Below are 144,179 nucleotides of genomic sequence, written 5' to 3'. Positions count from 1 at the left end.
TGTCTGGAGGTACGTGATAGCCTAGGTAGCGTTTAGGGGTGTACTTATTGAGATGTAATCTCATGGTTGTTTCAACCAAAAATTTCAGAACCCCGGCCTGAGCAATGAATCTTCCACCACCGCCACCTGAACGTTTTGGAGTACCGATGTACACCGACCACAACGTCGTAGAGTATCCTATAACTGATCATATGACCTGGATCAAGCATACCACGGTAGTCTAGGTAGATGTATGATTACCCCTTTGGCAGGCCCATACCTATACCGCTTGGTTCTTTCGAGACGGGGTAGATGAGTTTGGCCTGTCCGCGGATTTGATGTCCCCTTTGACGGTGTTGGAGATTGGGACCCGGCAGCCATACCCTCCCAACGGCGAGATGACGAGCTTAGAGACTAGTCTGGCACAGTCTGGACTCCAGCAAGCGCCTACAGCACCTGAGCCTTCAGGGGCCGAGCATGAACCAGAGCCGGAAGAATCCCAGGAGGGGTACGATCCGATGGACGTGGACCTCGAGGTAATACCCGAGGAAGAACCAAAAGAGGAAGAACCCGAGGCAGAACCTGAAGAGGCCCCAGAAGAAGAGCCTGAAGAAGAACCGGAGCACATACCCGAGTATGAGCAATGGATTGACCCCAAGTTTGTGCCAGAGGACGAGTCTGATGAAGAGCCAGTCGAGGAGGAGCGAGACGAGGTTCCAGCGGAGTCGGGTGATATAAACAACCCGATCGAGATCGAGGCCAAACCGGAGTTTTCAGAGGAGTAGACAGTTCAGGGGGACTCAGACTCGAGTGCTGAAGAATTAAACTCGGAGTGAACGCCAAACAGAGGGCGTAGAGGCTAGTGTAGGGATTGGGAATAGGTTTTTTTGAGGTGTTCTATTTTTGGTGATAGGGTACCCAGGCTATCGATCATTTTTTATGTTGGTGGTTAATAGTGTAGAAGTTCGGTGTGCTTGTGTATATTGTGGTTTGTAAATTGTGGATATTATATAAGTTTGAATCAGTAATGGATGTGGTTAATTTCCCCTGTTTACCCCAGTTATTATGGTCTGGGTATTGATTGTGGCTTTCGCTAATGGATGTAAATCTCTGATAAGTTGGATTGGGTCGGCGATACCCTGGGACATCGCATTATTCGACCAGAGAAGTGTGTTGCGTGCTCGAAGGGGTTCGGGGCGTGACATCATAGTTCAACATCCAAATGTCAAAATGTACGCCAAATCTCAACATATCAAAAACAAATATCAATCACAGAAACAAATAACTCAGAAAGACTAATTGATTGGAAGATATTTAATCAATTTGATTGATTTGCTAGATGGGCTGATAGTCTAGAGGGTTCGGATGATGAAGGTCCAAAAGGTGTAGGTGGGAAAGGCACTTGTACTATACCGAAGCAGGAAAGTTGATTCAATCGTTGCTCAATATTTGATGAGAGCTGATTAATCTTTCCTTCAATGTTTGCAGTGTGAATTGTTGCAATTTGTACATCAGTTCTGACTTGTATCTTCAGATTGTTGATTCTTACTTCCATCAAGTCCTTCAGCTCCTAGATTCCTTCTTTAAGTTCATTTCTGAGTTCCCTGACTTCATTCTAAATAGCTACTTGCCTCTACCTCAGATCTGTAATAGCTGCATGATCTGACATAGATTATGAGATATTATATCCAGAGGGAGTGTTGGTAGTCTGAATGTCAACATATTCTACTTGCTTCTCTTTTCCTTTCTGTTGAGCTTCAGACGGAATATTTTCATGTTCATCTCCTTCAAGAGAGAAATCTGTAGATGTTGCTTCCGAAGGGTCTGCCTCTTATGCACTCTGAATTTGCTCCTCCTGAATGTCATCCAGCTTAAAGCTATTTTCCTCGACATTTTGAGCATTATCTTGCTCATACTCATCCTACATTTCAGCCTCTATGACATTTTCATGCTCAAGCTCTCCCTGTCTCCTAGAGGGTCCTTCTCCGAAGAATTGAATATCGTCAATTTCTTTCTCTGCATTGGCCATTTGCTCTTGCTGATTCTCCATCACAATTTTGTTGATGAGGTCACTAAGTGATTGGATCAAGCTTTCATCCTCATCTCTCAGCCTTTGAATTTCTAGCTGAGTTGCAGCATGCCTATCTACATGAGCTTTATGCTTGGCTTCTACATTAAGTAGCCATTGCGTAAACCTTATTTCCTCAAGGCTTCTGTCATCAGCTAGAGATTGCTCATCAGATTTTTCATCTAATATCTCCATCTCATCAGAATTACTGACCACAGCTTGTCTTCTTTTTGCTGGTCTGTCTAATTTTGAGGCAGTCTGCTTCACTTTTCTCTTTCTCACTAGAGGTTCGATTGACTCCTCCTCATCAGGTTCGAGAATTATATTAACAGAGCCCTTGTTATGTTCACTTATCAGCTCTACTGGAACAATTTTACTCTTTTTATCCTTCCAACTTTCTCCATCAAACCTATATCCCATTTTGGTCATCATAAGTTCTCATACAGTCATGGTTTTAAGAGGTTTGCCTTTTAGTTTTGCAGGAATGAAAATTTTTAAGTACTAAAAAATAGCAGTGATCAAAGCTCCATAAGGAAGTTTACCTTTACTCTTATTGACAGATATGTACATTTGTAGAAGGATCAAATGGGACAAAGAAATAGGAAAGGTGTTCTGAATTGCCCATATCAACTTTGCCTCATATCTAGAGATATCAGTTTTAGAAGATCCTTTGGATCTGAGACAGTTTATGATGATTTTGTGCAACACAATGGAGTTGAGAGGAAAAAGAATGTAAGATACATGAGATGTTGAACCTCTGACAAAAGATGAGTTACCAGACAAAGATTGGTATGCCGAATCATAAATAGTAGGAATAAAAGAATATTCAGTATGTGTTACTCCTAGGATAGCTAAAAGATTAAAGGCTGTTAACTTATGATCATTTTGAAAAACAAAGAATTCGTTCTCAACAGGAAAATTGAAGGATAAATTAGAATAGAAGTAGGCAATGAGTTCAGGGTAAACCTTGTGTGAGAGAGAACACATTCTCTAAAAATCAAAATTCTCAATCAGCTTATGAATCTTGATATTGAAATTTTCGAAGAAATTGAAGTCTACTATCCTATTATTCATGACTCCTCTAGCTAAGAGAGAGTTGTAAACAATATGATGTGTTTTGTTTCTGAACAAACTATCTTTTTTCTTATCATCAGGGGGAATACCAGAAATAGGCACAAACTCAATGTATAATTTCTCGTCATTGTCCTCCTTTCTGGGGTCAATGTTCTTCCTTTTCTCTCCAGTCTGGAGTTCCTCCTCACCAACAAGTTCATCTGCACCAACATTCGACTGTTCCCTTATTTTCTCTTTTCATTTTCTAGATATCCATTTCTTCTCTGTCGTAGGGGTTTCCTTAACATTAGATGTGTCTTTAAGTACAATACCCTTTTCAGCAACATGTGTTTTTCCACTCCTCATACCCCTTTCATATTCTTCCACAATTTCTCGTTCAAACAGAAAACCTAGTGTCTTACATACCGCATTGACAGTGCTCTGATCACTTCGATTTTCTCAAAGTATTTTGATGGCCTTTATCAGTTGCCTTGCTCTACCAAAACGATCACGTTCATGGACAGGGATTCTCGGAGATTTCTTACCTTCAGACGACTCCTTGTTAGAACCCGTGTTGGAGATGTCGATCTTCTCTGGTTCTCCATCGTGTTTTGCCCTAGTGAACATTCCGGCGAGACGATTTGATCTTCTAGAGCCCTTGGTTCCTTTCTTCAATTCATAGGTCGACTTAGGCATCAATGAAGAAATTTTAGGTTTTGGAAGAGAAAGATAGGATTTTTGGGGTTTCAGTGAGGAAATTGTGTGTTCGTGAGAGAGTGAAAACAAGAAAGAAGAAGAAGGGTTTAAACCGAGAAACGCAACATATCAATTCTTATAAAACCCTTCTTCTTTTTTTGGAAACTGTCAACTGTTAGTTAATGTAAATTTCGGAAATTGTTTTCCAAAAATTTTGGGATTTTAATTCTCAAATGGTATCATTCAATACAACTTATTTCAAACAATCATATTATTCAAATATATGAGAGATACATACCTTTTATGAGATGAATTGCGCGCCAAAACCAAACGCTTCAAATATGTGCTTGATCAAATAAGTCATCAGATGGAATTTGAGTTTATACTGTACAGCTCAATAAAGTGAGTTAATAATGTTTAGTTTATCTCTAATAAGCTCGAAACTTTTCTTTTCTAGAGGTTTTGTAAAAATGTCAGTCAATTGCTGTTTAGTGTCTATAAATTGAACATTAATATCTCCTTTTAGAACATGATCACGGATAAAATGATGCTTAATATCAATATGCTTAGCTCTTGAATGCAGAATAGGATTTTTGGTCAGATGAATGGCGTTGGTATTGTCACACTTGATCTCCACAGTTGAGTCTTTGACGTTGAAGTCTCTCAATTGTTGCTTCATCCAAAGAATTTGAGCACAGCAACTTCCAAGTGAAACGTATTCCGCTTCCGCTGTAGAAAGAGCTACGGTTTGTTGCTTCTTTAAATACCATGAAACAAGCATGTGTCTTAACAATTGACACGTTCCAAAAGTACTCTTCCTGTTTATCTTGCAACCAGCATAATTAGCATCAGAATATCCAATGAAAGTAAAATTTGATCCCTTTGGATACCACAACCCAAGTTTAGGATTGGTGTCAACGTATTTGATAATTTGTTTGACTACAGTAAGATGAGATTCCTTTGGTTCTAACTGAAATCTTACACACAAATAAACACTAAACAGAATATTTGGTCTTGAAGCAGTTAAATATAAAAGTGAGCCAATCATGCTTCTATATAAATATAACGTAGAATACTGTAATTACAAGTATGTAAGATCGAAGCTCTATTCAGACTTTGGAATTCTCGATTCTGATTATTCTTCTTGCACGACGTTTGCACTCCTTTTATACTCCTCTATGTCCAATCTATCCGTTGGACAGTTTTCAGAGGATTGATCTCCAAATCAACCCGTTGGATAATCTTCCCAAAAGAATATGCATAGCCATTAGAAGAAGAACCATTATCTTCGGGTAATTTGATCTCCCATACAATCAAATCAAGGTTTCCATAAGTGTAGTTCTTTATGTTTTGTGATTGCCAATTAGGATATCTTGATAAATCAATTTGATTGTCCTGCATAAACTTGCTAAAAATAACACTTATTGAATCTGACGAGAAATTATGAGTCTGATAACAAAATCCTTTCATCGACTAAGTCTGATGACTTAGTATTTACCTACATCAAATAACTTAAATGTAATTGTGATCAGAAAAGGATTGCTTTGTCTTTCTTCAAAACTAATTAGGATTTTCCTCAATAGGTGGGTTGTGTAGTGCCTTGCCTTGCGCAATCTGGATTTTTCAGTTTCGAGAGTAAAAAAGAAATATTCAGTTTCTAAAAAAATCCGTCCCATGGTCTATGGCCTAGTGTCTCCCCTTTCATAGGAGTGGCCCACCAGTCTTTTCTTAGGTCGATCAGAAACCTAAAATTCTAGATGTTATGGGGAAATCAACCAGTCACCTAAAGGTCAACTGGCCGCCAAAATCAAATATATACATTTGTTGGTTCGATTATGCATGAGTAAGGTTGAGCACCCCATTTTGAGATCCATTTCGACCTTTCGATATCACATTCTTTGATTAAAATATAAATATATGCATGTAACTAAAAATTTACTCATTCACCCAGTTGGAATCATGTGACAATTAACAACTCGACGATGTACGTATGTGGCGAACTTGGTGCCTCCTGAGATGGCCCGTCCAACTTGATGAGTTGTATAAAAATCGTTGTCCCTAAAACGTGCAAACAGCGTGTTGTCCTTGATCCTTGATAACTTTGCGTCGATTATCCGCCACATATCAGACGTCTTTTTTTCTTTATAGGGGGATCGATTAAAATTGTACTTTCCAAGAAAAAACACTAGATAGTTTTCACCCAAGCATTGTTACTTGTAACAAAAAATAATTTACTAAAAAAAGTGCCAAATTCAAGACAATTACTCAATTCATGGCCTCGGATGGACCTCCATCTAAGGTCATGGCAGAGAGACACGGTTTTTGGTGGCTTTGGTTGCGGTGGTACATTTTCGATAGGGCTAAGCACCAACTTAAGATTAAGAAAAGCACGGCTCAAATAGATTACCAAGCAAAGCAATAATAGATTGTCAAAATGAATGTTTAGAATTAATTCTTTATTGCGACGTTCAACAGAGACTCGATATGTCACGCCCCGAACCCTACGGCGCGCGAGCATCCCTACCGAGGTCGATTCGTGTGCGACGTCCTAGGACGTGTCGCCGACCCAACAACCAATCAGAGTACAAGGTACATGCGGAAGCAACGTAAACACCCAAACCAATCATACACGAGACCAAGGGTAGAACAATCAACATGACTACAAATATACATTTGCATTAACAGGGTGAACATATACACTATTCATTTACAGCCCACGCTCAAAAATCAAAACGGGTCAATGGTCACTACTGACAAAAAGGGGTAAGTGGCCCGGGCGGTCAGGGTTACTAAGACTAGAAGGGGCACCGGTTAAAAAGGTACTAGCCCGATCTAACTAGAGTCTAACATCTACTCTAAGGCTCCCAGTTTGGGTTAGAACTCGACGAGTCGGAAGAACTCTCGGACGACTCCGGCTCGGACTCCATGGGCTCCAAATCGGTATCGACCCCGGATGACTCCTCGTCTGAACCGTCCTCCTCATGCACTGCCTCCAACTCGAGGTCCAGCTCCATCGGCTCTGGCTCATCCTCCAAATCCATCGGCTCCGGGTTTGGGTCCCTATCCTCCGGCTCCTCCTCCATCTGCTTTGGTTCGTCCATCTCCCAAACCTCCGGCTCGTGCCCTAAGTCAGCACTAGAGCTCTCCTCGGACGCATGGTCAGGGCTCACCAAATCCCCATCGGGACACTGAGGGTCAACATCCCCTGACTCGCTGAACAGGACCTCGAAAGATCGAAGGGGCCCGTAAGTCCCGGTAAGATCCCTGGTACACCACCCTATGTACCTGTGGGCCTGGTCAAGCTGCTCGCCCGCATCAACCCAAACTGTAGACAGATATCTAACATAAAAATCCCCGTTCCCTGCGGGGTACACCGTCTCCTCCCGGTCTATCCGGTAAGGGATCCCAAAACGAATAGGTATTGCAGACATCTCAAGTCCGGGGGTCTGAAAAGATGGTTTATACAACAGTGAGAATAATCTTAGTGAGTAGGCCCCCTAAACCTAAACTAGGCTAACATGCACCTCCTGACAAGCACCAAACAACACACTATCCAAAACATAAATGACTTAGGCCCTCGGGCCCAAATCTAATACTTACTTGGCCCTGCAGGTTAGGCACTTTATAAATTCACAATAATCACATAGAACCCAATCGTGTCACATGCACACATCGCTTGGTCACAACGCATGTCATGCATATGCTCGTGCTCATACTCGTGCTCATGTCTCAACAATGCACTTTGCACACTTGCACTCTTGCACACTTGCAATTACCAATTCTCCTCCGACCCGCGTAAAACGCGTCAGGTCTATCACTTCAAGATCGATCTCTGGCCCGCGTAAAACGCATCAGGCTCATGACACAAAACCCGCGTAAAACGCCTCAGGTTGGTCATCTTCCGGTAGTCCGGGCATCATCCCGTGTAACACGCCTCAGGACGGGTTCAATACCCCGCGTAAAACGCCTCAGGGCTTTATGTGATCACACATTCACAATCACCAATTATTATCTGAACCCCGCGTAAAACGCATCAAGGCATTTTAGATGATCACATGCTCATGTCATTCGTGCACACTCGCATATGCACATGTCATGCCAAGGTTCGAGATGCACACTCATGGCCATAAAGTTCACACTTGGGCATTCAAGAATTTCACAATGAGCATTCAATTGCACAACACCACTTGTTCAATTCACAACGCAATATGCTCAATTCAATATATCACGAGCCCAACTAATCAAATCATCCAGTCCAGCCATGGCACAAACTTGACACACGAAAACACGAAATTAAATCATTAAAATTCACAATTCCATAACCCCCAAGACTCCCTCAAGTCCCGGCCACATAAATACTCAACATGGCATCAAACTGCTAACGTAAATTCGCGTTCAATTCAACCTCCTCATGGTCCGCTCACAAAACACGCGACGATTTCCACTAAGGCCATGATTAATCAAATATGGCCCGGATTCAATCCGCACTAAATCAGCCATGAACAGCCCACCTTAGGCCACTAAATTCACTTCCAAATCATCACATTAGACCACAAGAATTACCATGAAAACAACCACCATGCGGTCCACAAATTACATCCGCCAAATCCACAATTTCGCCCAAATCAAGGCTCCTAAGCTCAGCCACCGCACAGCATTATATGGGCCACTAAACCTCAATTAAATTATCATCATAAGCCACCAAATGAGTCACAATATCAGCCCCTAACATTCTCCACCATTTAACCGCTAAATTACCCTAATTAACCCCTAAAACTCGTCTAGAAATGTAGATTAGCCTAACTAGGGTTTAGGGTTGTACTCACTTGAATTCCTAAGCTCCCAACTAAGCCGAACAGGTGGGGAGAATGGGCGGGCTGAGCTGAGGCACGGCGGCGCACGGCGGCTCCTCGGCGGCGGTTCAAACGGCGGAGAGGGGAGAGAGAGACACGGCGAGAGGGAGAGGAGAGGGGGATGGGACGGTGATGGTGAGGCGAGATGGGTGGTCGGCGGTGGCCCCGGCTCCGGCGAGCGGCTTCACGTGGCCGAGCAAGGAGACCGGCGAGAGGGAGAGCTCGCGGGAGAGGGAGAGAGGAGGGGATGGCCGGTGGTGATGGGAGGAAATGAGAGGGAGAGAGAGAGACTAGAGAGTGTATAGAGAGAGTGAGTGAGTGGACTGGTTGAGCTACTAACCCACAAATGACCATCATGCCCCTAATCCAAGGGTTGGGATTAATCTAGACAAAATATCTAAGGGCATTATGGTCCTCAATTTCCAGCATTATTGGGCTGAAACAAGCTAATATAAAACCACAAAATATTCCCCAAATAATCCCAAAATTCGGAATCCAAGCTTAGGGCACAAGGGCAAAACGGTAATTTTCCGGTCCCGGGTCGAATTTCCAATTTTCGACTCTACTAATCCCAAATATGATTGGCCACATAAAAATGACATCGTCCTTGCAAAAATAGTCGCGCACGCTCACGAAATTCGACACCGAAGTCCGGACTCAATTTCACGATCGATTTAGCTCAATTTGCAGTTTTAGCGTCTCTCACTAACGAGCGGCTATTTAGGGGTTACGCGTATCGACCTAGGGTTACTCGAGTCGTGACGATGTCGATTTCCCAGAGAACACGAGGATTTATCACTAGTCCCGGGGGTCGCGGTCGTTCGGAATAAGTTCGGGATCGTTCGCCGCGCGCGTACTCTCGGTCGTGCGGAATCACCCGCTGTCCGATCGTACGTCGTCGGCCAAACCAAATTCGTCACTCTCCTTGGACCGGCCCACATTGGCACAAAATATTCTCTCGTTGTATCTCGGAATCGGACTCAATTCACGGTCGAGTTCTTGGGTCCACGCACCGTTTTCCTAGTTAGCCTTTCCCTATTGATCAGTATCCCGAGAATGATCAGTTCCGAGCGAGACTTACAAAAACGAAATGAGAAATAAATCAATTTCATTGATTACGAAAGTGGGTCGAATTCGGGACGTTACACGATATTGTCAGTTTCTTGATTGCCGTACATATTTTCTAAAGTCCCTATTTTTGGTAAAATCACTACCTGCTCTGTAAGATTAAATCGTGAAATCTCCAACTATAAAAAAAAATGCTAAAAAATATCACCCATCTTATTGTAAGTGATAAACAAATTGAACAAGACCTTAGTGGTATAAAAATAGGTCTACAATGGAAAACTTCACTACCCCTATTTTAAATTACACTATAGTTCAATAATGTCTTTTTCATATCAAACAGTTAAAAACGTAACACAAAAGCTAATAAATAAAATTCACTAATATGCCATCAAGGCACAACAAAAAATTACTAATCAGAAAACCTAAAATAAATCATCAGCTGTCATCTCGACATCTTGATTGAGATTGTAACTGGTCCCATTGACCTTCCTAATCAAATTCATTATCAAACACAAAATCAGTATTAATACTACCAACAAATTTGTCGCTGAAGTGCTATATGGAGTTTGGGGTTAAATATTTTAGGCTAGGCTTTACTAATTTCGGCCCAAATTTAATTTTTGTATGGGCTACTTTTGTGAATTAACGTGCAGGAATAAAATTTTATGATCTTGACGGGCAATCTAAAATGGTTTTATCTGTAATCCAATTTCAGTATGGTTGAGATCGTTTAGTACATTTGCTATGATCTAAATCACGATCGTAGGTCATCAATTGTATGATATAAATCATGATTCTAATAACCATGTTACCATATGCTACAAGAACCCGATCCGAAGTGTTTTCTATCAATTGGAGTGCTCTACCTATTTGAACATATATACTAGTAGTAAATTTGTGCCTTCGGCACGATAGGAATATTGATAATTATTTTTCCTAATCCTTTAGTTCATATTTAAAAAGTAGAAAATAATAAATAAGTAAAGAATTCATATTTTTATTGTTTTTGTTTGAAAATGTGGTATTTTGCAACAATTTATCGTCAAAACGTGCTTACTTTCTTTATTAGTAACATGAGGGATATGCATTGAGCATATGGTTTTATAATCTTATGAAGAAAAACATTCAAATATGTAAGACATTTTTCAAAAGAGTTTGAGACATCACGTGGTGAATTTACATTAGTTTGGAAATACATAGATAGTTTGATAAATAACTTGATAAATAACAATTACTATGTCATGTCAAGAAATTTACAATACATGAACATTAGGTAAAAGTTAAATTAAGTGCGAATATGTGACTGGGGCATATGAGGGATTACCAATTTAAAAACTAGAGGTTATCCGTTCAAATCCCATCAACAACGTGCGAATTACTCCATGCCAGGGGCACTGCACGTACTAAAAATCTAAACCTAAATGGTTCATGGGACTTACAGAATATTCCATGGATCAAGAAATCGGGTCTCCACCCTCGTGACCCAACATTATAAAGAAAAAAAATTTCATTCAAATTAAATGTGGGATCTTTGTGTAGTTAGTTCGTAAATAATATTTACATTACAATATTGTCCATTATATTGAACATACCATTACAATTTATTTCTAACGATAATACACGTGCCGTTTTTCATCATATAAGTAAATATCATATATATTGCAATATTTTCATTCATACGGAGCATTGCATGTAATAACACATTACAAACAAAGCCCAGAGATGCTTGGACATGCTTGGATGGACTTATTGAAAGTATTCATGACATTGTCTCCGAATTTAAAAACTATTTTCTTTTAAAAGTTTACTAAAAGATTTTACACAACTCTAAATAGATTTCAAATATCAATATGTTTAACTCAAAATCATTAAGGTGAATAACATTATTTAAAAGTCAAATCTAAAAAATTACAAGTAAAAAGTAAAAGTACAAAACAATGTTTAACCATGTTTATCCCATTGAAAATTTTGTCAAATAAGCAGCACAACATGCATTTTTTATAAATTTTTAAGATAAGATTTAAGATTATAGAAATATCTTTTAATAGATAAAAATTGTGAAGTAACTCTTATAGTCGAAGTAACAAGCGGACTCTGCCTAGTTATCACAAAACCTTATCACATTCGTGCAGTGGAGCTTTAGGGGGTTCTCCAAGTTCAATCAAAGAGACTCTTCATTATGGAGAAGTTCATCTTTTTAGCATTTCTTGATGTTCTGTTCGCTTCCTTATTGATGTTTCAGCCCATCATTTGTTCCAGCAACTTCACTGATCAAGAGGCTCTCCTCCACTTCAAATTGGCGACCGAAGTCGACCCGACAACACGATCAAAGGTGGCAATCGGACTGTGGAAGCTAACTTCTGTGAATGGACGGCAGCAACCGCAGGCAGAGAGTCACGACTTTAGACCTCTCCTCCACCGGTCTCCAGTGAAAAGTCTCTCCTTACCTTGGCAATCTCTCATTCTTGGCTTCTCTTTGTTCTTTGCAACAACAGTTTCTATGCCACGGTTTCAGATAAAGACGGTACTTTACGCCGCCTGAAAGACCTGGTACTCCAGTCAAACCAGTTCAAAGGAAACATTCCTCCTCACTTAACGCTGTGCCAAAATCTTGAATTGATGTCACTTGCTGTGAATAGGCTAACGGTGGCATATCGAGAGAATTTGGCGCCTTCCCAAAGTTGCAACAACAGTTTAGTGGCTTCAACAACTTACAGGGTCAAATTCTGAGCTTCCTGGGCAGCATATCCACAGGTTCGATTCCTTTTGACACTTTTCAGTAGGTCGCTCATAAGTGTCAGGTTGACGTATAATGATCTTTCGGGGAGTCTTCCCTCCAATCTATGCTACCGCTGGCCTGACATTCAGAAGCTTTTGCTGTCTGAAAACCAATTCAGTGGCCTGTTACCAGAGACACTAACCCAATGCAAAGAGCTTGCAAAAGCTGCAGGAGCTCCATCTCGGTCCAAACAACTTGACTGGTACGATTCATCGAACCATCAGTAACATGTCAAGTTTGGACCAACTGTACATAGAATATAACTGCATCGGAGGTGACACTCAAAGTGAGATTGGCACTTTTGTCAATCTGAATGAAATGAGCCTTCAGGATAATTTGCTAACAGGCAAAGTGCCTCAAGAGGATTTCAATATTATTTTGCTCCAACTGCTTTCTTTGATGGACAATTCCCTCTCCGGAAGCCTTCCCTCAGGTAGCGATCTAAGCCTTCCGAATTTGGAAGAAATCTTTCTAGCAAACAATGGCTTTGCCAACAACATCCTGAAGTATTTTTCGAACCTAATTTTTATTGATGCCGGGATCAATCAACTCAGCGGACTAATACCTATGAGTTTGGGCAACTTGAAGAACCTTAGATACTTCACAGTTCAGTCTATTAGCTAACAGGAGAGACTTGTGGTTCGGAGCTCAGTTTTCTCTCTGCTTTGTCTAATTGCCAATCCCTGCAGACCTTGGTTCTGGAAGAAAACTGGCTTTGTGGCTCCACACTGGAATCTATCAAAAACTTCTCAACTTCCCTACAAATTCTAGTCATTCCCCATTGTCAAATAACAGGTCACATTCCCAATTAAATGGGTTTCTTGAAGAGCTTGACTTTCTACAGTTGAGCGATAACAATCTAGACGGCAACATCCTGTCATCTATTGGAGGACTACAACAGCTTGCAAAGGCTGTACCGTGATAACGGCCATCTCGAGGGACCGATTCCCCTTGAGATATGCAACTTGACAAGTTTAGGATAGTTGCTGCTCCAGCAAAATAGTATATCAGTGTCCATCTTAAATTGCATTGGAAACAACTGGTCAGTCCGTGGAGCCTTCAAGAACTCATATTCCTCAATAGTCACAATTCTTTCAATGGATGACTACCACTTGAGATGGGGAAAATGACAGCTATAGAGAGCAATGATCCTTCTTGGATCGACTTAACAGCGCCATACCAAGTTCCATCCAGGAGTTGAAGAGCGTTGCTTCTCTTAACTTGTCAAAGAACTGGTTTCTAGAATTGATACCGCAATCGATTGGTGACCTCAAAGGATTGGATTTCCTCGACCTCTCCTACAACTAGTTATCCGGCACGATACTCAAGTCCCTGGAAGGACTAACATATCTGCAAAAATTGAACTTGTCCTTTAATAAGCTATTAGGAGATATTCCTAATGGCAGAACCTTTGGAAATTTTTCGATTCTCTCGTTCATTGGGAATAAAGCACTTTGTGAAAATGCAATTTTTCAAGCCCCACTGCGCAAAGTAAATAGAAAGAAATCATTAAGGGACAAGCGGCTCCGGTTACTATACATTATGATGCCAATTGTATCAGCTATACTTTTAGTCTTTGTCATTTGCTTGCTCAGAAAGCGACTAAACACTGGTAAAAAAGGTCTCCTGCAATTAACCACCTGATAATATCATATCAGGAGCTCTAATCGGCTACTAACAACTTCAGCGAAAGCAATTTGCTCGTAGCAGGAAGCTTTAGCTCTGTACACAAACGGACTCAGGCCAACGAGACAGACGTTGCGGTCAAATTACTGAATTTCCATATCAAAGGCGCTCTGAAAAGTTTTGCACAGAATGTGAGGTTTTCTGCATAATTGGCACCAAAATCTCGTCAAGATGATCAGTAGCCACACAAACACTAATCTGAGAGCTCGGGTGCTGCAATATGTGCCCAATGGTCCACTATAACTTGAGTCTCCATCCGCGAGTGAATATAACGGTCGACGTTGCAAAGGCACTCGAATATCTCCACCATGGCCAACTGGAACATGTTGTGCACTGCGATCTGAAGCCTAGCAATGTCCTTCTAAATGAGGACCTTGTTGCACAAGTCTGACACTTTGGAATCATGAAGATTTTTGCCGAGAACAAGATTGAAACAAGATAGAGTTGTCACTTCCTTGACAAGAAAATAAGGTGGAGAGCTGTTCATAGAAATTGAACATAGCATTATCTTAGTTTTGTACATAGTAACTTCGTTTCAATGGCTTTGTGTCTAGACATCTGCAGCAAAGTTCCTACTCTTCTTTTGAGACAAACCTTGTTTCCCTTTCACAATTATGATTGGAAAATTAGCATTCCTTTTTGTTTCGCTTGAACTAGAAAATCAACATCCTCGTAGATAGAATATCACTCACACGGTAATTGTCGATGTTGACGTGTTGCCTGAGAAAGTTCGCCATCTTTTGTTGCTCGCTGAACTTTGCCTTTAGTTGAAAGAGGTCAATGCATAAGTTGAACTTTCCAGTTATATCACTAAAAACAAATATTAAGCTTTTAAAGTTCGATCTGCAATCAAGTAACTCCCTTGATTTTCTTTTTTGCTTCACCCGTTTGTGCCCAGCCCCATCATGTAGTTGGGCCACGCTCTCTTTTCCTTGGCCTCCACTAAATTTCCTCGTGTCGCACATGTGGCGCAAGTGTGTCGTGCATTGCCGTGGGCATTTTCTGTTTTTTCTTTGAAAATTCAATTATTGTAATTCTTTTTTGTTCAATTTCATATCAAGTATAATTACTCTAAATACTCTCACAAAGTCAATTGTTTTTTTACAACACACCCCAACCTATAATCTTTACCTAATTGCCCCTTGTCGCCATCTACGTCACGTCGCCGTCTACTTCATTAATCCTTTGTATCTCCATCTCTCTCGCCACAGAACTACGCTTGGTGTATTTACCGAAAAACTGTTCCATCTGCTCCAGCGTCTGCCCTTGTATCTACCACATCATCGTGTAGAAAAACTCCCACGTGATGCTCGTGATTGCCACAAAAAAGAAGAAGGCCCCATTGATGGTGATTGCCTTGTATAGCGATAAGAACATCATTAATAATACTCCGCTCACCATCCCGTTCACCGCCATGTCGGCTACACACCGCTGCGCACGTAGCCTTTGCGGGAAGATCTTCGCGCTGTACATCCATCGGTCCCACCCTAATGGAGAAGAATGCTACGTAGTACAGCACCGAGGCAATACATATGACCACCGCCCATAACAGTTTCATGTGGCTATGGTTGCTGATGTTGAGGCACATTCTGAGGGAGGCGAGTGAGAAGATCATCCCGTCGAAACTATTTAGCAGCAATAGCTATCGCCCGGCCTATGTCGAGAAAGGTGGCAATGAGGAAGAGCACTTTCTTTTCGAAGCCAACTGCAATGGCGTAATGAGCTTTTTATCGTAGGAGGTCATGTCGGCCTTCTCGAAAATGCAAGCGCTGTAGAGGATGACAGCATCGATACCAAGGGCCTACGGAAAGAAGTGGATTCTAACGACGTAAATAAGGATGTGGCGGATAGACAGGGTCAAGTGGAGGATGAGATCCCACCACACGCCGTCCCCAATGCTCCGCTTGGTGACATTGACAATGTTGTCATTGCACTCCTCAGAGATTTTGTTAATGCATCATTTATGCAAACTCCTCAATCCGTCTTTAGTTCGTAGAAATGTCCCTTTATTAAAACACCTGATGAGTGCAATGACGACGTCGTCAAGGTCACCAAACAAAGCACTGAGGAGAGTGAATGGCGGGAGCTCCTCCTCCACCCTACCCCATCCATCCACCACATCCTTGTCTACGTCGTTGGTATCCAATACTTCTAAAATGCCAATGGCATAGATGCCATCGTCCTTTACAGCACTCGTATTTTCGAGAAGGCCAGCATTACCTCCTTCAACAAAAAACTCCTCATGATAAAATCATTGTAGTCGGCTTCATAAAGACAATGATTATCCTCATCGCAATCTTCTACCTCGACCAGGTGGGGAGCCGACCGTTGCTGACAAGTAGCATCGGTGCGACGATCTTATTGCTCGCCTCTCTCGGAATATGCCTCACCATCATCAACCACAGCCACACGAAGCTTATGTGAGCAGTGGCCATTTCCATCACCTTAGTGTTGTCCTGCATGATCTTCTTCTCGATCAGGATGGGGCCAATCATATTGGTGTGTAACTCGGAGATCTCCTCGCTGAGACTGCATGCGCAGAGATACGCAATCGACGTTGCCTTGAATTGGGTGGTGAGTGGAGTGTTATCAATGACGTTATTATCGATTTATAAGGTGATTGCCATAGACGGGGCCTTCTTCTTTTTTGCGGTGATTGCGAGCATCGCGTAGGTGTTCTTCTACATGATAATGTCAGAAACGTTGGGGCAGATGTGGGACGAGATGGGTCAGTTTTTTGGTAAATACACCAAGTGGAGGTCTGCGGCGAGGGAGATAGAGCTACAAAGGAATAATGGGGTCCACGATGACGAGACGGAGGAAGTTGCGAGTGACAGTTAGGAAAATAATTATAAGACAGTGGGTATCTGGTAAAAATGGATCGCTTTGTTAGGTATTTAGAGTATTTATACACACTATGAATTTAGTAATCTTTGCTAATGTGGATGAGGACAAACAAGAATTATAATAATGAATTTTCAATGAGAAAAAGGAGACAAAAATTTCTTAGGAAATTCAATTTCTTTCTGAATAAGAAGTTTCTGATAAAGTGATTCGGTCATTTTTGTTTCACCCATTTAAGCTCGGCCCCAATGTGCATTTCAGCCACACTCCTTTCCGTGGCCTCGCCAAAATTTCTATTGTGCATGTGCCATAAGTGTGCCGTGCATTACCGTTCATTAGCCTATTGAGGTTAACTAGAAACCAAGTGAGATATGAGAGAATATCTCACTTCTTACGTAACCAAATTTTTTTTACTTGGGGGACTTGATTATGCTCATTATTCAACTAATGTCCTTTTACTACCTAACTTGATTAATTGTTAATAAGTGTGTCATGCGGTCTTTGTCCAATTATGAGTCCTAAAGTTTTTGTCCCACTAAATGTCCATGCAATTTTTTTTTTGTGTGTTTGTTATGGTCTTAGACTGTAATCTAACCATTTGACTAAGAAAATGAATCACACTATAAAAAATATATAAAAGCAATCACAACAAATAGATCAACAATAATAAGGAAGAGCAAATAAAAGGTAAAGGTACTATAAAGTAACCCGATGCAATATCGATTAAAAAACATTACAAGGCCTCATTCTTAAGCGCCGGGAGAGCAACCTTGTGAGCTAAAATCGAATGGAATCCAAAGCCTAATTCTAATTCTAATCTCTAAAAAGGAATCTATTACTAATGAAATCTAAAAAAAGGAAAACCATGTATATGAACTAATCCTTTAATGCAAATCTAATATTAATGCAATGCGATTTTTATCTTTTCAATTTTATTTATTTTTTCTACATTTTTTATTTATATTTATTTTATCTGAAAAAAACACTATCAAAATTTCGGACTTGTTTAAAAAATTCAAAGAAAATATCTCCCTAAACAAATGAGCCCAAGCTAAAAGGAAAATGAATTAACCCTACAACCTAAGATGCAACCACCTAACTAAGGCTTGCACTTATTTATATACATATACACACGAACATATATATATATATATATATATATATATATTATTGTTTTTATTGTTTATTTTCTTTTTCCCCTTTTATTCCTATTTTATGATTTATTAGTTTCATTTTTTAATATTTTTTACTTTTTTTAATTATTTTCTATCTTTCAATCTCTTTCTTGGGACAGCACCCTCAGAACATGAACTCATACTTCGCTTGGTTTCCCTTTGCCTCTTTCATTTATTCTTTCTTTCCAACATCCAACAGAGACATGATCAATTCTTTGCTTTGTTCATCATTCATCTAGCTCTGTTTATCGTTGTTCTGGCTTCAAAATCTTAACATCATAAAAAATCTTCATCAACCAGGGAACTCATTAAAGCCATAATCCATATTGCATTCATCACATATGTAATGAAACATGTTCAAATCACAAACAGGAACTCAATGGCAGATGATCTTCAGGGAACCAATAGTTAAGACTTCTCATCTTTGTTTCTCCAAGAAAAGAGTACAGAGAGGTACTTATCTTGGATATGCAGATTTTGATTTCAAAGGATGATCGAACTAAGTAGCTCATGTCTTGGAGGCATCGTTGCTGGTGATCGGCATTGGCGAAGAACAAACGAGCAGGAGCCGAGCTCTTCAAAGTCTCTGATAAGAAAACAAAGTAAAACAGAGGCACAATCAGCGAGGCTCCGGAGCAGCGAGCGGTGTCAATCAGCCATGGCTTTCGGTGTTAGGGGGGCGATAAAGAAGGAAGATCGGTGAAGAAGCCTCTGGCAGTTCAGGAAAGGACCGAGGATCAATGCTATTGAGTGAATAGAAAAATGAGAGTCAGAGAATGAGAGAGAACCCAGCTGTAATTATGTTGCAGTAATCCGGTTGTTCGATGAAGAAGCTTGGACTGAATGGAACCAAAATTAAGATTGATCAAAAGCTGAAATCATGGAGCTAAAAGGCGCGATATAGAGAGAGCTTTGCCATGGCAGGAACTGGAGATCTTTGTCTGAAAGAAGGACGAAGACATTACACAACGGACATGGCAGAAAGACGAATCAGCAGGAATGAAGCTTTGGCTAGAGACCCAACAGATTGGGTCTCTTCACTAGATATGTTGACTTCCCCGTGACACTGGTCTCTCTTATCATCTCGGTTGGTTCAATCTTGTTCTAGCTTCTAGCCAGTACTTTGTCCCATTGAAACAAACTGGTTCCAGTTCTTTAGATCTCAGTAGGTAGTGCAGATTTGAATATGGTCATCACTCAGCAATCTATCTCGATACTGACGATGAATGGCATTCGAATAAGTGCGAGATTAATACTAAGATGATTGACCTATATAACCACTTTAACAAGCAGACAACATCATATCATATTAATGCCCATGTAACATTATCTGGTCACATTGTTTATTAAAGAACAAGATATATGGCAGCGTGACCTCTTTTTGGAAGCTATAGCAATCTTGTTCATGGTCAGTGCTTACGGGATTACAGTCCTTTCTTGGTGCAAGTTGGTTGACGTTGAGTGCATGACTATCTTTCAACCCGCATAACCAAAGCTGATAATCATCCCAAATCTAATATTACCATCTACAAAAAATAGAAAGCTCTAACCAAGACCTCCAAATCGTAAAAATCAAGTGAGAACAATGACCTACCTCTTGGATAGCTTGTTCGGCGCACCACCGATGACCTGGGTGACGCGGAGGAGGGCGAGCTCGGCACTTGAGCTCACCCAAAAACTCACGTTCACAGCAACAGTGATAGTGGTGACAAGCTTGGTGATGATCGCATCCCAATCCTATTCATAAACATAAGAGCAGCGATGACAGCGGAGAGAAGCATATCGCCAGAGAGCAATTACCAAGAATCACCTGGTCATGATGCGGAAGATGAATACAAACATCGATCGACAATTCGATTGCCTTAATTCTGACAAAACAGAGGAAATTGGTGAACCAATCGGAAGCTGGTCGCAAACGATCGAACGTCGGGTCAAGGCGCCTTCGTACTCTTGTCCAAATCTTGAATCGACGAGGAAAGAATGTACGCTCGCCCATCTCTTGAAGTGGCGCGGTCAAGACCCTGGCCGTGTGCACTTCTCCTAAAAGCGTGAACTCTCAAAAACCCATCTCGCCCAATTTCTTCCTCTTCTCAAGAACCACGGGGCTAAGGATTCGAGTGAAATTTGAAAAGAAAATTGCGATCTTCAAGAATCCCATCATAACAAATAAAGGTGGCTGTGGAGATGAGTTCATCCTTCAAAAATTGAAAGCCCATCGAATTCTATCTTCTTGTAACACCATACGAGCCAACATGCAAGATTTCCCTGGTTCCTTAATCCAAAGTCCACTCACCTTTGGTAACCGATTTCTTTCAAAAGAGAAGTTCCGATCCAAAAATCTCCTTTTGCGTTATTTTCAAATGTCAAACCTGCGATCAGTTCTTGGCCTGGATCAATCTTGGTTTATTTTGATTCAAATCAAACTCACTTGAGATAACCACTTGGATCCTTGAGCGAATGTTCCCCATCAGATTTGCTCTATCCCTTTTGTTCTCACCACACCAAGATTTACGGCCACAAGTGTTATCTTCATCTTTTGAATTCATGAGCATGCGATGGCTGGCTATCTATAGGAGGTGATCCCATGTGCGATAGTCTGTGGTAACGTCATGGAGAGGCCAAGAGATTGGCATGTGCAATGCATGGTCTGAATGAGATGCGAATGTGATCTATGCAAATGGTATTTTTGTTTAGGATCAATCTCTAATTTTCTCATGCAATAAATGACTAAATGAACTAGCCAAAATTGAGGTATCAACACATTTGACAATAATCATTAGCTTATCTATTGTATTATGCTTAAACATCTATCTCTTATTAAGGGTGCGTTTGTTTTGCGAAAAACTTCATGATAAAGGAAAATACTTTTCGGGAAATCATTTTTCAAGAAAATAATTAGTTTTTCTTTGTTTGGTGATATGTGACTGAAAATGTTTTCTAATATTTGGATATCGTTTATAAAAGGATTTCAATCTCATGACTTTATCTTAGGCAAAAAAAAATCAATTTTTTAAAAAAATTATTTTTATTTTATTTTATTATCTTTTTTCTTATCCTTCTTGCTCCTCCGCCGGTCACCGGCCTTGGCAACGGCCACAGCAGGCCACCGGGTCGGCCGACTTGGTTGGCCTTGGGTGACCTCAACCTCGCTGCGGCGAGGTCGGCCAGCACCTGTGACTAGTCACCGACCTTCGCCGAGGCCCTAGCAACCATCGGAGGAGGAAGTAGGAAAAGAAAAAAAAACACAAAAGAAAGAAAAGAAAAAGGAAGAAAAGGAAAAGAAAGAAAAGATGGGGTGATGCAATTGGACTGGAAAGTGTTTTCACCTTCTTAAATTTAGGAATTCACTTCCATTCTTGACCGGAAAGTGTTTGGTTGACTAATCACTTTCGGCGAACCAAACAGATGAAAGTTTTTAAAACTAATTCTGAGAAAACACTTTACCTCAAACAAATGCACCATGAGTTTATAATTTCTGAAAAAATGAATAAAAGGAAAGTCTCTAAAATATGTTCTTGAATGTTATAGTTAGTTTCTAACGGATCTTTCTTCAATCATATAATATTTTATTTAAATGAACCAAATTTACCTAACTAAGAATGATAAATACTCGTGAATCGATCTTACATTGTTATGCGTCATATCCAAGTTCATTTTATCGTAATTCTTGTATAATTTTCAACGCATTTCACATAAGAATTATGAGAAAAGTTACGACAAGCTTCGATAGAGATTGGTATTTCAAGATTCTTGCATTGACTGTAACATTTGGATTAAAAAAAAAAGAAAAGAAAAGAAAAGAAAAGCAAAAGGTTGAAAAGTCAAAGGAATAGAAATGAAAGAGAAAAGAAAGGGGCACGTTCTGCTCCTTAAAAAGGAAGAGAGAGCAGACCGAGAGCCCTCACCGGGAAAAGGGAAAGAGAGAAAGAGAGGAAAAGAGAAGGAAGAAGAAGAAGAAGAGAAAAGAGAAGAGGGTTTTGCGCCGCGGGGATCTCACCAAGCCGATTCGACTTCGATTAGCAACGCCCGGTACGTACTCGCGCCCCTCGTTCGTCTGATCGGAAAAGTTTTTCGATTTAGGGTTTAAATTCGGTATTTTGAGAAATTAGAGCTACGAAGTCCGATTTTTGAGTCGTTGAGCTGCGCATATATATAGAATTGATAGTTTAGGGTGCCATGGAGCCGTGAGATTTTACGGAACCTGAATTGGACTTACGGTGTACCGGATATGAATTTTTGAAGTTGGCCGCGCAAGGTGAACAGTGCGCGACTAGAGGCTCTTAGGCCAATTTTCGTCGGTTTTCGGCTCGATTTTGAGATGGCCAAGTTGGGGTTATTGTAGTGCTATGAATGGGCTTTCTATTGACTATAAGCCCGCTTGAAATGGGGTTCGGTGAAAAAAGTTATGGCGCGATCAAGTTTCGCGTTGCGGACGATTTGGATAATCGCTTTGGAGGAGCACTTTGTGGGCGTGTTTGAGTCGTTTTGGTTAGCGTCTAAGCTTAGTTTAGTCTAGTCGTTAGTGAAATGGTGTTTTACTTGGTGTTGACGTCGATTCTCGTTTAATTGATAAGATTACGAGATCTTCGGTTCGAGTGAGAGCCGTGGTGTGATTTTTGGGGATTCTAGGTGAGTAGTGTTATCTCTTTTTTGAGTTTATAAACTCATATTTTGAAAGTGATAATGATTTGAGTATCGTATGAGTTATTAAAGCATGTATGTTGCATAAAAGCCTGGATCGGGCAATTACTACCTTTTAATATTTGAGGATGGTTTAAGAATGATTTTATGAGAGGTATTGTGAAACGATATATATGTGTCACTTTGTGAACTGGTTTATGAAATGAATTCAAAGATGATTTGAGAAACGTTTTATGAAAAACGTTACAAAAGGTTATACTTATTGATTTATGAATCCGATTTATGAAATGATACGAGAAATGCTTTACGAAAAAGTATTTCTATTGGATGAACTGAGTTACGAAAGTTTGTATGATTGGTTCGTGAAATGTATTGTGGATTATTGGATTTATTGGTGTTGATTATGGATTTCTGGATTGAGTTATAAGTTGCTGCTGCTCGTACTACTATGTTGAGAACCCGTTGAGGGGGGAGTATGCATATTGTCAGGATATCCTTCTGGGCCGAACCGCCGGCTTATAATAGGTGGTAAACCTTGCTAAGAGGGGTAAACTTGGTCGCCTTTGTCACGGCGTTAAACTTAACCATAGTTCGATGACGAGCATGAGATTGGTTGATGGATGAACCATCAACGTGTTATGTGTGATTTGAGATTAGTCAATGAAATGGACCATTGACGTGGTTTTTATAGAGATTGATCAATGGACTTGACCATTGATAGTTTGAATTGTGATGATGGATTTAAATGTGTATTTGGGACTTTTACAAAGCTTTGATGAAATGAAACAAATCGTATTTGAATTGATATGTATTTGATATCTTGAGTTTGGTTTCTGAAATTTTGGTATGGCTTTATGTATACATGCATAGTGGTTGCTTGATCTGCTTAAAAGAGATACGCACTGCTTACTGAGCTGTGGTTGCTCACCCCTCTCTTTTCCCAACCTTTCAGGTTTTTTGTTTACCAGCCAATAGAACGAGAGCAATGTCATTGGGACTCTTGGGTGGTTTGAGGCTGCGTCCTTTGGGCGAAAGGACGGCCGTGTCATTCCCCATCTTGGTAGGTTTCGGGGTGTGACATTGACAGCAGTTGTTTTTAGGATTCGGATCTATTATATATTCAATGGAAGCTATTGATGGATATTTTCCAAATAAAAGTCAGAAAATGGTTCTTATGGGAGGTTTAAAAAAGCATGTACCAATTACACAACCGGCTTTTTTTGTAGGTACACTTTCTCTTGTGGTATTCTTCTCCACCCCCCCCCCCCCCATCCCCGTGCATGTTTTTGTCCAAAGATGAAATTCTTAATGATAGTTTGTTGTATTAACCTATTTTCGTAATAATTGTTGTTCTACAGCAAGATTAATTGCATTTTATATAATTCAGATCTATTTACTTACTTTTGAGGGACATTTCAATGTTCATTTTCAAAATTACAGTGCTCAAAATTGTAGTTCCTACTGTTCAATATCTTTACGGGGAAAAGAGGTACCAAAAACAATTTTTTTTTCGTCTATTAAGTTCATTAACAATGAATAATAATGAAAGGACTTCTTTTTTTTTCTTTTTGGAATAAGACATATCCAATTGGTGGTAATGGAAAAAACAAGATGCACCCTTTCATTATTATCACTCATTCCGGAACTAAAAATACTTTGTCTTATCCTCATGAATCAGACAATACTATGCTATTTTTCATGGTTATATTAGTGCTATTTACTTCGTTTGCTAGAGTTGTAGAAATTCCCTTTCCTTTTAATCAAGAAAGAATTCATTTGGATATTATGCAAATTGTTAAATCTGTCTATAAACCTTTTACATAAGAATTCAAATAATTATGTGGATTGGTATGAATATGTGACGAATGCAAGTTTTTCGTTAGTATAGGTTTTTCCAAAATATTTATAGTGTCTTTTTTATATAAGCCTATTTATTCATCTTTACAAAATTTGAGCTTACTCAATTTGTTTTCTAAAAGAGGTCCTAATAGAATTTTAGGGGACAAAATTATAAATGTGATATATGATTGAGATAATTGTGGTTACGTTGATGCTTTTTATACAATATCCTTAATTTAGGGTATAAGAGGACTAGCTGAACTAATTCATTTTTTTGATAGGCGAGTAATTGATGGAATTACGAATGGTTTTGGTCTCACAAGTTTCCTTTTCAGAGAAGGTATCAAATATATTGGGGCCGGTCGCATGTCTTCTTATCTCTAATTATATTTATTGTTTGTATTAATATTTTTATTAATTTATTCTTTTTGAATTTTTTTAATTTGAATTTTTTTATAAGTTCCATTTTTTTAACAAAAATAAAAAAAATTAAATTCTTATTCTGTTTAATGATTAATAGATATCTTTATCTTTCTTAAGTTTTTCAAACCATAACAAAAATGGATCTTCTTTAAATATTTCTAACTTCGAATTCTCTTTAGTTTTATTCCCATCCGTACAAGAAGTTTTATAAGCATGGCTATTTTTATAGAATGTCTCTTGAAAGTTGAATTCATCCCTTGTTTTTTCCTTTCCATTCACTCAGATCTCTTCCCTTTCTTCGATTTTTATGGCCTTTTCTTTCGAAGAAAGGGAAGGAGAAGGATCTTCATCGGTGAATCCCTCTTGTTCCTGTTCAGTCCACTTCATTTTGAAAATTGTTTCTATTTCTACATCCAATTCTTTTTCGCTTTCCCCCCTTTCTTCTTTTTCGAGGTATATTTAAATTTTTTAGTAATAATGGGTGACGGAATTCCGCCTAAATAGTAAACACAAGTAATACATAAGAGATTTTAGCCAAAAAAAAAGTAATACATAAGAGAATACTAGAGATTCGAGCCATAGAATTTCAAAAAAAGTTTCCCAAGATCAAGGTAAAAGAATGTAAGGCGCATAATCTAGATTAACAATGATACCTTTTCATGTTTTGTGTCGAGCTAATGTTTTTATTTAACTATCATAACTATAGCCCGCTGATGAATCAGATGAATGATATCACTAAAATCAATTTTCGTGAATTCCTTAGCGTCCTTTGTTAAGCAAAACTGAACTAGGAGAAGCATAAAGCTTGAGAAGGCTGGGAATCCCATGAAAGGCCTCCTTCGAGAAACCAGTCCAAGTTACAAGACGATGAAATCCTGACATATGATGCCAGTAACAGCCCATTTATCTGGTACGAGATAGTATTCGCCAAAGCAGTGCCTTCATTTCCGAGTCCGGACTTGAACACCAGAAACCACCGACATCAGAAAATGTGCATCAATGTAGGCTTCCTTTATTTTGCAGAAAATAAATGATTTGGAAATTATATTCAAAAAAATTATTTCTTATATCGCTTGAAATAATTAGCCAATGAGATATGTTTTCATATCGACAAAACTTTAACCAAGTTACGAGATGGTGAAATCCTGACATATAATGCCAGTAACAACCCATTTATCTAGTACGAGATAGTATTCACCAAAGTAGTGCCTTCGTTTCTGAGTCCGGACTTGAACACCAGAAACCATCGGCATATGAAAATGTGCAGTAATGTTGGCTCCCTTTGTTTCGCAGAAAATAAATGATTTAGAAAATATTTTTCAAAAAATGATTTCTTATATTGCTTGAAATAATTAACCAATGAGATATGTTTTCACATCGACAAAAATTTAACATTTTCATGGATGTTGAAAATATTTTTTGTTCGTTCAATTTTGTAAGCGATATAAGCAATTATTGTTTGGAAAATATTTTCAAAATCATCTATTTTCGTGAAAGAAATGGAGCCATACTAATTGCTGAACTAAACATCATTGGGACGACATTGTTCAGTGTCTGCGGGAACCTGACACGGCGTTGAAGGAGCGCATATGCACAAATGCTAGGGATCATGAAGCGGGCATATGTCCCTGCCTCCATCGGTATATCCGGATCTTGCTTGAAGAAGATAAGAATTTTGCCTGCGTTGGCTGACATGATCACTGACAGAATGCTAGCTAATAGGGGAACAATTATGGCCCTCTGCATGTGGATAATGAGCATGTAGTAATGCTTAACTCCATAGGACTGACCGCATAATGTATCCAATGCACTTGCCATTCCTATATGTTAGAATGATGAAATAATACATAAGGACTAATTCACAATCATCTGTGAAGTCATGTTTGGAACAATTTCTACACATCGTAAGATGAAATTTTAGAAATTTGTAGATATATCCTAAGAATCCACTTCACGCCATGCTTGAAAAGAAAATGGCATCAATTGCAATATTGGATTTGGGGCGGGGGAACTATCCCTGTCTCCTGTCCCAAACAATCATATTGAAATGCGCATGACAAATTTACTATTTCTTGACGAACACCCACTCCACGTCTAGCTATTAAGAGATGACATGTTTAGCAGATCAATCTTGTCAAACTACAAGAATCCTGAAGGAGCTAAGGTTGCTAGCAATACATTGTTATCCCATTTCTAACAGCTTTTTGGGAATAAAAAAATGGTATTCTCTCACTTGGAAATCAGAGCCAGATTATGTCAAGAGCTTGGATACTTACGGCCCGTTTGGCAAGTTACTAAATAGTGAAAATTTCTGTTCTTTTGTTTTCAGAATCAGTTTGAAAAAAGAAATCCGTTTGTTAAAATTTTAGTGTCCGGGCACAAATTTGAAAAAAATTGTTTCCCGAATCAGTTTTGGAACAGAATCAAAAAGCAAAAAAAAGTAACTTATTGATTCTGGAAACAATTTTTCCATTTCTGATTCTTCTTGGTTTTCTTCTTCCACTTAGTTTGTTGTTCTTCGCCTGCCGACGGCCACCGACCACAGGCTAGGGCCAGCGAGGGCGTCGCGGCCCTCGCCGATGGCCGGCGAGGGTCCCCCTCAATGCCTGGGTGAGGGCGGCTCGCAGCCCCAACGGCGAGGTCTCGCCCAACCATGGCGAGGCCAACCTCGTCGTATCAACCTAGGCGAGGGAGATGGGTTGCGACGGTGAGGTCGGCCTCGCTAGATCTGGGTGAGGTCGAACCTTGCCCAGCCAAGGCGAGGCCAACATCGCCGTCGTGATCTGCGTGGCGGGTGGTGAGGACCGCGACGCCCTCATCGGCCCTAGCCTGTGGCTGATCGCCGGTGCGGTCGACCGGCCATGACCAAAGAAAGGAAGGGAAAGAAAGAAAAAAAAGAAAAAAAAAAGAAAGAAATATTAAAAAATTTAAAATATTATTAATAAAAAGAAATTTTGTATAGTTATTGAACACATTTCTGCTCCTTTTCTATTCTAAGATTAAAAATTTTGGACAGTTACCAAGCGCCTTCAAATACTTACAAATTTTTTCCGGGTACGGAATAAAAAAGAATCATTTCTGAGTAGAATCAGTTTCCGGGTACAGAATCGTTGCCTTGCGCACCCCTAAAGACTTGGTGTGATTCGACTTTCAATGCTAAATTCTTTGATTGCCGTGACTCAGTCAGTGAAAGGAATGGCTTATCCTTTATTTTCAACTAGTTTGATTGGAAAGTACACACTGCTTCTTGTTTCGTTTGAATTATGAAATAAACATTCTTTGACTAGTGGAAATAAATTGAATATTATCCATTCCATAGTCAATGGCCATCGGATACTGATGTGTAGCTTAAAAATTAACCAGAGAGTATCTTTTGTGATCACTTAACTTTTGCCTTTGTTTTAAAACGTGTCACTTGAATTTCCAGATTTATCAATTAGGTCACATAATTTAATTTAATTTTGGTTTCAATCCAGTTGATCAATCTAATTCTGGATCAGTGATCCATTGAAAATCTAACTGGACAGAAACTTGAATCGCTGTTAAGTGACTCGATGAACCAAAGTTTAGTGACCTGTCGTTTCAAAACTAAACCCAGTTATTCGATCATCAAATACAATTTCGGCACATCCTCTCTTGCATGCAATTTAATAGACGATTCTGCTGCTCCGAGTGTGTAAAATCAAAATCATTTTCCGTGCTCATAAGTTCATGAAAGTGTTGGTAACATATAAAAATTTTGAAATTTTTTTCTTTTAAATAAAATATTGGCCTACAGCTTCACCTCTAAACATGCGAAGTTATTCCGTGATCAAGATGACCACAATTATAAACAAACTAGATCATTTAAAAACTCTAAGTTGCATGAGATCAATCCTTTGAACAATTAGAGATTCAACTCTATTAGAGTTGAAAGATTTTTATGAGTTATGACCCTCACTTCACCTCCAAAACTAGTGAAATTCTTCGATAATGAAACGGAACACAATAATCAACAAATTACCTGATTTAAAATTTTTAACTTTTGCAATATTACTCGTGAAGAATTTGAAGCTTAACATTTCTTTCATTTTGAAGTTCTTTTCAGAATGTTGGAGTCTCTGATTGATAAGTTAAAATGCTACAATGGTACATTATTTCTGAGAACAAGTACGCCAACATCAACAGCGATTCTTGTTATGTGACCCAATGGCCCAGAGATCCATGTGGAAATTAAAAAAAGGTAACATATCTTGATAGAGTCAGTAACAATTGATCTGATGGATTGATCATGGAGAATTCTGCCTTAAGCATAAGGTTTCGATGCTTCTCGTAACTTCTTGAGATTCGATTGTGACTCGTGTGAAAGCAATATTTTGTGATCTCCTAATCTGGGCATGTATAGCGGACCTTTGACCAGACTTAGGGGGTGGTCCTGGACTAGCGAGGTAGTCTGATGCCTAAAAGTTCGCCCCGAAAGAGTGGGAAGAGGATGATTCTCGCAAACACCAAAGAGGAGAAGGTCAAACTGATAAGATTGTCCTGATACTTCCTGGAGACTTATTTATGTCAGACTTCAGTTTAAAAGGTCGGAGAAGAACAGCTATACTTTGAGATGGTCTCTAGTAACTATTACAGGGGACTTATTCATGTCCGACTAATTGATCAAGAATAAAGAAGACAAAGTACGATCTGCCGACACGGGGTACTCCCCACAAGTCTAGGATGTCAAGAACAAAATTATGCTAAAGAAAGCACAAGTGGTGGACTGTGCACCAAACTCTTCCTAAATCCTAAACACAAGTAAGGTTGAGACTGCGACATTAGATCCTTATAAAGAGATTTCTGAGATCTTGCTGTATACCCATTTTGCATTTGTTTCAGACTTTTGGCAGAAGTTCCACATGTGGCTTTCCTCATGGGCGGCAGCATGAGATCCAGAGGGATAAGTACATCTTATTTCATCAATTCGCACTAGGTTTCAACACCAGGAACCGGAGGGTCTGTAGTCTACCATCCGATTCCAATGGCAATATTTCTTCACCGTAGCTTTTTGATAACAATCCAGCGGCAGGACTCCCGGCGCTATGTACTCTGTCAGTGGCTTTCTTTGCCTGCAACAATGCCAAACGTCAAGTACCAACCATAGATCAAATAATACTTTACACGGTGAAAACGTTCGATTTATTGATTCACTATAAATTACCTCTTTCTTCCAGTTGGTACATCCTGTTAGGACTGCAAGTAACAATCCTTGCGCAAAGAGTGCAACCATAATCCCGGTCCAGAGGCCCTGCAGCTCAATAAGAAGAACAAGAACATTGGACTGACTCCTAGTTACGATGAAAGCAAAGGACGAATTGCATTAGAATGGTAGGGTAACTGTGATTTACCGTCCCACCAATGTGACACAGAAAGCTAGGAATATGGCAACCGGAACACCCAACAGATAGTTGGCACCCAAATTGATGAAAGCTGCAACCTTTTGCCATCCACATCCTCTTGCAGTGCCTGAAAAAACTGTATATTGTAGCATCAAAACAGTTGAAGTACAGGTCGGTTTTGACTTTAACATATTTGAGATTTGACTCATTCTCCGTCTTCCCTCCCTAATTATCAAGAAGAGTAGTCAATGTTAAACTAGGTCAGATGCGCCATTAAACTGCAATAATAAGCAAAGTATACCTGAAAACACGGACTGAATGCCACCAAGAAAATGGGAAGTTGCGATTAGTACCAGCATATCTCCCACATAGTTCACAACTTCTTCTGTGCTATAGAGGTAGCCCCATGCCCTTCGACTGAAGATCATGAGAGTACCAGCAAGCAAGCCTTCCATGGCAACCATCATTAAGGAAACATAAATTGCCAAACGAGCTGCTCGTGGTCTTCCAGCACCCAATTCATTTGAAACTCTCGTGCTACCAAAATAAGGCCAAGAAAGTGTGAGACTGTACTATAGCTGCTGCTTTGCAAGATCTACTGAAGTAAATAAGGCTTAACCAGTTAGGATTACATTATTGAACCACTGAGTCCTAGAGGTATCATGCAAACCAAGGAGCTGGTGTTGAGGCTGAAACAAGCAGAAGATACTAATTTTACATTGTTTAAAAATGATAGCAACTGGTGCCAAGAGCTAAGCAATTTTGTTTGCTTCTCGTTGATACAAAGTACAGATGCACCTGATTGAGAGGACCGACGTTTCAAGTTTTGGGTTGAGAAGAAGTCCTGATAATAACCATCATTTCGAATGACCAAATCTAATAGGAGAACGATCATGGCCCTCTGCTTGTGGATACCAAGCTTGTGGTATTGCTTAGCCCCATAAGACTGACCGCAAAATGTATCCAATGCACTTGCCATTCCTATCTGTTATGGACCAAGAATCTATCAGATGGTGCAATTCTTAGATGTCATAAAATGAAACTGAAGAAGTTTGTCACTATATCCTAGGAACCCAATTGAGGCTTGCTTGGAGCATCATGAGTGTTTTGCCATAGTTCACTCAACCTATATCCAGTGGAAGAATCTGAACAAAATAATTGTTTTATCTATTTCATTTTCGGACTGTGGTCCCCAATAATCTTCTTTAAGTGCAGTTAACAAATATCCTAATATGTGACAAACACCAACATTGAGTTTCCAATCTCAGCATTGCTAAACCTAGCTAGAGGGGAGAAAGGGACACATTTGGCGCACTGTGCTTATTGAGAGATAACATGTCCATTAGATCAATCTTTGTCAAACTGCAAAAATCTAATAAGGAGCTAAGGTTTAGACAAGCGATCTATTCATGGTGATTGGAAAGCCAGAGAGCACGCAGTCTTAATAGAAGTGGCACAATACATCTTTCAAGATAAACAACATCCTGGAAGAAAACTTTCATAGAAGTGACATAGTATGGTGCTACTTTCAGATTCTTAAAATCTTTAGTCTCTTTGTTCGTTTATCTCAAGATTAAAACAGGACGAATTGTGGTATCTTACCAACAAGCTAAAGCCAGTCATGGAAGCGAAGGACGTGGCCATGGAAGCACCGGAAAGTGCCAGCTCTCCAAGATGACCCAGAAACGTCACCGAGATCACCTGCCAACAATATATCATCAGGTTCACCAATACCAATGGCCCGGCCAATGACAGTTGTTGCTTGATTTCCAAGAAAATCTCGTCTTTCTTGAATCCATTCCCTGATGTGGATGCCTTCTTCTCCTGGGAAACTGCTAACAGCGGTGACTCCAAATGTTGTTTCTGTTCTTCCACGTCCATTTGATTGGTTCTTCTGTGCTTTTGGGCAGAGTGAGCGAAGCAGAGGGAAAAAACAGGGCAATTGCTTTAGATATCCTAGAGATTCTCGCGGCAGAAATGACGAAGTTGACAACACACGTTTCTTTCTTTGACGGTTAAGTTTTTCTGCTCACATGCTTGGTGAAGTACAATTAGGCAGAGTTTTGTCGAGTTAGATTTCTTTTGGGTGTCTCTTTATCTGCTTGAGAGCTTCTGAGGTGTTAAATGCAAATAAAGGGAACAGACACAACCAGAAGATCCCACCAAATGAGACAAACCTTGTTTCCCTTTCACTATTATGATTGGAAAATTAGCATTCCTTTTTGTTTTGCTTGAACTAGAAAATCAACATCCTCGTAGATAGATTATCACTCACACAGTAATTGTCGATGTCGACTCACATATTTGGTTGCTCGCTGAACTTTGCCTTTACTTGAAAGAGGTCGATGCATAAGTCGAACTTTCTAGTTATATCACTAAAAACCCATATTAAGCTTTGATTTTCGATCTTCAATTAAGTAACGCTCCCTTTTCCTTGGCCTCGCCAAAATTTCCTTGTGTTGCAGATGTGGCACAAGTGTGTCGCGCATGTTCCATACACATTTTCTTTTTTTCTTTGAAAATTCAATTATAGTAATTCTGCTTTGTTCAATTTCATGTCAAGTATAATTACTCTAAATGCTCTCACAAAGTCAACTATTTTTTACCACATACCCCCAACCTTATAATCATTTACCTAACCGCCCCTCGTTGCTATCTACATCATGCCACCGTCTACTCCATTAATCCTTTGCATCTCTATCTCGCTCGCCACAAACCTAGTGTATTTACCGAAAAACTATCCCATCTCCTCCACCGTTCGCCCCTCTATTTCTGACATCATTGTGTAGAAAAAGTCCCCGCGACGCTCATGATCTATGCAAACAAGTAGAAGGCCCCGTCAATGGTGGTCGCGTTGTACAGCGATAAGACATCATATATAATACTCCACTCACCATCCCATTCACCGCCACTCCGATTACACACCCCTCCGCACGTAACCTTTGCGGGAAGATCCCTGAGCTGTACACCCATGTGATCAGCCCCATCCTGATAGAGAGGAATGCTACGTAGTACAACACCGAGGCAATACATATGGCCGCCGCCCATATGAGTTTCATGTGGTTATGGTCGTTGATGTGAGGCACATTCTGAGGGAGGCGAGTGAGAAGATCATCCCGTCGACACTGTTCAGCAGTAACGGGTACCGCCCAACCTATGTCGAGGAAGGTGGTGATGAGGAAGAGCACTCTCTTTTCGAAGCCGACTGCAATGGCGCAAGAAGCTTTTTGTTGTAGGAGGTCATGTTGGCCTTCTTGAAAATGCAAGCGCTGTAGAGGATGATAGCATCGATACCAAGGGACCTACTGAAAGAAGTGGATTCAAATGGCGTAAATAAGGATGCGGCGGACAGACAAGGTCATATGGAGAATGAGATCCCGCCACACACCGTCCCCAATGGTAGACTTTGACAATGTCGTCATTGCACTCCTCAGGGATTTTGTTAATGCGTCATCTATGCAAACTCGTCAATCCATCTTTCTAGAGTTTGGAGAAATGTCCCTTTATTAAAACACCTGATGAGTGCAACGACGACGTTGTCAAGGTTGCCAAACAGAGCATCAAGGAGCGTGTACGGCGAGAGCTCCTCCTCCAACCAATTCTGTCCATTCGCCACATCCTTGTCTATATCGTTGGGATCCAATTCTTCTAAAATGCCTCTGGCATCGATGCCGTCGTCCTCTATAGCCCTCGCATTTTTGAGAAAGCCAACATTACTTCCTTCAACAAAAAGCTCCTCACGTTAAAATCATTGTAGTCGGCTTCATAAAGACAATGATCATCCTCATTGCAATCTTCAACCTCGACCGGGTGGGGAGCCGACTATTGTTGAGAAGCAGCGCCGATGGGAGGATCTTCTTGCTGGCCTCTCTCGGAATGTAAGCTCATGTGAGCATGGCCATGTGCATTGTCTCAGTGTTGTCCTACGCGATCTTCTTCTCGACTGTGATGGGGCCAATCATATTTGTTTATAGCTCAAAGATCTTCTTGCTAAGTCTGCATCTACAGGGTACGCAATCGACGTTGCCTTGAACTGAGTGGTGAGTGGAGTGTTATCAATGACATCCTTATCAATTTATAAAGTGATTGCCATTGACCGGGCCTTCTCTTGTTCGCGGTGATTGCGAGCATCATGTAGGTGTTCTTCTACATGATAATGTCGGAAACGGCAGGGGCGGATGCGGTAGGAGATGGGTCAGTTTTTTGGTAAATACACCAAGTGGAGGTCTGTTGCGAGGGAGATAGAGCTGCAAAGGAACAGTGGGGTCCACGGTGATGGATGGAGGCAGTTGCGAGTGACAATTAGGGAAATAATTATAAGGTAACGGGTATCTAGTAAAAATGGATGGCTTTGTAAGGTATTTAGAGTATTTATACACAATATGAATATAGTAATCTATGCTAATGTGGATGAGGACAAAAAAGAATTATAATGATGAATTTTCAATGAGGATAAGTAGACAAAAATTTCTTAGGAAATTCAATTTCTTTTTGAATATGAAGTTTCAAGGTAAAGCAGCTCAGACCATGAACTCATACTTCGCTTGATTTCCCTTTGCCTCTTTCATTTATTCTTTCTTTCCAACATCCAACAGAGACATGATCATATCTTTGCATTGTTCATCATGCACCTAGCTTCAAAATCATAACATCATACAAAATCTTTATCAACCAGGGAACTCATTAAAGCCATAATCCATATTGTATTCATCACATATGTAATGAAACATGTTCAAATCACAAACAGGAACTCAATGGCAGATAATCTTTAGGGAACCAATAGTTAAAACTTCTCGTCTTTGTTTCTCCAAGAAAAGAGTATAGAGAGGTACTTATCTTGGAGATGCAGATGTTGATTTCAAAGGATGATCAAACTAAGTAGCTGATGTCTTGGAGGTGTCATTTCTGGTGATCGACGTTGGCGAAGAAGAAACGAGCAGGAGCCAAGCTCTTTGAAGTCTCTGACAAGAAAAAACAGTAAAACAGAGGAACAATCAGTGGGACTCTGGAGCGGCGAATGGTGACAATCAGCGGTGGCTTTCGGTGTTAGGGGGGTGATAGAGAAGGAAGATTGGTGAAGAAGCTTCTGGTAGTTCAGGAAAAGACCGAGGATCAATGCTATTGAGTGAATAGAAAAATGACAGTCAGAGAATGAGAGAGAACTTAGCTTTAATCATGTTGCCGTAATCCAATTGCTCGATGGAGAAGTTTCGACTGAATGTAACCAAAATCAAGATTGATCGAAGCTGAAATCGCGGAGCTAAAGGCACGATATAGAGAGAGCTTTCCTGTGGCGGGAACTGGAGATCTTCGTCTGAAAGCAGGACGAAGACATTATAGGACGGAGATGGCAGAAAGCACAAATCAGCGGGAATGAAGCTCTGGCTAGAGGCCAACAGGATAGGATCGTCCTCACTAGATATTTTGACTTTCCCTGTGACACTGGTCTCTCTCTTATCACTTAATACCAATCAATAGCAATTAAGTATCATTTCATTCCGGTGGGTTCAATGTTGTTGTAGTTTCTATCCAGTACTTTGTCCCATTGAAACAAACTGGTTCGAGTCCTTTAGATATCAGTAGGTAGTGCAGATTTTAATATGGTCATCACTTAGCAAACTATCTCGCTACTGACGATGAATGGCACTCGAATAAGTGCGAGACTCATGCTAAGATGATGGACCTATACAACCGCTTTAACAAGCAGACAACATATTAATGCCGATGTAACGTTTTCTGGTCATATTGTTTATTAAAGAGCTTGATATGGCATGGTGACCTCTTTTTGGAAGCTCTAGCAATCTTGTTCATGGTCAGTGCTTATGGGATTACAGTCATTAATAAGTTGGTTGACGTTGAGTGCATGACTCTTTCAACCAGCATAACCAAAGCTGATAATCATCCCAAATCTAACATTACCATCTACCAAAAATATAAAGTGCCAACCAAGACCTCCAAATCGTAAAAATCAAGTGAAAACAGTGACATACCTCTTGGATAGCTTGTTTGGTGCACCACCGATGACCTTGGCGACGCAGAGTAGGGTGAGCTCGGCCTTGAGCTCACTAAAAAACTCACGTTCACGGCAACAGTGATAGTGGTGACAAGCTTGGTGATGATCCCATCCCAATCCTATTCATAAACATAAGAGCAGGGATTATAGCGGAGAGAAGCAATTTACCAGAAAGCGATTTACAAGAATCACCTGGTCATGATGCAGAAGACGAATACGGACGTACAATTCGATTGCCTTAATTCTGACGAAACTGAGGAAATTGGTGAACCAAATTGGTCACAAACGGTGGAACGCCGGGCCAAGGCGCCTTCATACTCTTGTCCAAATCTCGAATTGACGAGGAGCCTGGCCATGTGCGCTTCTCTTAAAAGCGTGAACTCTCAAAAACCCATCTCGCCAATAATGTCTTCCTCTTCTCAAGAACCATGGGGCTAAGGATTCGAGTGAAATTTGAAAAGAAAATTGTGATCTTCAAGAATCCCACCATAACAAAGAAAGGTGGCTGTAGAGATGAGTTTATGCTTCAAAAATTAAAAGCCCAGATAATTCATCTCCTTGCAACAACTTACGAGCCAACATGCGAGATTTCCCAAGATCCACAATCCAAAGTCCACTCACCTTTGCTAACCGATTTTTTTTAAAAGAGAAGTTCCTATCCAAAAAGGCAGGTATGGACGTGGCCGCACACAAAGCAGGTAAGGACGCCGTGCTCCTCGCTGGACCTTCGGGGCGTGAAGGCGGGGGCTCGTCAGGATCAGCTTGGGTGATGTCTCGCTACAGGGGCACCAGGAGGGAGCAACGTCGGCAAAAGATCGCAGGAGATGTCGGGAAAGCTTCCGAGTTCGTCGGACAGTTGCTGGAACTCGCTGCGGGAGGCATTGCAGGAATCTCATTGCGGCAGGGCTCGCTGAACATGGTGTGAGCGTCGGCGGAGTGCAATGGCCGCCTGTGGCAGCAGGATTGCTCATTAGAGTTGAACACAATTGAGAACAGTTGCAAACCATCGAAGAAAAAGGATAAAGATTCGGTTGAAAGGAAAATCTGAGCGGCTTCATCCGTTCCTTTCGTGTTATTTTCAAATGTCAAACCCACGATCGGTTCTTGGCCTGGATCAATCTTGGTTTCTATTGAATTGAAATCAAAGTCACTTGAGATAACCACTTGGACTCTCGAGCGAATGTTCCCCATCAGATTTGCTCCATCCCTTCTGTTCTCACCTCACCATGATTTACGGCCACAGGTGTTATCGCTTCATCTTTTGAATTCATGAGCATGCGATGGCCGGCTATCTATAGGAGGTGATCCAATGTGCGATTGTACGTGGAAACGTCATGGACAGGCCATGAGATTGGGATGTGCGATGCATGGCCTAGATGCCATGCGAATGTCAATTATGCAAATGGTATTTTTGTTTAGGGATCGGGTTCGATCCCTAATTTTCTTATGCAATAAATGACTAAAATAAATTAGCCAAAATTTAGGTATCAACATATTTGAGCATTGATCATTAGCTTATCTATTGTACTATCCTTAAACATCTTTCTTTTATAAAGTTCAGAATTTCTAAAAAAAGAATAAAAGGAAACTATCTAAAAAATGTTCTTGAATGATTTAGTTAGTTTCTAATAGATCTTTCTTCAATCATGTCATATTTTATTTAGATGAACCAAATTTACTTAACTAAGAATGATGGATCCTCGTGAACCGATCTTACGTTCTAATGCGTCATATTCAAGTTCATTTTATCGTAACGCCCGTATAATTTTTCAACTCATTTCACATAAGAATTATGATAAAAATTATGACAAGCTACGATAGAGATTGGTAGTTCGAGAGCCCTTCGTGCACTAGCAGCAGTGTGACATAGCCCCATTTAGAGATGGTCTCTAGTCGACATAAAAGAAAAAATGTGGGAATGTATTAATCAGATCCCATTTCCTGATACGAAAAAAATACAAAACTAGAAATAGCCCAAGCATGAATTCCACACAATCTGCTAATGTATGGTTCAGGAGCACGTGAGATTTTACAGATGCTTTGGATGTTTGAGGCTTTTGAATCTTGGGAAAAGAAGTATAAACCATCATCTGGATCACGGAACCAGTCAGTGTCACTGGTTGGAAGGAATGTTTGAAAAGTGCCATGCACCAAGCTGTTCCATGCTTTTTCTACTTATTTCCAACTCCTCGTTCACTAAGTTTGAGACTAAAAGATTCATAGATCTTTATGAAAAAAAAAAAAAAAAAGCTTATCAAGATCAAGTTCAAGCCTGGTGTTATACAATCAATTTAAAATTTGTTTCAGGTTTTTGGTAGAAGCAACCGGTGTTTAGGCTGAGACAAACACAAGAATATTAAGATGAATTAACTTGTATGCTTCCTGTCAAAATATGAATTTGTGAAGTGCAGATGTGCCTGATTGAGAGGACCCAAGTTTCAAGTTTCGGATTAAGAAGAAGTCCCGACAATAGGACCTTCATCTCGAAGGACCAACTCTCGAAGCTGTTGCAGGCAATGAAACAACCAGAAAGGGCATTTTGATTTGGTTAATCTTATAGAGATATTAAGAGAACAAAGAACATTATCCAAGATTCCGCAGGCGTATGTTTAGAACCAATTCATAAGACGATGAATTCCCTTCTGTTTTAAATGATTTCAAGGAACATAATCTACATTAACAATGATGCTTTTTCATCTTTTGTGTCAAGCTATTGTTTTTATTTAACTGTCCTAAATATAGCCCACCACCACTAATGAATCAGAAGAATGGTATCACTAAAATCAATTTTCTTGAATTATCTTAGCATCCTCTGTTAAGCAAAAGTGAAGTAGGAGAAGCATAAAGCTTGAGAAGTACCAGAGCATGACAGCAGAAGGAATTGCTAACTTCAGAAATCCAGGAATCCCATGAATGGCTTTGTTAGAGAAACCGGTCCAAGTTCTTTTACAAGACGGTGAAATCCTAACATATAATGTAGGTGTGATTGATTCCCGGGTAGTCCAGTTCCCACCTAGGAACTGGATCCCAGTTTCTGGAACCGGGAATTGGACCGGTGGCCCTCGGAACCGGTGGCATTTCAACCTGAACATAAGATGAGGAAAACTGGGGTTGTTTGGTTGTGGATCAGGTGGCTCCCATCGGTTTCATTATAGCTCAGAGAGAGAGAGTGCCATTGCATGTACCAGCCACGAGGGATGCTGGGTCGCAGAAAAAACAACGATGCTGATCATAACATGCACAATACACATCCAATTCAAAACTCCATTTCTCTGCTTTTGTTCTCTTTCCAAAGTGGATAATGATGAACTGTTCTTGGGGGGTTTCTTTCCAATTTTCATTGATGCTGATCACAATTCACAACTGCTCACAATAACTTCATGGTGCTGATCACGACTGCTCTATCGCCTTATAACTTCACAAGGTATCATCACCATTGTCTTACTATTGTTGCTTAAAAGCTTTTATGAAAAGACAAACTTGCCATTCGAGAACATCAGAATGATATGTTCATTTTGTTCTTCTCCCGCTCACAATAACTTCATGAAAAGCTCAATGTAAGAACAGCTGCCAAAATTTTCATGAACTCTGGTCTTAGAGGTTATGAAAGTCCTGAGAGCCAAGAAGTATGCAAAGATGAAGCACCAACAGAAGCCAGAGACATTTAAGGAATCAGAACATAAAATGATCAACAGCCTTTGACGTTTCTTCAGAGCGACTGAGATTAGGCGTGCAAGAGAGGGACTGAGTCTGAGAGTTTGTGGATTAGGGCTTATTAATTTTTTCTTATTTGTAAGAAATTAAAAAATATATATATCAGCTAGCTCCAGGTGGTCCGAGTGGGCGGTTCCACCCATAGAACTGGAACCGGACTGATGATCCGGCTGGTCTGGTCCAAGCTGCTCCTTTTGCTCACCCCCAATATAATGCCAGTAACAGCACGTTTATCCAGTATGAGATAGCATTCACCAAAGCAACACCTTCGTTTCCGAGTTTAGACTTGAATACTAGAAACCAACATATAAAAATGTGCAGCAATGTAAGCTCTGTTTATTTCGCGAAAAATGAATCATTTGAAAAATATTTTTCAAAAACTAATTTTTTATATCGCTTGAAATAATTAGTCAATGAAAAATATTTTCATATGGACAAAAATTTATGTCTAAACATTTTCATGGACGATGAAAATATTTTTCGTTCATTCATTTTTCTAAGTGATATAAGCAATCATTTTTAGAAAAATATTTTCCAAATCATTCATTTTCTACGAAATAAATGGAGCCGTACTAATTGCTGACTGATCATCATCGGGACGTCATTGTTCTGTCTCTGCAGGAACTTGACATGGCGTTGAAGGAGTGCACATGCTGCTAGGGATCATGAAGCAAGCGAATGTCCCTGCCTCCACCGACATATCGGGATCTTGCTAGAAGAAGAGAAGGGTTTTGCCTGCTTTGGCTGACATGATCACTAATAGCCTTCTGCATGTGGATAACGAGCATGCAGTACTGCTTAACTCCATAGGACTGACTTCAAAATGTATCCAATGCACTCGCCATTCCTATCTGTTAGAATGATGAAATAATACATAAGGACTTAATCACAATCATTTGTGAAGTCATGTTTGGAACAATTTGTACACGTCCTAAAATGAAATTTTAGAAGTTTGTAGATATATCCTAAGAATCCACTTCATGGCATGCTTGAAAAAGAAAATGATATCAATTGCAATATCAGATTTGGGGGAGAGAGGAGGGGAACTATCCCCGTCTCCTGTCCCAAACAATCATATTGTAATGTGCATGACAAATTTACCATTTCATGACGAACCCCAACTCTGCATCTAGGTATTAAGATATGACATGTTTAGCAGATCAATCTTGTCAAACTGCAAGAATCCTGAAGGAGCTAAAAAAACACTAGCAATACATTGTTATCCCGTTTCCTAACAGCATTTTGGGAATAAAAAAATGGTATTCTCTCACTTAGAAATCAGAGCCAGATTATGTCAAGAGCTTGGATACTAAGGCTGCGCATGACAACTTGCCAAACAGTGTTTGATTCTGTTCTTTTGTTCCCAGAATCAGTTTGGGAACAGAAATGCGTTTGTTTAATTTTTTTATTCTGGGCACAATTTTATGGCCATGGCCGGCGACCAGGCCATGGCCATAAAAAAGAAAAAAATATATTTTTAATAAAAATATTTTAATAAAAAAAATATTTTACCTGCCATGGCCGGTGACCAGGCCATGGCAAAAAAAGAAAAAATATATATTTTTAATAAAAATATTATTAATAAAAAAAATATTTTACCAGCCATGGCCAGCGACCAGGCCATGGCCAAAAAAAATAAAAATGTATATTTTTAATAAAAAAAAATTATTAATAAAAAAAATATTTTACAGGCCATGGTCGGCAATCAGGCCATGGCAAAAAATATATATATTTTTAATAAAAATATTTTAATAAAAAAAATATTTTACCAGCCATGGCCGGCGACCAGGCCATGGCAAAAAAAAATAAAAATATATATTTTTAATAAAAATATTTAATATATTATTAATAAAAAAATATTTTACCGGCCATGGCCGGCGACCAGGCCATGGCCCAAAAAAATAAAAATGTATATTTTTAATAAAAATATTTTAATAAAAAATATTATTAATAAAAAAAAATATTTTACTGGTCATGGCCGGCGACCAGGCCATAGCAAAAAAAAGAAAAAATACTTTTAATAAAAATATTATTAATAAAAAAATATTTTACCGGTCATGACCGGCGAGCAGGCTATGGCCAAGAAGGAGGAAAAGAAAAAAAGAAAAGAAAAAAAAAGAAAGAAATATTAAAATATTTAAAAATATTATTAATAAAAAGAAATTTTGTGGCGTTACCAAACGCATTTCTATTCTTTTTCTATTCCAGGGATGGAATTTTGGGCCGTTAACAAACGCCTTAAAATGCTCAGAATCAATTCCGGGCACAAAATAAAAAAGAATCATTTCTGAGCAGAATCTGTTCCCGGGCACAGAATCATTGTCATGCGCAGCCTAAACGACTTGGTGTGATCCTATTTTCAATGCTAAATTCTTTGATTTCTTGCCGTGACTTACTGCTCCCAGAAATGCAATCAGTGAAAGGAATGGCTTATCCATCCGGTTTAATCAAAACAGGATGAAGTACTGTATATACCAACAAGCTAAAGCTGGTCACAGAAGCAAAAAAAGTGGCAATGGAAGCACCGGAGAGTGCCAGCTCTCCCGATGACCCACAAACATCATTGAGATCACCTGCAAACAATGTATCGTTAGGTTCACTAATGCCAAAGGCCCCGCCCGCCAATATCAGTTGCCACCTCATTTCCAAGAATATCTCTTCTTTCTTAAATCCGTTCAATAATTCAGATGCCTTTTCCTGAGAAACTGCTAAGTGGGCCGACCCTGGATGCTGTTTCTCTTCTTCTTCATCCATTAGTTTTCTCTACACTTTTGGCAGAATCAGCAGAGTCAAGAGACGATTGCTTAAAAGATCTTCTTAGCAGAAAACGAAGAGCAAGTCGATGATCTTGATAAGATCAACGACTGCATTTGTCCGTGGCAGCTAAGTTATCCAATTCCCACATGTTTGGTCAAGTAGAACTTGGCAGATTTTTCTTAAAGACATAAAAGTACAAAGAGTTGTTAGTCAGATTTCTTGAGCATCAAGTATTTCAATGATTTCATATTCTACTTGTGAGATCTTTTGCTGTAGTAACAGCTAATTAGTGAAACAAGACGACAAGAAGATCCCACCACATGAGGCAAATCTTGTCTCATTTCAACTAGTTTGATTGGAGAGTACACATTGCTTCGCGTTTTGCTTGAATTATGAAATAAACATTCTTTGACGAGTGGAAATAAATTGAATATTATCCATTCCATAGTCAATGGCCATCGGATAATGATGTGTAGCTTAAAAATTCACTAGAGAAAGTGTCTTTCGTGATCACTTAACTTTTGCCTTTGTTTTAAAACGTGTCACTTGAATTTCCAGTTTTATCAATTAGGTCACATAATTTGAATTTTGGTTTCAATCCCGTTGATCTATCTAATTCTGGACCACTGATCCGTCGAAAATCTAACTGGACAGAAACTTGAACCGCTGTTAAGTGACTTGATGAACTAAAGTTTAGTGACTTGTCGTTTCAAAATTAAACCCAGTTATTCGATCATCAAATACAATTTCGGCACATCCTCACTTGCGTGCAATTTAATAGATGATTCTGCTGCTCCGCGTGTGTAAAATCAAAATCATTTTCCGTGCTCATGAGTTCATGAAAGTGTTGGTAACATATAAAAATTTTGAAACTTTTTTCTTTTAAATAAAATCTTGGCCTACAGCTTCACCTCTAAACATGCGAAGTTCTTCCATAATCAAGATGACCACAATTATAAACAAGCTAGATTATTTAAAAACTCTAAGTTGTGTGAGATCAATCATTTGAACAATTAGAGATTCAACGCTCTTAGAGTTGAAAGATTTTTATGAGTTATGACCCTCAACTTCACTTCCAAAACTAGTGAAATTCTTCTACAATGAAAAGGAACACAATAATCAACAAATTAGCTGATTTAAAATTTTCAACATTTGCAATATTACTCGTGAAGAATTTGAAGCTTAACATTTCTTTCATTTTAAAGTTCTTTTCAGAATGTTGGACTCTCTGATTGATAAGTTAAAATGCTATAATGGTACATTATTTCTGAGAACAAGTACGCCAACATCAACGGCGATTCTTGTTATGTGACTCAATGGCCTAGTGATCCTTGTGGAAATTAGAAAAAGGTAACATCTCTTGATAGAATCAGTAACAATTGATCTGATGGATTGATCACGGAGAATTCTGCCTTAAGCATAAGGTTTCGATGCTTCTCGTTACTTCTTGAGATTCGATTGTGACTCGTGTGAAAGCAATTTTTTGTCATCTCCTAATCTGGGCATGTATAGCGGACCTTTGACCGGACTCAGGAGGTGGTCCTGGACGAGGGAAGTAGTCTGATGCCTAAAAGTTCGCCCCGAAAGAGTGGGAGAGGATGATTCTCGCAAACACCAAAGAGGAGAAATTCAAACCGATAAGATTGTCTTGATACTTCCTGGAGACTTATTTATGTCAGACTTCAGTTTAAAGGGTCGGAGAAGAACAGCTATACTTTGAGATGATCTCTAGTAGCTGTTGCAGGGGACATATTCATGTCCTACTAATTGATCAAGAATAAAGAAGACAAAGTACGATCCACCGACACGGGTACTCCCCACAAGTCTAGGATGTCAAGAACAAAATTATGCTAAAGAAAACACAAGTGGTGGACTGTGCACCAAACTCTTCCTAAATCCTTAACACAGGTAAGGTTGAGACTGCGACACTAGATCCTCATAAAGAGATTTCTGAGATCTTGCTGTATACCCATTTTGCATTTGTTTCAGACTTTTGGCAGAAGTTCCACATGTGGCTTTCCTCATGGGCGGCAGCATGAGGTCCAGAGGGATAAGTACATCTTATTTCATCAATTCGCACTAGGTTTCAAAACCAGGAACTGGAGGGTCTGTAGTCTACCATCCGATTCCAATGGCAATATTTCTTCACCGTAGCTTTTTGAAAACAATCCAGCGGCAGGACTCCCGGTGCTATGTACTCTGTCAGTGGCTTTCTTTGCCTGCAACGATGCCAAACATCAAGTACCAACCATAGATCGAATAATACTTTACACGGTGAAAACGTTCAATTTATCGATTCCCTATAAATTACCTCTTTCTTCCAGTTGGTACATCCTGTTAGGACTGCAAGTAACAATCCTTGCGCAAAGAGTGCAACTATAATCCCGGTCCAGAGGCCCTGCAGCTCAATAAGAAGAACAAGAACATTGGACTGACTCCTAGTTACGATGAAAGCAAAGGACGAATTGCATTAGAATGGTAGGGTAACTGTGATTTACCATTCCACCGATGTGACACAGAAAGCTAGGAATATGGCGACCGGAATACCCAACAGATAGTCGGCACCCAAATTGATGAAAGCCCCAACCTTTTGCCATCCACATCCTCTTGCAGTGCCTGAAAAAACTGTATCTTGTAGCATCAAAACAGTTGAAGTACAGGTCAGTTTTGACTTTAACATATTTGAGATTTGACTCATTCTCCGTCTTCCCTCCCAAATTATCAGGAAGAGTAGTCATTGTTAAACTAGGTCAGATGCGCCATTAAACTGCAATAATAAGCAAAGTATACCTGAAAACACGGACTGAATGCCACCAAGAAAATGGGAAGTTGCGATTAGTACCGGCATATCTCCCACATAGTTCACGACTTCTTCTGTGCTATAGAGGTAGCCCCATGCCCTTCGACTGAAGATCATGAGAGTACCAGCAAGCAAGCCTTCCATGGCAACCATCATTAAGGAAACATAAATTGCCAAACGAGCTGCTCGTGGTCTTCCAGCACCCAATTCATTTGAAACTCTCGTGCTACCAAAATAAGGCCAAGAAAGTGTGAGACTGTACTATAGCTGCTGCTTTGCAAGATCTACTGAAGTAAATAAGGCTTAACCAGTTAGGATTACATTATTGAACCACTGAGTCCTAGAGGTATCATGCAAACCAAGGAGCTGGTGTTGAGGCTGAAACAAGCAGAAGATACTAATTTTACATTGTTTAAAAATGATAGCAACTGGTGCCAAGAGCTTAGCAATTTTGTTTGCTTCTCGTTGATACAAAGTACAGATGCACCTGATTGAGAGGACCGACGTTTCAAGTTTTGGGTTGAGAAAAAGTCCTGATAATAACCATCATTTCGAACGACCAAATCTAATAGGAGAACGATCATGGCCCTCTGCTTGTGGATACCAAGCTTGTGGTATTGCTTAGCCCCATAAGACTGACCGCAAAATGTATCCTGCACGTGCCATTCCTATCTGTTATGGACCAAGAATCTATCAGATGGTGCAATTCTTAGATGTCATAAAATGAAACTGAAGAAGTTTGTCACTATATCCTAGGAACCCAAATGAGGCTTGCTTGGAGCATCATGATTGTTTTGCCATAGTTCACTCAACCTATATCCAGTGGAAGAATCTGAACAAAATAATTGTTTTATCTATTTCATTTTCGGACTGGGGTCCCCAATAATCTTCTTTAAGCGCAGTTAACAAATATCCTAATATGTGACAAACACCAACATTGAGTTTCCAATCTCAGCATTGCTAAACCTAGCTAGAGGGGAGAAAGGGACACATTTGGCGCACTGAGCTTATTGAGAGATAACATGTCCATTAGATCAATCTTTGTCAAACTGCAAAAATCTAATAAGGAGCTAAGGTTTAGACAAGCGATCTATTCATGGTGATTGGAAAGCCAGAGAGCACGCAGTCTTAATTGATCCAACAATTGCTAGACTCTCTTTATTCAACAGGAAAAAAAACTCCTATAATCATGTCAATAATAGAAGTGGCACAATACATCTTTCAAGATAAATAACATCCTGGAAGAAAACTTTCATAGAAGTGACATAGTATGGTGCTACTTTCAGATTCTTAAATTCTTTAGTCTCTTTGTTCGTTTATCTCAAGATTAAAACAGGACGAATTGTGGTATCTTACCAACATGCTAAAGCCAGTCACGGAAGCGAAGGACGTGGCCATGGAAGCACCGGAAAGTGCCAGCTCTCCAAGATGACCCAGACACGTCACCGAGATCACCTGCCAACAATATATCATCAGGTTCACCAATACCAATTGTCACGCCCCGAACCCATCGAGCACACGACACCCTCTACTGGTCTCATAAGGCGACGCCCCAGGGTATCGCCGACCTCACTTATCAATTTCAGAGATTTAAATCAACAGCGGAAACCACGAATTTCCCGGACAATTAAAACTGGGATAATCATGGAGAATATACATATTCATTTCTGACTATCAAACTTATACAATATTCACAATTTACAAAACCACCACATATACAAACACACCAAACTACGATCCACCAATTTACATAAGCATACCGTACTACAACCATCGATATCAAAAAGGACCGATGACCTGGATGTCCTATCCTCAAAAATGGTACTCCTTCAAAGACCTATCTCCAAACCCCTATGCTAGCCCCTACGCCCCTTACTCGGCGTCCACTCTGAATCAGACTCCTCATCATCCGAATCTGAGTCCCCTTGGACGGTTTGCTCCTAAGATGACTCTGGTCGGCCTCAATCTCGATTGGGTGATTTATATCACCCGATTCAGCTGGAACTTCGTCCTGATCTCTGTCGACCGGCTCCTCAAGGAAACCATCCTCAGGCACGAAATTAGGGTCCATCCACTGCTCAAACGGAAGTATATAATCCGGTTCTTCCTCAGGCTCTGCAGACTCAGCAGGCTCATTCTCGGGTTTTGCCTCGGGCTCTACCTCCTCTGGTTCTTCCTTGGGAATTGGCTCTAGATCTATATCCATTGGGTCGAATTCTGCTTGCGATCCTTCGGGCTCGAGTTCGTGCTCAACCCCTGAAGATCCCTGTGCCGCAGGCGCTGGATGCAGTCCAGACTGAACCAGACTAGTTTCCGCACTAGTCAATTCGCCATCAGGAGGGGGTACAGCAGTCGGATCCCAGTCCCCAACTAAATCAAAAGGAACGTCAAATCCTCGGACAAGCCCGAACTCATCTACTCCGTCCCGGAAGAACCACGCAGTATATGTTTGGGGCTCCCACAGAGGTAAACCTATATCTACAAAAACTGTGGTGGTGTGCTTAATCTAGGTCATATGGTCACCCATGGGAAACTCTAAAGTTTCGTGTTCGGTGTGCATCGGGACTCCAAAACGCTTAGGTGGCGGTGGCGGAGGATTCATTGATCAAGCCGGGGTTTTGAAATATTTGGTTGAAACAACCGTGAGATTATATCTCAGTAAGTACACCCCTAAACCCCACTTAGGCTATCACGTATCTCCAAACAATTACCAAACACAATCACACACATAATCATCACATAGCAGGCACATCAATTATTCTTACCTGGGCCAATCCTGCTTGCACCTTACACGTTAGCCGTAACCACACCATATACAATCACATGCATGTTCAACTTTATTTCGTGCATTCGTTCCGTTTTCATCATGTCTTTTCCACACTCTCGCCAGTGACCCGCGTTACAGTACACGCCTCAGGTCCACTGCGACCAACTTATCACAACACTCCAGGGCCCGTGTTACAGTACACGCCTCAGGCCATGTCTCTTGCCCGCGTTAAAGTACACGCCTCAGGCTCAACATCTACCACCTACGGCACAACCCGCGTTGAAGTACACGCCTCAGGTTGGCAGTTTTCCGGTGATATCAGGCATCGTCCCGCGTTAAAGTACACGCCTCAGGACGGTACAATTCCCACGATCGCACATGCCATGTCACGCCCCGAACCCCATCGAGCTCGCGACATCCCCTGCTCCGGTCGAAATGATGCGACGTCCCAGGAACGTCGCCGACCCAACCCAAACATCAGAGCCGCATGCGGAAGCGAATAATAAAACCCCGGACAAATAATGACGACAACGGGGTAGAACAACAGAACAATCCAGCAACCACATATTCATACAACACCAAATATACATACATCATATTACAGGCATAATTAACAAACTAGCATCCGAAATCACCGTCAACAAAATATCAGGGTCTGGTTAACTTAACTTCCCTATGGGTTAACCCGATTTACACAACCCCCAAAACCTTAAGGAAAAACCTAAGGATCGCCCTCCTCCAGTCTGCTTCTGAATCTCTAGCTTGAATTTCTGGAACTCACCTGCAGCTCCACTGGGCACCAACAGTAGCTCCCCGGACTTCCAAAAAGAAAAGGCGTACTTCCCAGGTTTAGGGCCGGGGGTCTGAAAGTGGCGGTTATACAACCGTGAGACGAATCTCAATAAGTGTACAACCCCAAACCCCACGTAGGCACTCACGTACCGCCAGACTAAAACACACATAACACACAACGATTGGCCAAACTAACAATCACATGCGACCCTACCTGGAATCCATCATGCACATTCCTGCACGTTAGACAATAACACAGCCAACACATCACAGCAAGGAATCACAGACGCGCGCGTGCCTCAATTATAAGACAGAAACCACTTGGGCACGTCCCATACCGTGCCTAGCAGTTTCTACCCCATAATTAAGCATCACATCACGCGATACAAACACACTCGCACGCTACTCACACCATGCATCACTTTCCACAATCCTCTCGCTTGTCTTGCCAAATCCCACTCATTCTCAACCTTTCCACCACTACCGCGCCCGCATAAAACGCATCAGGCCAACGGTCTTCTGACCTCGTCAGGCATCGTCACCCCGTCGGGCCGGGCATCGTCACCTCGTCAGGGACGGCATCGTCCCGCGTAAACGTACACGCCTCAGGACGGAATCCTACACACACTTTCCTTCTACCGCGCCCGCGTAAAACGCATCAGGGCCAACGGTCTTCTGACCACGTCAGGCATCGACACCCCGTCGGGCCGGGCATCGTCACCTCGTCAGGGACGGCATCGTCCCGCGTAAACGTACACGCCTCAGGACGGACCTTTCCAACCAATCCTACATTTCCGTACCCTCGTTCCACTCAAACCACACTTGCCACGCCACCACACAAACACACTACCAAACATACACACTTCACACACATTTCACATTTACACAACCTCGTCACACAAATACCGCACGAACACCCAATCACACATTGTTGGCACGCGAATACAATACGCGAATGCACCACCACACCACCACACTTCACGGCCACACACACGCGACACATGGCCAGTCCACAATCAGCCCAAGCACAATCCCAAATCAGCCACAACCACACAGTCATATCACAACACACACGATCAACACACAAACTGGCATTTCTCCACACCCAAACGTTATCAAATCAGTTCAGGCCCTTCACGACAATTTCACAAAATCTCGGGCCGGCCCTAACAGTACTAACCACACGACAAACAGCACCCCACAGCACCTAAAACCACACATCACAGCCATCAATCAGTCTTTTTCGCCCTCAAAATCACCATATCTCACTCCCGGCTCTTCACGGCACTTTCATAAAATTACGAGCCGGTCATAATGGTACTAACTGCGTATCGAACAGCCACTCACAGCACATCACACGGCATATCACAGCCAGCAAATAGTCCCTAAAATCACTTAAACCGAACTTCAAACGAGTCTAGAAATACCCGAGGTCCTAAATGACATTTGGGGAAAACACTTACCCAAAAAGGCGAGACAGAACAGGGCCGGAACAGCAGCAACAGCGGGAGTGGCGGCGCCGGCGATGTACGGACGGCGTGAACAGTGCGCCGTACGGACGCGGTGAACAGTACCACTCCGTACGGACACTGTACGGACAGGCTGGGATGGGGCCGGCGAGGTGCCGGTGACAGCCGCGGCGTCCGTACGGTCCGGCGTGAACAGTGATCCCGTACGGGGACGGTGAACAGTACCATACGGACACTATACGGACTATCTTGGACGGCGACGTACGGCGAGTTGGACGCATGGGTGTCGACGGACAGCGATCGGAGCTCCGGCGAAGCTCCGTGATCTTGTTTGCGAGGCAGGAAAGAGAAAAAGAGAGAAACAAGGCTGTTTTGGACAAAAATCGGGGCTGTGATGGCTGCACGAGGTGGAAATGGTTGATGGTGGTGTTGGCTTGGTGGGGCGCTCCGGTGTGTCGTTCGACGTGAACGATGCGGAAATGCGAAACGGGATCGAACCGAGAAGCGTGAAGAAGAAGAGGAAAATTCTGGGGAAAAAATGGCTGAATGCTTCTGTACGTGAGAGAGAGAGAGAGAGAGAGAGAGAGAGAGAGAGAGAGAGATATATGGTCAAACATTATAGATTAGGGTGCCAAGTGTCAAAAATCCAAAGCCTTGGACACTTTTGCCCCTAACCCAAAGGCCCATATTTGTTCTAATCCATAAAAGCAAGGGTAGAATGGTCATTTGCTCTTAACCATGGTTGACCAGACCTGAGTTAAGCCTAACTCACCTTGGTTAATCCCAAAATTAAATCCAATTTTCGGAATTAATCAAAAATGGCCTAGGGGCATTTTCGTAATTTTCCGATCCTGAACCGAAATTCCAATTTTCGCACATACGTGTTCCATATGTGCGTGGCCAACATAATATGGCATCGGAATCGCGAAATTCATCGCGCAAGCCCTCGAAAATCCACTTCAAAGTCTCGGGAATAAAAAAATATTATTTTTCCAATTTTTGTCGAAATTCCAATTTTTGGCCAAAACCACTCTGAATGTGCGTGGCCACCCCAAAATGACCTTGGCCGCGAAAAATAACCTCAAATGGCCTCCGAATCCAGCCTTGGTGCCTACAGGGGCAAAACCGTAATTTTTCCGGCCCCGGATCGAAATCCATTTTTTTGCAGAAATGGGTGGCCCCAAGGTTGGCCAAGCCAAAAACGTCATCGGCCGTCCAAAATTGTCACTTTCAAAATTCTCGATTCCCGGGCCCGAATTCCAAGAAATGACTAAAATCGAACAATCGCGACTTTAGCTTATCTCTGGCTAACGGGTGGCTCATTGGGATTACGCGCTCTCGACCCATGACCGACACTAAGTCAAATCACGTTTAAGTTTGCTCGAACCAAGACGACCTCGATTGTCATATAATTGCGAGGGTCTGTCACTAGTGCCCTTTGGACACGATCAATCAAATAGATCGGTTTCGGTTGGCTCAAAACATTCCCTCGTCAATCCATATGGTCGAAGATCGAACCCAGGTCGAGTTCTTTGGTCGTGCGAACTCAATCCCGTAACGGCCCTACCCCTAAGGTTAGCATCCCGTGAATGCGCATTTCCGGGTGAGACCTCACTATAGTGCATTGGTCAAATTCATTTCTTAAATCCCGGGAAAAGGATCGAAAATTCAGACTGTTACATGCCACACCACATTCACTCTCTTGCTCATGCACATGCTCGACAATCACTTGCCACACACAATTGGCCAATCACACGTGGCCCGTGCACGCTTCAATTCACATGCATTTTTCATGCTCGTTAAGCATTCAACATGGTCAATTTGACAATTAATTCAGTCCGGCCCACGCGCGCACATAATCAAGCATATTTCAATCAATCAAGCACACACTATTACACCCAATTCATCACCACAGATCAACCCCAGTTCAAACGTGCATTAAATACAGAAATTGCCATTTTTCTCCAACCAAACGGCGGCAAATCAATTCTGGCCCTTCACGACACTTTCCCACAATTAATCGCCGATTCTAAATATCCAATTTTCGTACCGAACCGAGCATCACAGTACTCCAATCAACCATTCACAGCCCACTTTTGACCTCAAAATTTCCACCAAAATTCCCAAATTGAATCCTAAGGCCCGCTAAACATTTCCGCACCTAAAATTGTACAATTCCGCACCTAATTAAACCCGATTCTACCACGAAAATTGTCTGTCGATACCCGACGTCCTAAATAGAGTTTAGGGCGCGACTTACCTGAAACTCTAGACTAACGTGGCTAGAGCGAAAAGCGGCGGCAAACGACGGGGACGGCGGCGAACGGCGAGCGGCTCGGCGGCTTGGGCGGACGGCGACGGCGAGCGACGGCGGGGCTTCCTTGGCCGGCCAGCTCACGGCCAAGGGGAAGAGAGAGAGACGGACGGCGTAGGGTGGTGATGGTGGCGCGGTACGGCGGCGTGGGATGGCGGCACGGCGGGCGGTGAGCGGCGACGCCGGCGTAAGGCCAAGGAGAGGAGATGGCCGGTTCGGTGAGGGGGGGCTGCCGAATGGAGAGAGAGAGAGAGAAAATGAGGAGAGAGAATGGGTCTTGGACCTAAATAGTGAATTTTTGACCAAATGGCAAATGACCATCTTGCCCTTGTCTAATCTTTTGAATCAACGGCCGAGATTTGATCTTATCTTGGAACCGACGGCCGAGATCGAATCTTACCCAAAAATATCCAAGGGCAATTTGGGAATTTCATAAAATTCCAAGGGCAAAATTGTCCATTCAAAAAGTTAGGGCATAATGACCAAAATGCCCCTCCCTCATAAAACATGCCCTTTATAAATTCCTAGGGGTAAAATGGTCACTTTCCTCATTTCTCATCGAAATCGAATTTTCCTGAAGGAATTGGGACAATCCAAAATTACACGTTCTAACCGCAACGTCGTCCTAACGTCCCGTTGTGACTTCTTAATTTTTCGATGTCCAATTTGGGCTCAATTAAATAATTAAATCTTAGTAAACGCAACTCGAGCGTTTCTCAAACTAACGGGTGGCTCGTTGGGGAAATTCGCATATTCGACCCGTGACTGATAATAATTCGAGTCACGTGCAAGTTCATCCGGTTCGTGATGACTTCGGTTGTCATTTAAATCGCAAGGATCAATCACTAGATCCGAGGGGCACAATCGTTTGGTATAAGTTCAGGATCGTTCGCCAATTCATTTCGTGGTCCAGCAGAATCACCTGCGATCCACTACTATGACAGTGGCGAACTGTCCCCTAGTTATCCTCGGATCGGCCAACAGTGGCTCCAAATATCACCTCGGCGATTTTATGGTCGAAAATCAATTTACGATCGAATTTTCTTTTCGTCGTACGAATTTAAATCCTCAGTCAGCCTTTCCCTAATGGTTAGTATCCCTGGAATAATCAGTTCCGGGCGAGAACTAACTACGAGTATATTCATAAAACTCAGTATTTCATAAATCCCAATTGGACCAATTTTCAGGATGTCACGCCAATGGCCCGGCCAATGACAGTTGTTGCTTGATTTCCAAGAAAATCTCATCTTTCTTGAATCCATTCCCTGATGTGGACGCCTTCTTCTCCTGGGAAACTGCTAACAGCGGTTACTCCAAATGCTGTTTCTGTTCTTCCACGTCCAATTGATTGGTTCTTCTGTGCTTTTGGGCAGAGTGAGCGAAGCAGAGGGAAAAAACAGGGCAATAGCTTTAGATATCCTAGAGATTCTCGCGGCAGAAATGACGAAGTTGACAACACACGTTTCTTTCTTTGACGGTTAAGTTTATCTTCTCACATGCTTGGTGAAGTACAATTAGGCAGAGTTTTGTCGAGTTAGATTTCTTATGAGTGTCTCTTTATCTGCGTGAGAGCTTCTGAGGTGTTAAATGCAAATAAAGGGAACCGACACAACTAGAAGATCCCACCAAATGAGACAAACCTTGTTTCCCTTTCACAATTATGATCGGAAAATTAGCATTCCCTTTTGTTTTGCTTGAACTAGAAATCAACATCCTCGTAGATAGAATATCACTCACACGGTAATTGTCGATGTTGACGCGTTGCCGGAGTATCATTTACCTAACCGCCCCTCGCTGCTGTCTACATCATGTCGCCGTCTACTCCATTAATCCTTTGCATCTCTATCGCCCTCGCCACAGACCTACACTTGGTGTATTTGCCGAAAAAACTGTCCCGTCTCCTCCACCGTTTGCCCCTGCGGTTCTGACATCATCATGTAGAAAAAGTCCCCATGACGCTCATGATCTACGCAAACAAGTAGAAGGCCCCATCAATGGTGGTCGCGTTGTACAGCGATAAGAACATCATAAATAATACTCCACTCACCATCCCATTCACCGCCACGCCGATTACACACCACCCCCCCGGCACGTAGCCTTTGCGGGAAGATCCCTGAGCTGTACACCCATGTGATCGGCCCCATCCTGAAAGAGAGGAATGCTACGTAGTACAACATCGAAGCAATACATATGGCCACCACCCATATGAGTTTCATGTGGTTATGGTCGTTGATGTGAGGCACATTTTGAGGGAGGCGAGTGAGAAGATCATCCCATTGACATTGTTCAGCAGCAACAGCTACCGCTCGACCTGTGTCAAGGAAGGTGGTGATAAGGAAGAGCACTCTCTTTTCGAAGCCGACTGTAATGGCGTAACGAGCTTTCTGTAGTAGGAGGTCATGTTGGCCTTCTCGAAAATGCAAGTGCCGTAGAGGATGATAGCATCGATACTAGGGACCTGCTCAAAGAAGTGGGTTCAAACGACGTAAATAAGGATGTGGCGGACAAACAAGGTCATATGGAGGATGAGATCCTGCCACACACCCTCCCTAATGCTCTGCTTGGTGACTTTGACAATGTCGTCGTTGCACTCCTCATTTGTTAATGTGTCATCTATGCAAACTCCTCCATCCATCTTTGTAGAGTTTGGAGAAATGTCCCTTTATTAAAACACCTGACGAGTGCAACAACGACGTTGTCAAGGTCACCAAACAAAGCATCCAGGAGGGTGTATGGTGGGAGCTCCTCCTCCACCCAACCTTGTCCATTCACCACATTCTTGTCTATGTCGTTGGGATCCAATTCTTCTAAAATGCCTCTAGCATCGATGCAGTCGTCCTCTATAACCCTCGCATTTTCGAGAAAGCCGGCATTACCTCCTTCATAAAGACAATGATCATCCTCATTGCAATCTTCTACCTCGACCGGGTGGGGAGCCGACTATTGCTGAGTAGCTGCGCCAGTGGGATGATCTTCTTGTTCGCGGTGATTGCAAGCATCACCTAGGTGTTCTTCAACATGACAATGTTGGAAACGCATGGGCGGATGTGGTAGGCGATGGGTCAGTTTTTTGGTAAATACACCAAGTGGAGGTCTGTGGCGAGGGAGATAGAGCTGCAAACGAACAATGGGATCCACGGTGATGGATGGAGGCAGATGCGAGTGACAATTAGGGAAATAATTATAAGGTAATGGGTATCTAGTAAAAATGGCTGGCTTTGTAAGGTATTTAGAGTATTTATACACAATATGAATATAGTAATGAGGACAAAAAAGAATTATAATGACGAATTTTAAATGAGGATAACTAGATATAAACTTCTTAGGAAATTCAATTTCTTTTTGTATAAGAAGTTTCTCGGTAAAGCACCTCAGACCATGAACTCATACTTCGCTTGATTTCCCTTTGCCTCTTTCATTTATTATTTCTTTCCAACAACCAACAGAGACATGATCATATCTTTGCATTGTTCATCATTCACCTAGCTCTGTTCATCATTGTTCTAGCTTCAAAATCTTAACATCATAAAAAATCTTCATCAACCAGGGAACTCATTAAAGCCATAATCCATATTGTATTCATCAAATATGTAATGAAACATGTTCAAATCACAAACAGGAACTCAATGGCAGATGATCTTGAGGGAACCAATAGTTAAGACTTCTCATCTTTGTTTCTCCAAGAAAAGAGTATAGAGAGGTACTTATCTTGGAGATGTAGATGTTGATTTCAAAGGATGATCAAACCAAGTAGCTGATGTCTTGGAGGTGTCATTTCTGGTGATTGACGTTGGCGAAGAAGAAACGAGCAGGAGCCAAGCTCTTCGAAGTCTCTGACAAGAAAAAACAGTAAAACAGAGGAATAATTAGTGGGACTCCGGAGCAGCGAATGGTGTCAATCAGCGGTGGCTTTCGGTGTTAGGGGGGTGATAGAGAAGGAAGATTGGTGAAGAAGCTTCTGGTAGTTCAAGAAAAGACCGAGGATCAATGCTATTGAGTTAATAGAAAAATGAGTCAGAGAATGAGAGAGAACTTAGCTTTAATCATGTTGCAGTAATCCAATTGTTCGATGGAGAAGCTTCGACTGAATGTAACTGTCACACCCCAAACTCAACAAGAATAAGGGCATGACACGGCCATCCTTTAACAAAAGGACGCAGCCTAAACATAACCAAAACTCACATGATATCAAAATATATGCAACCACATATATACATGATATAAAGTTTATTTGGTTACAATATCAGAGTTAACTACAATCCACCAAAAAGCTAAGTACATTAAGCTCCACATCCATGTGTAACTCGTACCAAAAAGTCCCAACTATCAAAATGTTCTCCCCGACACCGGAACTCTCACGCCTACTAGCGTCTCGGTGAAGAACCTGAAAAACAAGTTAAATGAGAGGAATGAGCTACCACGGCTCAGTGAGTAATACATTTCTTCTAGGTAGATCGAGCACCTACTATGCACACAGTTGTAAGACCAAACGAAAACTCAAATAACCCAACATATAACCAACTCCAGGTTCAAAATACGTTATATACTACTTAAACATCACATTTTCACAATAAGAAAGCTCATTCCAATTAATAATATCAAAGAAGAAACCAATGGTCAATTCCATTGGCCAATCTCGTCGAAAAGCACACGCCAATGGTCTATTCCATCGGCCAATCTCATGCTCAGAAATCTAAGTATGATCACGGATAACGCCCCGTGAAAGGCGACCAAGATTCCCCCCTTGGCAAGGTCTCCACCTACTATAAGCCGGTGGCTCGGCCCACAAGGATATCCTAGACTAGTATGCGCATACCCACAACCCCTCATTTGGGTTCACAGAGACACTGAGCATCAAAATCCACAACAATATCATCTACCAATCTACAAAACCCATTCCAGAAATCATTTCATAAACCATTTCATAAACCAAAATAAAACCCTTCATAAGCCACATTCAAATGCAAGAACTCCTCATGAGTCTTTCTCAAAAGGTTTCGCAAACCTATTTGCATTCAGTAAATTCAAATCGAAATCAAAAGATAATCTTTCATTTTAAATACACAAAATGGCAGTAAATGCTCGATCCAATTTTATGCAATCAAAATGCCATTTCTTATATGGTAACATGTCTAATACATAACATTTTATAAATATGAGTTTACAAATTCAAAGAAGAAATAGTACCACTCACCTTGAAAAGCTGAAAAACTAACCTACAGCGATTTCTCGAGCCGACACACTTGAATACCTAACAATAAGTCGAAAAACGGTATCAAAACCGAGTAAAATGTTACTTCAACCACGACTCGGCTCAACTAGGCTTAGATGCTAATATAACGACTAAAAGACGCCCTCAAAACGCTCGTCTAACGCGATTATCCAAAATCGCCCACAATACAACGCCTAAGCGCAAAACTTGATTGCGCCATAACTTTCTCCAGTAAACTCCAATCCAAGCAAGTTTATAGTCAAAAGAAAGCTTGTTCGGAGCACTACAGGAACCCCAACTTGGCAGCCCCAAAATCGAGCCGAAAACTGACGAAAATCGGCCTAAAAACCACTGTTCGCGTACTGTTCACTGCGCGCACTCAACTTCAAAAATTCATATCCAGCAAATCATAAGTCCAAATCAGGCTCCGTAAAATCCCACAGCTCCGCAACACTGTAAACTACCAATTCTATAAAAATACGCAGCTGAACGACTCAAAAATCAGACTTCGCCGCTCGAATTTCCCAAAATTCCGAATTTAAACCCTAAATCGGAAAACTTCTCCGATCAAACGAACGAGGGGCGCGAGTACTTACCGAGCGTTGCGATTCGAAGTCGAATCGGCTAGGCGAGGTCCGCGCGGCGCAAAACCCTCTCCTCTCCTCTTTTTCTTCTTCTTCTTCCCTTTCCTCTCCTTTCTCTTCTTTTCCGTTTCTGTTTTTCTCAGCCAAGGAGCTCTCGGCCTCCTTTTTAATTTGGTCGAGAGTCCACTGTAGCTTCTGTTGACTTGTTGACCTTTTTTTTTTTTTTTTTTTTTTTTTCAGAACCCATATTTTACATTCTCCCCTCCTTAAAAAAAATTTCGCCCTCGAAATTTAGAGCGAAATTTAGACGTGCCTCAATCATCGAACAAGTGAGGGTATTTGCGTCTTGCCTCCTCCTCAAGCTCCCAAGTGGCCTCCCTCTCAGTGTGGTTTTGCCATTGAATCTTTACGTAAGGAATAGTGCGTTGTCGTAGCACTTGATCTTTTCTATCAACAATGCGTACTGGTTGCTCGTCATATGATAGGTTTTCCTTTAACCGCAAAGGTGTAAAGTCAAGCACATGTTCAGGATTTGGCACATATCTCCGCAATAAAGACACATGGAACACATCATGCACGCCCGATAACGCTGGTGGTAAAGCCAGTTTATAAGCAACTTCACCAATCTTCTCTAATATTAAGAATGGTCCCACATATCTTGGACTTAACTTACCACGAGTGCCAAATCTCATAACGCCTTTCATTGGAGAGACTTTGAGGAATGCATGATCTCCCACATTGAACTCTACCTTGCGTCTTTTGAGGTCAGCATAGCTTTTCTGACGGCTTTGTGCTGTTCTCAAATGCTCTCGAATCACCATGACTTTCTCTTCTGACTGCTGAATAAACCCTGGACCGGTTAATCTTTTCTCACCAACATCATCCCAACATACGGGAGTTCTGCATTTTCGACCGTATAGAGCTTCAAAAGGAGCCATCTTGATGCTAGAATGATAGCTGTTATTATAAGAAAACTCCGCCAAATGAAGGTGTTCGTCCCACGAACCGCCAAAGTCAATAACACAGGATCTTAGCATGTCCTCTAATGTCTAAATCGTTCTTTCAGACTGTCCATCTGTTTGCGGGTGAAAAGCCGTGCTAAAGTTGAGTTTAGTACCCAATGCTCCTTGCAAACTCTTCCAAAAGTTAGACACAAACCTGGGATCCCTGTCAGAAACAATGCTCACTGGCACCCCATGAAGCTTCACTATCTCATTAACATACCGCTTCGCCATATCCTCAAGTGAAAGACCGAATCGATATGACAAAAAGTGAGCAGATTTAGTCAATCGATCGACAATCACCCGTATAGCATTCTTACCACTAGGTGTCCTCGGTAGACTGACGATGAAGTCCATAGTAATATGCTCCCACTTCCACTTAGGTATTTCAAGTGGGTGTAGCTGTCCACCTGGTTTCTGATGCTCAATCTTCACTTGCTGGCAAACCAGACACTGGTCAACAAACTTCACGATATCTTTCTTCATGTTGATCCACCAAAAATTCTCTCTCACATCCCTGTACATTTTAGTGCTTCCCGGATGGATAGAGAATCTCGTACTATGAGCTTCCTGCAATATCTCTTTTTTCAATCCCGAATCATCAGGAACGCATAGCCGACCATGAAACCTCAATGACCCATCCGCATGGATACTGAAGTCCTTTTGTCTCCCAGCTTCTACTCCTTCTCTAATCTTTCCCAACTGAGAATCCCCATTCTGTTTAGCCTTAGTTCTATCAATCAACATTGGTTGTACTTGAAGATTAGCTAATCGAGCACCAAGCTGATGTACCAATACCTCCAAGTCCAACTTCCTCATATCCTCAAGAATAGGCTTCTGAGAAGTGAGCAATGTAGCCATGTTTCCATAAAATTTACGACTTAGGGCATCGGCTACTACATTTGCCTTACCTGGATGGTAATTGATAGACAGGTCGTAATCCTTTAAGAGTTCTAGCCATCTCCTCTGTCTCATGTTTAATTCTTTCTGAGTAAAGATGTACTTCAAACTCTTATGATCAGTAAAGACCTCACATTTCTCACCATACAAGTAGTGCCGCCATATCTTCAAGGCAAACACAACCGCTGCTAACTCTAAATCATGAGTGGGATAGTTTTTCTCGTGTACTTTCAACTGTCTAGAGGCATAGGCTATAACTTTACCATTCTGCATAAGAACACAACCTAAACCTTCCTTAGATGCATCACAGTAGATTGTGAAACCACTAGTACCTGAAGGCAATGTCAATATAGGAGCCGACACTAACCGTCTCTTCAACTCTTGGAAACTATGCTCACATTGATCGGACCATACAAATTTAACTCTCTTCTGAGTTAGGCGAGTAAGTGGACCGGCAAGTTTAGAAAATCCCTCCACGAACCGCCTATAGTAGCCAGCTAGACCAAGAAAACTTCTCACTTCAGTGACATTGGTAGGGCGACTCCATTGGACAACTGCTTCAACTTTCCTCGGGTCAACCGAAATGCCATCCTTCGAGATTATATGGCCTAAGAATTCTATATGATCAAGCCAGAAATCGCACTTACTGAATTTAGCAAACAACTTCTTTTCACGCAAAGTTTGCAAGACAAACCTCAAGTGTTGTTTATGTTCCTCCAAACTCTTCGAATACACCAAAATATCATCAATGAATACCACAATAAACTTATCAAGATATTGCCTGAACACCCTATTCATCAAATCCATGAAAGCAGCAGGTGCATTTGTTAATCCAAAAGGCATGACAAGAAATTCATAATGGCCATACCTTGTCCTGAAAGCAGTTTTAGGTACATCATCTGCCTTTATCTTCAACTGATGATACCCAGAACGAAGGTCAATCTTAGAAAATACCTGAGCTCCCTGAAGTTGATCAAACAAATCATCAATCCGGGGCAAAGGGTATTTATTTTTTATCGTCACCTTATTAAGTTCTCGATAATCGATGCAAAGCCGCATACTACCATCCTTCTTTTTCACAAAAAGAACCGGAGCTCCCCAAGGCGAAACGCTGGGTCTAATAAAACCCTTATCCAACAATTCTTGCAGCTGAATTTTTAATTCCTTCAATTCAGACGGTGCCATCCGATATGGCGCCTTAGAGATAGGCGTAGTACCAGGCATCAAATCAATAAAAAAATCAATCTCTCTATCAGGAGGCAAGCTAGGCAAATCTTCAGGAAACACATCTGGAAATTCTCTGACAATAGGAATATTTTCAAGCTTTACAACATCTTTACTTGTGTCTTTTACACAAGCCACATAACCACAACAACCCTTCCTCAAAAGCTTCCTCACTTGTAAAGCTGATATCAATCTTGGCAAAGTGCCTTTACAACTTCCCGAAAAAGAGAATTCGGGTTGATTTGGAAGTCGAAAGACAACCTTCTTAGAATAGCAATCAACAGTTGCATGATATGTGGATAACCAATCCATTCCCAGAATAACATCGAAATCCCGTATATCTAACTCCACCAAATCGACAGGTAATACTACATCATTAATCCGGAGCAAACATCTCTTGAACACACGGTTAGCAATCAGGAAATTTCCAATAGGAGTATCAACATACATTTCATGCTCAAGAGGCTCAGGCAACACATCAAGTTTCCTTGCGAAGTCAATGGCAATAAAGGAATGCGTAGCACCCGGATCAAATAGTGCATACGCATATTGAGAGGCAATACAAATATTACCTGCAACAACTGCGTTGGACGCCGCCGCATCCTCCTTTGTTATCGCAAAAACTTTCCCAGTCGTCTTTTGCCTTTCCTGATTTCCTTGGGGCCTACCAGCTGAAGATGCAGTTTTCCTCATAGAACAAGCAGATGCTAGGTGCCCAGGCTGCCCACAAACAAAACACACCCTACTATCTCCAGGGATATCCTTCTGTGCAGGACAATCACGCGCCATATGTCCTATTTTCCCACAAAGGAAGCAAGCTCCTGTCTTGCGGTAACAAGGACCGCTATGACGCTTGCCACAAGTAGCACAAGGACCCGGATTACTCTGAATCTTGGGCCTTCCTGACTGATTGAAATCCCTCCGCTTTTTGCTACTATTGGTCCGACTATCATGATAATCAGTGGGCTTAAACCTCTTGTACTGAGGTGTACCCTGTACGCCGCTCTCCAACATGTCTTGCTCCACCCTAATCGCTCGATCCAAGACATCTTTGTACGTAGTCAGTACAAAAGGCGTGAGAATACTGCGAATATCAGGTCGAAGTCCTCGCTGAAAGTGTTCTGCCCTCCGCTTTTCACTAGCCACGAAGCCTTCCTCGAATCTACTAAGCTGATTAAAGCGGGCTGCATACTCCATAACTGACGAGCTACCTTGAGATACATTTGCAAAGTCACTCCTCATCTTCGCTTGGAATGACTCGGGGAAGAATTGGGCATTGAATGCTTCAGTGAAGTCCTTCCAGGAAATGATTACATCAGTACCTCCAAGGGCGGGTCTAGTCCCCTGCCACCAACATATAGCTTCACCTTCCAAATAACGAGTGGCAAAGTTAACCTTTTGATTGCCATGAACATTTTCCGCTCTAAAGATTTCCTCTATGCTTCTAATCCAACCATCGGCCTTAAGAGGATCAAACTTCCCATCAAACTTAGGTGGATCTGCCTTTCTGAATTGTGCGAAGGTGCATGAGTCAGTGGTGCCACCTTCACTTAATTCCTTCGCCTGACGATACCAATGAATCATTGCTTGAGCGAAATCAGTCGGGGGATTAGGCTCTTGGGGTTCTTCCCTAGCTTCTGGTGAGTCGGATCTCACTTCATATTGGTCCTCCCGTCTCCTTTTTAAAGTCACACCTTGAGAACGTTGAGGCATATCTCTAGAGTCAGAAGTAATGACTCGCTTGCCTTTATTCTTCTTAAGAACTGAGGCAAGTGGCTCCGAGTCAGAACTCATGGTCGCCTGAATCCAAGAATGAAATACCACTTAGTATATAAAAATCTAGCGCAAAAATCTATCACACAATCTCACAACGTCCCATATCTATACTCCAAAAATCAAAACTTATGCTCTGATACCAATAAATGTCACACCCCAAACTCAACAAGAATAAGGGCATGACACGGCCATCCTTTAACAAAAGGACGCAGCCTAAACATAACCAAAACTCACATGATATCAAAATATATGCAACCACATATATACATGATATAAAGTTTATTTGGTTACAATATCAGAGTTAACTACAATCCACCAAAAAGCTAAGTACATTAAGCTCCACATCCATGTGTAACTCGTACCAAAAAGTCCCAACTATCAAAATGTTCTCCCCGACACCGGAACTCTCACGCCTACTAGCGTCTCGGTGAAGAACCTGAAAAACAAGTTAAATGAGAGGAATGAGCTACCACGGCTCAGTGAGTAATACATTTCTTCTAGGTAGATCGAGCACCTACTATGCACACAGTTGTAAGACCAAACGAAAACTCAAATAACCCAACATATAACCAACTCCAGGTTCAAAATACGTTATATACTACTTAAACATCACATTTTCACAATAAGAAAGCTCATTCCAATTAATAATATCAAAGAAGAAACCAATGGTCAATTCCATTGGCCAATCTCGTCGAAAAGCACACGCCAATGGTCTATTCCATCGGCCAATCTCATGCTCAGAAATCTAAGTATGATCACGGATAACGCCCCGTGAAAGGCGACCAAGATTCCCCCCTTGGCAAGGTCTCCACCTACTATAAGCCGGTGGCTCGGCCCACAAGGATATCCTAGACTAGTATGCGCATACCCACAACCCCTCATTTGGGTTCACAGAGACACTGAGCATCAAAATCCACAACAATATCATCTACCAATCTACAAAACCCATTCCAGAAATCATTTCATAAACCATTTCATAAACCAAAATAAAACCCTTCATAAGCCACATTCAAATGCAAGAACTCCTCATGAGTCTTTCTCAAAAGGTTTTGCAAACCTATTTGCATTCAGTAAATTCAAATCGAAATCAAAAGATAATCTTTCATTTTAAATACACAAAATGGCAGTAAATGCTCGATCCAATTTTATGCAATCAAAATGCCATTTCTTATATGGTAACATGTCTAATACATAACATTTTATAAATATGAGTTTACAAATTCAAAGAAGAAATAGTACCACTCACCTTGAAAAGCTGAAAAACTAACCTACAGCGATTTCTCGAGCCGACACACTTGAATACCTAACAATAAGTCGAAAAACGGTATCAAAACCGAGTAAAATGTTACTTCAACCACGACTCGGCTCAACTAGGCTTAGATGCTAATATAACGACTAAAAGACGCCCTCAAAACGCTCGTCTAACGCGATTATCCAAAATCGCCCACAATACAACGCCTAAGCGCAAAACTTGATTGCGCCATAACTTTCTCCAGTAAACTCCAATCCAAGCAAGTTTATAGTCAAAAGAAAGCTTGTTCGGAGCACTACAGGAACCCCAACTTGGCAGCCCCAAAATCGAGCCGAAAACCGACGAAAATCGGCCTAAAAACCACTGTTCGCGTACTGTTCACTGCGCGCACTCAACTTCAAAAATTCATATCCAGCAAATCGTAAGTCCAAATCAGGCTCCGTAAAATCCCACAGCTCCGCAACACTGTAAACTACCAATTCTATAAAAATACGCAGCTGAACGACTCAAAAATCAGACTTCGCCGCTCGAATTTCCCAAAATTCCGAATTTAAACCCTAAATCGGAAAACTTCTCCAATCAAACGAACGAGGGCGCGAGTACTTACCGAGCGTTGCGATTCGAAGTCGAATCGGCTAGGCGAGGTCCGCGCGGCGCAAAACCCTCTCCTCTCTCCTCTTTTTCTTCTTCTTCTTCCCTTTCCTCTCCTTTCTCTTCTTTTCCGTTTCTGTTTTTCTCAGCCAAGGAGCTCTCGGCCTCCTTTTTAATTTGGTCGAGAGTCCACTGTAGCTTCTGTTGACTTGTTGACCTTTTTTTTTTTTTTTTTTTTTTTTTTTTTTTTTTTTTTTTATTTTACAGTAACCAAAATCAAGACTGATCGAAGCTGAAATCGCGGAGCTAAAGGGCACGATATACAGAGAGCTTTGCCGTGGCAGGAACTGGAGATCTTCGTCTGAAAGCAGGATGAAGACATTTATCAGCGAGAATGAAGCTTCGCTAGAGGCCAACAGGATAGGGTCGTCCTCACTAGATATGTTGACTTTCCCCGTGAAACTGGTCTTTCTCTTATCACTTAATACCAATCGATAGCAATTAAGTATCATTTCATTCCGGTGGGTTCAATGTTGTTGTAGCTTCTGTCCAGTACTTTGTCCCATTGAAACAAACTGGTTCGAGTTCTTTAGATCTCAGTAGGTAGTGCAAATTTTAATATGGTCATCGCTTAGCAAACTATCTCGATACTCATGATGAACGGCATTCGAATAAGTGCGGAGATTCATGCTAAGATGATTGACCTATACAACCACTTTAACAAGCAGACAACATTTTAATGCCTATGTAACGTTTTCTGGTCACATTGTTTATTAAAGAGCTTGATATGGCATCGTGACCTCTTTTTGGAAGCTCTAGCAATCTTGTTCATGGTCAGTGCTTATGGGATTACAGTCATTAATAAGTGCAAGTTGGTTGACGTTGAGTGCATGACTCTTTCAACCAGCATAACCAAAGCTGATAATCATCCCAAATCTAACATTACCATCTACCAAAAATATAAAGCGCTAACCATGACCTCCATATCGTAAAAATCAAGTGAAAACAGTGACATACCTCTTGGATAGCATGTTTGGCACACCACCGATGACCTTGGCGACGCAGAGGATGGCGAGCTCGGCCTTGAGCTCACTCAAAAACTCAGGTTCACAGCAACAGTGATAGTGGTGACAGGCTTGGTGATGATCCCATCCCAATCCTATTCATTAACATAAGAGCAGCGATGATAGCGGAGAGAAGCAATTTACCAGAAAGCGATTTACAAGAATCACCTGGTCATGATGTGGAAGATGAATACGGACATCGATCGACAATTCGATTGCCTTAATTCTGACGAAACTGAGGAAATTGGTGAACCAATCGCAAGCTGGTCACAAACGGTGGAACGCCAGGCCAAGGCGCCTTCATACTCTTGTCCAAATCTCGAATCGACGAGAGCCTGGCCATGTGCGCTTCTCTTAAAAGCGTGAACTCTCAAAAACCCATCTCGCCAATTATGTCTTCCCCTTCTCAAGAACCATGGGGCTAAGGATTCGAGTGAAATTTGAAAAGAAAATTGTGATCTTCAAGAATCCCACCATAACAAAGAAAGGTGGCTGTAGAGATGAGTTTATGCTTCAAAAATTAAATGCCCAAATAATTCATCTTCTTGCAACAAATTACGAGCCAACATGCAAGATTTCCCAAGATCCACAATCCAAAGTCCACTCACCTTTGCTAACCGATTTTTTTTAAAAGAGAAGTTCCCATCCAAAAAGGCAGGTATGGACGTGGCCGCACACAAAGCAGGTAAGGACGCCGTGCTCCTCGCTGGACCTTCTTGGCATGAAGGCGGGGGCTCGTCAGGATCAGCTTGGGTGATGTCTCGCTACAGGGGCACCAGGAGGGAGCAACGTCGGCAAAAGATCGCAGGAGATGTCGGGAAAGCTTCCGAGTTCGTCAGACAGTCGCTGCAACTCACTGCGGGAGGCATTGCAGGAATCTCATTGCGGCAGGGCTCGCTGAACATGGTGTGAGCGTCGGCGGAGTGCGATGGCCGGCTGTGGCAGTGGGATTGCTCATAAGAGTTGAACACAATTGAGAACAGTTGCAAACCATCGAAGAAAAAGGATAAAGATTCGGTTGAAAGGAAACTCTGAGCGGCTTCATCCGTTCCTTTCGTGTTATTTTCAAGTGTCAAACCCACGATCGGTTCTTGGCCTGGATCAATCTTGGTTTCTTTTGAATTCAAATCAAAGTCACTTGAGATAACCACTTGGACTCTTGAGCGAATGTTCCCCATCAGATTTGCTCTATCCCTTCCGTTCTCACCTCACCAAGATTTACGGCCACTAGTGTTATCTTTTCATCTTTTGAATTCATGAGCATGCGATGGCCGGCTATCCATAGGAGGTGATCCAATGTGCGATTGTACGTGGAAACGTCATGGACAGGCCATGAGATTGGCATGGGCGATGCATGGCCTGAATGAGATGCGAATGTGAATTATGCAAATGGAATTTTTGTTTAGGGGTCGGGTTCAATCCCTAATTTTCTTATGCAACTAAAATGAATTAGCCAAAATTTAGGTATCAACATATTTGAGCATTGATCATTAGCTTATCTATTGTACTATCCTTAAACATCTATCTTTTATAAAGTTCAGAATTTCTAAAAAAAAAGAATAAAAGGAAACTATCTCAAAAATGTTCTTGAATGATTTAGTTAGTTTCTAACAGATCTTTCTTCAATCATATTATTTTTTATTTAAATGAACCTAATTTACTTAACTAAGAATGATGGATCCTCACGAACCAATGCTTATGTTGTGATGCGTCATATCCAAGTCCATTTTATCACTGTAAAATTTTTCAACGCATTTCACATAAGAATTATGAGAAAAATTATGACAAGCTTCGATAGAGATTCGTATTTCGAGAGCCCTTCATGCACTAGCAGCAGTGTGACATAGCCCCATTCAGAAATGGTCTCTAGTCGACATAAAAAGAAATGAATGAATTAATCAGACCCCATTTCCTGGTACGAAAAAGAAAAAACAAGAAATAGCCCAAGCGTGAATTCCACACAATCTGGGAATGTATGGTTCAGGAGCATGTGAGAATTTACTGATGCTTTGGATGTTTGGGGTGTTTGGATCTTGGGAAAAGAAGTATAAACCGTCATCTGGATCACATAACCAGTCGGTGTCACTGGTTTGAAGCAATATTTGAAAAGCGCCACACACCAAGCTGTTCCATGTTTTTTCTACTTATTTCCAACTCCTCGTTGAATAAGCGTGACACCAAAACAGTAAAAGATCTTTATAAAAGAAAAGAAAAAAGGTTCCCAAGACCAAGTTCAAGCCTCGTGTTATACAATCAATTTTACATTTGTTTCAGGTTTTTGGCAGAAGCAACCGGTGTTTAGGCTGAGACAAACAAAAGAATATCATGATGAGTCAACTTGTACGCTTCCTGTCAAGATATGAATTTGTGAAGTGCAATACCTGATTGAGAGGACCGAAGTTTCAAGTTTCGGATTAGGAAGAAGTCCCGAAGACCTTCATCTCGAAGGACCAACTCTCAAAGCTGTTGCAGGTAATGAAACAACCAGAAAGGGCATTTTTAATTAGTTCGTGTTATAGAGATGTTAAGAGAACAAAAGAAGATAATCCAAGATGCCGCAGGCGTATGTCTAGAGCCAATTCATAAGACGATGAATTCCCGTCTGTTTTGAAAGATTTTAAGGAACATAATCTAGATTAACAATGATACATTTTCATGTTTTGCGTCAAGCTATTGTTTTTATTTGACTTTCACAAATATAGCCCACTACCACTAATGTGTCGGAAGAATGGTAGCACTAAAATCAATTTTCTTGAATTCCCTTTGCGTTCTTTGCTAAGCAAAAGTGAAGTAGGAGAAGCATAGAGCTTGAGAAGTACCAGAGCATAACAGCAGAAGGAATTGCAAACTTCAGAAATCCAGGAATCCAATGAAAGGCTTCATTAGAGAAACCGGTCCTAGTTTTTTTACAAGACGGTGAAATCCCGACAACTAATGTAAGGGTAATTGGTTCCCGGGTGGTCCGGTTCCCACCTAGGAATCAGGAACCGGATCCCAGTTTCTGGAACTGGGAACTGGAACCGGTGGCCCCCCGGAACCGGTGGCATTTCAACCTGAATATAAAATGAGGAAAACTGGGGTTGTTTGGTCGTGGGTCAGGTGGCTCCCATTGGTTTCATTATAGCTCAGAGAGAGAGAGTGCCATGTGCATGCACCAGCCACGAGGGATGTTGGGTCGAAGAAAAAACAATGATGCTGATCACAACATGCACAAGACGCATCCAATTCAAAACTCCATTTCTCTGCTTTTGTTCTCTTTCCGAAGTGGACAAAGGATGAACTGTTCATGGGGGGTTTCTTTCCAATTTTCATTGATGCTGATCACAATTCACAACTGCTGACGACAACTTCATGATGCTGATCACAACTGCTCTATCGCCTTATTACTTCACAAGGTATCATCAACATTTTCTTACTATTGTTGGTTAATGAAGCGAGCGCATGTCCCTGCCTCCACTGATATATCAGGATCTTTCTTGAAGAAGAGAACGGTTTGGCCTGCGTTGGCTGACATGATCACTAACAGAATGCTAGCTACTAGGAGAACAATTATAGCCCTCTGCATGTGGATACTGAGCGTGTAGTAATGCTTAACTCCATAGGACTGACCGCATAATGTATCCAATGCACTCACCATTCCTATCTGCTAGAATGATGAAGTAATACATAAGGACTTAATCACAATCATCTGTGAAGTCATGTTTGGAACAATTTCTACACATCGTAAGATGAAATTTTAGAAATTTGTAGATATATCCTAGGAATCCACTTCACGCCATGCTTGAAAAGAAAATGGCATCAATTGCAATATCGGATTTGGGGCAGGGGAACTATCCGTCTCCTGTCCCAAACAATCATATTGAAATGCGCACGACAAATTTACTATTTCTTGACGAACACCAACTCCACATCTAGCTATTAAGAGATGACATGTTTAGCAGATCAATCTTGTCAAACTGCAAGAATCCTTAAGGAGCCAAGGTTGCTAGCGATACACTGTTATCCCGTTTTCTAACAGCTTTTTGTGAATAGAAAAATGGAATTTTCTCACATGGAAATCAGAGCCAGATTATGTCAAGAGCTTGGATACTTAAAGACTTGGTGTGATCCTACTTTCAATGCTAAATTCTTTGATTGCCGTGACTCAGTCAGTGAAAGGAATGGCTTATCCTTCTTTTCAACTAGTTTGATTGGAAAGTACACACTGCTTCTTGTTTTGCTTGAATTATGAAATAAACATTCTTTGACGGGTGGAAATAAATTGAATATTATCATCCATTCCATAGTCAATGGCCATCGGATACTGATGTGTAGCTTAAAAATTCACCAGAGAAAGTATTTTTTGTGATCACTTAACTTTTGCCTTTGTTTTAAAACGTCACTTGAATTTCATGTTTTATCAATTAGGTCACATAATTTTAATTTTGGTTTCAATCCAGTTGATCTATCTAATTCTGGATCAGTGATCCATTTAAAATCTAACTAGACAGAAACTTGAATTGCTGGTAAGTGACTTGATGGAAGTTGAATTAAAGTTTTATGACTTGTCGTTTGAAAATTAAGCCCAGATATTCAATCAACAATTCCAATTTCCGCGCATCCTCACTTGCATGCAATTTAATGGACGATTCTGCTGCTCCGCGCATGTAAAATCAAAATCATTTTCTATGCTCGTAAGTCCATGAAAGTGTTGGTAACATAAAATAAAATTGAAATCTGTTTCTTTTAAAATGAATTTTGGCCTACAGGTTCACCTCTAAACATATGAAGTTCTTCCTTAATCAAGACGACCACAATTATAAACAAACTAGATCATTTAAAAACTCTAAGTTGCGTGAGATCAATCATTTGGACAATTAGAGATTCAACTCTCTTAGAGTTGAAAGTTTTTTATGAGTCACGACCCTCAACTTCACTTCCAAAACTAGTGAAATTCTTCTATAATGAAAATGAACACGATAATCAACAAATTAGCTGATTAAAAAGTTTTAACTTTTGCAATATTACTTACGTGAAGAATTTGGAGCTTTAATTTTCTTGCATTTCAAAGTTCTTTCAAGAACGTTGGAATACGTGATTGTTAAGTTAATAAGCTATGATGGTAAATTATTTCTCATTGATATAACAAGTAGGCCAACATCAACACCAATTCTTGTTATGTAACCCAATGGCCAAGTGATCAGCAACAATTGATCTGATGGATTGATCATGGAGAATTCTGCCTTAAGCGCAAGGATTCGATGCTTGTTGTAACTTCTCGAGATTCAATTGTGACTTGTGAGAAAGCAATTTTTTTTAGCTTCTAATCTCGCATGTATAGCGGACCTTTGACCCAACTCAGGAGGTGGTCCTGGATGAGGGAAGTAGTCTGATGCCTAAAAGTTCGGCCACAGAGTGAGAGGATTATTCTCGCAAACACCAAAGAGGAGAAGTTCCAACTGGTCACAGTGTCTTGATACTTCCTGGAGACTTATTTATGTCAGACTTCAGTTAATAGATCGGAGAAGAACAGCTCAACTTTGAGATGGTCTCAAGTAGCTGTTGCAGGGGACGTATTCATGTCCTACTAATTGATCAAGAATAAAGAAAACAAAGTACGATCCGCCGACGCAGGTACTCCCCACAAGTCTAGGATGTCATGAACAAAATTATGCTAAGGAAAACACAAGCGGTGGACTGTGCACCAAACTCTTCCTAAATCCTAAACACAAGTAAGGTTGGGGTTCCACATGAGGCTTTCCTCATGGGCGGCAGCATGAGATCCAGAGGGATAAGTACATCTTATTTCATCAATTCGCTCTAGGTTTCAACACCAGGAACCGAAGGGTCTGTACTCTACCATCCGATTCCAACGGCGATATTTCTTCACCATTCCCTTTTGATAACAATCCAGTGGCAGGACTCCCAGCGCTAAGTACTCTGTTTGCCTGCAACGATGCCAAACGTCAAGTACCAACGACAGATCGAGTCATATTTTAAATAGTGAAAACCTTCGATTTATCAATTCACTATAAATTACCTCTTTCTTCCAGTCGGTACTTCCTATTACGACCGCAAGTAACAATGCTTGCGCAAAGAGTGCAACTATAATCCCGGTCCAGAGGCCCTGCAGCTCAGTAAGAAGAAAAATAATATTGGACCGACTCCTAGTTATGATGAAAGCAAAGGACGAATTGCAGTAGAATGGTAGGGTAACCGTGATTTACCTTTCCACCAATGTGACAGACAAAAGCTAGGAATATGGCGACCGGAATACCCTACAAATAGTAGGCACCCAAATCGATGAAAGCTCCAATCATTTGCCGTCCCCATCGTCTTGCATTGCCCGAAAAAAATGTAAGTTGTAGCATCAAAACAGTTGTAGTACAGGTCGGTTTTGACTTGAACAGATATGAGGTTTGAGTCATTCTCCTTCTTCCCTCCTAATTATCAGGATGAGTATTGGGTTGGGAAGAAGTCCTGATAATAAGACCATCATTTCATGTCACGCCCCGTATCCTACGAAGCATGAACATCCGCGTATAGGTCGAAATGTGGTGCAACGCTCCTAGGAAGCATTGCCGACCCAACGCCCAATCAGAGATCAAACACATACGGAAGCAACGTATATAAATAAATATATACACCCATGCAATTGATCGCATGAGACTAATGATAGCCAAGCAATAAACAACGATCAACGCAGAAAATATGTACATACTTATATCACTATTTTAAAACTCTTTTTACAGTGCTCCCAACAACTCAAATAAAACACCCGCTCCTAGGAATAACCAAACAGCCACTTCTCCGATTTGCTCCGTCTCCACAGGGGTGCACGCTCAACGACCGCTGGATGAAATGCAGCATCCCAAAAAGTGGTGGTGTCCTCGGCATCCTACGGCTGGGGGTCTGAAAATGTTTCGGTTTACACAACCGTGAGACGAATCTCAGCGAGTACAAACCACTAATCCTAAACTAGGCTAACGTGCAATCTCCTGACCGACAGCACAAAACAACATAACCAACCAATTTATAAATAAACTCCGACTTAGGCCCTCTGACCCAGATCTCTTACCTGGCTGACCCTGCAGGTTATTGACAATCATGATTTAAATCAAGTCACATACGCGAGCACTCAGTTCACGCGTACGTCAAACGTATGCTCATACTTAATAATGGTAATAACGCGTGTCAATTACCGAGTCCCGCACACCCGCAAACCGGCCCATGCATTCTTATGTATGCAATGCTATCGTCACACCATACTCATGCCTCGGCTCACTAGCCCACACTGGCACCTTGGCAATCGCCCAATTTATTATTCATTACGACTCGAGTCGACAATATTCACGGCCCGGTGCGTCTAGCCTGCTTCAAAGTGCATGAGGCGCAGCAACCGATCTGGCCCAGTGTCTCTAGCCTGCTTCAAAGTGCATGAGGCGCAACACTGATCTCCTTACGAACCAGAGCCTGCTTCAAAGTGCATGAGGATGGTCGTCTTCCGGACGTACCGTGCATCGTCCTGCTTCAAAGTGCATGAGGACGGTATCGACCCGAAGGTCATGACCCAAAGGTCCTTAGGTGATCACACAACTCATTATTATCTGAACCCAGCGTATAACGCTTCAGGGTATTTTAGGTGATCACATGCTCATGGCAGACACGCATTCTCGCGCAATTCATCACACGCCTCGTTCCCGGCATTCACTATGCGTGCCATGAAATGCAAAACAATGCAACATGAGCATCAGCACAATTCAAGCATTCAGTTAATTTCATGCCGCAACAATCGTTCACTGGCCAATTAATACCATGCGGCTCAATTCCACAATGTGCAATTCAATAATCCAATCAAGCCATCATATGGCCAATCACACTCCGCACAAGTCGGCCACGCAGTCACGCGACATGGCATTACTCAATTTCCCAACAATTGGGTACAGAAATCAACCAGTCAATCAACCCGGGCATACCCAGCAGTCCAATCACATAATCCCCGATTAATCTGTGCTAGTCCAATAATTATTTCTAATAATCCCACTAAATTCCTTAGACTTAATTTCCAACGATCGATCCTCAATCCAGTCCGAATTACACACTGGTACTACCTAATCCAGTCCAGACTACACCGATAATACCTAAGCCAACATGCCGAACATAATCATTCACCAAATCAACGAATTCAACGCATCCTTGGCACATTCAATATATTTCCACTTTGGTTCAACGAATCCCACATTCATTCGCACGTTCATTCCAAGGTAGTTCAATGCGTTAAAGGCCCGCCCTGGGCAAATCCATCTCAATAGTTGTTCTCACCACTTCGGGGTCATTCAATAGGATTTATACACGTCCTAATCATCCCCTAAAAATGCCTAAATTCTTGTCATTAGTCCATTATTCTTAGAATATTCAACTTGGGCACAAATTAGGCATTTTCGGTACTGAATGAACAGTACCAGGAAAATTAACATTTAAGCACTAAACCACCTTTAAACCATCTCATTAAGGCCTAATCACCTACCCCAAACATCCAACCACCAAATACATATAATTAAGCCTCAAATGAACTTAATTAACACTTGAATTGTCTAATTTCAAGCCTTGAATCATTGAATTCAATTAGTGCAAAACTTAGACAAATATGCACATTTTCGGTACTTTGTGAACAGTACCAGAACATGGGCCGTTTTGAACACTAATCCACACTTAAATAACCTCATTAAGCCCTAATGACATATCATAATCATCCTACACCCAAATAAACATCATTAGGTCCTAAATGAGCTTAATTAACCCCTAATTACCCCCCCTAAGAACACAATTAGACTAATTAAGGGTTTAGGGGTTTATACTCGCCTATTAGCGACTCGGGACGACGGGAACGGGCGGTCGATCACCGACGCGCGGTAAGGATCGACGGCGGCATTCCGGGTGCAAGCCGGCAGTCACGGCGACGACGGAAACGACGATCCGCGGCTGATTCCCGTTCTGTGGGCTGGAACAGGGGCTGTGGTGGCCGAACAGGGTGAGAGGGAGGTCCAAGGGTGCTTGTGGCGACGGCTGGTGGGCGAGCTGGGCTATTTCCGCCGATGGTACTGTTCCGCGTGAACATTACCAAAAAAATGCAGAACCGGAACTGCAGAACAAGAAACGGAGAAGAAGAAAGGAATTCTCGGGGGATTTGGCCGAATAAAATGAGAGGAGAGAGAGAGGGTCTGGTCAAAGTGAGTCAATAAGGTGTGGGTGGAATCCAAGTGTCAAGATCTAGGCCAATTGGACAATTTTGCCCTTGATCCAATGGCCAAGATTAATCCATATCCAATTATTTAGGGGTTAAAATGGTCATTTGCCACTAACCCAAGGCTGACCAGACCTGGATTAACCCTAACCAACCTTGGTTAATCCCAAAATTAAATCCAAAATTCGGAATTGGCCAAATTAGCCCTAGGGGCATTTTCGTAATTTTTCGATCCCGAACCGAAATTTCAATTTTCGCACATACGTGTTCCATATGTGCGTGGCCAACATAATATGGCGTCTGGTCTGCGAAATTCATTCTTTAAGCCCTCGAAAACTGACTGCGAAGTTTCGAAAATAAAATAATATTATTTTTTCAATTTTTGTCGAAATTCCAATTTTTGTCCATAACGACACCTGGTATGCGTGGCCACCCAAAAATGGCGTCGGCCTCGAAAAATAACCTCGCTTGGCCTCGGAAATGGACATCGAGGTCCCCAGGGGCAAAATTGTAATTTTCCCTAATTTCTGTCGAAATTTCCGTTTTCATCCGTACTAGTCCCAAACATGCGTGGCCACTCTAAAATGACGTCCGTCTTGCAAAATAGTCGTAATTACCCTTGAAATTTTGATAACGAAGTTCGGGCTCAATATTGCGATCAAAATAACTCGTTTCGAAGTCTTAGGGCCTCTCACTAACGGGCGACTGTTTAGGTGTTACGCGTATCGACCTAAGATTGTCCGAGTCATGATGGCCTCGAATTTCGAGAGAACGAGAGGAACTATTACTCGCACCGGGGGTCGCGATCGTTTGGATTAAAATCGGGGTTCGTTAGTCAGGCGTACTTTCGGTCGTGCGGAATCACCTGCGAACCGATCGTGCGTCGCTGACTATATCAACTCATCATTCTCCTAAGATCGGCCTATATTGGCTCAAAATATTCCCTCGACGTTTCTCGAACTCGGCGCTCAATCGCGATCGGGTCCTCGGTCCACGTACCTGTTCCTATTTAGCCTTTCCCATTTGGTTAGTATCTCGTGATTGATCAAGTCCGGGCGAGACTTACTAAAATCAAACGAGAATTAATGCACACTTTATTGGTCCCGGTAACGGGTCAAAATTCAGGATGTTACATTTCAAACGACCAAATCTAATAGGAGAACGATCATGGCCCTCTGCTTGTGGATACCAAGCATGTGGTATTGATTAGCTCCATAAGACTGACCCCAAAATGTATTCAATGCACTTGCCATTCCTATCTGTTTTGGACGAAGCATCTATAAGATGGTGTTTGGAGCAATTCTTAGATGTCATAAAATGAAACTGAAGAAGTTTGTCACTATATCCTAGGAACCCAAATGAGGCCTTGCTTGGAGCATCACGAGTGTATTGCCATAGTTTACTCAACCTATATCCAGTGGAAGATTCTGAACAAAAAAATTGTTTTATCTATTTGATTTTCGGACCGGGGTTCCCAATAATCTTTTTTAAGTGCAGTTAACGAATGTCCTAATTTGTGACAAACACCGACATTGAGTTTCCATTCTCGGCATTGCTAAACCTAGCTAGCGGGGAGAAAATGACGCATTTGGCGCACTGAGCTTATTGAGAGATAACATGTGCAGTAAATCAATCTTTGTCAAACTGCAATAATCTGAAAAGGAGCTAAGGTTAATAGACAAGCATTCTGTTCATGGTAATTGGAAAGCCAGAGTGCACGCGGTCTTAATTGATCCAACAATTGCTAGACTCTGTTTATTCAATAGGAAAAAGAACTCCTATAGTCATGTCACTAATAGAAGTGGCACAATACATCTTTCAAGATAAATAACATCCCGGAAGAGAACTTTCATTGAAGTGACATAGTATGATGCTACTTTCAGATTCTTAAAATCATTTGTCTCTTGGTTTATCTCAAGATTAAAACAGGAAAAATTGTGGTATCTTACCAACATGCTAAAGCCAGTCACAGAAGCGAAGGACGTGGCCATTGAAGCACCAGAAAGTGACAGTGCTCCAAGATGATCGAGAATCGTCACCGAGATCACCTGCAAACAATATATCACCAGGTTCATCAATACCAATGGCCCGGCCAACGACAGTTGTTGCTTCATTTCCGAGAAAATCTCTTCTTTCTTGAATCCATTCCCTGATGTGGACGCCTTCTTCTCCTGGAAAACTGCTAACAGGGGTGACTCCAAATGCTCTTTCTGTTCTTCAACATCCATTTGATTGGTTCTTCTGTCCTTTTGGGCAGAGTGAACGAAGTAGAGGGAAAAAACAAGGCAATAGCTTTAGATGTCATAGAGATTCTCTCAGCAGAAATAACCTAGTTGACAACATACCTTTCTTTCTCTGACGGTTAATTTTATCTTCTCACATGCTTGGTGAAGTACAATTAGGCAGAGTTTTGTCGAGTTAGATTTCTTTTTGGTGTCTCTTTATCTGTGTGAGAGCTTCTGAGGTGTTACATGCAAATAAAGAGAACCAGACACAACCAGAAGATCCCACCAAATGAGACAAACCTTGTGACAATTATGATTGGAAAATTAGCATTCCTTTTTGTTTAGCTTGAACTGGAAGATCAACATCCTCGTAGATAGAATATCACTCACACGGTAATTGTCGATGTTGACGTGTTGCCTGAGAAAGTTCTCCGTCTTTTGTTGCTCGCTGAACTTTGCCTTTACTTGAAAGAGGTCAATGCATAAGTTGAACTTTGCAGTTATATCACTAAAAACAAATATTAAGCTTTTAAAGTTCGATCTGCAATGAAAGTAACTCCCTTGATTTTCTTTTTTGTTTCACCCGTTTGTGCCCAGCCCCACTATGTAGTTGGGCCACGCTCTCTTTTCCTTGGCCTCCACTAAATTTCCTCGTGTCGCACATGTGGCGCAAGTGTGTCGTGCATTGCCGTGCGCATTTTCTGTTTTTTATTTGAAAATTCAATTATTGTAATTCTTTTTTGTTCAATTTCATATCAAGTATAATTACTCTAAATACTCTCACAAAGTCAATTGTTTTTTACAACATACCCCAACCTTATAGTCTTTACCTAATTGCCCCTCGTCGTTGTCTACGTCACGTCGCCGTCTACTTCATTAATCCTTTGTATCTCCATCTCTCTCGCCACAGAACTACACTTGGTCTATTTACCGAAAAACTGTTCCATCTTCTCCAGCGTCTGCCCCTGTATCTACCACATCATCGTGTAGAAAAACTCCCACGTGATGCTCGTGATTGCCACAAAAAAGAAGAAGGCCCCATTGATGGTGATTGCCTTGTATAGCGATAAGAACATCATTAATAATACTCCACTCACCATCCCGTTCACAGCCATGTCGACTCTGCAGTGTTGCGCACATAGCCTTTGCGGGAAGATCTCTGAGCTGTACACCCATCGGTCCCATCCTAATGGAGAAGAATGCTAGGTAGTACAACACCGAGGCAATACATATGGTCACCGCCCATAACAGTTTCATGTGGCTATGGTTGCTGATGTTGAGGCACATTATGAGGGAGGCGAGTGAGAAGATCATCCCGTCGATACTATTTAGCAACAATAGCTACCGCCTGACCTATGTCGAGAAAGGTGGCAATGAGGAAGAGCACTGTCTTTTCGAAGCCAACTGCAATGGTGTAATGAGCTTTTTGTCGTAGGAGGTCATGTCGGCCTTCTCGAAAATGCAAGCGCTGTAGAGAATGACAGCATCGATACCAAGGGCCTACGGAAAGAAGTGGATTCTAACGACGTAAATAAGGATGTGGCGGACAAACAGGGTCAAGTGGAGGATGAGATCCCACCACAAGCCGTCCCCAGTGCTCCGCTTGGTGACATTGACAATGTTGTCATTGCACTCCTCAAGGATTTTGTTAATGCGTCATTTATGAAAACTCCTCAATCCGTCTTTCTAGAGTTCGTAGAAATGTCCCTTTGTTAAAACACTTGACGAGTGCAATGACGACGTCATCAAGGTCACCAAACAAAGCACCGAGGAGAGTGTATGGCGGGAGCTCCTCCTCCACCCTACCCCATCCATCCGCCACATCCTCGTCTACGTTGTTGGTAACCAATTCTTCTAAAATGCCAATGGCATAGATGCCGTCGTCCTTTACAGCGCTCGTATTTTCGAGAAGGCCAACATTACCTCCTTCGACAAAAAACTCCTCACGATAAAATCATTGTAGTAGGCTTTGTAAAGACAATGATTATCCTCATTGCAATCTTCTACCTCCACCAGGTGGGGAGTCGACTGTTGCTGAGAAGTAGCATCGGTGCAACGATCTTCTTGCTCGCCTCTCTCGGAATATGCCTCACCATCATCAACCACAGCCACACGAAGCTTATGTGAGCAGTGGCCATTTGCATCACCTTAGTGTTGTCCTGCGCGATCTTCTTCTCGATCGGGATGGGGCCAATCATATTGGTGTGTAACTTGGAGATCTTCTCACTGAGACTGCACGCGCAGGGATACGCAATCGACGTTGCCTTGAACTGGGTGGTGAGTGGAGTGTTATCAATGACGTTATTATCGATTTATAAGGTGATTGCCATAGACGGGGCCTTCTTCTTGTTCACAGTGATTGCGAGCATTGCGTAGGTGTTCTTCTACGTGATAATGTCAGAAACGTAGGGGCAGATGTGGGAGGAGATGGGTCAGTTTTTTGGTAAATACACCAAGTGGAGGTCTGCGGCGAGGGAGATAGAGCTGCAAAGGAACAATGGGGTCCACGATGACGGGATGGAGGAAGTTGCGAGTGACAGTTAGGAAAATAATTATAAGACAGTGGGTATCTGGTAAAAATGGATCGCTTTATTAGGTATTTAGAGTATTTATACACAATATGAAATTAATAATCTTTGCTAATGTGGATGAGGACAAAAAAGAATTATAATGATGAATTTTCAATGAGAAAAAGGAGACAAAAATTTCTTAGGAAATTCAATTTCTTTCTGAATAAAAAGTTTATGATAAAGAGATTGGGACATTTTTGTTTCACCCATTTAAGCTCAGCCCCACTATGCATTTCGGCCACACTCCTTTCCTTGGCCTCGCCAAAATTTCTATTGCGCATGTGCCATAAATGTGCTGTGCATTACCATTCATTAGCCCATTGAGGTTAGCTAGAAACCAAATGAGATATGGGAGAATACCTCACTTGTTACGCAACCAAAATTTTTTTACTTGGGGGACTTGATTATGCTAATTATTCAACTAATGTCCTTTTACAACCTAACTTGATTAATTGTTAATAAGTGTGTCATGCGGTCTTTGTCCAATTATGAGTCGTAAAGTTTTTGTCCCACTAAGTGTCCATGCAATTTTTTTTTGTGTGTTTATTATGGTCTTAGACTGTAATCTAACCATTTTACTAAGAAAATGAATCACACTACAAAAAATATATAAAAGCAATCACAACAAATAGATCAACAATAATAAGGAAGAGCATATAAAAGGTAAGGTACAATAAAGTAACCCGATGCAATATCGATTAAAGAACATTACAAGGCCACATTCTTAAGCGCCGAGAGAGCAACCTTTGTGAGCTAAAATCGAATGGAATCCAAAGGCTAATTCTAATTCTAATCTCTAAAAAGAAATCTATTACTAATGAAATCTGAAAAAAGGAAAAACATGTATATGAACTAATGCCTTAATGCAAATCTAATATTAATGCAATCAGATTTTTATCTTTTCAATTTTATTTATTTTTTCTACATTTTCTGCATTTTTTATTTTTATTTATTTTATCTGAAAAAAAGACTATCAAAATTTTGGATTTGTTTAAAAAATTCAAAGAAAATATCTCCCTAAACAAATGAGCCCAAGCTAAAAGGAAATTGAATTAACCCTACAACCTAAGATGCAACCACCTAACTAAAGCTTGCACTTATTTATATACACACACGAACATATATATATATATATATATATATATATATATATATATATATATATATAATTTTTATTGTTTATTTTATTTTTCCCCTTTTATTCCAATTTTATGATTTATTAGTTCCATTTTTTAATATTTTTTACTTTTTTATTATTTTCTCTCTTTCAATCTCTTTCTTGGGACAGCACCCTCAGAACATGAACTCATACTTCGCTTGGTTTCCCTTTGCCTCTTTCATTTATTCTTTCTTTCCAACATCCAACAGAGACATGATCAAATCTTTGCTTTGTTCATCATTCACCTAGCTCTGTTTATTGTTGTTCTAGTTTCAAAATCTTAACATCATAAAAAACTCTTCATCAACCAGGGAACTCATTAAAGCCATAATCCATATTGCATTCATCACATATGTAATGAAACATGCTCAAATCACAAACAGGAACTCAATGTCAGATGATCTTCAGGGAGCGAATAGTTAAGACTTCTCATCTTTGTTTCTCCAAGAAAAGAGTACAGAGTGGTACTTATCTTGGATATGCAGATTTTGATTTCAAAGGATGATCGAACTAAGTAGCTGATGTCTTGGAGGCATCGTTGCTGGTGATTGGCGTTGGCGAAGAACAAACGAGCAGGAGCCAAGCCCTTCAAATTCTCTGATAAGAAAACAAAGTAAAACAGAGGCACAATCAGTGAGGCTCCGGAGCAGCGAGCGGTGTCAATCAGCCATGGCTTTCGGTGTTAGGGGGGCGATAAAGAAGGAAGATCGGTGAAGAAGCCTCTGGTAGTTCAGGAAAGGACCAAGGATCAATGCTATTGACTGAATCGAAAAATGAGAGTCAGAGAATGAGAGAGAACTTAGCTGTAATTATGTTGCAGTAATCCGGTTGTTCGATGAAGAAGCTTGGACTGAATGGAACCAAAATTAAGATTGATCAAAAGCTGAAATCATGGAGCTAAAAGGCACGATATAGAGAGAGCTTTGCCATGGCAGGAACTGGAGATCTTTGTCTGAAAGAAGGACGAAGACATTACACAACGGACATGGCAGAAGACGAATCAGCAGGAATGAAGCTTTGGCTAGAGACCCAACAGATTGGGTCTCTTCACTAGATATGTTGACTTCCCCGTGACACTGGTCTCTCTTATCGTCTCGGTTGGTTCAATCTTGTTCTAGCTTCTAGCCAGTACTTTGTTCCATTGAAACAAACTGGTTCCGGTTCTTTAGATCTCAGTAGATAGTGCAGATTTGAATATGGTCATCACTCAGCAATCTATCTCGATACTGACAATGAATGGCATTCGAATAAGTGCGAGATTAATACTAAGATGATTGACCTATATAACCACTTTAACAAGCAGACAACATCATATCCTATTAATGCCTATGTAACATTATCTGGTCACATTGTTTATTAAAGAGCATGATATATGGCAGCGTGACCTCTTTTTGGAAGCTATAGCAATCTTGTTCATGGTCAGTGCTTACGGGATTACAGTCGTTTCTTGGTGCAAGTTGGTTGACGTTCAGTGCATTGACTATCTTCCAACCCGCATAACCAAAGCTGATAATCATCCCAAATCTAATATTACCATCTACAAAAAATATAAAGCTCTAACCATGACCTCCAAATCGTAAAAGTCAAGTGAGAACAATGACCTACCTCTTGGATAGCTTGTTCGGCGCACCACCGATGACCTTGGTGACGCGGAGGAGGGCGAGCTCGGCCTTGAGCTCACCCAAAAACTCGCGTTCACAGCAACAGTGATAGTGGTGACAAGCTTGATGATGATCCCATCCCAATCCTATTCATAAACATAAGAGCAACGATGACAGCGGAGAGAAGCATACTGCCAGAAAGCAATTACCAAGAATCACCTGGTCATGATGCAGAAGATGAATACGAACATCGATCGACAATTCGATTGCCTTAATTCTGACAAAACAGAGGAAATTGGTGAACCAATCGGAAGCTGGTTGCAAACGATCGAACGCCGGGCCAAGGCGCCTTCGTACTCTGTCCAAATCTTGAATCGACGAGGAAAGAATGTACGCTCGCCCATCTCTTGAAGTGGCGCTGTCAACACCCTGGCCGTGTACACTCCTCCTAAAAGCGTGAACTCTCAAAAACCCGTCTCGCCAAATTTCTTCCTCTTCTCAAGAACCACGGGGCTAAGGATTCGTGTGAAATTTGCAAAGAAAATTGCGATCTTCAAGAATCCCACCATAACAAATAAAGGTGGCTGTGGAGATGAGTTCATGCTTCAAAAATTGAAAGCCCAACGATTTCTATCTTCTTGCAACAACATACGAGCCAACATGCAAGATTTCCCAGGTTCCTTAATCCGAAGTCCACTCACCTTTGGTAACCGATTTCTTTCAAAAGAGAAGTTCCGATCCAAAAATCTCCTTTTGCGTTATTTTCAAATGTCAAACCCGCGATCGGTTCTTGGCCTGGATCAATCTTGTTTTATTTTGATTCAAATCAAACTCACTTGAGATAACCACTTGGATTCTTGAGCGAATGTTCCCCATCAGATTTGGTCTATCCCTTTTGTTCTCACCACACCAAGATTTGCGGCCACTATTGTTATCTTCATCTTTTGAATTCATGAGCATGCGATGGCCGGCTATCTATAGGAGGTGATCCTATGTGCGATAGTCTGTGGTAACGTCATGGAGATGCCATGAGATTTGCACGTGCAATGCATGGTCTGAATGAGATGCGAATGTGATCTATGCAAATGGTATTTTTGTTTAGGGTTCGATCTCTAATTTTCTCATGCAATAAATGACTAAATGAACTAGCCAGAATTGAGGTATCAACACATTTGACCAATGATCATTAGCTTATCTATTGTATTATGCTTAAACATCTATCTTTTATTAAGGGTGCGTTTGTTTTGCGAAAAACTTCATGATAAAGAAAAATACTTTTCGGAAAAACATTTTTCAAGAAAAAAATAAGTTTTTCTTTGTTTGGTGATATGTGACCGAAAATGTTTTCTGGTGTTTGGATCTCGTTTATAAAATGATTTCAATCTCATGACTTTATCTCAGGCAAAAAAAAAATAATTTTTTTTAAAATATATTTTTTATTTTATTATTTTATCTTTTTTCTTTTCTTTTCTTTTTTCTTATCCTTCTTGCTCCTCTGCCGGTCACCGGCCTTGGCATTAGCCATAGTAGGCCACCGCGTTGGCCAACCTGGTTGGCCTTGGGCGACCTCAACCTCGTCGCGGCGAGGTCGGCTTGCACCTGTGGCTAGTCACTGACAGTCGTCGAGGCCTAGCAACCGGCAGAAGAGGAAGTAGGAAAAGAAAAAAAATAAAAAAGAAAGAAAAGAAAAAGGAAGAAAAGGAAAAGAAAGAAAAGATGGGGTGATGCAAATGGATTGGAAAGTGTTTTCACCTTCTTAAATTTAGGAATTCACTTCCGTTCTTGATCGGAAAGTGTTTTGGTTGACTAATAATTTTCGGCGAACCAAACATATGAAAGTTTTTAAAACTAGTTCCGAGAAGACACTTTACCTCAAACAAACGCACCATGAGTTCATAATTTCTGAAAAAATGAATAAAAGGAAAGTCTCTTAAATATGTTCTTATATAGTTAGTTTCTAACAGATCTTTCTTCAATCATATAATATTTTATTTAAATGAACCAAATTTACTTAACTAAGAATGATAAATACTCGTGAATCGATCTTACATTGTTATGCGTCATATCCAAGTTCATTTTATCGTAATTCCTGTATAATTTTTCAACGCATTTCACATAAGAATTATGAGAAAAGTTACGACAAGCTTCGATAGAGATTGGTATTTCGAGATTCTTGCACTGACGGCAGTTGTTTTTAGGATCCGCATCTATTATATATTCAATGGAAGCTATTGATGGATATTTTCCAAATAAAAGTCAGAATATGGTTCTTATGGGAGGTTTAAAAAAGCATGTACCAATTACACAACCGGCTTTTTTTGTAGGTACACTTTCTCTTGTGGTATTCTCGGGCCCCCCCTCGTGCTTGTTTTTGTCCAAAGATGAAATTCTTAATGATAGTTAGTTGTCTTAACCTACTTTCGTAATAATTGTTGTTCTACAGCAAGATTAATTGCATTTTATATGATTCAGATCTATTTACTTACTTTTGAGGGACATTTCAATGTTCATTTTCAAAATTACAGTGCTCAAAATTGTAGTTAGTACTGTTCAATATCTTTACGGGGAAAAAAGGTACCAAAAACAATTAATTTTTTTTTCGTCTATTAAGTTCATTAACAATGAATAATAATGAAAGGACTTCTTTTTTTTTTTTTTGGAATAAGACATATCCAATTGGTGGTAATGGAAAAAACAGGATGCACCCTTTCATTATTATCACTCATTCTGGAACTAAAAATACTTTGTCTTATCCTCATGAATCAAACAATACTATGCTATTTTTCATGGTTATATTAGTACTATTTACTTCGTTTGCTAGAGTTGTAGAAATTCCCTTTCCTTTTAATCAAGAAAGAATTCATTTGGATATTATGCAAATTGTTAAATCTGTCTATAAACCTTTTACATAAGAATTCAAATAATTATGTGGATTGGTATGAATATGTGACGAATGCAAGTTTTTCGTTAGTATAGGTTTTTCCAAAATATTTATAGTGTCTTTTTAACATAAGCCTATTTATTCATCTTTACAAAATTTGAGCTTACTCAATTTGTTTTCTAAAAGAGGTCCTAATAGAATTTTAGGGGACAAAATTATAAATGTGATATATGATTGAGATAATTGTGGTTACGTTGATGTTTTTTATACAATATCCTTAACTTAGGGTATAAGAGGACTAGCTGAACTAATTCATTTTTTTTTATAGGCGAGTAATTGATGGAATTACGAATGGTTTCGGTCTCACAAGTTTCCTTTTTAGAGAAGGTATCAAATATATTGGGGCCGGTCGCATGTCTTCTTATCTCTAATCATATTTATTGTTTGTATTAATATTTTTATTAATTTATTCTTTTCGTATTTTATAAATTTGAATTTTTTTTATAAGTTCCATTTTTTAACAAAAATAAAAAAAAATTAAATTCTTATTCTGTTTAATGATTAATATATATCTTTATCTTTCTTAAGTTTTTCAAACCATAACAAAAATGGATCTTCTTTAAATATTTCTAACTTTGAATTCTCTTTAGTTTTATTCCCATCCATACAAGAAGTTTTATAAGCATGGCTATTTTTATAGAATGTCTCTTGAAAGTTGAATTCATCCCTTGTTTTTTCCTTTCCATTCACTCAGATCTCTTCCCTTTCTTCGATTTTTATGGCCTTTTCTTTCGAAAAAAGGGAGGAGAAGGATCTTCATCGGTGAATCCCTCTTGTTCCTGTTCAGTCCACTTCATTTTGAAAATTGTTTTCATTTCTACATCCAATTCTTTTTCGCTTTCCCCCCTTTCTCCCTTTTTGAGGTTTATTTAAATTTTTTAGTAACAATTTGTGATGGTATTCCGCCTAAATAGTAAACACAAGTAATACATAAGAGATTTTAGCCCAAAAAAAAAAGTAATACATAAGAGAATACTAGAGATTCGAGCCATAGAATTTCAAAAAAAAGTTCCCAAGATCAAGGTAAAAGAATGTAAGGAGCATAATCTAGATTAACAATGATACCTTTTCATGTTTTGTGTCGAGCTAATGTTTTTATTTAACTATCATAACTATAGCCCACTGATGAATCAGAAGAATGATATCACTAAAATCAATTTTCGTGAATTCCTTAGCCGCCTTTGTTAAGCAAAAATGAACTAGGAGAAGCATAAAGCTTGAGAAGGCTGGGAATCCCATGAAAGGCCTCCTTCGAGAAACCAGTCCAAGTTACGAGACGATGAAATCCTGACATATAATGCCAGTAACAGCCCATTTATCTAGTTCGAGATAGTATTCGCCAAAGCAGTGCCTTCATTTCCGAGTCCGGACTTGAACACCAGAAACCACCGGCATCAGAAAATGTGCATCAATGTAGGCTCCCTTTATTTTGCAGAAAATAAATGATTTGAAAAATATTTTCCAAAAAATGATTTCTTATATCGTTTGAAATAATTAATCAATGAGATATGTTTTCATATCGACAAAAATTTAACCAAGTTACGAGACGGTGAAATCCTGACATATAATGCCAGTAACAGCCCATTTATCTAGTACGCGAAAGTATTCGCCAAAGTAGTGCCTTCGTTTCCGAGTCCGGACTTGAACACCAGAAACCACCGGCATATGAAAATGTGCAGCAATGTTGGCTTCCTTTGTTTGGCAGAAAATGAATGATTTGGAAAATATTTTTCAAAAAATGATTTCTTATATCGTTTGAAATAATGAGCCAATGAGATATGTTTTCACATCAACAAAAATTTAACATTTTCATGGACGTTGAAAATAGTTTTCGTTCGTTCAATTTTGTAAGCGATATAAGCAATTATTTTTTGGAAAATATTTTGAAAATCATTCATTTTTCGTAAAAGAAATGGAGCCATACTAATTGCTAAACTAAACATCATTGGGACGACATTGTTCAGTGTATGCGGGAACCTGACATGGCGTTGAAGGAGCGCATATGCACAAATGCTAGGGATCATGAAGCGGCATATGTCCCTGCCTCCATCGGTATATCAGGATCTTACTTGAAGAAGATAAGAATTTTGCCTGCGTTGGCTGACATGATCACTAACAGAATGCTAGCTAATAGGAGGACTGACCCCATAATGTATCCAATGCACTTGCCATTCCTATCTGTTAGAATGATGAAATAATACGTAAGGACTAATTCACAATTATCTGTGAAGTCATGTTTGGAACAATTTCTACACATCGTAAGATGAAATTTTAGAAATTTGTAGATATATCCTAGGAATCCACTTCACGCCATGCTTGAAAAGAAAATGGCATCAATTGCAATATCGGATTTGGGGCGGGGGAACTATCCCTGTCTCCTGTCCCAAACATTCATATTGAAATGCGCATGACAAATTTACTATTTCTTGACGAACACCCACTCTACATCTAGCTATTAAGAGATGACATGTTTAGCAGATCAATCTTGTCAAACTGCAAGAATCCTGAAGGAGCTAAGGTTGCTAGCAATACATTGTTATCCCGTTTTCTAACAGCTTTTTGGGAATACAAAATGGTATTCTCTCACTTGGAAATCAGAGCCAGATTATGTCAAGAGCTTGGATACTTAGGGTCCATTTGGCAAGTTGCCAAATATTGAAAATTTTTGTTCTTTTGTTCCCAGAATCAATTTGGGAACAGAAATCCTTTTGTTAAAATTTTTGTGTCCGGGCACAAATTTGAAAAAAATTGTTCCCATAATCAGTTTTGGAACAGAATTAAGAAGCAAAAAAAAGTAGCTTATTGATTATGGGAACAATTTTTCCATTTATGATTCTTCTTTGTTTTCTTCTTCCACTTGGTTTGTTGTTCTTCACCTGCCGTCGGCCACCGAGACCACAGGCTAGGGATGGCGAGGGCGTCACGGCCCTCGCCGGTGGCCGGCGAGGGTCCCCCTCAACACCTGGGCGGGAGCGGCTCGTGGCCGCGACGGCAAGACCTCGCCCAACCATGGAGAGGCCGACCTCGTCGTAGCAACCCAGGCGAGGGAGATGGGTCGTGACGGCGAGGTCGGCCTCGCTAGATCTGGGTGAGGTCGAACCTCGTCGGCCCTAGCCTGTGGCTGATCGCCGGTGCGGGCGACCGACCATGGCCAAGGAAGGGAAGGGAAAGAAAGAAACAAAAAAGACAAAAAAAGAAAAAAATATTAAAAAATTCAAAATATTATTAATAAAAAGAAATTTTGTATAGTTATTAAACACATTTCTGTTCCTCTTCTGTTCTAAGAATAAAAATTTTGGACAGTTACCAAACGTCTTCAAATGCTTAGAAATTGTTCCCGGATACAAAATCAAAAAGAATAATTTCTGAACAGAATCAGTTTCCGGATATAAAATCGTTGCCAAACGCATCCTTAAAGACTTGGTGTGATCCGACTTTCAATGCTAAATTCTTTGATTGCCGTGACTCAGTCAGTGGAAGGAATGGCTTATCCTTCTTTTCAACTAGTTTGATTGGAAAGTACACACTGCTTCTTCTTTCGTTTGAATTATGAAATAAACATTCTTTGACGAGTGGAAATAAATTGAATATTATCCATTCCATAGTCAATGGCCATCGGATACTGATGTGTAGCTTAAAAATTAACCAGAGAAAGTATCTTTTGTGATCACTTAACTTTTGCCTTTGTTTTAAAACGTGTCACTTGAATTTCCAGTTTTATCAATTAGGTCACATAATTTTAATTTTGATTTCAATCCAGTTGATCAATTCAATTCTGGATCAGTGATCCATTGAAAATCTAATTGGACAGAAACTTGAATCGTTGTTAAGTGACTTGATGAACTAAAGTTTAGTGACTTGTCGTTTCAAAACTAAACCCAGTTATTCGATCATCAAATACAATTTCGGTACATCCTCACTTGCATGCAATTTAATAGACGATTCTGCTGCTCCGAGTGTGTAAAATCAAAATAATTTTCCGTGCTCATAAGTTCATGAAAGTGTTGGTAACATATAAAAACTTTGAAATTTTTTCTTTTAGATAAAATCTTGGCCTACAGCTTCACCTCTAAACATGCGAAGTTATTCCATGATCAAGATGACCGCAATTATAAACAAACTAGATCATTTAAAAACTCTAAGTTGCATGAGATCAATCCTTTGAACAATTAGAGATTCAAAACTCTTAGAGTTGAAAGATTTGTATGAGTTATGACCCTCACTTCACCTCCAAAACTAGTGAAATTCTTCTATAATGAAAAGGAGCACAATAATCAACAAATTACCTGATCTAAAAATGTTAACTTTTGCAATATTACTCGTGAAGAATTGAAGCTTAACATTTCTTTCATTTTAAAGTTCTTTTCAGAATGTTGGAGTCTCTGATTGATAAGTTAAAATGCTATAATGGTACATTATTTCTGAGAACAAGTACGCCAACATCAACAGCGATTCTTGTTATGTGACCCAATGGCCAAGTGATCCTTGTGGAAATTAGAAAAAGGTAACATCTCTTGACAGAATCAGCCACAATTGATCTGATGGATTGATCATGGAGAATTCTGCCTTAAGCATAAGGCTTCGATGCTTCTCGTAACTTCTTGAGATTCGATTGTGACTCGTGTGAAAGCAATTTTTTGTCATCTCCTAATCTGGGCATGTATAGCAGACCTTTGACCGGACTCAGGAGGTGGTCCTGGACGAGGGAAGTAGTCTGATGCCTAAAAGTTCGCCACGAAAGAGTGGGAGAGGATGATTCTCGCAAACACCAAAGAGAAGTTCAAACTGATAAGATTGTCTTGATACTTCCTGGAGACATATTTATGTCAGACTTCAGTTTAGAAGGTCGGAGAAGAACAGCTATACTTTGAGATGGTCTCTAGTAACTATTACAGGGGACTTATTCATGTCCTACTAATTGATCAAGAATAAAGAAGACAAAGTATGATCTGCCGACACGGGTACTCCCCACAAGTCTAGGATGTCAAGAACAAAATTATGCTAAAGAAAACACAAGTGGTGGACTGTGCACCAAACTCTTCCTAAATCCTAAACACAAGTAAGGTCGAGACTGCGACATTAGATCCTCATAAAGAGATTTCTGAGATCTTGCTGTATACCTATTTTGCATTTGTTTCAGACTTTTGGCAGAAGTTCCACATGTGGCTTTCCTCATGGGCGGCAGCATGAGGTCCAGAGGGATAAGTACATGTTATTTCATCAATTCGCACTAGGTTTCAACACAAGGAACCGGAGGGTCTGTAGTCTACCATCCGATTCCAATGGCAATATTTCTTCACCGTAGCTTTTTGACAACAATCCAGCGGCAAGACTCACGGCACTATGTACTCTGTCAGTGGCTTTCTTTGCCTGCAAAGATGCCAAACATCAAGTACCAACCATAGATCGAATAATACTTTACATGGTGAAAACGTTCGATTTATCGATTCGCTATAAATTACCTCTTTCTTCCGGTCAGTACATCCTGTTAGGACTGCAAGTAACAATGTTTGCGCAAAGAGTGCAACTATAATCCTGGTCCATAGGCCCTGCAGCTCAATAAGAAGAACAAGAACATTGGACAGACTCCTAGTTACGATGAAAGCAAAGAACGAATTGCAGTAGAATGGTAGGGTAACTGTGATTTACCTTTCCACCAATGTGACAGAGAAAAGCTACGAATATGGCGACCGGAATACCCAACAGATAGTAGGCACCCAAATTGATGATGTCACGCCCCGAACCCCCGTCGAGCCCGCGACATCCCGCCTCCGGTCGAACAGAGTGCGACGTCCCAGGAATAACGTCGCCGACCCAACGATCCATCAGAGTTAACTCGCGGCGGAAGCAATAAAAAAAATCCCGGACATTAAAATTGGAGAACACCAGGAAGGAACAAATCGTCAAACCACCAAGCATATATTACACTTCCTAATATTTACATCATCCGCCAATACAAACCACAAAATAATTTATAAACACACCGAACTATAAACTCCAAACCACCAAAATATCAAGATCAGCTCTCTAGGTCAGCACTATCCAAAAATGGGGCGCATCCTCCTCCCAGAACTATCCCCTACGCCCTCTCGAAGGCGTCCACTCTGACTCACTGTCCTCGGCATCACCACTTCAATCCTCCGCAGATGTCTGCTCACCTGACGACTCCGAGTCGACCTCAATCTCGACATTCAGGCAGGGGCTCTGAAATGGTTTGGTTGAAACAACCATGAGATCACATCTCAATAAGTCACAACCTAAGCCCCACCTAGGCTATCACGTAATTCCAGACACATCCAAACGCGCAACCAAACAACCAGACAACCAGCAATCGAACATTCACACATACCTGGACTCTCTGCATACGCACCATGCACGTTAGCCCACAATCCCAACATACAATTCTTGCACACATGCCATCACACACTTTCCACGTATCAATACACACGCCAATCATACCACAGCAGTACATCACAGCCGCGCGCGTGCCTCGATTATAAAGCAAAACCTACTTGGGCACGTCCCATACCATGCCTAGCAGATTTTACCCCATAATCGCGCACTGCATCACGCGATACAAACACACTCGCACACTAACTCACACCATGCATCACTTTCACAATCCTCACATGTCAAGCCAAATCCCGCTCATTCTCAACCTTTCCACCACTACCGCGCCCGCGTAAAACGCATCAGGCCAACGGTCTTCTGACCTCGTCAGGCATCGTCACCCCGTCGGGCCGGGCATCGTCACCCCGTCAGGGACGGCATCGTCCCGCGTAAACGAACACGCCTCTGGACGGAATCCTACACACACTTTCCTTCTACCGCGCCCGCGTAAAACGCATCAGGCCAACGGTCTTCTGACCACGTCAGGCATCGTCACCCCGTCGGGCCGGGCATCGTCACCTCGTCAGGGACGGCATCGTCCCGCGTAAACGTACACACCTCAGGACGGACCTCACCCCGCGTAAACGTACACGCCTCAGGGTCTCACTTTTCAAACCAATCCTACATTCCAGTACCTTCGTTCCACTCAAACCACATTTGTCACACGGCCACACCTACACACTGCCAAACACGCACACCTCACACACATTTCACAATTTCACATTCTCGTCACACGAACACGCCACCCAATCACACATTCTTGGCACGCGAATACAATACGCGAATGCACTATCACACCACCACATCTCACGGCCAAGCACACACTGCATATCACCAATCCACATTCAGCCCAAGCATAATCCAAATCAGCCCACGATCACAAATCACACAACCACGTACACAATTCAATTCATAGCATAATTCCCACTGATCGATTGCACAATTCAACTCCAATCCAGTCACAACATCACGGTCCTACCCAAGCTTTCTATACCTCAAATTTTCGTCGCCAAATCAGTCCACAACCACCAAATAACCAGTCTCTCAATTCAGCCCCAAACAGCCCCTAAAACAGTCACAAAATCCCCTAAACCGAACCCTAAACAGTGACCGGAATCCCATCAAAATAAATAGTAAACGAACTCCAAAAATTCTAAATTTTGGATATGTCATAAAAAACATCTTGATCAACATTTCTCATGAAGAACACGAAATCCGGTTCAATCTGTAACCATGCCTTTTTGTCCCTCGAAGTCAGACCAAAATCAGTTCGCTCAAACAGACCGTTTTGTCCTCAAAATACATTTATTTCAACACACAAATCACCTTGAAAAGCTTTGAAATTTTTATATGTTATAACCACGAATGTCCCCAAAAACTTTTGTGAAGGAAGTATTTTGAAAATAGGCCTGGAAAAATTTATAAAAATTCGAACAGACCCGAAGGTCGGGTGAACAGTAAATCGGGCAGTTTTATTTCGGTCCAAAGATGGACTTCCGAATGGCATCAAATGATTTCCAAAAATTCCCAAATTAATATATGTCATACTTCAAGATGTTGGAAACAACTTTTATGAAGAAACATTCCTCAAATTCGGCACTCAAAATTCTCTACAAAAATAGAAAACCGGGTGGGTACAGTAACCGCGAATCCGCGATTCACCCCGAACCTCACGGATTCAAGCCCGAACCGATTTCTACCGAATTCCAACCGCCAAAACTCATTTCCCGACATCTAATCCAACCCGCAACAACCACTAACAGCCATACTCAGCCACCAATAGCCATGATTAACCACCAATAACCATGATCAACACCTTAATCAACCTCTAATCACCCCAAACCGCACCCAAACGAGTCCGAAAAATACCCGACGTCCTAGGCGAGGTTTAGGGAGCGACTTACTGGACTCTAGACTAACTCGGCTAGATCGGCAAGGGGGAACGGCTGGCCGGCGGCGATCGGCGGTGGCGGCTTGCTCCGGCGATGCTCCGGCGATGATCGGCCGTCCAAGGCCGAGAGAGAGATGAGAGGATTTTTGGTGAGGGAGAGAGGGAGAGAGTTCTCTGTTGGGGGGGGGGGGGGGCTGCCGAGAGAAGAGAGGGAATGAGGAGAGAGAGAGAGGAGAGAAACAATTAAATATTTGGTCCAAGGTTTGACCAATTTTTTTTTCTTAATTCCAATTTTGCCCCTAAAACACTTGGTCCACATTCTTCCAAACCAAAATATCTAAGGGCGTTTTTATCCAATATTTTGGGGCTGATATTTATCCACACTTAATCCCCAAATTCAATTTCCAAAATCCCCAAAATTCGGAATACCCAAAAATAGGCCTAGGGGCAAAATCGTAATTTTCCGGTCCCGGGGCGAAATTCCAATTTTCGCACATACGTGTTCCATATGTGCGTGGCCAACATAATATGGCGTCAGAATCGCGAAATTCACTTTCTAAGTCCTCGAAAATCGACTGCGAAGTTCCGGGAATAAAATAATATTATTTTTCCAATTTTTGTCGAAATTCTAATTTTTGGCCGTAACCACTCCAAATATGCGTGGCCACTCTAAAATGACCTTGGCCTCGAAAAATAACCTCAAACGACCTCAAAATCCAACATCGGTGTCCACAGGGGCAAAACCGTAATTTTTCCGGCCCCGGACCGAAATCTATTTTTTTTTGCAGAAATGGGTGGCCCCAAGGTTGGCCAAGCCGAAAACGTCATCGGCCGCTCAAAATTTTCACTTTCAAAATTCTCGATTCCCGGGCCCGAATTCCAAGAAATGACTAAAATTGACCAATCGCGACTTTAGCTTATCTCTTGCTAACGGGTGGCTCATTAGGATTACGCGCTCTCGACCCGTGACCGACACTAAGTCAAATCACGTTTAAGTTTGCTCGAACCAAGGCGACCTCGATCGTCATATAATTGCGAGGGTCTGTCACTAGTGCCCTTCGGACACGATCAATCAAATAGACCGGTCTCGGTTGGCTCAAAACATTCCCTCGTCAATCCATATAGTCAAAGATCGAACCCAGGTCGAGTTCTTTGGTCATGCGAACTTAATCCCGTAATAGCCCTACCCTTAAGGTTAGCATCCCGAGAATGCGCGGTTCCCGGGTGAGATCTCACTATAGCGCATTGGTCAAATTCATTTCCTAAATCCCGGGAAAAAGGATCGAAAATTCAGACTGTTACAGATGAAAGCTCCAATCTTTTGCCATCCACGTCCTCTTGCTGTCACGCCCCGAACCCCACGGTGCGCCACATCCCTCGCAAAGGTCGATTCAAGTACGACGTCCCAGGATGCGTCGCCGACCCGACGCTCAAACAGAGTACAAGGCACATGCGGAAGCATTACAACACCCGAACAATTTAAAACCACCTAACCAAGGATAGCCGCACAACAACCAACAAGAACAAATATACACTTGCATTGATACTGGGAACCATATACAACATCCATTTACAGCCCACGCTCAAAAATCAAAAGCGGGTCAACAGCCACCAACATCAAAAAGGGGGGTACGAGGCTCGGCGGTCAAGCATTATATCTAACCGGGGCTCCTCCCAAAATGTATCGGTACGCCTGTCATCTTCAAGGCCGGGGGTCTGAAAAATTGATTTTCAACAACAGTGAGAATGAATCTCAGCGAGTAGGTTCCCTAAACCTAAGCTAGGCTAACATGCACCTCCTGACGAGCACTAAACAACACACCAATCAAGCCATAATTGACTTAGGCCCTCGGGCCCAAATCCAATACTCTCCTTGCCCTGCAAGTTAGGCACTTACAATTCAAGAATAAAACATAGGACCCAAACGCAACACATGCGCACATTACTTGATCACAATGCATGTCATGCTTATGCTCGTGCTCATACGCGTGCTCACGCTTCATCAATGCATTTTCGCACGCTTGCACTCTAGCACACTTGCAATTATCAATTTCTCCTCCGACCCGCGTTAAACGCATCAGGTCCATCACTTCGAGATCGATCTCTAGCCCGCGTAAAACGCATCAGGCTTATGGCACAACACCCGCGTAAAACGCATCAGGTTTGGCCATCTTCCGGTAGTCTGGGCATCATCCCGCGTAACACGCCTCAGGACGGGTTCAATACCCCGCGTCAAACGCCTCAGGGCTTTATGTGATCACACATTCACATTCACCAAATTATTATCTGAACCCCGCGTAAAACGCATCAGGGCAGTTTAGGTGATCACATGTTCATGTCATCCGTGCACTCATATATGCACATGCCATGCCAATGCTCGAGATGCACACCCATGGCCATAAAGTTCACACTTGGGCACTCACGAATTTCACAATGAGCATTCAATTGCACAACGCCGCTTATTCAATTCACCACATAATATGCTCAATTCAATAAATCACAAGCCCAAGTAATCAACCATCCATTCCAGCCACGGCACAAACTTGGCACATAATTTACGCATACAAATCACACAATTGAGTCAACATCAATTCACGCACTCGAGGCCCGGCAAGAGACTCCATTCTTAGTCACACTAGGCACATGACACGGCACCACAAAATTGATCACAACCCAGTACAAATCAGCCACTTAGCCCGCCAACCTAAACATTCCCGATAATCACACAATTAACCTCCAAATTGATCGCTCATAGACCAATTCAAACCCGGTATGGACAGCCACCAAACAAATCGTCCTAGGCCAACAAATGTTCTCAAAACACTCCATTTGACTCCCCAAAATATCACCCAAATCAGCCACCATGAGGACCAAATGAGGCGCGCACTATAATCCACATTTGAACCCGAAATTAACCCCAAACTCGGGCCGAATCATTCCAATACTTTCAGCCTTCACGCAGCACATTCCAAGTCATTACACCTCATTAAAATGATCCCGTTAGACCACCAAAACCGCCATGAAAACAGCCGCTATTCGGTCTTCAATTTACACCCGCCAAATTCACAATTTCGCCCAATTTGAGGCACCTATGCACAGCCACTTCACAGCACTATACGGGTCATTAAACCTCAACTAAATTATCACACTAAGCCCGTAAAATAGCCACAAGATCAGTACGAAAACAGCCACCATTTAGCTCGCAAATTTCACTCGCCAAAACCACAATTTTTGTCCAAATCACAACTCTCGTGATCAGCCACCACGCAGCACGTTATGGACCGCCAAACCTCAGTCAAATTATCAGTCTAGGTCACTAAATGCGCCACAAAATCAGCCCCTACAGCCACCGTTTGGATCACAAGTTTCTCCCGCCAAGTCCACAATTTCTATCCGAATCGAAGCGCCCAAGCTCAGCCGACTCACAGCACAATACGGGACTCTAAATCTCAATTAAATCAGCACGATTAACCACCAAAACAGCCACGATAACAGCCCTTAACAGCCTCCACCATTTAACCCCTAAATTAACCTAATTAACCCCTAAAACCCATCTAGAAACACACATTAGTCTAATTAGGGTTTAGGGTTGTACTCACTTGAAATCCTAAGCTTTAATCAAGGCTAAATAAGCAGCAAGGGTGGCTGGGCAGCAGTGGATCCGCGCCGGAACAGTGATGGCGAGCGGCGGCTCTGGTGAAGCCCTAGAGCGGCCGAGAAAGAGAGAGAGAGAGCAGGTGGGGGAGAGACACGGCGAGAGGGAGAGGGAGAGAGACGGAATGGTGATGGTGGTGAGGCGTGGGGCGGTGGCACCGACGGCGGCGAGCTGGGCGAGCGCGCAGCCGACGAGCTGGGGCGGCGGAGACTCGGCGCAACGGGGAGGAGTCGGGCGAAGAAAACAGAGGAAGGGAAAAGAGAGGGGGTCGCGGCGGCCAGGCGCGCGGCCGGCGGCAGGCGAGCGGCGGCGCAACTCGGTAGGAGCGACGGCGGCGCGAGGCGGTCGGCTTGATGCGGCCAGGCGGAGGAAGAAGCAGAAGCGAAGCAAGAGTCGGGGCGAAGAGACGAAGAAGAAAAGAAAGGGAAGAGGAAGAAAAGAAAAGAAAAGAAGAGAGAGAGAGAAGGAAACGTGAGCGAAAAGTAGGGGAGGGGGTGTCTGAGGCACGGGCAGACGTACGCAGACACGGCAGAGGGAGGAGAGAGAGAGAGAGGAAATAAAAAAAAATATTTGAACATTCAAATATTATTTGCAATCCGATAGCCCAAATTAAAAACAAAAAGTGGTCTACCGGTCCAAAATAAGCCTCGCACATAAAAAGGGACAAAGGCCAAATTAATTAGACCAAATCATAACGAGGGAGGTCTACTAGTCCAAATTCGCACGTGGTCAAAAACTCCCCTTTTTCCATCATTCCTGACAATCTCAACGCTGGCCACAACAATATCGACACCGTCCAATTTATTTCGTCCCGAAACTTCCGAAAATCGACTGCCAAGTTCGAGGTCTAAATAACGGTCAAATTCGATCGAGTGCGATTCTAGCGAAATCTCTAATTTAAAAATAATAACCGAGAGTGATCAGTTCTCGGGCGAGATTTTACTATAAGCACACTGACAAATTACACGTTTTATAAATCCCAAAAATGGGCCGAAATTCGGAATGTCACACTTGCAGTGCCTGAAAAAACTGTCTTGTAGCATCAAAACAGTTGAAGTACAGGTCGGTTTTGACTTTAACATATTTGAGATTTGACTCATTCTCCAACTTCCCTCCCTAATTATCAGGAAGATTAGTCAATGTTAAACTAGGTCAGGTGCACCATTAAACTGCAATAATAAGCAAAGTATACCTGAAAACACAGACTGAATGTCACCAAGAAAATGGGAAGTTGCGATTAGTACCAGCATATCTCCCACATAGTTCACAACTTCTTCTGTGCTATAGAGGTAGCCCCATGCCCTTCGACTGAAGATCATGAGAGTACCAGCAAGCAAGCCTTCCATGGCAACCATCATTAAGGAAACATAAATTGCCAAACGAGCTGCTCGTGGTCTTCCAGCACCCAATTCATTTGAAACTCTCGTGCTACCAAAATAAGGCCAAGAAAGTGTGAGACTGTACTATAGCTGCTGCTTTGCAAGATCTACTGAAGTAAATAAAGCTTAACCAGTTAGGATTACATTATTGAACCACTGAGTCCTAGAGGTATCATGCAAACCAAGGAGCTGGTGTTGAGGCTGAAACAAGCAGAAGATATTAATTTTACATTGTTTAAAAATGATAGCAACTGGTGCCAAGAGGTTAGCAATTTTGTTCGCTTCTAGTTGATACAAACTACAGATGGACCAGATTGAGAGGACCGACGTTTCAAGTTTTTTGGGTTGGGAAGAAGTCCTGATAATAAGACAATCATTTCGAATGACCAAATCTAATAGGAGAACGATCATGGCGCTCTGCTTGTGGATACCAAGCATGTGGTATTGCTTAGCTCCATAAGACTGACCGCAAAATGTATCCAATGCACTTGCCATTCCTATCTGTTATGGACCAAGCATCTATAAGATGGTGCAATTCTTAGATGTCATAAAATGAAACTGAAGAAGTTTGTCACTATATCCTAGGAACCCAAATGAGGCCTTGCTTGGAGCATCATGATTGTTTTGCCATAGTTCACTCAACCTATATCCAGCGGAAGAATCTGAACAAAATAATTGTTTTATCTATTTCATTTTCGGACTGGGGTCCCCAATAATCTTCTTTAAGTGCAGTTAACAAATATCCTAATATGTGACAAACACCAGCATTGAGTTTCCAATCTCAGCATTGCTAAACCTAGCTAGAGGGGAGAAAGTGACACATTTGGCGCACTGAGCTTATTGAGAGATAACATGTCCAGTAGATCAATCTTTGTCAAACTGCAATAATCTGATAAGGAGCTAAGGTTTAGACAAGCGATCTATTCATGGTAATTGGAAAACTAGAGCGCACGCAGTCTTAATTGATCCAACAATTGCTAGACTCTGTTTATTCAACAGGAAAAAGAACTCCTATAATCATGTCAATAATAGAAGTGGCACAAGACATCTTTCAAGATAAATAACATCCTGGAAGAAAACTTTCATAGAAGTGACATAGTATGGTGCTACTTTCAGATTCTTAAAATCTTTTGTCTCTTTGTTGGTTTATCTCAAGATGAAAACAGGAAGAATTGTGGTATCTTACCAACATGCTAAAGCCAGTCACAGAAGCGAAGGACGTGGCCACGAAAGCACTGGAAAGTGCCAGCTCTCCAAAATGACCCACAAACGACACCGAGATCACCTGCAAACAATATATCATCAGATTCACCAATACCAATGGCCTGGCCAATGATAGTTGTCGCTTCATTTCCAAGAAAATCTCGTCTTTCTTGAATCCATTCCCTGATGTGGACGCCTTCTTCTCCTGGGAAACTGCCAACAGGGGTGACTCCAAATGCTGTTTCTGTTCTTCCACGTCCATTTGATTGGTTCTTCTGTGCTTTTGGGCAGAGCGAGCGAAGCAGAGGGGAAAAACAGGGCAATAGCTTTAGATATCCTAGAGATTCTCTCAGCAGAAATGACCAAGTTGACGACACCCGTTTCTTTCTCTGACGGTTAAGTTTTTCTGCTCACATGCTTGGTGAAGTACAATTAGGCAGAGTTTTGTCGAGTTAGATTTCTTTTGGGTGTCTCTTTATCTGCTTGAGAGCTTCTGAGGTGTTAAATGCAAATAAAGGGAACCGACACAACCAGAAGATCCCACCAAATGAGACAAAGCTTGTTTCCCTTTCACTATTATGATTGGAAAATTAGCATTCCTTTTTGTTTTGCTTGAACTAGAAAATCAACATCCTCGTAGATAGAATATCACTCACACAGTAATTGTCGATGTCGACTCACCATATTTGGTTGCTCGCTGAACTTTGCCTTTACTTGAAAGAGGTCGATGCATAAATCGAACTTTCTAGTTATATCACTAAAAACCAATATTAAGCTTTTATTTTCGATCTTCAATTAAGTAACGCTCCCTTTTCCTTGGCCTCGCCAAAATTTCCTTGTGTCGCAGATGTGGCACAAGTGTGTCGCGCATGTTCCATACACATTTTCTTTTTTTCTTTGAAAATTCAATTATAGTAATTCTGCTTTGTTCAATTTCATGTCAAGTATAATTACTCTAAACACTCTCACAAAGTCAACTATTTTTTACCACATACCCCCAACCTTATAATCATTTCCCTAACCGCCCCTCGCTGCTGTCTACATCATGTCACCGTCTACTCCATTAATCCTTTGCATCTCTATCTCCCTCGCCACAGACCTACACTAGGTGTATTTACCGAAAAACTGTCCCATCTCCTCCACCGTTCACCCCTCTGTTTCTGACATCATTGTGTAGAAAAAGTCTCCGCGACGCTCATGATCTATGCAAACAAGTAGAAGGCCCCATCAATGGTGGTCGCGTTGTACAGCGATAAGACATCATATAGAATACCCCACTCACCATCCCATTCACCGCCACTCCGATTACACACCCCTCTGCACATAGGCTTTGCGGGAAGATCCCTGAGGTGTACACCCACGTGATCGGCCCCATCCTAATAGAGAGGAATGCTACGTAGTACAACACCGAGGCAATACATATGGCCACCGCCCATATGAGTTTCATGTGGTTATGGTCGTTGATGTGAGGCGCATTCTGAGGGAGGCGAGTGAGAAGATCATCCCGTTGACACTGTTCAGTAGCAACGGCTACCGCCCAACCTATGTCGAGGAAGGTGGTGATGAGGAAGAGCACTCTCTTTTCAAAGCCGACTGCAATGGCGCAAGGAGCTTTTTGTTGTAGGAGGTCATGTTGGCCTTCTCGAAAATGCAAGCACTGTAGAGGATGATAGCATCGATACCAAGTGACCTACTGAAAGAAGTGGATTCAAACGACGTAAATAAGGATGCGGCGGACAAACAAGGTCATATGGAGGATGAGATCCCGCCACACACCGTCCCCAATGGTAGACTTTGACAATGTCGTCATTGCATTCCTCAGGGATTTGTTAATGCGTCATCTATGCAAACTCCTCAATCCATCTTTCTAGAGTTTGGAGAAATGTCCCTTTATTAAAACACCTGATGAGTGCAACGACGACGTTGTCAAGGTCACCAAACAGAGCATCAAAGAGGGTGTATGGCGGGAGCTCCTCCTCCACCCAACCCTGTCCATTCGCCACATCCTTGTCTATATCGTTGGGATCCAATTCTTCTAAAATGCCTCTGGCATCGATGCCGTCGTCCTCTATAGCCCTCGCATTTTCGAGAAAGCCAACATTACTTCCTTCAACAAAAAGCTCCTCACGTTAAAATCATTGTAGTCGGCTTCATAAAGACAATGATCATCCTCATTGCAATCTTCAACCTTGACCGGGTGGGGAGCCGACTGTTGTTGAGAAGCAGCGCCGGTGGGACGATCTTCTTGCTGGCCTCTCTCGGAATATAAGCTCATGTGAGCATGGCCATGTGCATTGTCTCAGTGTTGTCATACGCGATCTTCTTCTCGATTGGGATGGGGCCAATCATATTTGTGTATAGCTCAAAGATCTTCTTGCTAAGTCTACGTCTGCAGGGTATGCAATCGACGTTGCCTTGAACCGAGTGGTGAGTGGAGTGTTATCAATGACGTCCTTATCAATTTATAAGGTGATTGCCATTGACCGGGCCTTCTCTTCTCCGCGGTGATTGCGAGCATCATGTAGGTGTTCTTCTACACGATAATATCAGAAACGGCAGGGGCGGACGCGGTAGGAGATGGGTCAGTTTTTGGTAAATACACCAAGTGGAGGTCTGTGGCGAGGGAGATAGAGCTGCAAAGGAACAATGGGGTCCACGGTGATGGATGGAGGCAGTTGCGAGTGACAATTAGGGAAATAATTATAAGGTAATGGGTATCTAGTAAAAATGGATGGCTTTGTAAGGTATTTAGAGTATTTATACACAATATGAATATTGTAATCTATGCTAATGTGGATGAGGACAAAAAAGAATTATAATGATGAATTTTCAATGAGGATAAGTAGACAAAAATTTCTTGGGAAATTCAATTTCTTTTTGAATAAGAAGTTTCTCGGTAAAGCAGCTCACATCATGAACTCATACTTCGCTTGATTTCCCTTTGCCTCTTTCATTTATTCTTTCTTTCCAACATCCAACAGAGACATGATCATATCTTTGCATTGTTCAACATTCACCTAGCTCTGTTCATCATTGTTCATCATAAAAAATCTTCATCAACCAGGGAACTCATTGAAGCCATAATCCATATTGCATTCATCACATATGTAATGAATCATGCTCAAATCACAAACAGGAACTCAATGGCAGATAATCTTGAGGGAACCAATAGTTAAGACTTCTCGTCTTTGTTTCTCCAAGAAAAGAGTATAGAGAGGTACTTATCTTGGAGATGCAGATGTTGATTTCAAAGGATGATCAAACTAAGTAGCTGATGTCTTGGAGGTGTCATTTCTGGTGATCGACGTTGGCGAAGAAGAAACGAGCAGGAGCCAAGCTCTTCGAAGTCTCTGACAAGAAAAAACAGTAAAACAGAGGAACAATCAATGGGACTCTGGAGCGGCGAATGGTGACAATCAGCGGTGGCTTTCGGTGTTAGGGGGGTGATAGAGAAGGAAGATTGGTGAAGAAGCTTCTGGCAGTTCAGGAAAAGACCGAGGATCAATGCTATAGAGTGAATAGAAAAATGAGAGTCGGAGAATGAGAGAGAACTTAGCTTTAATCATGTTGCCGTAATCCAATTGTTCGATGGAGAAGTTTCGACTGAATGTAACCAAAATCAAGATTGATCGAAGCTGAAATCGCGGAGCTAAAGGCACGATATAGAGAGAGCTTTGCTGTGGCGGGAACTGGAGATCTTCGTCTGAAAGCAGGATGAAGACATTATAGGACGGAGACGGCAGAAAGCACAAATCAGCGGGAATGAAGCTCTGGCTATGAGGCCAACAGGATAGGGTCGTCCTCACTAGATATTTTGACTTTCCCTGTGACACTGGTCTCTCTCTTATCACTTAATACCGATCGATAGCAATTAAGTATCATTTCTTTCCGGTGGGTTCAATGTTGTTGTAGCTTCTATCTAGTACTTTGTCCCATTGAAACAAACTGGTTCGAGTCCTTTAGATATCAGTAGGTAGTGCAGATTTTAATATGGTCATCGCTTAGCTAACTATCTCGCTACTGACGATGAATGACACTCGAATAAGTGCGAGACTCATGCTAAGATGATTGACCTATACAACCACTTTAACAAGCAGACAACATATTAATGCTTATGTAACGTTTTCTGGTCATATTGTTTATTAAAGAGCTTGATATGGCGTGGTGACCTCTTTTTGGAAGCTCTAGCAATCTTGTTCATGGTCAGTGCTTATGGGATTACAGTCATTAATAAGTTGGTTGACGTTGAGTGCATGACTCTTTCAACCAGCATAACCAAAGCTGATAATCATCCCAAATCTAACATTACCATCTACCAAAAATATAAAGCGCTAACCAAGACCTCCAAATCGTAAAAATCAAGTGAAAACAGTGACATACCTCTTGGATAGCTTGTTTGGCGCACCACCGATGACCTTGGCGATGCAGAGGAGGGCGAGCTCGGCCTTGAGCTCACTCAAAAACTCACGTTCACAGCAACAGTGATAGTGGTGACAAGCTTGGTGATGATCCCAGCCCAATCCTATTCATAAATATAAGAGCAGCGATGATAGCGGAGAGAAGCAATTCACCAGAAAGCGATTTACAAGAATCACCTGGTCATGATGCGGAAGATGAATACGGACATCGATCGACAATTCGATTGCCTTAATTCTGACAAAACTGAGGAAATTGGTGAACCAATCTCAAGCTGGTCACAAACGGTGGAACACCGGGCCAAGGCGCCTTCATACTCTTGTCCAAATCTCGAATCGACGAGGAGCCTGGCCATGTGCGCTTCTCTTAAAAGCGTGAACTCTCAAAAACCCATCTCGCCAATTATGTCTTCCTCTTCTCAAGAACCATGGGGCTAAGGATTCGAGTGAAATTTGAAAAGAAAATTGTGATCTTCAAGAATCCCACTATAACAAAGACAGGTGGCTGTAGAGATGAGTTTATGCTTCAAAAATTAAAAGCCCAAATAATTCTTCTTTTTGCAACAACTTACGAGCCAACATGCAAGATTTCCCAAGATCCACAATCCAAAGTCCACTCACCTTTGCTAACGGAATAAATGAAAATTCCGTCGCAAATTGCGACGGAGTTGAGTATCCGTCGGAAATTTGCGACGCAAAACTAATTCCGTCGCAAATTTGCGACGGATACATTCCGTTTCCATCGCACATTAAAAATTATTAAAAAATGATTCTTAAGTGATTATTCTTTTTTGGGTATGTGCCTAATTGAAGGTCTCGCAATCCAAGTGGACGTTGCAATTCTCATCAAATTGATCACTTTCTCCTACAAATATTTCAGTCAAATATTTGGGTAAGTCTTCTTTACATTGTAGTTTTTTCTATTTTTGCAATTTGATATTAATTGTTGCGTGAATAACATAAATTATAATTTCCAAAATTTTATGGTTTTAATTAACAACAATAGATATGATATTTTAAATATTTTACCAGAATTTTTTATTTTAATACAGACACAATGCAAAGAGAAAGGGCTTGGATGTATAATAAGAACTTACCTGGACGTCAAGGATTGACAGATGAGTTTCGTACTGGATTGGAACTATTTTTAGACTTTGCTAGTAGTAAATATGAGTTTATGGATGGAAATAAGTTAAGGTGTCCGTGTAAAAAGTGCGGTAATGATAAATTTCTTGTGTGTGATCAAGTTAGAGAACACCTTATTAGATTTGGGTTTACTCCAAACTATTATAATTGAACTTCCCATGGTGAACCATTTATATCTGATGAAGGATATGGAAGAAGTGACCAATTTTCAGTTAGGGAAGAATGTGGCTATTATGAGCAATTGAACCCATACGAGAGGATGGTGATTGATGCAGCTAGTTATAATTTTGTCACGGAAGCAAATCATGCAAGTACTAGTTTTACTCCTACACGTGAACAAGTGGGTACTAGTCATGCTTCACAATTGGAAGATATAGGAGTAACGGGTTTTGAGGAGAATGTGTATAATGAAACTTTTCAATCTAATCAGTTCTGGGATGTCTTGAAAGCAGCAGATGAACCTCTATGGACAGGTTGTGAGGACCACACTAAGTTATTGATGACAGCCCGACTATTAAATATCAAGGCAGAGCATAATGTGTCTGCGGATTGCTTCAACTCTTTTGTTGAAGTAATGCGGGAATCATTGCCTCGTGATAACAACATGCCAAGTGATTTTTATGATATGAAAAAGCTAGTGGATAACTTAGGTCTTCCGGTTGTAAGGATTGATGTATGTAGTAGGGGTTGTATGATATATTGGAGAGATGATGAAAATGCAGAATCTTGCAAATTCTGTAGTCAACCTAGGTACAAGATTAACAGGAGGCCGGGTCGTAATCAGAAGCGTAAACCATGCAAGCAAATGTTTTATCTGCCCTTAATCCCCAGATTGCAAAGGCTTTATGCGTCTAAAGCCACTGCTGAACACATGACTTGGCATGCAAATCATGAAACAGAAGAGGGTCTAATGTGTCATCCTTCAGATGCAGAGGCATGGCAACATTTTGATAGAACATACCCTAAGTTTGCAATGGAGCCTCGGAACATTAGGTTAGGTCTCTGTGCCGATGGATTTGCTCCATTTGGGAGAACAGGAAAAAGTTATTCATGCTAGCCAGTTATCTTAACGCCGTACAATCTTCCACCTGGTATGTGCATGAAGACACCTTATATGTTTTTGACATTGATCGTGACAGGGTCGCAAAATCCGAAAAAGTTGATAGATGTTTATATGCAACCATTGATTGAGGAGTTACAACGGCTATGGGTTGAAGGTGTCCCTACGTATGACGTTTCTACCGATCAAACATTTGTTATGAAGGCTGCCCTTCTTTGGACGATAAATGACTTTCCAGCTTACGGAATGTTATCTGGATGGAGTACAGCTGGGATCTTAGGATGTCCGATATGTTTGGAGAGGACAAAGTCATTTAGATTAAAACATGGAAAGAAGCCTAGCTATTTTGACTGTCACAGACAATTTTTACCGCCAAGTCATCCTTTCAGAAGGAATAAGAAAGAGTTCAGCAAGAATAGGACTGAAAGAACACGTCCACCATTGAGGTTGACTGGCAATCAAATTTGAGAGCGTGTGCAGGACTTTCCAACTGTTGTTGAAAACCCGCACGGCACGACTTTTGAGTACGGAAGTACAGATAAGTGGACAAAACGCAGTATATTTTAGGATCTACCATATTGGAAGGCCCATCTTATTCATCATAATCTTGACGTCATGCACATAGAAAAGAATGTTTTCGACAATGTCATAAATACTGTGATGGATGTCGCCGGAAAAACAAAAGACAACTTGAACGCAAGAAAAGATATGAGAGATATTTACGATCGGCCAATACTAGCTGTGGATGCAAGTAGCAGGGGACCAAAACCGAAAGCAGTTTATACATTGGATAAGGAGCAGAGGCGAGTTGTTTGTCAATGGTTGAAATCTGTGCGGTTTCCTGATGGATATGCTTCGAACCTCGGGAGATGTGTTGATTTGAAGGAATGCAAGTTGACAGGTTTGAAGAGTCATGATTGTCACATCCTGATGGAAAGACTAATTCCAATAGCTTTGAAGGAAGTTTTACCGAACTTTGTATGGGGCGCCATTACAGAATTAAGCAATTTCCTCCATGATATTTGCTCGACAGTGTTAAAAGCATCGCACATGGAAAAACTAGAGAGAGATATTCCAATTATTCTTTGCAACTTAGAAAGGATATTTCCTCCAGCGTTTTTTGATTCGATGGAGCATCTCTTAGTTCACTTGCCTTACGAGGCCAAAGTTGCAGGTCCCGTCCAATTTCGATGGATGTATCCATTTGAGAGGTAATGTTTTCTTTAAAATACAGTTCAAATGAGTTTATCATATAATATGTCCCGATAAGCTTCTTTCTATTTCAACTAGATTCTTATATCATTTGAAGAAAAAAGTGAAGAATAAGGCACATGTTGAAGCTTCAATTTGTAATGCATATATTGTGGAAGAAGTGACGACATTTGCATCATACTATTTTGAGCCGCACGTTCAATGCAAGAGGCGGAGAGCAGGCAGAAATGATGAGGGCCCCATTGATCCCAATTGCACAGCATTCTCTATTTTCAATTATCTGGGTCGACCAAGCGGCGGATGTCAGTTTCGTTACTTATCAGGCGAAGAACTTCATGCAGCCCATACTTATATTTTACTGAACTGTCCAGAAGTCGAGCCATACTTCAAGTAAGTGTAAATTTGTAAATATATGTTTTGCGTGTCAAATATTTGCTAATAATGATATGGTTTTTAATATTAGGATTTTCCAAACTTCAATGTTTGTACTACAACCAAATGAGTTTGACCGTTTGTGCGATGAACAATTTGCAGCATGGTTCAAGACATATGTAAGTTGCCTATGGATCAAAACCACGTTATTAAAATTATATACATCATTTAGTTAAATATATATTATTAACTTTGCATGTATAACCTTAGGTTCACAGTAATTATGATGAAATTGGAGGGCAAGGATTGCTACATTATCTGTCATGGGGTCCACAGTTAAGAGTTCGAAGTTGGCCAGCATATTTCATAAATGGATATAATTTTCATACTCAAGAATATGGAATGGGAAAATCCACAATGAATAGTGGTGTGTCTGTTCGGTCATCCAATGGTGACAGTTCGAAAGATGATTTTTATGGCTTGTTGGATGAAATCATAGAAATAGAGTACCCTGGACCATTAAAGATGCGGGTTGTGTTATTTAAGTGCACGTGGTTCGACCCCGTCAAAGGAATGAAGGTGCATACGAAGTTCAATTTGGTTGAAATAAATCAAAAGAAAAGGTATATGAAGTATGAACTATTTGTCTTGGCACAACAAGCAATTCAAGTATGTTATGCATCATATCCTAGTTTGAAACGTGACAAAGCTGATTGGTGGGCTGTATGTAAAATCAAAGCACGGAGGAAAATCGAGGAACACTGGACGGATAGAGCCTACCAACAGGAGGAAGTGTCTAACACGGTTGAAATTGAGGAATATAACATACCAACTTTACGAGATCTGTGTGGAGCAATGATAGATGTGGAGCCAACTGAAATTTGCGAGTTAAATGTACAAGAATGTTCAGAATCTGATTTTCAGACAGATGACGAGGACGAGGACGAGGACGAGGACGAGGACGAGGACGAAGACGAGGACGAAGATTAAAATTTTTGTCACAAAACACTACAGATGTGTAATTATTAATGTTACAGGTGCTATTTTGGTTGTTATCATTATTGTTCTTGTTATTATTGTTATTGTCGATTATTCTTTTTATTTTAATTGATCGTCCGAAATTTTGTCCCTAAATGCCGACAAGTCTAACATTATTAACGTGCCCTAACATTTCCGATATTCTAATTTCTATTGCAACATTTGAGATGCCTAAATTTTGGATTGAAAAAAAGATGTAGCAAATTTAGGACCCAAATAAATGAAATGCTAAATTTTTGACCGAAAAAAAAATTCACAAATTTACAACGTTCATGTAGTATGTGCATATTTGCGCCAGACTGAAGCTATCCGTCGCAAATTTTGCGAGAGAATTTGTACCGTTCGAAATTGTATACGGATAATTTAATCCGTCGCAAATTTGCAACGGAATTTTTTTTATGTCGCAAATTTGCGACGAATTTTTATTTCTGCTGGAAATTTTTTGTCGATCGCAAAATTTGCGACCGATATAGAAAGTCCGTTGCAAATTTGCGACGGATAGTTGATTTTGCGATGAGATTTTTACCGCTCGAAATTTTCGGCGTAAAAAAATCCATTGTAAATTTGCGACGGACTAAGATTTCCGTTGCAAATTTTGCGACGGACTCAGCCGTCCGTCGCAAATTTTGCGACGGACTATGATTTCCGTCGCAACATTTGCGACCGACGGCTGAGTCCGTCACAAATTTGCCGTCAAAAATTTGCCGTTTAAATTTGCGACGGAAAAATCATTCCGTCGTAAATTTGCGACGAAAAATTAATCGGTCGCAAATTTGCGACGGACTGAGGTTGTCCGTCGCAAAATTTAGGAGGGAATTGTTGCCGTTCAAATTTGCGACGGAAAAATTAATCCGTCGCAAATTTGCGACGGATTAATTAATCCGTCGCAAATTTGCGACGGATTAATTTTTCCGTCGCGAATTTTTGTCGGTGGCAAATTTGCGACGGACGTGAGCGTCCGTCGCAAATTTGCCACGGACCCTCACGTCCGTCGCAAATTTGCGACGGACCGAGCAAGTCAGTCGCAAATTTACATGTTATTACCGCTTCCCGACGCCGGCCCCCGCCAGATCTGCGCATTCCCCCCGCCCGTCGCCGTCGCAGCCGTCGCCGTCGCCGCCCAGCCGTCGCCGCTCGTCGCCGGTCGGCCCGCAGCCCCCGCCTGTCGCCGGCCGACCCGCAGCCCTCCGCCCGTCCTCGGTCGCGCCCCCCAGGCGCCCCGCGGCCCCCGCCTGTCCTTTGCCCCCGCCGGTCGCGCCCTCCCCCGCCTCGCCGACCGCCCCCGTCTCGTCGCGCCCTCGCCCCGCCTCGTCGCCCGCCCCCGCCTCGCCGCCACCCCGCGCCGGCCCGTCGCCCGCCCCCGCGGTCGCCCCTTAGCTCCGCCTCGTCGCCCGCCCCACGGTCGCGTCCCAAGAGCTGCCAGCCGCCAGTCGCCGCCCGGCCTCGCCGTCCCGCCTCGCCGCCGTCCGCCCGCCAGGAGCCGGCCAGCCGCCCGGCCGCCTGCCGCGACGCCGTCGTCATCTGTCCACCGCTGGCCGGGCCGCGGCGCCGCGTGCCGCCGTGCCGCCGCCGACCAGCCCGCCACCCGCCTCCCGGGCGCCGGCCGAGGTTGTGGCCGGTCGGCCCGCCGCCGCCGCCTTAGACGCCGACGCCGTCGCCGCCCCACGCCGTTGCCGCCGCCGACACCGTCGCCTTCCCTGACGCCGTCGCCGCCGAGCTCCGCCGTCGTTCTCCCGGTCGTGGCCGAGCACCTGGCCGACTAGTCACCATTTGAGCTCACGCTTGCGCCGGGACCGCCACTGTTCTATCGGCCGATTTTTATTGTCCTTGAACCAAGTAAGCAACTCTCTAAACCCTAGTTAGTATAATTAGGTAATTAGTCGGACTTGTTTAAGGATTATTTAGGGTCACTTTTCGTTGGCTAAATTACTGGTCGATTTCAGGATTGCATGTGGCTTTGATCAATGGTCGACTGGTTAATTTGTCTATTATGTGGATGATTAAGCGTTAAATGACGATAAGTTGATTGATTAAGCGTTTTCACAGAAAATGCTTGAAAATTGAATAATTCTATAAAAAATCAAGGAAAATTACGGAAAATTAAAACAATGGTATATGTTGGCAACAAATATGAAATTTGACCGTAAAAGTTTTTTAAACTTTTTAAAAAACAAAAATTTCAGAATATCAGAAAATGGCAAAAATTAATAGTGACAACCCATTTTCAATGAAATTTAGATTTTTTAACGTTCCGGGGAAAAATATATTAAAAAATTAAAAATTTCCATAACATTATAAAATGGCTTAACATAAATGTGGTCACCCATTGTGAGGGAAATTTTTATTTTTTTTGGGTGAAAAAAAAATTAAAAAAATATAAAATTTCAATACTGCACAGAATTGCCTAGAAAACATTTGGCCATCAACTTGCAGCGAAATGTAAATTTCTTTAGATGGCCAAAAAAAAATTAGAATTTAAAAATTTTCAAAACTTCACGGAATGACTTATAATACCTGTGGCCACCCACTTTTAGTTATATTTAATTTTTTTAACGTGCCCTAAAAACTATTAAAATAAATAAGGACAAAAATTTTGGAAACTTTACCTAATAGCTTAGACTACCTGTGGCCACCCAATTTTAGTATGGACAAATTTTTTTATTTCACGAAAAAAATTTATATTAAAAAATAATAATTAAAAAATGCTTATAATTTTAAAATTTCAAAACTTTACAAAATGTCTTAGAATATCGGTGGCCACTAACTGTTAGTGAAATTTTTTTTAGGGCCCAGAATTTTTTTTTGCAATAATAATAATTTTTTTCTTACAAAACTGTACAGAATGACTCAGAATACCTGTGGCCACCCACTTTCAGTGAAATTTAAATTTTTGTACGTTGTAAAAAAAAAATTTAATCAAAATGAATGCGATTCATATAGTGATGTTTAATACCTGTAGCCACCCAAATCGTGCTCATGCATTGATGTTTCATATCAAAATGAATGGGATTCATAGTATATTTGTTTGTAGGAAATTGCACGTCATAAACACTCGACATTGGCTCATTTTAAGGAAACATTTTCTCAGTCTTTCCATCAAAATGGTAAGCTTCGTCATGTACATCATTATGTGTTCGTAATACGTGTCAATAGTTTTGTACATATTCGCATAACCTTCCTACTTATAAGTTTAAACGTGGAGGTCACATGCCTAGAAGACAAGGCTCTTCCTCGTCCTCGTCCCCGGCCCTTTCCTCTTCCCCTGTCCCGGCATCTAACCCTCAACCACAGTATGGTCCGTCACAATATGGACACGTTGGCCCTTTCTCCAACACTCAACAACATGTTACGGGACTTGGCCACATGCGAACTGAACGTTCTCCAGTTCAATCTCCTTTAGCTCCCTCTCCTTCCGTTCCACCCCATTATTCGGCGGAACAATCGAATATTGACGGAAACATAGGTCAAGAAGATAACCGATTCTTTATATGCCCATTTGGAGATTCGTAAGTACTTCATTTTTATTTTAGTATATGTAATATTTAGGGCTTTAGATATTGATGTCAATTGAATTGTCCATGTTGCACAATATTCATATGAATGCAGATTCACGGATGCTCCGTCTGTTGTGAGGGAATTGAACAAAATAGTAAGAAACTTTTGGATGGGAGAGTATATTACTTACATAAATGTTCCACAAGAAGTGAAAGAAATGTGGTGGAATGAGTTCAAGGTAAGTTTTACATATTTTATTTTCTCACCAATTAAGTGTGGTGTAGTATATTGATGGTCAAGAATGATGTAAAGGGACCAGAACAACTCTGTAGTTTTCGATACCTAAAGGACCGGATATTTTCCCTGACATGAACTTTACAAAATCTGTCTATATTTGTCTGGTGCATGGTTATGGATATGTAATCATCATAATAATTTTTAATTTGTGTTTTTATTCATTGCAGCGGAAGTTCAAGTGGGAGGAATCGGAAGACAATGAAGTGAGAAGAATTTTCGATAAGAAAATAAGTGATTTTATGCGAAATGTCATGAATAGAGCGAAGAGCAAGCAAGCGAAGCTGTCTTTCTTTACAGCTGACAATTGAGAGGCAATTAACACATTTTGGGCATCTGAACAGAGTCGGCAACTCTGTGAGCGGAATAAGAAGAATCGATCTTCTAGTTCTAGTGATGGGTCAGCCACATATGCTGGGGGCTCTATCAACATTGCGGAGCATCGCAAACGAATGGTAAGTCTGTTAAATGAGTTATCAGTTAATTTAATTCAATTACTCATGTTTACATTTTGTAGGCACATGAATTGGGGACGGAACCGACATTTGCAGCTACATTTGAATGCACATTTCAAAAGAAAGATAAGACATGGACTGGCGATCGAGCAAAAGCTGTTAAGGTATGTAAGGTTATACTTTGGCTTATATGTAAACTATAATGAAAACCGTGAATGCTTTCAATATTTTTGGTAGATATATATATAGTGATTTTATTTTCATCTATATTGTTAATGTAGGAAAAATATGATGAACTTTTAATGAGCAGTGCTAGTGGTAGTGATGATTGTCCTGAGTCCCGGCCACCAGTTGATAATATGGCATTATGGATGGAGGCAACGGGTGGGGCGAAAAAAGGGAAAATATTTGGGATGGGATCATTATCAAGGATGTTCATGCCGAATGCTCCTGGAAGTTCATCATCCACTGGGACTGGTCGAAGGAGTTCACGACCAGACGAGAATTTGACCCAAGAAGTGCATCGTCTCAATAATTTACTTGTTAAGAAGGATGAACAAATACATAACTTGGAAGAACAAATGAGAGTCGTTATGCAACACCTTAACATCAATCGCTATGGCGATCCTCCTGTACCTCCAGCCAATCCAGTAGGTGATGGGTACAATGATGATCAACACATTGATGCCGAGAATGCTGCTGATGATGATGATGATGAAGATTTTCTCCGGTCTTTCTAGTTAAAATTCTCAAAATCGGGGGTAAGCTTGCTTCATAATCTTGATTTTTCATAATTTCACTCATATTCATATGTAAGAACATTTATGTTCGTCCCGAAACGTATTTTTGTTAACCCTTTTGTTATACCTAGTTCCACATCCATGCATAAACGCTTTTTTTATATTCTGAACTGATTTATGTATCGACATTTCCTCAGGTCTCGACAAAAGTGACTACTTTTGGTGTCCTGCCATCGTACCAAAGTCGAGTCTTCTTCTGTATGATTTTTTTGCGTCTTCTATGGTTGTCCCGTCTCTTAGTTCATGTTTTGACTGTATTGTAAGATTGGATATCAAATAGTATCATCTAAGACTCTACAACTTTCCTTCTGTTATTTGTTTCAATTATATGTCATTGTGGCTGGTTTATCAGAATTTATGGTTTGTTCGTTTTTCTGTTTCAATTATATATCATTGTCTCCTTTGATTGATATGGATAAGAATTTATAGCCGAAATGATATAAAAATAGCGACGAATATTTTAAGCCGAATTTTGCTATCATTAAAGTTTGTCACTAATTTGTGACGAAATTCGCGACGAATTTTCTAACGAAATTCGCGACAAATTTTACGACGAAAATTGCGACGAAATTGCGACGAATTTTGCGACGAAATTGCGACGGATTTTTGCGACGAATTTTGCGACGAACTAACGTTCGTCGCAAATTTTGCAACGAATTTTGCGACGGACAAGCGTTCGTCCTGACTGGAAATGGAGATGCTTCGATTATCGTTCAATTGATAGGATTACGAGATCGTCAGTTCGAGTGAGCGTCATTATATGATTTTTGGGGATTCCAGGTAAGTGGTGCTATCTCTTCTTTGAGTTTATAAACTCATGTTTTGAAAGTGATAATGATTTGAGTATCGTATGAGTTATTAAAGCATGTTTGTTGCATAAAAGCCTGGATCGGGCAATTACTACCTTTTAATATTTGATGATGGTTTAAGAATGGTTTTATGAGAGGTATTGTGAAATAATATATATGTGTCACTTTATGAACTAGTTTATGAAATGACTTCGGAAATGATTCAAGAAATGTCGAAATGTATTTCTGGCGGATGAGCCGTATTGTGAGGGATATTATATCTTCTATGAATTTACAAATTCATATTTTGATAATGAGATATAATTTTAATACGGTGGACCATGTTTTCTGCATAAATTGGATCGATCATTTACTACCTTTTGTCGATTGTGAAATGAGTTGAAAAGTATTATGATGTTATTGAAATGAAACTTTTGTGAATGCTTGTATTAAAGGTTTTGTGAAGAGGATTAGCCGAGGGCTATTCTTGTTGCGAAATGTTTTGTGAAATGGATTTATTGGTGTTGATTGTGGATTTCTGGATTGAGTTATAAGTTGCTGCTGCTCGTATTACTATGCTGAGAACCCGTTGAGGGGGGAGTATGCATACTGTCAGGATATCCTTCTGGGCCGAACCGCCGGCTTATAATAGGTGGTAGACCTTGCCAAGAGGGGTAAACTTGGTCGCTTTTATCACGGCGTTAAACTTGACCATAGTTTGATGACGAGCATGAGATTGGTTGATGGATGAACCATCAACGTGTTATGTGATGAGATTAGTCAATGGATAGACCATTGATGATTGGCTATTGTTGTTAAGTGAGTTTTTATTGAGTAATCTGATACGGATGACTTTTACTGAAAAGTTATTATACCTTTGAGATATTTTTGGCTATATTGTACATCGAGTTTGAGTTATGGGCTGTGATATTTTTTATACTATTGCATAGTGATTGTTCGATCTGCTTAGAAGAGATATGCACTGCTTACTGAGCTGTGGTTGCTCACCCCTTTCTTTCCCTAATCTTTTCAGGTTCCATGGTTAGTAGTCAATAGAACAAGAGTGGTGTCGTTGGGACTTTTGGGAGTTGGAATCCTTGTGGTTTGAGGCTGCGTCGTTTGGGTGGGAGGACGGCCGTGTCGTCCCCCGTTCTGGTAGGTTTCGGGTGTGACATATACAATCAATTTAACAATTGTTTCAGGTTTTTGGCAGAAGCAACCGGTGTTTAGGCTGAGACAAACACAAGAATATCATGATGAGTCAACTTGTACGCTTCCTGTCAAGATATGAATTTGTGAAGTGCAGTACCTGATTGAGAGGACCGAAGTTTCAAGTTTCGAATTAGGAAGAAGTCCCGAAAATAGGACCTTCATCTCGAAGGACCAACTCTCAAAGCTGCTGCAGGCAATGAAACTATCAGAAAGGGCACTTTTAATTAGTTCGTCTTATAGAGATGTTAAGAGAACAAAAGAAGATAATCCAAGATGCCACAGGCGTATGTCTACAGCTAATTCATAAGACGATGAATTCCCATCTGTTTCAATAGATTTTAAGGAACATAATCTAGATTAACAATGATACTTTTTCGTGTTTTGTGTCAAGCTATTGTTTTTATTTTACTTTCATAAATATAGCCCACTGCCACTAATGAGTCAGAAGAATGGTATCACTAAAATCAATTTTCTTGAATTCCCTTAGCGTTCTTTGCTAAGCAAAAGTGAAGTAGGAGAAGCATAAAGCTTGAGAAGTACCAGAGCATAACAGCAGAAGGAATAGCAAACTTCAGAAATCCAGGAATCCCATGAAAGGCATCGTTAGAGAACCGGTCCTAGTTCTTTTACAAGACGGTGAAATCCTGACATCTAATGTAGGGGTAATTGGTTCCCGGGTGATCCAGTTCCCACCTAGGAACCAGGAACCGGATCCCAGTTTCTAGAACTGGAAGCGGACCGGTGGCATTTCAACCTGAATATAAAATAAGGAAAACTGGGGTTGTTTGGTCGTGGGTCAGGTGGCTCCCACTGGTTTCATTATAGCTCGGAGAGAGAGAGTGCCATGTGCATGCACCAGCCACGAGGGATGTTGGGTCGAAGAAAAAACAATGATGCTGATCACAACATACACAATACACATCCAATTCAGAACTCCATTTCTCTGCTTTTGTTCTCTTTCCGAAGTGGATAAAGGCTGAACTGTTCTTGAGGGGTTTCTTTCCAATTTTCATTGATGCTGATAACAATTCACAACTGCTCAAGATAACTTCATGATGCTGATCACAATTGCTCTTTCGCCTTATTACTTCACAAGGTATCATCACCATTGTCTTACTATTGTTGCTTAATGAAGCGAGCACATGTCCCTGCCTCCACTGATATATCAGGATCTTGCTTGAAGAAGAGAAGGGTTTGGCCTGCGTTGGCTGACATGATCACTAACAGAATGCTAGCTAATAGGAGAACAATTATAGCCCTCTGCATGTGGATAATGAGCATGTAGTAATGCTTAACTCCATAGGACTGACCGCATGATGTATCCAATGCACTCGCCATTCCTATCTGTTAGAATGATGAAATAATACATAAGGACTTAATCACAATCATCTGTGAAGTCATGTTTGGAACAATTTCTACACGTCGTAAGATGAAATTTTAGAAATTTGTAGATATATCCTAGGAATCCACTTCACGCCATGCTTGAAAAGAAAATGGCATCAATTGCAATATCGGATTTGGGGGAGGGGAACTATCCCTATCTCCTGTCCCAAACAATCATATTGAAATGCGCATGACAAATTTACTATTTCTTGACGAACACCAACTCTACATCTAGCTATTAAGAGAGGACATGTTTAGCAGATCAATCTTGTCAAACTGCAAGAATCCTGAAGGAGCTAAGGTTACTAGCCATACATTGTTATCCCGTTTTCTAATGGCTTTTTGGGAATAAAAAAATGGTATTCTTTCACTTGGAAATCAGAGCCAGATTATATATCAAGAGCTTGGATACTTAAAGACTTGGTGTGATCCTGCTTTCAATGCTAAATTCTTTGATTGCCGTGACTCAGTCAGTGAAAGGAATGGCTTATCCTTCTTTTCAACTAGTTTGATTGGAAAGTACACACTGCCTCTTGTTTTGCTTGAATTATGAAATAAACATTCATTGACGGGTGGAAATAAATTGAATATTATCATCCATTCCATAGTCAATGGCCATCGGATACTGATGTGTGGCTTAAAAATTCACCAGAGAAAGTATCTTTTGTGATCACTTAACTTTTGCCTTTGTATTAAAAGGTGTCACTTGAATTTCCAGTTTTATCAATTAGGTCACATAATTTTAATTTTGGTTTCAATCCAGTTGATCTATCTAATTCTGCATCAGTGGTCCATTGAAAATCTAACTGGACAGAAACTTGAATTGCTGGTAAGTGACTTGATGAAAGTTGAATTAAAGTTTTGTGACTTGTCGTTTGAAAATTAAGCCCAGATATTCAATCAACAATTCCAATTTCTGCACATCCTCACTTGCATGCAATTTAATAGACGATTCTGCTGCTCCGCGCATGTATAATCAAAATCATTTTCCGGGGAAAAGTGCCAAAAAAGTCCTAAACCTTTTGTATTGGTGCCAATTTAGTCCTAAACCTTTTTTTGGTGCCAATTCAGTCCTAAACCTTTTGCATTGGTGCCAATTTAGTCCTAAACCTTTTTTTGGTGCCAATTAAGTCCTAAACCTTTTAAATTGGTGCCAATTCAGTCCTAAACCTTTTGTTTTTGTGCCAATTTAGTCCTTCCGGTCAATTTTGACCGGAATTTGCCTACATGGACGCCTGCCGGCCGGCGGCCGGTCACCGGCGCCGACGTGGCGCTGACGTGGACAACTTTAATAATATTTTAATATTTTTTTGAATTTTTTCTTTTTTTCCTTTTTTTCTTTTTTTTCCACATTTTTTTTTGGCCCCCCCCTCTTTATCCGGCCGGTCGCCGGTCCGGCGACCTGCCAGAAGGCCGGCCTGCTGGCTGCTGGCGAGGCCGGCGGCCTCGCCCGACCAAGGCAAGGCGAGGCTCGCCCTCGCCGCAGGCTGCGGCGAGGTCGTTGGGCGAGGCCCGACCTCGCCGGATCTGGCGAGGTCGCTGGGCGAGGCCCGACCTCGCCGGATCTAGCGAGGTCGGGCCTCGCCCGACCATGGCGAGGCTCGCCCTCGCCGCAGCCTCCGGCGAGGGCTCGAGCCTCGCCTTGGTCGGGCGAGGCTCGACCTCGCCAGATCCGCGAGGTCGGGCCTCGCCCGACCATGGCGAGGCTCGCCTCGCCGTAGCCTCGGGCAAGGTCGCCGGGCGAGGCCCGACCTCGCCGGATCTGGCGAGGTCGGGCCTCGCCCGACCATGGCGAGGCTCGCCCCTCGCCGCGGCCTCCGGCGAGGGCTCGAGCCTCGCCTTGGTCGGGCGAGGCTCGACCGCGGCAGATCCGACGAGGTCGGGCCTCGCCCGACCATGGCGAGGCGCGCCCTCCCCGCGGCCTCCGGCGAGGGCGCGAACCGCGACATGGTCGGGCGAGGCCCGACCTCGCCGGATATGGCGAGGTCGAGCCTCGCCCGACCATGGCGAGGTCGAGCTCGCCGGCCTCTGGCCTCTAGCCGGTCGCCGGACCGGCGACTGGCCGGAGGAAGGAGGGTGAGGGGCAAAAAAAAAAGTGGAAAAAAAAGAAAAAAAGGAAAAAAAATAAAAATTCAAAAAAAATATTAAAATATTATTAAAGTTGTCCACGTCAGTGCCACATCGGCGCCGGTGACCGACCGGCGGCCGGCAGGCGTCCACGTCAACAAATTCCGATCAAAATTGACCGGAAGGACTAAATTGGCACAAAAACAAAATGTTTAGGACTGAATTGGCACCAATTTAAAATGTTTAGGACTTAATTGGTACCAAAAAAAGGTTTAGGACTAAATTGGCACAAATACAAAAGGTTTAGGACTAAATTGACTTTTTTGGCACTTTTCCCTCATTTTCCGTGCTCGTAAGTCCATGAAAGTGTTGGTAACATAAAAAAAAATTGAAGTCTGTTTCTTTTGAAATGAATTTTGGCCTACAGGTTCACCTCTAAACATATGACGTTTTTCCATAATCAAGACGACCACAATTATAAACAAACTAGATCAGTTAAAAACTTTAAGTTGCGTGAGATCAATCATTTGAACAATTAGAGATTCAACTCTCTTAGAGTTGAAAGTTTCTTATGAGTCACGACCCTCAACTTCACTTCCAAAACTAGTGAAATTCTTCTACAATGAAAATGAACACGATAATCAACAAATTAGCTGATTAAAGTGTTTTAACTTTTGCTATATTACTCGTGAAGAATTTGAAGCTTTAATTTTGTTGCATTTCAAAGTTCTTTTCAGAACGTTGGAATCCGTGATTGTTAAGTTAATATGCTATGACGGTAAATTATTTCTGATTGATATAACAAGTACGCCGACATCAACAGCCATTCTTGTTATGTAACCCAATGGCCAAGTGATTTTTGTGGAAATGGGAAAAGGGTAACATCTCTTGACAGAATCAGCAACAATTGATCTGATGGATTAATAATGGTGAATTCTGCCTTAAGCGCAAGGATTCGATGCTTGTTGTAAATTCTCGAGATTCAATTGTGACTTGTGAGAAAGCAATTTTTTTGAGCTTCTAATCTCGGCATGTATAGCGGACCTTTGACCCAACTAAGGTGGTGGCCCTGGACGAGGAAAGTAGTCTGATCCCTAAAAGGTCGCCCAGAGAGAGTGAGAGAGGATTATTCTCGCAAACACCAAAGAGGAGAAGTTCAAACTGGTCTCAGTGTCTTGATACTTCCTGGAGACTTGTTTATGTCAAACTTCAATTAATAGATCGGAGAAGAACAGCTCAACTTTGAGATGGTCACTTGTAGCTGTTGCAGGGGACTTATTCATGTCCTCCAAATTGATCAAGAATAAAGAAAACAAAGTACAATCCGCCGACACAGGTACTCCCCACAAGTCTAGGATGTCAAGAACAAAATTATGCTAAGGAAAACACAAGCGGTGGACTGTGCACCAAACCCTTCCTAAATCCTAAACACAAGTAAGGTCGAGGTTCCACATGAGGCTTTCCTCATGGGAGGCAGCATGAGATCCAGAGGGATAAGTACATCTTGTTTCATCAATTCGCTCTAGGTTTCAACACCAGGAACCGGAGGGTCTGTACTCTACCATCCGATTCCAGTGGCGATATTTCTTCACCATTGCTTTTTGATAACAATCCAGTGGCAGGACGCCCAGTGCTAAGTACTCTGTTTGCCCGCAATGATTCCTGTTGACACCTAAATTTTGCCTATTCATTTAGGGTTTTATCGCATAAAAATTAGGGTTTAATTTTTTAACCCCTAAACCAAAAATATTTTCTTTAAATTGTATGGCATGTAGACATTAGGCGCATTTGCATTAATAGATTTAGTAAAACATATTTTCTCTTTATTTTACTTCTTTTTTATTTTTATTTATTTAAAAAAATTAAAAAATTAAAAAAAATATTTAAAAAAAAAAGAAAAAAAGAAAAGAGAGAGAAGACAAAGGGGAGCTCTTCCCTGTGACTCTCCCTCTGACACTTGCGAAAAAGAAGAAAAAGGGGGGAGAGTTCCGAGGGAGAGAGGGAGAGTTCCAGAGGGAGAAGAGGAGAAACGGGGAGGAAACAGAGAGGAGAAAGGAGGAAAAAGAGAGAGTTTGAAGAGAGAAAGAGGAGACCGTGAGCGAGCTGAGGGGAGTCGGGGAGACCCGAGTCTCGCCCGCTCGCCGGAGGGCCGCCTGAGCCGTTGCCGAACTCCCCCGGTCGTCGCGCCTTGCTCCGGTTGGCCTTGAACCAGGTGGGTCTCTCTTTTTCATCCCCCGTTTCGCTTCCCCCTCCCCTGCCTCTCGGGTGCCGGGCACACCGAGCCTATTCGGTGGTCGCCCAGCACCGCAAGACGAGGTAAATGCTTCTTTTCACCTTCAGGACGTGTTCTTGAGCGATTTCTATCAAGAAAAACCTTTGAATCCCGCTGAAATCCACTTAGAAACCCTTAGTTTTAGGCACATTCCACTTGTTCGATGAAATGCCCGAATGAAAACCTAAACCGCAGTCACCACGTTGACCCGTAAAAATCTTAGATTCACGTTTGTTTATTCTGATATTAGTGTTTGGTGATTGATTCTGTGTTGTTTTGTTGTGATGGCATATTGGTCGTGTGTCCGAGTGGGCCTTTGATGAAGCCTTTGCCAGAGTTGCCATTCTTGTCGCCGGATCCACGCATGCAGTTGGAGGCCGTCGTAGTTCTTTTCCCAACCTTGCATCATGTGTTTTATGTGAGTATATGTTTAGGGTTTTAGATCTGGTTGAGATGTGGAGTTATAAAAAAAATAGAAGTCGAGATCGGTGTTTGGTCGGCGGTGTCGTCTCGTGCTCGGTACTAGCTGTCGGTTCGGCGGATGTGGATGTCGGTGGTGAGAGTGGGAGCCCGGTGTCGGTCGTCGGCGTTCGCGACGCGCGTCGTCGGTCGGAGGCCGAGCGGCGTGCCCGGCGTGGTGTGTTGAAGAGCTCTCGGTGAAGAACAGGGGAGAAGTTCTGGAAAAGCACGTAGGGGATGAAGAATAGAAAAGAAATAATAGAAAAAGAAAAAGAAACAAAAAAAAGAGAAAAGAAAAGGAAAAGAGGGGAAAATAAATAAAAAATAGAAAGGAGCAGGGAATGGGGATCCCGGGTCATGTGTCGGGCAGATCGGGTCAGGGGACCCGGTCCGGAATTATTATATTAAAACATTGAAAAATACTAAATAATTCAAAAAAATATTAAAATATTAAAAATTCCAAAAAATTCGAAAATATTTAAAAACCCAAAAAAATATTAAAAGTCTGAAAAACATTAAAAAAATCAGAAAATTAAAAAATATTAAAAAATTCAGAAAAATTCAAAAAAAATCAGAAAATTAGGAGATGTTCAGAAATCAGTTTGGGCTTAATTTCACTAGATTTTAGGTTAAAAACTCAAAACAAAAAAAATGAAAAGAATGAGAAAAAACCCTATAAAAAATTCCCAAAAATCGGATAAGCCATGAGGGCTTTACTTTAGGGCTTTTGATTGCCTTTTCTTTTTTAGAGACGATGCTAGGTCACTGGTTGCTTGTTTTCCTTGTGATTATTTGGTTGCGCGTCTTTAAATTATTGGTTGGTATTTTCTATTTTTAGCATGGTTAGACGGAATTTTAGCTTTTTCGATAGGCTGCCTAGTACGTTAATTTGCAAGTAATCAAGTTTAGGTACCGAAAGGGCACTAGTAGATCGCTAGTGTAATCAAGTCTCCGTACCCATTGAATCTCTGGTTCGTAGAAGTGAAGCATTCCTCCCGTGTTTCATTTGGGTGTCTAATCGGCCCACCAAAATCGATTAGTGGCGACTCCTAGATAAAATTGATTTGCATGTTAACAACTTAAACTTAAGTCGCGAATTGGTATGGGCTTGGGAGAGCTCGAGCTAGGTTTAACTTAGTAATCCATTAGCCAAACCACCTTAGGCGGCGGGGTCGGTTCGGGGAGGTCGCGACAATTCCAAACTTCAAGTACCGACCACAGATCGAGTCATATTTTAAATAGTGAAAACCTTCGATTTATCAATTCAGTATAAATGACCTCTTTCTTCCAGTCTGTACATCCTATTACGAGCGCAAGTAACAATGCTTGCGCAAAGAGTGCAACTATAATCCCGGTCCAGAGTCCCTGCAGCTTAGTAAGAAGAAAAATAATATTGGACTGACTCCTAGTTATGATGAAAGCGAAGGACGAATTGCAGTAGAATGGTAGGTTAACTGTGATTTACCTTTCCACCAATGTGACAGACAGAAGCTAGGAATATGGCGACCGGAATACCCTACAAATAGTAGGCACCCAAATTGATGAAAGCTCCAATCTTTTGCCATCCACATCCTCTCGCATTGCCCGAAAAAAATGTAAGTTGTAGCATCAAAACAGTGGTAGTACAGGTCGGTTTTGACTTGAACATATGTGAGATTTGAGTCATTCTCCTTCTTCCCTCCTAATTATCAGGATGAGTATTGGGTTGGGAAGAAGTCCTGATAACAAGACCATCATTTCCAATGACCAAGCGTGTGGTATTAATTAGCTCCATAAGACTGACCCTAAAATGTATCCAATGCACTTGCCATTCCTCTCTGTTTTGGACCAAGCATCTATGAGATGGTGTTTGAAACAATTCTTAGATGTCATAAAATGAAACTGAAGAAGTTTGTCACTATATCCTAGGAACCCAAATGAGGCCTTGCTTGGAGCATCACGAGTGTATTGCCATAGTTTACTCAACCTAGATCCAGTGGAATATTCTGAACAAAAAAATTGTTTTATCTATTTTATTTTTGGACTGGGGTCCCCAATAATCTTTTTAAATTGCAGTTAACAAATGTCCTAATTTGTGACGAACACCGACATTGAGTTTCCATTCTCGGCATCGCTAAACCTTGCTAGCAGGGAGAAAATGACACATTTGGCGCACTGAGCATATTGAGAGATAACATGTCCAGTAGATCAATCTTTGTCAAACTGCAATAACCTGAAAAGTAGCTATGGTTAATAGACAAGCATTCTGTTCATGGTAATTGGAAAGCCAGAGCGCACGCGGTCTTAATTGATCCAACAATTGCTAGATTCTGTTTATTCAACAGGAAAAAGAACTCCTATAATCATGTCACTAATAGAAGTGGCACAATACATCTTTCAAGATAAATAACATTCTGGAAGAAACTTTCATGGAAGTGACATTGTATGATGCTACGTTGGGATTCTCAAAATCTTTTGTGTCTTGGTTGGTTTATCTCAAAATTAAAACAGGAAGAATTGTGGTATCTTACCAGCATGCTAAAGCCAGTCATAGAAGCGAAGGACGTGGCCATGGAAGCACCGGGAAGTGCCGGCTCTCCAAGATGACCCACAAACTCACGGAGATCACCTGCAAACAATATATCATCAGGTTCACCAATACCAATGGCCCAGCCAATGACAGTTGTCACTTCATTTCTGAGAAACTCTCGTCTTTCTTGAATCCATTCCCTGATGTGGACGGCTTCTTCTCCTGGGAAACTGCTAACAGGGGTGACTCCAAATGCTGTTTCTGTTCTTCTACATCCATTTGATTGGTTCTTCTGTGCTTTTGGGCAAAGTGAGCGAAGCAGAGGGAATAAACAGGGCAATAGCTTTAGATATCCTAGAGATTCTCTCAGCAAAAATGACCAAGTTGACAACACACGTTTCTCTGACGGTTTAGATTATCTTCTCACATGCTTGGTGAAGTACAATTAGGCAGAGTTTTGTCGATTTAGATTTCTTTTGGGTGTCTCTTTATCTGCTTGAGAGCTTCTGAGGTGTTAAATGCAAATAAAGGGGACCGACACAACCGGAAGATCCCACCAAATGGGACAAACCTTGTTTACCTTTCACAATTATGATTGGAAAATTAGCATTCCTTTTTGTTTTGCTTGAACTAGAAAATCAACATCCTCATAGATAGAATATCACTCATGCGGTAATTGTCGATGTCGATTCACCATATTTGGTTGCTCACTGAACTTTGCCTTTACTTGAAAGAGGTCGATGCATAAGTCGAACTTTCTAGTTATATCACTAAAAACCAATATTAAGCTTTTATTTTCGATCTTCAATCAATCAAGTCATTCCCTTGATTTTCTTTTTGGTTTCACCCGTTTGTGCCTGGCCCCACCATGTAGTTAGGCCACGCTCTCTTTTCATTGGCCTCATCGAAATTTCCTTGAGTCCGCATGTGTCACAAGTGTGTCGTGCATTACCGTGCATGTCACACATTGTCTTTTTTTTGAAAATTCAATTATTGTAATTTTTTTTTGTTCAATTTCATATCAAGTATAATTACTCTAAATACTCTCACAAAGTCTATTATTTTTTACCACATACCCCAACCTTTTAATCATTTACCTAACTGCCCCGACGTAGTCTACTCCATTAATCCTTTGCATCTCTATCTCCCTCGTCACATAATTACACCTGGCATATTTACCGAAAAAGTGTCCCATCTCCTCCATCGTCCGCCCTTGTGTCTACGACATCATCATATAGAAAAACTCCCAGGTGACACTCATGATTGCCGCAAACAAGGCCCCATCGATCGTGATTGCCTTGTACAGTGATAAAAACATCATCAATAATACTCCATTCAGCATCTCATTCACTGCCGCCCCGACTAGGCACCCCTGCCCACGCAGCCTCCGTGGGAAGATCTCTGAGTTGTACACCCATGTGATCGACCCCATCCTGAAGGAGAAAATTGCTATGTAGTACAACACAGGCGATGCATATGGTCACTGCCCTATGAGTTTCATGTGGCTATGGTCGCTAATGTTGAGGCACATTTCGAGGGAAGCAAGTGAGAAGATCATCCCATCGAAGCTATTCAGCAGCAACGGCAATCGCGCCGACTTATGTCGAGGAGGGTGGCAACAAGGAAGAGCATCGTCTTTTCGAAGACAATTGCAATGGTCGCGAGGAGCTTTTTGTTGCAAGAGGTGATGCGAGCCATCTCAAAAATGCGAGGGTTGTCATCACCTTCTATAGCCCTCGCATTTTTTAGAAGGCCGGCATTACCTCTTCCAACAAAAAGCTTCTCACCACCATTGCAGTCGACTTCATAAAACAATGTTCATCCTTTTCGCAAATCTTCTTCCTCGACTGGGTTGGGAGGTGACTGGTGCTGAGAAGCAACGTTGGCAAGATGATTTTCTCGCTTGCCTCTCTCGGAATATGCCTTATCATCGACCATAGCCATACGAAGCTCATGTGAGTGGTGACCATGTATATTGCCTCGGTATTGTCCTACGTGGCCTTCTTCTCAATTGGGATTGGGTCGATCATGTGGGTGTATAGCTCGGAGATCTGACCACTAAGACTGCGTGCATAGGGGTACGCAATCAACGTTGCTTCGAATCGGGTGGTGACTGGAGTGTTATCAATGACGTTCTTATTGCTTTATAAGGCAATTGCCATTGACGGGGCCTTCTTGTTTGCGGCGATTGTGAGCATCGTGTGAAAGTTCTTCTACACAATAATACCGGAAATGCAAAGGCGGGAGCTGGAGGAGATGGGTCAGTTTTTCAGTAAATATGCCAAGTGGAGGTCTGCGGCGAGGGAGATAGAGATGCAAAGGAATAATGGGGTCTCCGGTGACACGATTGAGGCAGCTGGGAGTGCATCTAGAGCTGCAAGACGTCTGGCGCACCGAAATCACCTCTTTGCCTATTCAAGTTGGATGTTCAACCCAACTAAGAAGTTTACGCATGTCACCGTTGAATTTTGGCGCGAAAGCCAAATGTCCAAGGTGATTTCAAGCCTTTCCTTATTGGAAGATGTCATCATTCATGTAGACCCAAATACGTGATGGCTACGCCCTCGTGATCGTCCGTCTACATCGCCGAGGTCTCTCACGGCTTCCTCACCTCGTTCTTGAGGTACTCTCATTTTGTTTTTCTTCTCCTAATTTTGTAGCATATTTTTAATTTTTTTATCTGTTAACAATTTTTATCTTTTTCATATTGAACGTGCATTCTTCTTGTTAGGGGGGATATTGACATTCAAAGGTATTGCTTCTTGCGACACTTCCGAAGAGGTCTACTATCCTGGGAGACAAGATTAGAGGTAATGTCGAGTTGGGGACCCAGCGGTCCTCAATCGGCGCTTGTTCTCCCAAACCCTTAACTCTCGCAACGTCGGAATTTCATTTTTATTGATTAATCATATGAAAATTCTATATGATAAGGAGTCACCCTAGCCTATTGAGGTTAGCTAGAAACCAAGTGAGATATGGGAAAATACCTCACTTTCCATGCAACCAAAATCTGGAATGGGGGACTTGATTATACTAAGTATTCAACTAATGCCCTTTTACTAGATTGTTAACTAAGTGTGCCATGCGGTCTTTGTCCAATTGTGAGTCCTAAAGTTTTCGTCCCGTAAATATCCTTGCAATTTTTTTTATGTTTGTTATGGTCTTAGATTGTAGCCTAACCATTCGACTAAGAAAATGAATGACATTACAAAAAATGAGATAAAAGCAATCACAACAAACACATCAACAATAGTAAGAAAGAGAGAATAAAAGGTAAGGTATGGTAAAGCAACCCGATGCAATATCGGGTAAAGAATATTACGAGGCCTCCTTCTTAAGCGCCGGGAGAGCAACCTCGTGAGCTAAAATCGAATGGAATCCAAAGTCTAATTCTAATTCTAATCTCTAAAAAGAAAACTATTATTAATGAAATCTACAAAAGAGGAAAAACACGTTGATGAACTAATTCTTAAATGCAAATCTAATATTAATGCAATGAGATTTTTATCTTTTCAATTTTATTTACTTTTTAACATTTTTTTATTTATTTATTTTATCAGGAAAAAAAAGACTATCTAAATGTTGGATTTTTTTGAAAAATTCAAAGAAAATATCTCCCTAAACAAATGAGCCCCAGCTAGAAGGAAATTCAATTAACACTAGAACCTCAGACCACCTAACTAAGGCTTGCACTTATTTATATACACATATATATTGTTTTTATTGTTTGTTTTCTTTTTCCCAGTTTATTCTTATTTTATTATTTATTATTTTTCATTCTTTAATATTTTTTTTTAGTTTTATTATTTTCTTTCTTTCGTTCTCTTTCTCGGTACATCACCTTGAGATCACGAATTCATATTTCGCTTGGTTTCCCTTTGCCTCTTTCAATTATTCTTTCTTTCCAAAATCCTATAAAGACATTATCAAATCTTTGATTTGTTCATCATTCACCTAGCTCTGTTCACCGTTCTTCTAGATTCAAAAACTTAACATCATAAAATATCTTCATCAACCAGGGAACTCATTAAAGCCATAATCCATATTCTAATCATCACATATTTAATAAAACATGTGACATTCCGAAATTTCGCTCATTTGGGATTTATGAAATGAATTATTTTATTAATGTACTCGTAGTTAGTTCTCGCCCGGAACTGATCATTACTGGGATACGCTAACCACTAGGGAAAGGCTAATTAGGGATTTGAATTCGTACGACTGAAGAAAATTTGATCGTGAATGGATTTTCGATCATAAAATCGTTGAGGTGATATTTTGAGCCACTGTTGGCCGATCCAAGGATAGCTAGGGGTCAGTTCGCCACTGTCATAGTAATGGATCGCGAGTGATTCCGCCGGACCACGAAATGACTTGACGAATTATCCTGAACCTATACCGAACGATCGTAGCCCTCGGATCTAGTAATTGATCCTCGCGATTTTAATGACAACCGAAGTCGTTACGGTTTAAATAAATTGCACGTGACTCGATTTAGTATCAGTCACAGGTCGTACAGGCGAATTTCCCAAAAGCCACCCGTTAGTCTGAGAAATGCTCGAGTTACGTTATATATATAATTTGAATATTGATTAGAGACCAAACCGAGCATCATAAAATTTGGAAAGTCACGGCAAGGCCTTTGGACGACGTTGTAATTGGAACGTACAACTCTGGATTTCTTCGGATTTTTCAGAAAAGTTCGATTTCGACGAGAAACGGAGGAAGTGACCATTTTACCCTTGGGAATTAATAAAGGGTTAGTTTTATGGGCAAAGGGCATTTTGGTCATTTTACCCTCAAATTCGGAAAAGACAATTTTGCCCTTGGACTTTTTGAGAAATTACAAGTATACCCTTGGATATTTTTGGTAAGATTCGATCTCGGCCGTCGGTTTCAAGATAAGATCGAATCTGGGCCGTTAATTAAAAAGATTAGACAAGGGTATGATGGTAATTAGCCATTTTAGTCAAAATTGGACTATTTTAGTCCAATTTCCCTTTCTCTCTCTCTCCATCTCTCTCATTCAGCCTCCCCCCCTCTCTCCCCCACCGTCGACCGACCGCCTCCCCCTTCCGCCGTGCCGCCGTCCGGACCGCCGCCGTGCCGCCGTCCGGACCGCCGCCGTGCCGTGCCGCCGCACCGCCCGTCCGCCGAGCCTCACGCCACCCTCACCCCACCATGATTCTCTCTCTCCCTCTCGGTTTCTCTCCCCTTGGCCGTGAGCCAACCGGCCACCGCCCAAGCCGCCGCCGTTTGCCGATTGCCGCCGATCATCACCGCAGCTGCTAGCCGCCGTTAGATCTTCGTCTTGCTGCCGCTATTTGCTCTAGCCGAGATAGTCTAGGGCTCAGTAAGTCACGCCCTAAACCCGACTTAGGATATTGGGTATCGACGGGTAATTTTGGCTGAAATTGGGTTTATTCGGGTACGGGATTGTACGGATTAGGGGTAAAATCAATTGGCGGGCCTAGGATTGAATTCGGGAAAATTTTATTGGAAATTTTGAGAACAATAGTGGGCTGTGGATGACTGTTCAGTGGGCTGTGATGGGCCGATCGGGATGCAAATTGGATTTTTAGAACCGGCAATTAATTGATTTGACAGTGCCGTGAAGGGCCGGAATTGATTTGACACCGTTTGGTTGGAGAAAAACGGCAGATTGTGTGTTTAATGTGTGTTGGAATTGCGACTGAATTTTGGTGATGAAAGCGAGTGCGTGATTGTGCAATTAAATGATTGTACTATGCTTGTCGGGTGCACGCTTGGGCCAGATTGATTTAATTATTAAAAATTGGCCATGTCAAATGCTGAGTGAGCACTGTTTTGTGTGTGAATTGATGCTTGCACAGGCCACGTGTGATTGGCCAGATGAGTATAGTAAATGCTGGTTGAGCATGTGTGAGAGTAAGAAAGTGAATGTGGTATGACATGTGATCGTGAAAATTGTGCCGTCCTGAGGCGTGTACTTCAACGCGGGACGATGCCCGATATTACCGGAAGACTGCCAAACCTGAGGCGTGTACTTCAACGCGGGTAGTGCAATAGGTGGTAGGTGTTGAGCCTGAGGCGTGTACTTCAACGCGGGCAAGAAACATGGCCCGAGGCGTGTACGTTAACGCGGGCCCTGGAGTGTTGTGATAAGTTGATCGCAGTGGACCTGAGGCGTGTACTATAACGCGGGTCACTGGCGAGAGTTGTGGAAAAGAAGTTATTAGACCGGAACGAATGTGCGAAATGTGAGTTGAACATTCCTGTGATTGCCTATGATGTGATTGTGACTAACGTGCAGGTAGTATGCATGACAGGCCCTGGTAAGAATAATTGATGTGCCTCCGTTGTGCTGATTATGTACTTGAATGTGTGCTTTGTGTGATTGTCTGGAGGTACGTGATAGCCTAGGTGGGGTTTAGGGGTGTACTTACTGAGATGTGATCTCATGGTTGTCTCAATGAATATTTTCAGAATCCCGACCTGAGCCATGAACCCATCGTCATCGCCGCCAGAGCGTTTTGGGGTACCAATGCACACCGAGAATGAGGTTGCAGAGTTTCTTATGGGTGATGGGATGACCTAGATTAAGCACACTACTACTATTTTTGTAGACGTAGGACTACCCCTTTGGGAGACTCATGTTTATACCGCCTGGTTCTTCCGGGATGAAGCAGGGGATGAGTTCGGGTCCGTTAGGGGTTTTGATGTCCCGTTTGATTTGGTTGGAGACTGGCACCCATCTGCCATACCCCCTATAGATGGAGAGTTGACCAGTGTGGAGACTAGTTTAGCTCAGTCTGGATTGCATCCAGCGCCCGCTGCTCAGGGATCTTCAGGGGCTGAGCATGAACCCGAGCCCGAAGCATCGCAAGCTGAAGATGATCCAATGGACATAGATTTAGAACCGATCCCCGAGGAAGATCCAGAGGAAGTGGAGCCCGAGGTAGAACCCGAGGTCGAACCTGATGAGCCTAAGGAGCCTGAGGAGGAACCGGAGTATGTACTCCCGTATGAGCAGTACATGGATCCTAACTACGTGCCGGAATATAACTTCTTTGATGGATTATGGGAGGAAGATCAGAATGAAGTTCCAGCTGAGTCGGGTGACATAAATCACCCGATTGAGATTGAGGCGGAGCCGGATTCTTCGGAGGAGCAAACTGATCAGGAGAGTTCAGATTCAGAAAGCGAGGAGTCAGACTTAGAATGGACGCCAAGCAAGGGGCGTAGGGGCTAGTATAGGGGGGTTCGGAATAGGTTTTTGAAGGGTATCATTTTTAGAGTTAGAAGGCCAGGTCATCAAACCCTTTTTGTTATCGGTGGTGGATGGTAAGGTGTGCTTATGTAAATGGCGATTGTAAATTGTGAATATTTTATAAGTAAGATAATGGAATCGAATATGTGTATTCTCTCTGAATGTTTCCCCAGTTTTAAATATTTCAGGATTAATTGTGGTATCCTCTGTGGATGTAAATCTCTGATGGTTGTTGAGGTCGGCGATATTCCTGGGACATCGCATAAATCGACCAGTGGAGGGTGTCGTGCTCTCGATAAGGTTCGGGGCGTGACAAAACAAGTTCAGATCCCAAACAGGAACTCAATGGCAGACGATCTTCAGGAAACTAGTAGTTAAGACTTCTCGACTTTATTCTTGAAGAACAGAGGATAGAGGGGTACTTACCTTGGTGATGCATGATGTCGAAGGATGATCAAACTAAGGAGCTGATGTCTTGGAGGTGTAATTGCTGGTGAATGGCGTTGGCAGAGAAGAAACGAGCAGGAGCCGAGCTCTTCGAATTCTCTGATAAGAAAACCCAGTAAAACAGAGGCGCAATCAGTGAGGCTCCGGAGCGACGGGCGGTGTCAATCAACAGTGATAGAGAAGGAAAATAGATGAAGAAGCCTCTGGTAGTTCAGGAAAAGACCGAGACTGAATGCACCAAAATCGAGACTGATCGTAGCTGAAATCGCAGAGCCAAAGGGCGCGATATGGAGAGAGCTGTGCCATGGCTGGAACTGGAGATCTTCGTCTGAAAGCAGGACGAAGACATTACATGATGAAGACGGCAGAAAGCACGAATTAGCGGGAATGAAGCTCTGGCTAGAGGCCCAACAGGATAGGGTCATCCTCACTAGATATCTTGTGGCCGTAGACTTGAAGGAGTACCAGAGGAGGGATGCGGCCAAGAGCAATGACAGTGGCGACTTTGCAAACACAGCGAGAGGGTGCAGCCGCGACAGTGAAACAACAGCAAGGCTTCCCGGGCATAATGAACTGGAACACTGGAGAAACCTGCAAGGAAAAATCAAGTTGTGGCGTGACAGTTAGGCGATTTTCGTTCACGCCTGAAGCTCCTTGGAGGTGCTGCTGCTGGGCTCGCTGGTAACACTTGGAGCTCGCTGGACTGATGTAGTGATGGGATGAAAAAGCACACCAATGGGCGTCAGAATCACCAGTTACTCGCAGGAGTGGCTGTCGAGGCGCGGTGCAGGCACAAGACGTGGCCGCACACAAAGGCTGGTAAGGACGCCATGCTCCTCGCTGGACCTGCAGGGCGTGAAGGCAGGGGCTCTTCAGGATCAGCTTGGGTGATGTCTCGCTACAGGAGCACCAGGAGGGAGCAACGTCGCAAAAGATCGCAGGAGATGTCGGGAAACCTCGCGAGTTCGTCCGATGGTTGCTGGAACTCGCAGCGGGAGGCATTGCAGGAATCTCATTGTGGCAGGGCTCGCTGAACATGGTGTGAGTGTCAGCGGAGCGCGATGGCCGGCTGTGGCAGCGGGACTGCTCATTAGAGTTGAACACGATTGAGAACAGTTGCAAACCATCGAAGAAAAAAGATAAAGATTCGGTTGAAAGGAAAATCTGAGCGGCTTCATCCGTTCCTTTCGTGTTATTTTCAAATGTCAAACCCACGATCGGTTCTTGGCCTGCATCAATCTTGGTTTCTTTTGAATTCAAATCAAAGTCACTCGAGATAACCACTTGGACTGTTGAGCGAATGTTCCCCATCAAATTTGCTCTATCCCTTCTGTTCTCACCTCACCAAGATTTACGGCCGCAAGTGTTATCGCTTCATCTTTTGATTCATGAGCAAGTGATGGCCGGCTATGTTAAATTATGTCTTGAGTTTGAGCCCGTATACAAGACCCGATACACACCTGGAGAATTTATTGTTCAAAGTCGTACAAAACGCAATGGTGAGCAGATAAAAAGGAAGAAGCAATTCTGGATATTTTCTGCGCATAAAAGAAATTTTAGCCATATTTATCTTCTATTAATTAAATGAGCCCATGACTTGACTTTCCTCTCATGCATGTCAATGGAGCTGCGTCCATTTTCTTCTTCCTCATAAATGCATGCACATGATGTGAATGCATGCACGTAGAAGAACGTGGGCACCGAACTTCTCTTCCCCCCTTCTGGTCAATTTCTGTGGGCTTCATTTGTCCTTTTGTTATTCAATGAAGGAAGAAAGAAGGCAGAAGCTATGCTCATTTTGTCATTGGCGGTGCATGATGGTCATGCGTACACACCATCATTAATTGCATGGACTTATGAAGATGGGGCCATTTGTTCTCCTATAAGAGGAGAACCGCGGACGAACAGAAGCAAGCCGAGAAAAGAGCTCCAGAAGAGAGGCGTGAGCTCGGAGGTACTCGTGCGCAGAGAGAGAGTCCATCGAGTTGAGTTATTAAATATTGTGAGTATTGGTATATATTAGGGCTGGGAAATATTTGAGCGTGAGCGATTGTAATCCTGAAATTCTCCGATTTATTAGTAGATTATTTGCCGGTTCTCTCCGTGGACGTAAATTCCGACATTCGGACCGAATCACGTAAATTTTTCATGTCCTTTTATATTGTTCCTCGTTTTATTTTTCTATCGTTTCTACGGCTCCTGACTTAATTGCAAAATTACGATCCGCTTCCGCCGCGTCGCCGATCATACAACAGGCTATCTATAGGAGGTGATCCAATGTGCGATTGTCCATGGTAACGTCATGGAGAGGCCATGACATTGGCATGTGCGATGCATGGCCTAGATGCCATGCGAATGTCAACTATGCAAATGGTATTTTTGTTTAAGGGTCGGGTTCAATTCCTAATTTTCTTATGCAATAAATGACTAAAATGAATTAGCCAAAATTTAGGTATCAACATATTTGAGCATTGATCATTAGCTTATCTATTGTACTATCCTTAAACATCTATCTTTTATAAAGTTCAGAATTTCTAAAAAAAAAGAATAAAAGGAAACTATCTCAAAAATGTTCTTGAATGATTTAGTTAGTTTCTAATAGATCTTTCTTCAATCATGTCATATTTTATTTAGATGAACCAAATTTACTTAACTAAGAATGATGGATCCTTGTGAACCGATCTTATGTTCTAATGCGTCATATCCAAGTTCATTTTATCGTAATGCCCGTATAATTTTTCAACTCATTTCACATAAGAATTATGATAAAAATTGTGACAAGCTACGATAGAGATTGGTATTTCGAGAGCCCTCCATGCACTAGCAGCAGTGTGACATAGCCCCATTTAGAGATGGTCTCTAGTCGACATAGAAAAAAAAGAATGAGTTAAATCATATCCCATTTCCTGGTATGAAAAAGAAAAACCTAAAAATAGCCCAAGCTTGATTTCCACACAATCTGCTAATGTATGGTTCAGGAGCATGTGAGATTTTACAGATGCTTTGGATTTTGGGGCTTTTGGATCTTGGGAAAAGAAGTGTAAACCATCATCTGGATCACGGAACCAGTCCGTGTCACTGGTTGGAAGGAACGTTTGAAAAGTGCCATCCACCAAACTGTTCCATGTTTTTTCTACTTAATTCCAACTCCTCGTTCACTAAGTTTGAGACTAAAAGATTTATAGATCTTTATAAAAATAAAAAAAAGGTTCCCAAGATCAAGTCCAAGCCTGGTGTTATACAATCAATTTAAAATTTGGTTCAGGTTTTTGGTAGAAGCAACCGGCGTTGAGGCTGAGACAAACACAAGAATATTAAGATGAATTAACTTGTATGCTTCCTGTCAAAATATGAATTTGTGGAGTGCAGATGTGCATCTTTATTTGGTTCCTCTTATAGAGATATTAAGAGAACAAAAGAACATTATCCAAGATGCCACAGGCGTATGTTTAGAGCCAATTCATAAGACAATGAATTCCCTTCTGTTTTAAAAGAATGTAAGGAACATAATCTAGATTAACAATGATACTTTTTCATGTTTTGTGTCAAGCCATTGTTTTTATTTAACTATCATAAATATAGCCCACCACCACTAATGAATCAGAAGAATGGTATCACTAAAATCAATTTTCTTGAATTCCGTTAGCGTCCTTTGTTAAGCAAAAGTGAACTAGGAGAAGCATAAAACTTGAGAAGTATCAGAGCATAATAGCAGAAGGAATTGCAAACTTCAGAAATCCAGGAATCACATGAATGGCTTCGTTAGAGAAACCGGTCCAAGTTCTTTACAAGACAGTGAAATCCTGACATATAATGTGGGCGTGTCACGCCCCGAACCCCATCGAGCACGCGACATCCCTCTACGGTCGAATTTATGCGACATCCCAGGAATATCGCCGACCTCAATTAACCATTAGAGATTCACATCCACAGCGGATACCACAATTAATCCCGGACAATTTAAAACTGGGGAAAACAATCAGGGAGTATATGCACATATTCTATTCCATTATCAAACTTATAAAATAATTACAGTCTACAACCGACATTTACATATGCACACCTTACTATTAACCATCGATAACAAAAAGGGCTCGATGACCTGTATTCTAACTTCAAAAATGGTACTCCTCCATAAACCCATTCCTAACCCCCACACTAGCCCCTACGCCCCTTGCTAGGCGTCCATTCGGAGTCCGACTCCTCGTCATTTGAATCCGAACTCTCCTGATCGGTCTGCTCCTCCGAAGAACCCGGCTCCGCCTCAATCTCAATCGGGTGATTTATGTCACCCGACTCGGCTGGAACTTCATTCTGATCTTCCTCCCATAATCCATCAAAGAAGTTGTATTCAGGCACGTAGTTAGGATCCATGTACTGCTCATACGGGAGTACATACTCCAGCTCCTCAAGCTCGACCTCGAGTTCTACCTCGGGCTCCACATCCTCTGGTTCCTCCTCGGGGATCGGTTCTAAATCTATGTCCATCGGATCATCATTAGCTTGCGATGCTTCGGGCTCGGGTTCATGCTCAGCCCCTGAAGATCCCTGAGCAGCGGGCGCTGGATGCAATCCAGACTGAGCTAAACTAGGCTCCGCGCTGGTCAACTCTCCGTCTATAGGGGGTATGGCAGATGGGTCCCAGTCTCCAACCAAATCAAACGGGACATCAAAACCCCTAACGGGGCCGAACTCATCCCCTGCTGCATCCCGGAAGAACCAGGCGGTATAAACATGGGTCTCCCAAAGGGGTAGTCCTACGTCTACAAATATGGTAGTAGTGTGCTTAATCCAGGTCATCCTATCACCCATAGGAAACTCTGCACCTCATTCTTGGTGTGCACTAGAACCCCAAAACGCTCTGGTGGCGGTGGCGGAGGATTCATGGCTCAGGTCGGGGTTATGAAAAATATTGGTTGAAACAACCATGAGACTACATCTCAGTAAGTACACTCCTAAACCCCACCTAGGCTATCACGTACCTCCAGATAATCACGCAAAACACGCATTCATGCATATAATCAGCACCACGCAGGCACATCATATGCAATCACAGGCAAGTTCAAATCACATTTTGCACATTCGTTCTGGTCTAATCACATCTTTTCCACAACTCTCGCCAGTGACCCGCGTTACAGTACACGCCTCGGATCCACTGCGACCAACTTGTCACAACACTCCAAGGCCCGCGATATCGTACACGCCTCAGGTCATGTTTCTTGTCCGCGTTGAAGTACACGCCTCAAGCTCAATATCTACCACCTACTGTGCAACCCGCGTTGACGTACACGCCTCAGGCTGGCAGTCTTCCGGTAGTACTGGGCATCGTCCCGCGTTAAAGTACACGCCTTAGGACGGCACAATTCCCACGATAGTACTTACCACACCACATTTCTTTCTTACTTATGCACATGCTCAACAAGCATTTACCGCACTCAACTGGCCAATCACACGTGGCCCGTGCACGCATCATTTCACACGCAAAACATGTTCACTCAGCATTTGACACGGCCAATTTCAATAATTAAATCAGTTTGGCCCAAACGTGCACACAACAAGCATATTTCAATCATGTAATTACATAACCACGCACTCAATTTCATTATCCCAACCCAGTCGCAGTTCCAACACACACTAAACACACAATCTGCCATTTTCCTCCAACCAAACGACGTTAAATCAATTCCGGCCCTTCACGGCACTTTCTCACCACTATTTGCCGGTTCTAAAAATCCAACTTGCGTTCCGATCGGCCCATCACAGCCCAGTGAACAGTCATCCACAGCCCACTGTTATCCTCAAAATTTCCAATAAAATTTTCCCAAACTCAATTCTAGGCCCGCTATTTGATTCCACACCTAATCCGTGAAATTTCGTACCAACTAAACCTAATTTCGACCAAAATTATCCATCGATACCCAATATCCTAAGTCGGGTTTAGGGCGCGACTTACCGAGTTCTAGACTCACGCGGCTAGAACGGAAAGCGGCGGCAATTGACGGGGACGGCGGTGAACGGCGACACGGCTCGCGGTGATCAGCGGCGTGCGGCGGCGGCGCGGCTCCCTTGGCCGAGACTCACGGCCACACGGGGAGGAGAGGAGGGAGAGAGACGGACGGCGTGTGGCTGGTGGTGGCCTGGCAGCGAGGACGGCACGGCAAGGCGGCGGTTCGGCGGGCGTACGGGCGGCGGTGACGGCGAAGGGAGAGGCGGCTGAAGGGGATCTCATGGTGGGGGGGATTTTCGGTGGGGAGAGAGAGAGATGGAGGAGAGAGAATGGTCATTTGGACCTAAATAGTGCAAATTTGACCCAAAGTGGCAAATTACCAAAATGCCCTTCTCTCTACTTTTTGATCCGACGGTCGAGGTTCGATCTAATCTTGAAACCGACGGCCCAGATCGAATCTTACCAAAAATATCCAAGGGCAATCTTGTAATTTCTCAAAAAGTCCAAGGGTAAAATTGTCTTTTCCAACTTTGAGGGTAAAATGACCAAAATGCCCTTGGCCCATAAAACTAACCCTTTATTAATTCCCAAGGGTAAAATGGTCACTTTCTCCGTTTCTCATCGAAAATGAATTTTTCTGAGGAATTCGGGCACATCCAAAACTGCACGTTACAACTGCAACGTCGTCCTAACGTCCCGTTGTGACTTCCAAATTTTTCCGGTGTCCGATTTGGGCTAAATTAAATAATTAAATTTTATTAAACGCAACTCGAGCGTTTCTCATACTAACGGGCGGATTGTTGGGGAAATTCGCATATTCAACTCGTGACTGACAATAATTTAGGTCACGTGCAAGTTTATTCGGATCGCGACGATTTCGATTGTCATTAAAATCGCGAGGATCAATTACTAGATCCGAGGGGTACGATCGTTCGGTATAGGTTCAGGATAATTCGTCAAGTCATTTCATGGTCTGGCGGAATCACCCGCGATCCATTACTATGACAGTGGTGAACTGACCCCTAGCTATCCTTGGATCGGCCAACAGTGGCTCAAAATATCACCTCGACGATTTCATGATCGAAAGTCAGTCCACGATCGAATTTTCTTTTAGTCACGCGAATTTAATTCCCTAATTAGCCTTTCCCCATTGGTCAGCATCCCAGGAATGATCAGTTCCGGGCGAGAATTTACTACGAGTACATTCCATAAAACTCAGTTTTTTATAAATCCCAAATGGACTAATTTTGAGGATGTCACAACTCTTCCCCCCTTACAAAAATTTCGTCCTCGAAATTTACAAATCTCGCCACTACCCAAAATTTACAAATACTACTGTTGCTCAAACAACTGGGGGTATTGACGTTGCATCATCTCTTCACTTTCCCAAGTTGCGCCTTCAGTCCCGTGGTGCTCCCAAATAACTTTGACCATCGGGATTATCTTGCTCCTCAAAACTCGCTCCTTACGATCCTCAATTCTTACCGGCCTCTCGACATACGACACTTTGTCATCTACTTCTATCTTTTCATAATTCAGCACATGCGTCGGGTCCGATTCGTATTTCCTCAACATCGATACGTGGAACACATTATGCACTTGCGATAAATTCGGCGGAAGTGCAAGTCGATACGCTAAATCCCCGATCTTTTCTAAAACCTCAAAAGGTCCCACGTACCGCGGACTCAATTTCCCCTTTTTACCGAACCTGGATAATCCTCTCATAGGCGATACCTTAAGAAACACGTGATCCCCTACTTGGAACTCCAAAGGTCTTCGCCCTCTGTCTGCATAACTCTTTTGACGGCTCTGTGCTGTCTTCAGCCTTTCGCGAATAATCTTAACTGCCTCAATTGACTGCTCGATTAGCTCTGGCCCGGTTATAGTCCTTTCTCCTACTTCATCCAAGCACACGGGCGTCCTACAAGCACGACCATATAGTGCTTCGAAAGGCGCCATTCCAATGCTCTGTTGGAAGCTATTATTATAAGCAAATTCTACTAAGGGTAATTGCTCTTCCCACTTACCCTGAAAATCCAGCACACACGCCCTGAGCATATCCTCTAGAGTCTGAATCGTCCTCTCAGACTGGCCATCTGTCTGAGGATGATACGCCGTACTGAACTGCAACTTGGATCCTAATGTCATGTGCAGACTTTTCCAAAAATTGGCGGTAAATCTAGGATCACGATCTGAGGTTATCAACACTGGTATCCCATGTAGACGAACTATCTGCTGCACGTACAACTCAGCATACCGTTCTAACGCGAAATCCTTTCGCACAGCCAAAAAGTGTGCCGACTTGGTCAACCCGTCGACAATCACCTAAATAGCATCATGGCCTCTTTGGCTCCTTGGCAATCCCGACACAAAGTCCATGGTTATACGCTCCCATTTCCACTCTGGTATTTCCAAGGGTCGCAACAATCCCCCGGGCTTACAATGTTGCGCTTTCACTTGTTGACACGTCAGGCACTTAGCCACATGTTTAGCGATATCTGCCTTCATACCATTCCACCAGTAATATTGCCTCAAATTTCGATACATTTTAGTATTACCTGGGTGGATACTATAATTGCTACGATGCGCTTCTGACAGAATCTCTTCCTTAAGCTCAGCATCGTCAGGCACACATAACCGTCCACGAAACTTTAATACTCCATCTTCCGATACTTGAAAATCTGGTTTTCTCTTGGCCTTCTCCATCTCTAGAATCTTTTGAATTTCCTGATCCGAAGATTGCAACATCTTAATTTTAGCCTGGATCTCCGATTCAATCCTAAACGTAGCCAGCAAGCTCGAGACTTGACTTACTTCGAATCTAAACTCCGAGTCTCGCAATTTTTCCAGCAATGTCCATTCCTTGACCATCAAATGAGCTATACTCGACTTACGACTCAAGGCATCAGCTACCCGGTTGACCTTCCCGGGATGATATAGAATTTCACAGTCATAATCCTTCAACAACTTCATCCACCAACGTTGCCTCATGTTTAACTCCTTTTAAGAAAACAAATACTTGAGGCTCTGATGGTCTATATAAATCTGAAACTTCTCTCCGCATAAATAATGTCACCAAATCTTTAGGGCGAACACAATTGCGGCCAATTCTAAGTCATGTGTCGGATAGTTCAACTCATGTGGCCTTAATTGTCTTGACGCATAGGCCACTACTTGTCCATGTTGCATGAGCACACATCCCAATCCTTTCAACGACGCGTCACTATATATCTCATATCCTCCAGGTCCTAATGGAATTGTCAACACCGGTGCCGTTGTCAACCTATGCTTCAATTCCTGAAAACTTCTCTCACATTTATCTGTCCATTCAAATCTCGTTTCCTTTTTCAATAATTGAGTCAACGGCATTGCTATTGCCGAAAATCCTTCCACGAAACGACGGTAGTACCCAGCCAAACCCAGAAAACTTCGAACTTCTGTTACTGTCGTCGGTCTTGGCCATTTCATCATAGCCTCAATCTTCGATGGGTCCAGTAAGATTCCTTCCCCATAAATTACATGACCGAGGAATGCTACTCGACTAAGCCAGAATTCGCACTTGTTAAACTTAGCATACAGCGCATTCTCCCTTAAAGTCTGCAACACTCGATGCAAATGAAATTCGTGTTCCTCTAGGCTTTTCGAGTACACAAATATATCATCTATAAACACAATCACGAACTGGTCTAAAAATTCCTTAAACACCCGATTCATCAGATCCATAAAGGCAGCAGGGGCGTTCGTCAATCCAAACGGCATTAACGTGAATTCATAATGTCCATCTCTCGTCCTAAATGCCATCTTCGGTATATCCTCCTTCCTAATCCTCAACTGATGATACCCCGTTCTCAAATCAATTTTAGAGAACACCGAAGCCCCTTGTAACTGATCAAACAAATCATCGATCCTCGGCAAAGGATATTTATTTTTGATCGTCACTTGGTTCAGCTGCCTGTAATCTATACACAACCTCAAAGATCCGTCTTTCTTCCTTACAAATAACACCGGCGCTCCCCACGGAGACGCACTAGGACGAATAAATCCCTTGTCTAATAATTCTTACATCTGCACCTTTAATTCTTTTAACTCTGATAACGACATTCTATAAGGTGCTTTCGAGATTGGCTCGGTTCCAGGTGCCAATTCGATTACAAATTCTACATCCCTTGCTGGTGGCAGTCCTGGCAATTCCTGATGGAACACATCGGGATACTCGCACACCACAGTTATATCCTCAAGCCTCGGCTCCTCAGCCGTTGAATCAACTACTATCGCTAGGAACCTTTGACAACCTTCACTCAACAACTTCGTCATTTCTAGCGACGAAATTCATGGAATCGAGGGTCCTCCTCGACTTCCCACAAATTTGAATTCCGGATGTCCAACAGGATTAAATTGGATCACCCTGCTATTGCAATCCATTACAGCCCTTTGCTTAGACAGCCAATCCATGCCCACTATCACATCAAAATCGTACATGTCTAGAACCGCTAAATCAATCTTTTCCTCCCTATCCCCAATCACAATCTTACAATCTGGACAACCCAACGAAATCAGCATCTTATCATTCAAGGGAGTCGTCACGCATAATACGACATCAAGCAATTGCTGTTCCAATCTAATTA

At 41.7% G+C, this 144,179-nt stretch overlaps 3 protein-coding genes, 2 long non-coding RNA genes and 3 pseudogenes across 5 annotated transcripts; 2 read left to right on the top strand and 6 right to left on the bottom strand.

Moving 5' to 3' along the window:
- Positions 1 to 11,896: 11,896 nt before the first annotated feature.
- Positions 11,897 to 13,418, top strand: LOC115662764 (uncharacterized). The gene is made up of 4 exons (XM_056310390.1): positions 11,897 to 12,138; positions 12,213 to 12,267; positions 12,357 to 12,471; positions 13,186 to 13,418. The coding sequence occupies exons 1-4, from the start codon at positions 11,897 to 11,899 to the stop codon at positions 13,416 to 13,418; spliced, it is 645 nt and encodes a 214-aa protein (XP_056166365.1).
- Positions 13,419 to 29,904: 16,486 nt separating this feature from the next.
- LOC115679486 (protein DETOXIFICATION 16-like) lies at positions 29,905 to 42,948 on the bottom strand (annotated as a pseudogene).
- On the top strand, positions 34,381 to 34,946 carry LOC130138006 (uncharacterized). The gene is made up of 2 exons (XR_008816433.1): positions 34,381 to 34,507; positions 34,606 to 34,946. It is a non-coding gene; the product is annotated as an uncharacterized LOC130138006 (long non-coding RNA).
- A 1,927-nt stretch (positions 42,949 to 44,875) lies between the features above and the next one.
- Positions 44,876 to 78,148, bottom strand: LOC115679420 (protein DETOXIFICATION 16-like; annotated as a pseudogene).
- Positions 57,233 to 63,636, bottom strand: LOC130138004 (uncharacterized). Its single transcript, XM_056310847.1, has 2 exons — positions 62,587 to 63,636; positions 57,233 to 57,477 (listed from the first exon to the last, which is right to left on the bottom strand). Exons 1-2 carry the CDS (start codon positions 63,596 to 63,598, stop codon positions 57,458 to 57,460), a joined length of 1,032 nt encoding a protein of 343 aa, XP_056166822.1. The 5' UTR covers positions 63,599 to 63,636; the 3' UTR covers positions 57,233 to 57,457.
- Positions 78,149 to 91,191: 13,043 nt separating the features above from the next.
- LOC115666885 (protein DETOXIFICATION 16-like) lies at positions 91,192 to 126,190 on the bottom strand (annotated as a pseudogene).
- Positions 103,987 to 105,861, bottom strand: LOC130138005 (uncharacterized). Its single transcript, XR_008816431.1, has 2 exons — positions 105,315 to 105,861; positions 103,987 to 104,637 (listed from the first exon to the last, which is right to left on the bottom strand). It is a non-coding gene; the product is annotated as an uncharacterized LOC130138005 (long non-coding RNA).
- A 7,628-nt stretch (positions 126,191 to 133,818) lies between the features above and the next one.
- LOC130137881 (uncharacterized) lies at positions 133,819 to 134,941 on the bottom strand. The gene is made up of 2 exons (XM_056310389.1): positions 134,073 to 134,941; positions 133,819 to 133,935 (listed from the first exon to the last, which is right to left on the bottom strand). The coding sequence occupies exons 1-2, from the start codon at positions 134,916 to 134,918 to the stop codon at positions 133,819 to 133,821; spliced, it is 963 nt and encodes a 320-aa protein (XP_056166364.1). The 5' UTR covers positions 134,919 to 134,941.
- Positions 134,942 to 144,179: the final 9,238 nt, after the last annotated feature.

The sequence above is a fragment of the Syzygium oleosum genome, unplaced genomic scaffold (genome assembly GCF_021117445.2).
Source record: "Syzygium oleosum isolate NSW1041296 unplaced genomic scaffold, Sole_v2.1 Sole_v2.04, whole genome shotgun sequence".
NCBI classification, from domain to species: domain Eukaryota; kingdom Viridiplantae; phylum Streptophyta; class Magnoliopsida; order Myrtales; family Myrtaceae; genus Syzygium; species Syzygium oleosum.
Note: the sequence above shows the minus strand (reverse complement) of the source record. Positions and strands in the feature narration are given on the sequence as shown.

Excerpts from the sequence above, each read along its gene's own strand:
- LOC115662764 (XM_056310390.1), top strand. The coding sequence starts at position 11,897 with ATGGAGAAGTTCATCTTTTTAGCATTTCTTGATGTTCTGTTCGCTTCC. Across the intron at positions 12,139-12,212 it reads TTTAGACCTCTCCTCCACCG|TTTCTATGCCACGGTTTCAG; the intron begins GTCTCCAGTGAA and ends TTGCAACAACAG. Across the intron at positions 12,472-13,185 it reads CCTGGGCAGCATATCCACAG|ACCTTGGTTCTGGAAGAAAA; the intron begins GTTCGATTCCTT and ends CAATCCCTGCAG.
- LOC130138004 (XM_056310847.1), bottom strand. The coding sequence starts at position 63,598 with ATGATTCATTGGTATCGTCAGGCGAAGGAATTAAGTGAAGGTGGCACC. Across the intron at positions 57,478-62,586 it reads GTCCAACGCAGTTGTTGCAG|GTTCTTCACCGAGACGCTAG; the intron begins GTAATATTTGTA and ends CTTGTTTTTCAG.
- LOC130137881 (XM_056310389.1), bottom strand. The coding sequence starts at position 134,918 with ATGGGGAACATTCGCTCAACAGTCCAAGTGGTTATCTCGAGTGACTTT. Across the intron at positions 133,936-134,072 it reads TTGGCCGCATCCCTCCTCTG|ACGAAGATCTCCAGTTCCAG; the intron begins GTACTCCTTCAA and ends TCCTGCTTTCAG.